The sequence below is a fragment of the Scomber japonicus genome, chromosome 10 (assembly GCF_027409825.1).
Source record: "Scomber japonicus isolate fScoJap1 chromosome 10, fScoJap1.pri, whole genome shotgun sequence".
Classification (NCBI taxonomy): domain Eukaryota; kingdom Metazoa; phylum Chordata; class Actinopteri; order Scombriformes; family Scombridae; genus Scomber; species Scomber japonicus.
The window spans coordinates 10,033,724-10,174,145 of NC_070587.1; the positions used below are offsets into that span (position 1 = coordinate 10,033,724).

Here is a 140,422-nt window from a genome sequence, read left to right on the forward strand (position 1 = left end):
GAGTCACACTATATTGCCAAAAGTATTCACTCATCCATCCAAATAATTGAAATCAAGTGTTCCAATCACTTCCAACGCTACAGGTGTATAAAATCAAGCACCAAGGCATGCAGACTGTTTCTACAAATATTTGTGAAAGAATGGGTCACTCTCAGGAGCTCAGTGAATTCCATTGTGGTACTGTGATAGGATGCCACCTGTGCAACAAGTCCAGTCGTGAAATTTCCTCGCTCCTAAATATTCCACAGTCAACTGTTAGTGGTATTATAACAAAGTAGAAGAGATTGGGAATGACAGCAACTCAGCCATGAAGTGGTAGGCCACGTAAAATGACGAAGCAGGGTCAGCGGATGCTGAGGTGCAAAATGCGCAGAGGTCACCAACTTTCTGCAGTCAATTGCTGCAGACCTCGAAACTTCATGTGGCCTTCAGATTAGCTCAAGAACAGTGTGTAGAGAGCTTCATGGAATGGATTTCCATTGCCGAGCAGCTGCATCCAAGCCATACATCACCAAGTGCAATGCAGAGCGTTGGATGCAGTGGTGTAAAGCACGCCGCCGCTGGACTCTAGAGCAGTGGAAACGCGTTCTCTGGAGTGATGAATCGTGCTTCACCATCTGACGATCTGACGGACGAGTCTGGGTCTGGTGGTTGCCAGGAAAACGATACTTGTCTGGCTGCATTGTGCCAAGTGTAAAGTTTGGTGGAGGGGGGATTATGGTGTAGGATTGTTTTTCAGGGGCTGGGCTTGGCCCCTAAGTTCCAGTGAAAGGAACTCTGAATGCTTCAGCATACCAAGAGATATTGGACAATTCCATGCTCCCAACTTTGTGGGAACGGTTTGGGGATGGCCCCTTCCTGTTCCAACATGACTGTGCACCAGTGCACAAAGCAAGGTCCATAGAGACATGGAGGAGAGAGTTTGGTGTGGATGAACTTCACTGATTTGCACAGAGTCCTGACCTCAACCCGATAGAACATGTTTGGGATGAATTAGAGTGGAGACTGAGTCAGGCCTTCTCATCCAACATCAGTGTGTGACCTCACAAATGCGCTTCTGGAAGAATGGAAAGCCTTCCTAGAAGAGTTGAAGCTGTTACAGCTGCAAAGGGTGGACCGACATCATATTAAACCCTATGGATTAAGAATGGGACTTAAGTTCATATGCAAGTCAAGGCAGGTGAGCCAATACTTTTGGCAATATAGTGTATGTAACTTCAACACCATGAAATGACCAACTTTATTTTCCCACGGCATGCTTGTGAAATTCCAGATCCTCAACAAAAACACTACAGAGATCCAAAAAGCCAGATGAAATTTAGTTTAGTTTAAAAGTTAGCACGTTACTACTGGAAAACCTCACATTTGACTTTTAGTAACATCATATCTGCAGTAAAGCAGTTGGGAGACATTTATTTCCTATTTGTATTAAAGAGGAACTCCTCCAATTTTTATAAGGTCTGTTTCCACAACGCTCCTGGGTATTACTCCTGCATATGCAAAGCTGTATAAGCCTCATGTAGTTCCAGAGGGAACAGCGTGAAATTTGATCAGTTGCATCAAGTGATGTCACTTAAGGCTACAAGTTTGAAAATGAAACAAATCTGGGGGTGTGGAGTTGTGACATTACTGGGCCTCTGTAGCCCGCCTCTCATTTCTGCTTGAGGCTATAGTTTGAGGCTACATTGGCTGCTACTAGTATAACACACTTGAATCTGAACTATTCGTGGCTTGCCTTTATTCAGATAGTAACTGGCACAGATACCGACGGGAAACAGGGAGAGAGAGAGGGGAATAACCTGCAGCATAGGTCCCTGGCCATATTCGAATCAGGAACGCTGCGAATATGTGGCATGCACTCTAACCACTCGACCACCGGGGCGCTCCACTATTTTGATACTTTTTAAACTTGAATCATTTTTACTGTCTGTTGTGAGTCTGACAGTGTTATTGGAGTGCACTTTTAGATGCATGTTTTTTGGCCATTTTTCTCCCTTGTACCAACAAGAGGCCTCCACCACTGTTGTGCTAGTAGCAGTCGTTATATCTTAACTGTACCCCATTTGTACAACAAAATTACAAGTAGTTTGCAGGCTATAATATGTGCCGCCTTTAGATTTTATAATTATATAACCGCTAAAAGTACCATAAGGTCAATCTAATTATTCTCCTGGCAGAGAATGAAAGAGCTTCTGTCGAGATAACAAATGCATGAACAGGCATCAGCTTGAAGTCATGAAATCAAATGTGCAAGTAGCATCTGATCAAAAGTCAAAATGCAACTGGGGTTAACAAATAATCATGTGAGTGACATGTGTAGTGAAGGCTAATAAAGGTTTGATCGGCTCCTGCGTGAGTAATAATGAGTCTCTCCACACACTAAACTGTATTTATTGGGAACACCCACCCAACCGGCACTTCAGGTTGACTTAAAATAACTGAGAAGTATTCAAATAATTATTTGACCCTGGTCTACCAGTAAACCAGTCTAACCAGAGATGACACAAATCCGCCATAGTCTTCTCTGGAATAAATAGATTTTCAATTTTTAAACAAAGTGTAACTAGAGTAAGATTACGTGCAGTGATGGTTGTTTCAGGATTGGCGTTAAATTCAAATCTAACACTCCTGATATGCTCTTAAGCACCAAACCCACAGCTGCTTTTTAGAAGCCAGCAGCAGTATAACTGTGTGGGTGTTTTGCATGCAATTGCTGAACAGAGCAACAGTTTGCCTCAACAACTTTCCATTTATAATGTTTGTCCAAAACAGTCTGGCACAGTGATATTAACTGCAGGAGACATTAAAAAAACACATCAATTTGGAGGTTTAGAGAGAATCAACACACAATAGCTTTTTCTATGAAACTTTAATATGAATTCACATTATGCTGTGGACTACTGTGCCAGTGTGTTTTTCAGTGTCCTCATTAAACCTCCACTTTCTCCTCTCTTTTCAGACCATGGGAGCAGATGATGTGGTATGCACCCGAGTGTACGAACGGCAATGAACAAGAGCACTTCTTACTTTTCGTCCTTCCAGGCCCACCTTTCCTGCATCACCACTTGTGTCAAGTCTCCCGTTGTCAAGACAGCGCTGAGGAGAGAGCAGCTTATAGTTTTATTCCAATATCTCTGTTAGCTCCACTATGTAATAAGTGTGGTAAATGTATCTTGTCACATATTTACACCTTGGTCTTATAGCTCCTGAGTTTTTTCTCTATCTTTCCAGCTCCATCAAACATGACCAGCTGGGGTTTTAAACATAAAAAATTGTGTTGCTTTGTATGTTTGATTTGCGGCTCATTTATTTGGCAGTGTGTGTGTGTGTGTGTGTGTGTGTCTGTCTGTCTGTGCGTGTGTGTGTGTGCTTCTGTGTGAGTGTGTGTGAGTGAGACTATATTTGTAGATGTGTAAACCAATCTATGAGCTCTTCCAGTTTCAGGTCAGTTTTGATGTGTCCCTCCTTTCTGTTTCTTTAGCCCTGCCCCACAACTTAAACCTTTTCTATTTCATGACATTTTATATTTATTACTACACTAGAGTCCGATACAGTACTGCTAAGGTTTTTACTTTATGTCTCTTTTATATGAAATGTGATCATAGGAAACAACAACTTTCTATGGGAAAACAATAAAGCACGATCTTAACTCAGCTTGATGTCGACTCTTGGCTGTCCTGTACTCTAAACCATTAGGAGCATAAAAGCATTTAACAGCGCATATGTTTTACGGTTTGTGAGTGTAGCTGCAGAATATGTGCCCATTAGATGGCTGGATCTTATTTTAGGCTTTCTGTCAGCTGTCTGCAACTAGAATAACTTGTCTGTCCCCTCCCTTGAAGTCTCTCTCACTCACTCTCAGTTTTTCTGTCTTCCCATCCCTCCCTTCCTTCTCCGTCAATCATCTCTCTGTGCCACATGCACTCATTTTTCCTCGCTCGCCATGTTTCAAGGCTGCAAATATTTCCATCTGACTTTTTTTCTGTCTACACAGTAGTATCACTTATATCATATTCATAGGGATGTGAAAGGACAGAGAGAGAGTCAGAGAGAGAAAGTGCGCTAGTTGAGTGAAACAAATCTTGAGATTCTGCTGAAAAGGTTTTATTTCCATTTCATTTACCAACAGGCTACATTTGGTTCATGTTTCTCAGGAAAGTGTTAAAAAAAGCTGCTTGGCATAGAGGGATAATTCAACATTTTGGGAAATGTGCTCATTAAATTTGACACAAAGAGTTGGATGAGAAGATTGATACTATTCTCTGAACGATAAATATGAAACTACAACCAGGAGACAATTAGCTTAGCTTAGCATATTTCAAACTTCAATTATGAGCATCTGTTGTTATGGTAACCAAGGGACAAGATGAGACAAACAAAGGTCAACTTGGGATCTTTTATTTGCATGGACACTGAGGTACTTGACCAATCATCAAATGGCCATTGAGTCAGGGTCAGTGGGCGTGTCTCTGATAGCAGGAAATGCCAATTGGATTACAGGGTACAGCTGATTGACAGCAGATGTGCTTAACAAGGAGAAGGCTGTTAAAGGACCTGGAAATGGAAAAAGGGGCTGGGGAGAAAGATGGATGACCTGGGGTTCTCACACACGCATGCACACACAAACACACACACATGTACATACAGTTATACAACAAGTAAAAACTAGATAGGAGGGATTCCTGAGAGAGGAATTTAGTGATGCTAAAACTGCTTTTTTTTTTTACAGACTATCTCTTCTTCATTTCTCTTCTTGCCCTGCAGCTGTGTGTAGTTACAATGTGACCCCAATAAAGTGCCCTCCTCTGCCTCCTGCCCTAATAAAAGGGGTGAATAACTACCCCTCCCTCTCTGTTTATTACCCCCTGGGGCAGTAAAAGGCAGCTGTCTGGCCCCCCTTCAAAACACTCGACCTGCACCGGACCCCCGTAAAAACACATCTACACACACACACACACACACACATTCACATACCAAACTAAAAACACACATTCTGGGAACCCTTCACACATACCATCAAACACTCACACTGTACACGCAGCTCATAAAACACTGTCGTGGTCTGAAAAAACAAGAACAAACTGAGCACACCATCTCCGCCGCTCACATCCTGACGGCATCATTATTTCTGAAGGTTGCTACCTTTCCAGAAAACGTAACGAGGAACAGAAGGCATCTGAACAGTTTTGCAGCATCGGGACAAACATGCCTCACTCACATGCTCTCAGAAAGTCAAGAAATAAACAGGGACGTGCTGTAAAAAAACCTACAAAATAACAGCTGAGCGATGAATGAATATGCCTATACTCAACACTTGCAAGACAACCACATGCAATCAGTGGATATATGAATAAAAGCCAACGTTGGTGCTATTGACTTTTGTGTGAGAGCAGGTTCATTTAGGTGCCCCAGGGCCACGGCTGAGTTAGGCTGCAGTTTCACAGATGACTTATGTGCAGGGAAGAATGGAGTGTCTGCATACTTGTGCATATGTCACAAAAGGTGAGATGGGTGATTTGCGATCTGGTTCATGCAATTATTGCTACGCAGGTCAAGTGTATTCTGGGTTAGATAGTAAAGAAGTGGGAGGGCTCATGGAAAAAATGCCCTGCAGGCGGCAAAGTGGAAGGGCATGATGGGTAAAAAAGAGGCCCATTCCCTCACAATGCAACATAAACATGACAGTCTGTGACAGTGCGATGACAGGTGAGTGTCATTAAGCACCCTCACATACTGTACAGTCTCTGTCCAGGATATTGATTTACACTCACACACACCTGCAAGCCTGCACATACTGATACGCATATCTAACATTCACACCCACTGCACCAATCTCCTCTGGCACAATTAGACCACCCAGGAACCTCTGAGGCCTCTTGTAAAACAGTGGTCAAGAATAGTACACATCAGAGCATTACCCCCCCCCCCCCCTCCACACACACACACACACACACACACACACACACACACACACACACACACACACACACACACACACACACACACACACACACACACGTCTGTTCTTATGTTGTTACAGTTTTCATGTTCGTGTGAGAAATAAGAGAAATAGAGAAAATAGAGAAAAGTCAACTGAAACCACACTGACACATGCATAGTCCAACAAATCAAGTCATGCATATGTACATTTTTACATATGACCTAGAATTGTCTTATAAAGCAGTTTTTCTTTTTCTGCCAAGATGCAAAGTAAATAAGCCACAGGAAAAACATGAGAGACTAAGGAAAGCATGCAGCAAAGGTCATGAAGAAGAAGTCTGGAAAGCACTGAGTACATGATCTGCACCTTGGCCCACTGAGCCACACAGGACACTCAAAAAAACAACCCTCAAAAATGAGAATCTGCCATTAGGGAAAAGAAAATCAAGGAGGAGTAGAGAGACATGGAGAGGTTGAGTCACAGACTGAAGGAGTGGTGAAGTAAAGACTATTTTACAGAAGATGATTCACCTACTTACACACAAAAAGTCAGCCAAAAAATGTATTTATGTACTTATCACAGAGATCTACAGATGTACTGTCAGCTCAGTGGGGAGAATCCCCAAACTGATATCACTGCCCTGGCATTAGCATCTTCCTCCTCCTCCTCCTCTCTGTGTGGGACAATGGCCTTACAGTATACCAGAGGTGAGTTGAATGAAGTCTTTGTAGAGATGAAGAATGTAATAATAAATCTGATTATAGACTCTAACACTGACCTCTAGATGAACAGAGGGAGGCAGGAAAGATGGAAGATAAAGTTTGAAGACAGAAGTTCAGTGTGCAGGTAAAATTAAAAAGAGAGGCGCACCCCAGTAGCCTACCGGTTAAGACACATGTCACGTAACCTCAAGTTCGCAGTTCTATTCCAGCAGTGGACCTTTGTTGCATGTCACACACCCACCTCCCTCTCCTTATCTCCTGTCTCTCTCTACTTTCCCTCTCTAATTAGTGCATAAAATGCCCAAAATATAGATAAAAGTTAAAGGGGGAAAGAGTTTCAGAGATCAAGTACATTCTCACACAAGGAGCTGGTGCTGTAAGATTTGCCCTTTGCGCCCCCTTCAGACTGAGATCGAAATAACTACTAAAGTTTTCACAACTATGAGAGTTAGGCCATGACACAATATATACAAACATCACAAGATACAATACAAAACTGTGGAAATTTAAATTGAAAACACAATATAACCATTTAGAACTGAACAAGATACAAACAAAAAAGGCTACATCTAAGGAATATGTAAATGATGGGATATAATGCGATATGATGGGCCATGACATGACATGACATGACATGACATGACATGACATGATATGATATGATATGATATGACATGATATGATATGACATGACATGATATGATATGATTTATCAAGGTGCATTGTATCTGCAAGGGATACAGGAATGTAGTGATTGAAGAGATTGTTCAAGTATAGCCAAGAGCAAAGAAAGAAATGTTATACTCAGTATACAGTATTCATTCATTTTAGTCATTATTGAATATCTCATTTCAAAACCATGGGCAAACCAAGAGTTTGGAAGTTTGCTGTTGGGCGTTGGGGCCTAGATCACAATTAGTGTTCCAGTTCTTCTCAAAACTAATGGATGGGGTTGAGGCCAGGGCTCTGGGCAGGCCAGTCAAGTTCTCCCACACCCAACTACGAAAAACCATGTCTTCATAGGATTTGTTTTGTACCAGGGTAATCCTTTGCTGAAAAGTTGTAAGAAAGCAAGCAAGCAAATAAAATTGCATAATGTACAAATCTATGTGTGCACACACTTTGGTCATTATAGTGTAGCATGTACACATGTAGGCACAAAAATAAGAATTATATCTACATAGAAGGAGAAAGAGAGATAGAGGGGGTGTGAAGGGAGGAGCACCAAGCATTACAGGGTGATCAACTGTCAGAGCAGCATGACTCATCCCTTTTTTTAAAGATCAACTCACTGTACGCTCTCACACACACAGAGGCAACCACACACAGGCATTTGCCCATTTCACCCATGATTCGTTTTGCTAAGATAAATATATCCTCCATTGATATTGTGCTTTTGTAATTGATCAACAAGTTAATCACACAGAAAAAACAGGAGAAGAGTGCATTCAATCCATTAAGCCCAGTCGGGGGAATCAAAAAGGAGGTGTACAGGGACAGAAGATTAGAATAAAATGTCTAAAGTAAAAATAATAACTGGAATTAGACTAATGGTACTTTGAAAGAGCCTGCGTTTGATTACTGCATACATGAGGTTCAGCTTATCACCCAGTCTCTCCTTCCCTCCTTCTCTTTCCTCTTTTGACCAGCTCCAGACGGTGGCCAAGCCAAAGCATACCAGAGACCAGCATGTCATAGCTGGACACATAGCGGAGGTGCACTGCGGTGTTGTTTGATTGGTTGCAGAGGACTGTGATTAGGGAAACAGTGGTGGAGGAAGCGCACCTTGTAAAAAAGAAACCTAGTGGCTTGCACTGGCCCTCCAGGCTGGCATGCACCTTCACACACACACACACACACACACACACACACACACACACACACACACGTGTGTGCATGAAAGAAAATCCAAATCTACTACCCACAAGTTGCTGTTTGCGTGAGAGAGTGTTTTCTCTGGAAACTACAATGCAGAGCAGCTCCTGCCAAATCCATAAGGAGTGACGTCTCACCTGGTGACAGATAGAAAACAGGCTTGTCTACTAACACTTCAATGTCACTACCTAACTTATGCACAAATCATAGTTACTGTACTACCCTGATAATATGTAACACTATGCTGCTATGGTTTCTTACTTCTTTCCGTCTATCCATCTACACTGCCAAGTTCCATGTCTGACGTTGATTTACTGACCATCCAACAGGCAAAATATCCCACGGACGTGCCAGCTAATGTACGCCCAGTGGACATTCCATTTGCTCCTCATCCTAAAATGTGCATTTGCCTTGAAAGGAAAAAAGGTGGACACACGGAGAAAGAGACGTCAATTCAAAGTCCGATTTATGCTGCTGACATAGCTCACATGCAGTTTAGAACATTTCTGGTGTTGTATTTCTCCATTTTTATTGCCTGTTTAGCTTATTTTTTTACCAAAAAAATCTAGAAAACAATAGCTTGTCAATGTTAAATTCCTCAGTGGAAACACAGAGCACAAAGTATGCTGTTCACCTGTATTTAATATTCATTATATTGTGCAGCAGTGGTTTGCAAAAGCTATATGTTATCTACTCTGCATTGATTTAAGTTGTGCTGTTGTGACAGCTTGACTCTGAAGAGTTCGATTTTATGCCTGACGCTAATGGGCTCCTGCATAACTCCCATTGGTGTGAAACAGACTGGTGTATGTGTGTGTGTATGTGTGTGTATATGTGTGTCTGTGTGTCTGTGTGTGTGTGTATTTTGGCTCTCACACTGGTTCCACCTCTGTGAAGGAATCTGTGGTTGTGTACAGCGAGGTTTGCTTGCGTGTGAGCTAGCTCATCTGACTTTACATATGGCTGCCAGTCAGCACAACTATGCTGCCAGTCAAGTTGCAGTCAACAGTCACCTGCCAAAAAAATGCTAATGTGGGTTACTGCAAAGTGAATGTGCCTTTGGTTATGCATCGTTATCATAACAAATGCTTCTAATTAGACTCTGTGGGTGCATGAGAACTGGGGCAACTATGATCCAAGAGAAGGAAGACAGAGACGGTTCCGAAGAGGGGGAGGGCAATTTCAGCAAGGACACTGATGGAGACCAATGTCAGTTAAGCAGTAACAGTAAGGGCAATGATGGGGAGCCTGGGGTCAATTATCCAATAATCATCATCTTCTCCCCCACTGGATTTATAAATCAAAGCTAATGAAGTTCTTCTCATTTCAAGAAGTGTTGGCCACTTACAAGTGTACTCTGCAGCCTTACTGTCCCAGTCCTGGCAGAAATCCATCACCCCATGATGAGTCTCGACTGGTAAAGTTGATTTGCTAGAGACAGAAAAAGACATTCAGCAACATTACTCCTAATACTGGAGGTGGAATTGAGCATAATAAATCTTATATCAGCTGACTATCATGAGTCACAGCCCTCACAAATAGAAGATAAATTGGTCTTGGATAATCTTTCCAATCAGCTAAGAAGGGGAAACCCACCAACTCTGACCACTATTCAAGCTTGCCAAGATTCAATTTAGTCAAGCTTTGAAAGTACATTAGTTGAAACATGGCGACATCAAGTGGTGACTATTGAAAATAACCTGAACAGTAGTCAGCTGTATTACCATGATGTGCCATACAGTTGCTTAAACAATAAAAATTAAACTTGTTTTGCTCATTAAACAAAAGATAAACAAAAATGTGATGTGATTGATATTAAATATCCATATGTCCAAATATGTTAAAAAACACACAGGCTTTCATAGGGTGTCCTAATTTTTTCACATGACTGTATCTATAGATAGGTTTTTCTTCATACTCAGAGGAAGACTTTGTGAACCGAAGTTAAATGAGCAGAAGTATCCAGCTCATTTCTATCTGTATTAGATCATGGTGATTGGATTTACATGCATGCAACATCATCCCTATAAAAACTGGATTCTGCAATACATTTTGAACAAGTGCAGGCTCGCACACTTATCATTGTGTTTTATATGAATCTTTAAGATGGTCCTCTCCATACAAGAGGAGAAAATACACGTCATTAATTTATCAAGATATTGTTAGGTAAACTACCCACTTATATCTGCAGCCTTTTATCCCATCATACCAGCAACTATAGCACTAGATCTACCAGATTCTTTCAAAAGACCCCACGGTGCACTCAGAGCTTGGTAAAACTTTCTGCTTTCTCCTGTTTTGCACCTTGGGCATGGGATAAGCTGCAAAATACAATTAACTTAGATGCCCTCCTTTCTTTGTATACCTTTAAATGTCTCTTACAAACTGACCTGAAGAAAACATGGCGTTATTTTACATAATCATTGACCTGAGGTGGACTGTGTTATGTATACTGATGCCATGGCCTATATGCCTCTCTTCTTTTACTCTTTCCCTTGTGTAGCTTTTATGTACTGTATGTGTTCTATTACATGAAATTGTTTTGATCAGGACTCCCTGAACGAAAATATATCCTGTAGCCTATCTTAATAGGACATTTCTGGTTTATTAAAGGATAAATAAATAAAAATCTGGTCCATGTTTTTAATAATATAGATTAGCATTAAGTGGCAGGGTGAACTATGTGTGCTGCACCCTCTAACAGGCTCCATCTCAGAACCCTAATAAAAAATGTTTACACTCACTGCCCAATTGAGAGTAGCATGCACACCACTCCCTCCCCATATAAAGGCCTGTGTCCCTTTTCTACTCAACCTTTAGATCAACACTGCAAATTCTTGTTTCATCATCTAGTGTCACAGATACTAGCTTGCTTTATCATGTCAGATACAAAATCCTGTTTCACCTGTGCCACGCCTATGCTGCACACGGACAGTCACAAGTCCTGTTTCTTCTGCCTGGGCCTACAGCATCAACAAAGATATGACCCTGCCTCGTGTTCCTCCCAGGGCAACGACTCTTGCCAGGACAGGAGGCAGCTCCCGTTCAGGACTGCCCACCTCATGGGAGGTCCCAACCTTGTGTCGTTGTCCCTAGGATGGTGCCCATCTTCGCTTATGTTCAGCACTGATGGCAGGTGTTCCCGCCATAGAGAGTGCAGTCAGGGTCTGTCTCCTCCCCTCCACTGCCCTCTGGCCCAGTCAAGGTCAGCCTTTGTTCCCAGGACTGAGGGACAAGGCGACCGTTACCTACTTTGACTATTGTTATGCCAGTACTGCCAAAGGAATGGCACTGGAAAACCATATAGCTTTTCTGGCGGGTTCGATGGAATGCCTTGTCCACCAGGACAAAGGAGTTGTGGAGCCAAGCCATTCCCACCCATTAGCACTGTTAGCAGTTTTAGCTCCCCTAGCAATGTTTACCATGTTGACTCTGTTAGCATGGCTAGCTGCCACAATGTCAGCTCCACTGGTCACCATTTTGGTTCCTCTGCCTCTGTGTTGGATATCACCAGAGGAGATCATACACAGGCTGCCCTGGTTCAGACACAAAATAGCAACCTAAACACTACAGTAGTCAGACTGTGTTCTAGGCAAACCAGCCCACAATCTGCTAAAGTGAGTACTGCTTTGACTGCCAATGAACGTGATGGCTCATTGGCGAGCTATTTGCGGCCATATCCTGCTACGCACAGCCGGAACAGGGTGTACAAAAAGTAGAGGAAATTGCTACAGTGTTGGCTTGGTTACTTCTGTGACTGCTGGTGTCATCGTAAGTGAGGGCTGGGTGCAAGCTATCAAGACTACTCTGTGGGCCCAAAGAAAGATGCCACCTGGGACATCACAGAGGGGAATCTTTCCAGATAAAACAGCATGCAGGTGAGGTTTTTTTTCAACAAGTTTGCAAAGCAAGCCAAAGCGAGAGCCAGAAGCCTTTCTTAGCCCCAGGAGGTTTGACTCTCCACCACGCCCCACAACTGACTCATTAAGGGATACAGCAATGGACACAGTGATGTCTCTGTTAGTATCAGCCTTACTGGGCCCCTACAGGCTCTCTCTTGTCACATTGCCCTGTCATGGACTTTCACGCGGTGTGGCAGCCAGGCTGTGGCCCTCTCAGCCTGGCTGGACAGGACTCTGCAGTGGGTCCCATTCAGGGTTTGGTGCACTGTCTGGGGAATCCTTAGCTGGGACAGACTGAGAAGAGACAAGCTTTGGCTTGTATAGTTTGCCTCATGCAAACTATACAAGACTATTGGTATATTTTTTTCTCATGTGGACTCAGACCTTGGTTTGGGCCCACCTGGTGTATCATAGTGGCCTTCACCATATATTTTAATCAATAGCAAAGCACATTAGAGGGTGGAGTTATCTGGATAAAACTCCAGTTCTCAGAGTAAACACGTAACTCTCTCACCACAAGTCCAGATGGGCCCAGTTGTTGTTGCGATTTAAAGGGAGAAGAGTATTGGGCACTATGGGCTTGCATGTTACCCCACATCCGATTGGGCGGTATGTGTAAACAGTTTTTTTCTCAGGGTGCTGAGGCCAGCCTCATAGGGGTAAACCAATAACGAAACGGGATACATACTCTTCAGCTGGAGTTCAACTTTCAAACATGGCCCAGTGCATCTCAGTAAGGACTACTTTATTTATTATTTATTGATTTATTTATTATGACCACTAGGTGTCAGAAGAACTTCAGGACAAAATCCCAACATTTAGCTTAAAAAGTTGTACTTACCACATGGTACAACAGGGTCGACGCATTGACATCTTCTTTTTGGCTACCGGGGGAATGTAAATCCAATATTTCCTGATGTTTCAGCACTTTTATGGTCGGCCAAGTTTGAGGAGAAATGACATAGATGCTCCTCTTTGTTCACCTGCGACTCCTGCCACTCGGCGCTGGGATACAGGTTAGCTAGCAAAAGGTCCTTGATTGTTGTCATAGAAAACTAACATGTCAGTCATTAGGCGTGTATGTAATGCATTATGGGAATAATGTTGCAAATAGGTGCTCATTGAAACTTGTTGGGACCAGTTACCAAACTAAATGTGCTAGAAACATGTCAAACGTAGTCGGCCTATGTCAAAAGTAACAGGATGTCCATGTCGTACTACATCCGGTCTCACTTGACTTTCTCACTTTGCTCAAGAGATGAAACGTTGCTGCTTTAGGGCCGTTTCCGCTGAAGAAGTTCCTGCGGTGGAAACGGCCCTTTTGATAGCGGCCACTAGATGGCGCTGCCGCTATTTTGGACTGAAGACAAAATCACATTCATCACATTTTATGAAGCAAAGAATCGGATAATCTCACAACCAATTCAGAAGCACAAAAGAAAATGTCTCAGAATAAGTAATCAATACATTGTGTAACACTTGCAGTATACTATTGAGTTACTGTCCCATACTCTCAATTTAACTTAACTCAACTAGCCTACATAATTTGATACCATGACGACTCCTTTATTTAAAAACTTTTTATAAGCCACCAGTTGAACATAACCTTAACAGTTCTGTTCAACTGTTAAGGTTATGTTCAACTGCTACACTATGTTGTAGTGTAGCACAAGCATGACAAAACCATGTATGAATATTATAAATATGTTAAACATACTACAAAATACATATTACTTATAGGCTTCCTTTCAAACACAAATAGACTAGAAGAACAAATAGAAAGTTATTTTGCTGGCGTTATTGTGTCCATATCTGTTGAGGAGCGCCTGTATGCCTGAGAGTGGCGCCCAAGAGCTTTGCAAGAATATGCAACACAGACGATGAGGAGGTAAGGAGATTTTCTTTTAAATTATTTTAACTCCCCAGACAATTCCTGCTTCACCTTACAAGGGCAATCTCAAAACCAAAAAGTAACCCTAACCCTCACCTGCTTAAACGTTTATCACTGAAAATATTTGACTGACCATCTTAGTTCATTGCAGGGTCACATATGGGAGGGAGAGTACTACCTGGTAGACATGGTCCAGGGCAGAAAAAAACTAATCATTCATAGATTAAAAAGTAGGGATGAATTAAATGATGCTAATTTGAGGAGGTAAAATTGGTGAATTGCAACATATTCAATAGAAATTTGCATCTTTATTTGGTGCAAACACGCAACCAAGGCATCCATTCATTCTCTTAGGTCATACATCTTTTTATTTTAGATGATTTAATTACATTATAATGTCTACACAGCAACATATGTAGGCTAATGCTCTTCTGCGCTACATTTTAGCCTGGCGTTTGCATGTATGGGTGGGATGGGTGACAGGTTAAGGAAAAAACATTGTTGGCCTCCAAAACAGTAACAATCATTCTTGTTATAGACTCATTTTTTATACAGCAAAATTCTTTGAGCTCAGCTGGAAGGATAAACATTATTCTTCCAAAAGATATTTTCTCATTTGGTATTGGGATGGTGGTTGTGGAAAGTGCTATTTAACACTTTAGTCCAAACTCTTCCCATAAGTTTTCAATTTAGGTTGAGATCTGGTGAGAAAGCCACAACAGACAGTATGATTCACAACATTTTTATACTCATCAAACTATTCAGTGACCCCTCATGTGGAGAATCCCATCAGGATAATAGGAATTAAGATATAATCATCAATTAAATAAATAAATAATAAAATGATTAAATACAATAGAAAAAAATGAGCTAAAATACAATAAGACAGAAGACATGCAAGGAAAATGTCCCACACAACATCCACTGGTGACGCATTCATTTGAATAAAAGGCTGGTACTGCTTTCCAGTATTACACCTCTAGGGTTTATACTCACTGATTCTTGGTCAAATGAAAAAAACATGGACGCTTTTATTAATGGCTTATTCATAACCCATAAACCAGGGTCTATAAACGTGCCTACTCAATATATTTAATATTTAATTAACCATTAATGAATAATTTAATACAATATACAAACAGTTTATAAAGACTTCCATGTAAGAAAGACGTCAAGTCAGAAATGTAGTGAGCAAACTAAAATATTTTGAGAGAGTGAAAATCTTCAGTGTGTGTATGTGTGTGTGTATGTGATATAAATATGGGTTTTTGAGGTTTGTCAATATGAACCAGGCGCTCAGAGAGGAGTCTGGTGGATGGAGGAGGACTGATGGAGGGAGGGAGGGGAGCTCTGAGGATAAATGCGCTCTTTCATTTCTAAGTGAGCCATATCCGCTACTACGGGCACATATTTACATCGACAGAAACTCATGGGAAACAACCGCCTTGCTATTATTCTAATGAACAAAATCAGCGGAGGATCATGGACACCCTGTTGTTGTTGAGGGACAGCGCACAACAGTGAATCCCAAAAGTTTGGCTTGATGAGCGGAGTTTCTGTTCTGCGGGGGAGCTTGATCTTCAGAGACGCGCTCCGGAGTCAGGAGCGGTGCTGACTGACTGTTTTTCACATTAGTTATGGTTTAATGACTGAACTGTGGCCCCTTGTATATGGGACAGGTGCAGGATTTTCACGGACAAAACATGGGTCACTGAGGAGTCAATTAAGTTTTTTTTCATTAGTCTTACGCGACAATACAACTTATCTTCTGTTCTATCATTGAAATATTACTACTGGGACTTTGAGAAGCGCAAAAAACAAAACCACGGAAACCAATGCTTGTATCGAATATATTTTTGAAACGTTGTATCTCTATTTAATAACTCGAGACTGTTTTTAAACGAACCAGTCCTGAAGTGAGCCAACCCCTCCGCACACACGCACAGCAGACATGCCACTGCAGCGCCGTTTGACCGGAATTTACGCATCTCTGGGGGAAAGTTGGGAGAGCTGAAAAGGTGTGTTTGTGTTTGTGTCGTGGATGCCGATGCACTGCATTTCCACCAGCTCAGGGGAGACCACTTCGTAAACAGAGAAAAAAATTGAGCAGAGACTCTCCTTTCATTCGTTTTCATAAATGGAGCTGCGTAAATACCTGTTGTGCCTGGAGTTCATCCTCTTTCTTAAAGGTAAGAACTAACTTAGCCAGTTTTTCAGTAGCATTTGGGATTCTATTTTACTTTTCTTTTTTTTTTTACATTTCCAAAGTTCATTTCTTTGTTAAACATGTTTCAAATAAGATGAAACTAATGAATGATTATTGGCAAATTGTTCATGCACTGATCCTAAAGACTAAATTGTGAACTTTGTAAAGTCGACAACATGTCCATGATTGATGCGTCTTCACTGCCCATTTGCTCTCCTACCATCCTTCACTTCTTCACTGGGTGATATGGACATTAACCCCTCTCAACTTTTGCACTTTAACAGACAGGCATGTGTGACTAAAAGCGTCACACGTGCCTCCCTGAGTCCCAGAGAGCTTTGTTCTGTGTGACAGTAAGCGACTGACCATGAAGACATTCCTAACATGATAGTAAGGAGGAGAGCAGCAGAGAATGCAGAGAATTATAACATATGGCCAAACTGCATTTGCCAAACAGATCAAAGGTGTAGGAAGTTGTGCGTGGATCCAAGAAACTGACGGTTCCTGGTTCAAAGTCCGGGTCTTTACTAAATTTATCAGTGATGCCGGTAAAGAGGAAATATTTCATTTACACTGGAGTCCTTCAGCTACCAGAAAATGTTTACTGTTGGGATCCATCAGAGATGCTTGCATATATCCTCTGCCAAAAGGTTACTGGTTCATCTCCTCTTACAGCTGACATGTTCTGACCCTGGCAGCTGCGTAACTCAACCTCAGCGGCCCTATCAGCCATTTCCATCTTTTAGACTTGATGTCTAAAGTTCCCCCTAATAAGGTGTCTCCACCATGTGTGTGTTTCTCCATGGAGCATGAACATCAGATCCCCTCCGGTACTCATGTTTGCTGTGGCCTCACACACCTCATTGAGTCATTCCTGCTAACCGGCAAGAAACCGAAGAAAAAGACCATTGTTGTCTTCCAAAACTGAGTGTTTATACAGCAGATAAGCATCGGTTTAACTGCACACAGCCATGAAATAAAGTGAGATCAATAGGCTGAGAGATTATGTTGTGCAAGGCATGTTACCTGCTCTCAATCGCACACACAGACTCTAATCTATAGTTAATCTGTAGATTGAGATGTTGGCATTGGTGCCACATTTTAGATTGTAAACTAGAGCGCAATTATACTGTACATGGCGCTAGTTTTTATGCGATGCAAAGTGCTTCTGGTCCAGAAGCTAAGGAAGTGTTGAGTTCACTGACACCACATACATATAAACACATACACAGCAACTTATTTACACATGCCAGCAGTCAAATGTTGCAGGCGCGACACATTACCCCCCATTATCTGTTTAAATCAAGCATGTACGGGGTAACTTTTTCACTGCCTTTAATTTGTTTTGTAGCTTATGTGTGCATAAGTGTTCTTGCATGTGTGTGAGAGTTTTCTGGGTTGAACTTGTGTCATACAGAAGCATGTAGGTGAGTGAGTATGTGTGTAATGTTAATGGTTTCAGCAGAGCTCCCCTGATGTGGTCAGCAGGCATCCCATGTCTGTTACACTCTTCTATGCTTTACTGAGATGTCGAAGACAGGTGTGTGTACATGTGCGTGTGTTTTTCATGTGTGGCCATTCATAAATTCTTGCTATTATTCTCCCAGCTATCTTCCCTCTTCTGTTTTTTTTTTCTAAATTTTTACCCTCCCATCATTTGCTGACATTCATTTCTACTCCCCCCTTACTCTTCGTCCACCCCCATTCCCCACGAGAGGGTGACAGAGATGAGAACAGAAAATGATTGAGATAATGGAGAGAAAATCTGTGAAAGAGGGTGAGAAGAGGTGAATGAGTGGGATGCATGGGAAACATTGTGAGTCAGTTTAATAAAGATGATAGAAAGACAGAAAGACAGACAGTCCATCTGTACTGCAGGACATTTCACAAAGGTGCTATAAGTCAAGGGACGTCAATCAAAAAGGCAGAAAACCAGAATCATTTATGTTAGTCCAGTTGCTGTAAGTTCTGATATTTTTCTATAGTTTCCAAAACATTGTAGTGTCAAGTTAATGTACATATAGACATAGAAACTCAATAACAACCATACACATCCAGCAGCAGCGGTAGCGCCCAGAGCCGAACATGTGGTTGAGACAATCTGGACCCAGTTTGGCTTAATAAATGTTTGGAGCTAGTTGTCATGGTGATGGGCTGTCAGACAGGCTGCGGTACAGTGTCATATATAAACCCGAGTGAAAATGGAACCAGAATAGAGAGGATAGCACAGGGAAAACAGGGAATGATGGCACTGTTTGAGGGAATCAGAGGGACTGAGGAGAGCAAGCGGGGGCCTTGTGGTAGAGTTACAGTGCTTGTATGTGTGTGTGTTTATATATGTGATATAGGAGAGGGGGTAAAAAAAGAAAGGGTAAATTTATGGTTTATCAGAGAATGAGTGAAATGGGAGGATGATGAGAAAATCAGTAGCATGGGGTTATCAGAGGCCTGGTTTGTTGTGGAAAGTAATTTGGAAACGGAGACGGCGGGCAATGCTGCCACAAGAAAAGACAGAAGTTTTTACTGCACCAAGTGTAATTGAGCACTGGTGGGAGAGCATGGGAGAGAATAACTTGTTAAAACAAGGCTGGATAGATGGATTTTTATTCTTTGTGGCCATAAAAAATGAAGCTTTAGTGTTGAGAAATTACTCCTATACTTGCCTACGCACTGTTCCCATTGGTGTATTAAACATCTGTGTAGAATCAGAGAGATGGCTCAAACTCATCAGAATCACTTGAGGTTTGGATGTAGAAGTACGGGAAGCTCACACAGATCTGCAAGATGAGCAGAAAGTAGTTGAAAGCTGGAGTTTGTCTCTATAGTTGGCCAGTAGATGATGCAGACACTCCCACTCCCATGGCCGGTCATTCTGGGTGCAAGAAACAGAAGAAAACATGACTGACAAAAACAGCTGCAAGGAAAAGTGAAAGAGCAGGTAAAAGAAATTACAGTATGTGAGAGAGACAGGAGCAGGGATGGAACAGAAACAGAGAGCATATCTAGTTTCCCTCTCAAAGCCAAGTGGAAGCCCCCTCTGATTGACCTGGCTGAGTTTACTGTCTGTGTGAGCCAGTGTGTATTTGTGAGAAAGTATCAGTACACAAGTGTGTGAGTAGCTGGTGTATAATCACTGCAGCAGTATTCTGGTCCTGTTCCTGTTCCTGGACTACTTTTCTCTGTTGAAGTCACTATGTTATGTACAGTAGAAGAGTTACTGTAGATTTGCCGCCCTGGATGCTGCTAAATTGCGAGTCATTTATTTTGAAACTCCCCGTTTAACAAAACACATTCATCACACCCTGCTTTTCAGGGCAACAAATAACATACAGTAGATACACAAATGGGGCAAGTTAAATACCAACTGTCAAGAGTAGCACAGTCTTTCTGAGACTGAAATAAAGATACTACACGATGATGCTCTTTAATTTAGGTGAAATACTGTAGCTAAGATAGTCTACTTCCTTTTGGTTGCTGACAACGGCAGCAAACACTTCTACTCAAAAAGGAAATAATGTGGATCTAATTAGAGTGTTTTAAAATTTTGTTCAGTTGTGGTAATTGTGTAATAATTTTCTCTGACCAGTGTGAGTTTCAATAGATGTCAATCAAAACTAAACACATCACACAACTCTTGGAAATGAGGTTCTGCTCATTGACGGGGATCTCAAAGAATTAGCCATGAGGAGTCTTCTGAAAGAACAAATTCCCCTGCAGTAAACATACATAAACATTAAAACGTAGTTAAATCAACAATAGCAAAGCACATAAGGAGGAGGTCGGGATGGTGGAGGGAGCCTTGGTAGTGAACAACACTGACATGAATGTGAATAGTGAGAAATGTTTGTTGTATAGTGTATAGTGAGCACTATGCTCCATTAATGTTACATATCATAGCTGATCATTTATATTTTTCTTGTAAATTATCTTTTTATATACTTGTCCTACATATCACTTGTCAGATTCAGATTCAGATTCACTTCAATGGTCATTCTCATGCATTTGCATACATAAAAACGAAACTGTGAGAGTTTTATATTTTCTTTGATTTCATGATGGTGTCCCCCAGTATTGTTTTGATAAAATATTACTCTATCATCTGCCTACATAGCTGCATTCCCCTTCGATACAGCAAATCAAATTTAGACCATAAGCTGATCAGACGGTCACACTGAGCCTGGCAGCATCCTGCTACACAACACAAAAGCCACAGACTCTGAACAACAAATCACGCTAGCTTTCCTGCTAAAGTGTCCTTCTTTTCTGACTTACAAACATGAACACATGTTTTGTCGTGCTCCTCAGCTTGCTGAACCAAACAAACATTCAGTGGGGAAACGTGCACTAACATCAGTTAGCAGGCTAGATTAATTAAGCTGATTAGCTAATTAGCTATTAAGCTGCAGCACATTAAACAGCTGGTAAAACATACCTACAAATTTCACTTTGGTCGAGTTAATTAACCCTAAATGTATCGCAAATATTGAGATCTAAGTGTAAAAAGGTCCTCATTTACTACAATAATTCATTCCGTTTCACTTATAACCTGACAGGAAACATTTATGTAGTTGTACAATAATTTAACTTTATATATTTGCCAGTTGGGATGTGTTTTCATGCTCCAGTTTACACATAAATGCTCACAACTCAGTAACTGTCTGACTACCATGTTGCAGTCCTCTCTGTGTCTCCTTTACCTCTCTCTCTCTGTATGAAGGGCAGGCTTGTGTGTCATAACAGGAGGCTCACTATACTCCATAGTTTTTCTAACCCACACCCTTCCCTGCCTTGCCTCTTCTCTCCCCTCTCGTCTCTCTTCCCCTTAGACTGAACTCCCTTTTTCCTCAGAGGTTGCCTTTGGTCGTTCTGTTTATCCATCCTCTAACCCCCTCCCATCTCCCCGTCCCAAAGCTGAGAGGAAAAATAATTATCTGACTGTTGTTACTGTAGTTACTACAGTTGTTTACTTGCAGTCTCCTGCTCTATGTTTTGCATGCTTTTTACAGATTTTAACGGCTGATAAATATTGTTTTTGCCAATTACTTTCAATTTTGAGTACTTTTTTAACCCAGTTCTAAAAAGTAGCTCTAAGGTCAAGGTGTCACATACTGTATATGTTCTGTATCGGTTTGTTCCAACTTTTTACTGAAACTATATGCTGTACACAGTGAGTGAAATATAAGAATCTGTGTTTGTTAAGTGTCCAAATGTCCAGGACTTGGAAATGTTTTAGAAATCAAGTCATACACATTTCCGCAAAATTTAGTGTAATTGATTTGGTACCTTTGGAAACTTAAGGGTCTTCACTATGATTTTTAAATAAGGTTATGTGAGATTGAACAAAGTTTGTCTGTAGTGCATGAGTTATTTTTAATGACTGATCCACTGGTCATTTAAGGGAACACCAATTATGTGTTCTAATTGTTAATATAAACTGTCATATGTTTAATAATCTTTTTGTTATGTCTTCCAGGGTTGTGTCAGTGTTTCAACATAGATGTAAAGCATCCACGCATCTTCACTGGTCCAGAGGATGCTCTGTTTGGTTTCTCTGTTTTACAGCATGAAGCAGATGGAGAGAAATCGTAAGTTTGTGTGTGAGAATGTGTGTGTGAAAGAGAGACAAAGAAAGTGACACAAATAATTAAACAGTTCTTAAAATTCTTACTCGAAATTGGTTGCAAGATGATATTTTGATAATAATTGACCGGTTAAATGTTACTCTGTTGAAGAATGCTGGTTGGTGCTCCCTGGGACGGGCCACCCAATAACAGGAAAGGAGATGTGTACAAATGTGTTGTGGGGGAGGAGAAGAACTCAAACTGCATCAAAGTGAATCTAGGTAAGAGACAGGGATTACCCTGAATACATCAAATGTATTTGTTACCTGATGCTAAACTGGTCTATCTTTCTGTCTGTCAGGTGAATCTGCTCTCCAGAACGTATCTAAAAACCTGAGGAATTCTCACCTGGGAATGACTCTCACGCCAGACTCACCTGATGGCTTCCTGGTATGTCGCCTCCACTCCTCAAAACAAGGCTTTTTATTTTTGCTATGTGGCTACAGGGGTTGTGTGTGGGAGCTAGAAGGGATGTGGCGAGACCAGGTTGTGTTTGTTTGACAGAATATGAGTGAATCAGCTCCATTGGTGTGTTTTTATTTGACCACGTGTGGTTCGTTGATCCCTCACTTCCTGGATACCTTGTTGAGATTCATACGCAGATTTACAATGTCCTGCACAGAGACTGATTATTTATGTAACTAAGCACCATAGATTTTTTAAATAATTTGGAAATAACTTAAGTCAAGTCACAAATCTTCAAAAGTCAATTACACGTTAAAGTAAGGTAAGTACTGAATGTCCACAATTAAAAGGACATGACTTTAGGACGTTTTCCTTTCAACAATGTTGTAAATAGTGTCTTTTAGATAAAGAAAACAAAGCCCCCATTTAAGCTATCTCAGAAAGTCAGCCTGAGTTCACTGCTACACTTTTCTGTCATACTTCCTCTACTGCAACATATATCGAAAGCATCCTTTTTTGTGGTTATCTTTTTTTATAATTCAAGTTTTTATTCCTTTTCTACGGAAGCTTATTGCATTCACTTGAATAAAAAGAAAAGAAATCCGTTTTTTCTGAGTAATTTATTTTTTGGTCTGTTTTTCGAGGTAATTATTTCTGTTTTTCTGAGTATTTTTTTCTGTTTTCCAGAGTAATTTATTTTTATGCTTGGTTTTTTGGGGGAATTTTTTCAGATTTTCTGAGTAATTTCTTTCTTTTCTGTTTTTCGGGCTATTTTTTTTCTGAGTTTAGAGGGCATTCAAAACATTGGACACATTCACTCTTTATTGAGAGCTCGATGTAATGGAAGCAAACATGACCTGTTTGTTTAGTTTAATCAAGTTTTACTTTGATCTGGGTTTAAGACACTGGGAGATTGTCCTGTCTTTAAGTCATATAGATGGTATTGCTATTTATATATATTATTATTATATATCTTCCTCCCTCTTTGCCTTTTCTCTCTCTAATTGCATTTATTGGTCAAAAGACAGAGTCCCACCAAAAAGCTCAGAAACTGGGCATATGTGCGGAGCAGGAGTCACCATAGATGGGAGTCACTTGCAGGTTGGCTGTTCTCGCGAAATATCTCGATAATTCAGAGAAAATAATTACCACGAAAAACAGAAATAATTACCTCGAAAAACAGACCAGAAAATAAATTACTCAGAAAAAACGTTTTTTTTTTTATTCAAGTGAATGCAATACGCTTCCATAATTTTCTCTTTGGTGTTTGACAGTACAACATTTTGCATTGTGAGACATTTCTTGTGATACGTACTACATGGACCATCAGTGGCGTAAAAAACAAAAAATAAATAAAAAAAGGTAGAATATCCACACAGTAGATTATAATGTTGGATACACTCAGGTATTCACGCTGCAAGCTCATCAGGCAGTGCGATGTGAGTCCAGAACAAGTCCCAGATTGGTGCCTTATTCTTGTTTCTATTGTTCCTGTTGAGCATAAGTTTGTATGAAGCTATTTATTATAATGTCTACCCACTCTTTCAGTTCAGCGGGTTTGGGTGTTATCCATAATTTAAGTATTGTCCTGGCAGCTGTTGTAATCCCTGCCATGATTATAGCGAATTCTCCACTTGTTATGTTGTGTTTTTTTGTGGTTATCTTAAGTTTTAGACAGAGCTCTTATCCTTTAGCTCTCATGCCTGTTTCCATACAGCTCACCTGAAAGCAATGCTGACACTGCGATTGCTGTTGTTAATATTAAACTGTGCTCAAACTAATGGTAATTTTAATGATCAGGTAATCTCTTGTTTGTTTTGTTTATTCCTTGATTAATCTAGTGACCGAAAATAGCGAGAAACATCTGGTACAAGTTTCCTATATAAAACAGTGAAAGACAGCCAATACTCACTTTAGAGAAACTAGGACCACAACATTTTTGGCATTTATACTTAAAACATGATTAAAGAAGAAATAAATGATCAATAGACATCAGAATCAGATACTTTTTTTGTGGATCAGCTACTTGATTAATCGTTGCGGCTCTAGTTCATATAGCATCTCAAAAGCCATTTCCTCTCCTCCCCAAGGCTTCCACCTGGACGCTCTGAGTCTACAGTCCCTTTAGGGGGAAGTAATTATCGTCACTCCCCACTCCCTGCTGTGCTGACATTTCAAATATCAACAGTGTACATATTATGCATTCACATAATAATGTCAGTTGAATAAACTATATTATCAATGCATAGGCTGAATAATTAAATATGCGAAAAGTGTGTCTTTGCATTTTATTTATGTTCCATTTTTGTGAATGTACCAGGGACACATTTGGTACTTGAATGTTTTAGTTCTCATGCCAAAGTAAAAATGTCTTAAGTCAAATGTCAGAGCAGTAAAGTCTTAACTCTTCTGCTCTGACTGACACACACACTTATACTTGTATTGCTGTTGCTGTCTAATCCTGATTTCTCCAATCCGAGGCTTCTGGGTTACAGAAAAAATACTGTGTGTGCTTGAGTGTGCGTAAATTAGTGTGTTCAGGATTCTCTTTGTGTTTGAGTCTATGTGTGTGTGTGTTCGTATGTGTATGTGTGGGTGTGTGTTAAGCAAGTGTGCTTGCGTGTTCTTGTGTCTGCCAGGTTTTTACTGCTACTTCGGGTGTGGAGTCGTGTACAGTTCACGAACGCTAGCCAACGTAGTTTTAGAGAGAGAGAGAGAGAGAGAGAGTGTATGTGTGTGTTTATCTTAACCCCAGTGGTCAGGTCTATAACAGGAACGGAATGCGTCTCCGGCCCTTTGTTAATGACAGACCTACCAAAAGCCATAGCACCTCTCTCACTTCTCTCCGTCTTTTCCCTCATTCCTTTTTCTCATCCATCTCTCCATCCCTTCTTCTCTGCCTGTCTGTGTGCCTTTAGATAGACCCATCTGTAATGACAGGGCGAGCAAAACCAGGATGTTTCTCTTTCCCTCATTCTTCCCCCATTTCACCCCACTTTCAGTCTCCGAGCTCTTTTGTTTCTCAACTCTGTGCATAAGTTTCTCTTTTATCTTTCCAACAGCTCTCCTCTCTCCGCACTCTCCTCCTTATTCCTTCCTCTTGGTATGAAACCCAAATAAACGGCATACTTTGAAGACAGAAATATTTTTATGTGATACCCCACCCCACCACCCCACACCCGCCCTCCTTCATTTAGCGCAATCAGATTTAAATTGCTTTACTGGTCTGGTGTTCCAGCTCTGTTAAACCACTCATGACAACAGTGACTGCCAACATGTCAACAATAGTCCCCCCTTTATTCTTCTGTCCCCCAAACCACACTATTGTAGTTTTTCCATGACTTACTCCCTCTCATGACTTGTTTTCTCTTTGCTCCTTGCCTGCTCTCATTTAGTCTTTTTTTCAGTGTCTATACGTGGGTCACCCAGCCACAGTTATCTACATGCTCAAAACCTTTCATAACAGCCAGACAAACTCAAATACTTCAAAATATATACTGTACAAATTGACTGTAGACGCTCCTGAAAAACAGATGCTGATGAATTGGTGTGCGTGTGTGTTTTGGCAGGCATGTGCCCCTCTGTGGTCCCAAGAGTGTGGTACGTCTATGTTCAGCACCGGCATCTGTGCCTCCGTCAGTGATGATCTAGAACCAAGGGAGACCATCGCTCCAACAGCACAAAGTAATAATATGTTTGCACACAAACACACACTGAGGCAAAGACACATGTTACACAGGCCTGATGTAACCAACCAAATATTTTAAAACTCCCATATGTGACAGGATGCTCCACATACATGGATATCATAATCGTACTGGATGGCTCCAACAGTATCTACCCCTGGTATGAGGTCCAGAACTTCCTCAGCAACATCCTCAGCAAGTTCCACATCAGCTCAGACCAGATGCAGGTGAAAGTCAATGTGTATTTGCACTGCCTTTAAATATAATTTACATTAGTAATGGAAACTTGTGGGTTTGAAATTGAGTTTCATCTCCCACTTAAATCTCTCGACCCCCCTTTGCTGCCCAGAGTAGGGCTGGGGTTTGCGTGCAAAGTGTGAGCAGTGAGACAAGTTTTGAGTGAAAACATGCTCAGAATGACAAATATAAAGAACCAGTTGGCAAATATGAACAGAATGAATTGCTCTAGTAATGTAAAGGGACATGAGCCAGGCTCGCTTGAGGTTGAGGAGGAGGGTTGAAGTGGATCAGGGGACATTATTCTGGGCTAAACAACAAGAAGAGTGAGAGGGGGTTTAGGTCTTGAAAAGGGAGTGTGGTGGGGGGTGAGGGGTAGCAGGCAATGTGAGGTGAAGAGGAAATACCTCTGGTTTTTGAATGAATTCAAAAATTCCCCAAGTGCAGTGTTTGCTTTAAGAGCTGGATTGGTACTTAAAGAGATAGCTCGCCCCAGAAACACAAGTCTCAGATGTTGCTTTCCACAACTATGTGCCAGCTCAATCATGAACATATGGCATTATTACAATGCTTGTGTGTTAATGTGTGTGTTCGTGCATGTATATTCAGGTTGGTATACTGCAGTATGGCGAGGTAGCAGTCCACGAGTGGTCCCTGAAAGACTACCAGACCACACAGGAGGTGGTCGAGGCCGCCAAGAACATCAGCCGGCAGGAGGGACGAGAGACGCGCACTGCATATGCCATCCAAATGGCCTGGTAGGCTTGTCAATCACTGTTACCTCACTGTTATTGGCTTGATCGCTGCATACTATCTGGCTGTTTATACATATGTGTAACATTCTTAGAGGTTTTCTCTAAATATATCATTGTATAATTTATAGTTGTAATGAAAATTATTTCTGTGTTCTTTAATCTGTGCCTCTCTCTAATGATATACTCCAGGATAATCCCATCAGGCTACTTTTGATTTATAACATAAATCAGACTTAAATTTTTAAAATTTAACAATGTGACATGGAGTACTTAAAGCTGATTTAATCCATTTTTTATGTCTACAGTCCCACAAAGCTTTACACAGCTTTTTAGTGTCTTTTATATTGTTGTTTTGGTTTAATTGCCCACAACTTAGCTGTTTTACACAGGCCTGATGTAACTAACCAAATATTTTAAGCACAAAAGAGCAGACAAGGTTAGCAACTAGCAGCTGAACACAGAACAGGAGGTAGAGTGGGTCATCCATTGATTGGAAAATAGGTGGTTCAATCCCCAGCTCCACCTGTCCACATGTCGAAGTGTCCCTAGGCATGATGCTGAATCCCAAAGTGCTCCTGATGGCTGCACCAGTGGTGTGTGAGTGTGTAAATGTTCCATTAAATGAAATCCAGGGGAGCAGGGTGATACCTTGCATGGCAGGCTCAGCTTCAGCATATGAATATGTGCGTGAAAGGAGTGTGAATTTTGACATGTATTGTAAAGCGCTTTGAGTGGTCGGAAGATTAGAAAACTGTTGTAAGTGCAATCCATTTAACATTCACAGTCAAGCATTAAGCTGCTTAAGAGACATATTTCTGCATTAGGAGTGAAAGAAGACAAGAACAGAGCTGAAAGGGGAGTAAATATGGACTTTAATAGGTAGAGACAACAAACACCACTGCTAATGTTGTTTTGTATCTGTTAGATGTGTAAATAAGCAACAGTTTGAGAACATATTCGCCATAAAAACCTAATAATATGTCAATGTAATGTTTACAGTGTCTAGTAGGGCCCACACTGTGAATTATGTTATTCATATGTATGTATAGTGTTTTTGGAAGTGCAAGTAATCTTATCCACAGTTACTTAGAGCAATAAGCTTACCAGCGACCTTCACAATGTGGCCCATTTGGATAAAAACCAAAAGCTTATTGGAACCCCGCAGACTTCTCTGACAGCCATCTTTGAGAAGCAGGTCCTCAATAAAGCTGGGTCTATACTAGACTGTGCAAGCCACCCCCTCCACTGCAACTTTGAGACTCTCCCCTCTGGCCGGAGATTTAGACTTCCATTTTACAAATGTAACAGGACCAGAAACTCCTTTGTCCCCAGAGCGATAACCCTGTTAAATTTGCACAATACTGAATCACAGTTTTAAATTATTTTCTTAGAGGTTTCAATTCAGCCAGACTTGATTGTTGCTTGTGATTTGTCTGTCTTGCAGAATCACATATTCTGCAAGTCAAGTTTCTCTTAGGGGACAATAAAAGCAACTGAACTGAACTGAATTGATAAAATCATGATGAAATGTGTAGACAACGCTCCTTTAACTTACTCCTGACCATACTGTTAGTCTGTCATCACCTTCATGACTTGTCTTAATAAAATATGTTGGGGGTGTCCCAGCCGGTAACCCAAGTCTAAAGAAACAGCTCTATAGGTTGAGGGTGAGTGACTGAGTGCAAACCTCTAAGTCTTAAAATATCTTTTTAGATAACAAAAATAAAATTCCTGCTTTATTAAAGTCATACCCACATAGAGCACCACACCCAGGCCTGATGTGTGGCCATGACCTCCATCTTGGAATGTGTCTGTTGGAGAGGTGTTCAACTTCTGCACACACATGCACGCACACACACGCACGCACATGCACACACACACACACAAACAGGCACACACAGGTAATTAGTTCCTGTTTTCTGGTACATTTAAAGGTAAAAATTAGAGAGGTTTAGAGGAACACTTTAAAGGTAGTTGAAAAGCAGTCACTGGAAAATGGAGCCAGTAAAATAGTGTAAATGTGGTCTTAAAACATCAGTGACGGGAAATCCAGACAACCTTACTACACACTCTCTCCACTCTGTACCTTTTACTGTTGCTACCTTTCCTTGTCAGATGGTGAAAACACCATTAATAGATTTACTCATTACAGAAAAAGGAAGAGAAAAAAACAGCTTTAATTTGATATTTATTTAAACATATGCACTCTCACTCCCACATACACACACAGATGGAGAGATAACAGGGTTGGCACAGGGCAGGAAAGTGATGGGGTAGGAAAACAGCAAGATTAGCTGAGCTGGACTAGCTGGCTGCTGGCTCAGCAAGGCTGCAGGTGTGGCACAGTCTGACCCAGCCTGGTCAGCCAAGTAGCACTCCTACAGCTGTAAAAATACACACTGACACGTACAGTACACATAGGCACTGCTGAACACCTACACACGTACACACACACACACACACACACACACACACACACACACACACACACACACACACACACACACACACACACACAGGAGCTCGCTCATTTACACTCACATGCACTCAAGCATAGTCATGTCTGTATTTCTATACTTAAAAGATCAACATTGACTGCATTTATTCCCTTACCCACAAGCTTCAACTTTCAACTTTAACCCTTGCTACTGCATGTTTGACCTTTAACCTTTACCCTAACCATGTCCTCATCCTCTCCAGATCTCTAAAGACTTGTTCTCGAGTTGCACTTCGGTCACAAAAACGAGGACTCAAAAGTTGACTTCATGTCTGCACTGCATATTCCAAATGACTAGAGACTTGACAATCTGGGACTTCTGGGAAGATGGTGAAATAATTGTAGTTTTAGCTCACCCAAGTCAGTAGAAAATAAGCTCACCAAATAACTCGATACACAAATTACATAAAATTGTATTGATGAGTGAAGAAAATAAATTAAAAGTGAAGACACCCAAGTCGAAAAAAAGCTTAAGAACAAATGACTGGGATTACAGTATAAATTGGTATTACAGTACGAACTGTGAACATAAGGGTGGGGGGAGGGGGGGGGTGACCAACAACACAACATGGAGGCATGGCATGGAATATTTTGAGAAGGCATAGATTGACATTTTGGGAAATACCCTTGTTTGCTTTTACTAAGACGTATGAATAGATTGACACAACTCATGTTTATATAGGAAATAAAAAAGAAAAGGATTTCCTTTTCTTTTTTATTTTCTGTATAAACTTGACATTGTTTAAACTCAAACCCATTACATGCAACATATCAGTTTCAGCTGAATCAGTGGACTTTTTATTACAGGCTGGCAAAATAATACAATGTCACAGATCAGTAAACAAAAGCAATCTACATGCACCAGTTCAAAATCAACAACTTGATATTACTAAGATGGAGTTCTGTGTAATCATACCTGCAAATTGATGATCTGTCTCCTCCTCTCCTGCCCTGTCTTCCCCTGAGCAAAAAGTAGCATACTTGAAGTTCATTGTATTAAGTATGCTTGAGTGTAAGTATAAGTATAGCAAGTATACTACGGACCATGCACTTGTAGTGTACTAGAAAGTATACTAATTTAATACCTCTTTGGACTAAATTGGAACATTTTATAAAAGTAAAGTATACTTTAAGTATACTTTATAAGTTTACAAACGTACACTTTCAAGTATACAACAAGTACACTCATCTATATACTACTAGTGTACTAGGTATATACTTCTAGTCCACATTTTAGTTTATTGAAGTATACTTAAAGTATACCACAAGTACACTCTTCTATATACTGCCATTGTACTAGTTATATACTATATGATCTTGAACATATAAGTTTATAACAGGGGTAATACCTCAAAGCAAATGTGAGTAATGACATTTCTATTCTGCTAAATTAAATGTAAGCACGAGTCAATGACTTGACCTTATTCTGTACCTGGATCAAGATATACTAAGTATTAGTACTTTGTGGCAGAAAGAAGTAAAACGTATACTAAAATACAAGTATAAGCTTTAGTATTAAAGTATAAGTGTAAGTCTTAGTATTAATGTACTTTGTCTTAGACTTTAAAGTCTTTCTTTATATTTTTCAGTATAAGCCAAGTATACTTCACTATACTATAATTAAGTATATAAAATATAGTATATAAAAAGTAAACTTCAAGTATACTGCCTCAGTTTTAGTATATAATAAGTATACTACTTTTTTGCTAAGGGTCTACATGGACTTGTCGCCAAGCTGTCACTCTGTTTGAGGCCAATAGATATGTGTATTACATTTTTCAGTGTAGGTCCCACCACAAAATTCAGCTCAACAGCAAGCAAAACTTTTTTCAAAAAGTTTTGATTCACAGTTTTGATCACAAATTGAAAAACCTTTTCATTTTGATGGCATAATAAAGATGCAAAAGTAACTCCATACTCTGCTTGGAGAAGGCTTGATCTCAGCTTTAAAAATATAGTGTTGCTCTCAAAGGAGGAACTTGAGAAAGATACTGACCCCCACATTGCTCACAATATGTGTGTGTGTGGACAAAAAAAAGTGTTGCTTTGGACAAAAACATCCGCCAAATTAGTGTAATGTAATGAAAATGCTGTGTCGTTTTGGTGGTCACCATTCAGACCAATAAAAGACTTGAATTTGCTTATAAAAGGTTGACGTAACTCTGCAGTCATACACTGGACACCGCAAATACTGGATGACTTGTACACACAGGTACCAAAAATAGTAAGTATATTTTGACACATCCTGGAGGGCACTGTGTAATGTCGACATCTCAATGACAGTAAGGAGCTGCAGATTTTTACCGTAGCAGTGCAGAGTAGATGGCAGACTGATGCATCAACATCAAACAAGCGTCTACAATTGGATGAGCCACTGATTTTATATTGCTCCACCCGTCTGAGACACACAGAGTCACCCACCCACACACACACACACACACACACACATACACACACATACACATACACACACATAGACCGCTGCACTGTGTCATTACCACACTGCTGTGACTCCATAAAATGGGTTGTAAATACGATCCAGCCTCCCAATTAGCTCCACTCACTTTCTCTCTTCTTTCATCTCCCCTTCCCTCTTTCCCATCTTGTTGTTTCTTTCATCTTGATAAATCTGTGCCTTCTGCCTTTCATTTTTATTCTTTCTTCACTTTTTACCTATTTATGTCTGCCTTTTCATTTCTTCATCATTTCTTTCTCTTTTCCCTCCTCTTTTCTTTTGTTTCTCCCTCTTATTTCAGTTTTACTTCACTGTATAAGTCACATAATCTTACCACATCAGAGCAGGATTTGTACTTCTCCGTTGTTTGGCTTCAATTTAGTGTATTTTATCATTCCTTTAGTGCTTTCATGTTGCATTCTAGACCTCTTTATCACCTTTTCAGTTGTTGCAGTGGTTATTTCTGTCCCTCTCCTTCTTCTATAGCTAGTTTTTCATTCTTTACAGGCTTCTTGTAGGTTACCTTTCTACCACATGTCATTTCTCATCTTTCCAAATCATTAAATCTTTAACTCATCACATTTGTTTGTCTCCTTTATTTTCCTTCCACTTCTCTCTTCTCTTTTCCTCTCTCCTCTCTGCACCCTATGTAATTTGCAGACTGCATACGGGGAAACAGTTGTTTTTAACTCTGAGTTTCTTGCGGCTGACCACAATGTTATATTTAGGCAAGGGCTGGAGTTAGGCCTGAAAATGACTGAGTTCACTTGCAGTGACTACCCTCCCCAGTTCTGTGTGTATGCGCGTGCATGCGTGCATATGTGTGTGTGTTTTGGTCTGAGGCTTACCAACCCCATTGATTGCTTAAAGCACGTCTTACTGAGAACAGGTTTCCTGCAGACAAACTGGGTGCGGCTTTGGTCTGTTCATGTGTGTTTGTCATTTAAGTTTCCTCTCTGTATCATGGCAAAAGCGGATGGGAATGCACAGATGCGGTCGCTATGTGCAGTGACACATGTACACTGCAGGCGATGACCAAATAGAAAAACCTGCCAGCTAATGTATGTGTGTCAAGTATGACTGATAAACATAGTTGTGGAATGGTCCAGCTGCGATGTGGACCATTTATATCGTACTTGATGGGATCTCATATCCAATGTCTCAGTGTTTCACTAGCTATTCATTTTCTCAGTGAAGCACTTGAAATTGTATATTATTTTATAGGTGGTGCTTATTTGAGATTTTAGGAAACCAAATGACTGGAACTCCCTGGTATCCTTCCTCTCCCTCAGGTCCTTTCACTCTTTTTATTTTGCACTCTCTCCTTCATTTTTCATTCTCTCTAGTTTGCGAGTATGTCTCGATTCAAGATTTTTGTTTTTAGTAAAGCAGTACGACAGAATGAGAAAGTGTTCTTTCTTTTCTTTGTAGCACGGAGGCATTCAGTGCTGAGCGTGGGGCGAGAGAGGGCGCCACCAAGGTGATGATCGTAGTGACAGATGGAGAGTCACATGATGGGGAGGAGCTACCAGACGCTCTGGAGGAATGCACGAGCAGAAACATCACCAGATACGCTATTGCTGTGAGTATATACAAGTGAAGCCCACTAGATACGATGTTCTCTACCTGGGCTGTCTCAGCCACCTCCCATAACTGACAGACATTTCCATAGATAGCCTCATAACGGTTTCTCAACATTTGGCAAACATATTCCATAGTTAGCATCAAAATGGTCTCTCAACATTTGGAAAACATTCCCTTAATCAGTAAACCGTTGAGTCAGAAAGTATTAAAACAGGAACACACACACACATTGTATGATTTAAGACATCTGAATTACAGTATAATCCTAATTTTTATCAACTAACCTACATTATCAGCGGGGTGTGGGTCGAGCATACCTGACATTCCTCACACATTGCGAGAAAGTGGTACGATGACCATACTTTCCCTCAAGCAACCACACAATACCACCGCCACTGTACCCAAAAATAACAGTACCAAATGAACCCCTTGGGTCAACTAAAATAACCAAGCGGGAACAAAAACTCTTCCTTTCCAGCCCCACCCGCCCCCCTCAGCAGACAGAAACACACTGAGCGGTGCAATGTTTTTTGTGTCAGAGGGGCAGACAGACCTTGGTGGCAGGGCTGGTTGCAGACCCCTCCCTTCACCACAAGAGAAGCTGAGAAACCTTCAGACGCCACTAGAACCAACATGGAGGAGTGGCACTATAGACATACAGGAAGATCAGATATGCTGACAGGCTTTGGATGGAGAAGTTTAGTTTACAAGTCTAGCTTTGAAAACTTAACAGTCACAATGTTTGCATAGTTGATAAGGTGAGGTTTGAAATATCAAAATATTTTATTAGTACGGTTTAAAATTTATCTAAAACATGTTTTTAATTATGTGGTTTGCATGTACCTTGTTGCTAACCATGTTTTCGAATTTCATGTATGGGAGCAATAGTACTCAGGATGTTTCTCCTGCCTCTGAAACGACAGACCGTTGTGTTTGATCCGGATCCCAACAAAATGTTTTTCTTCCTAATTCTGTCATTAATACGGTCTAAAAGAGGACATGATGGGAAATTAACTACACTGTCAATTACAAAATAATGTGTTTTCTCACTTACATCTTGTAGTTTTAAGCCATGTTGATAAAATCAAATTTTTGAGACCTTCGATTCTACACCAACATAACATACATTAGGTGAGAGAATTCTTTGTTCTCTTTTTTGTATCATTCAAAATTTACATTTAAAATGTCAGAACAGGGGCGCATTGGCAGCTTACTGGTTGCGATACACCACATGATAGCAACAGTCATGGTTTGGTTTTGTCTGTGGACCTTTGTTAGTCGTCATACCTCTCTTTCTACCCCCGTTTCCTGCACTCTCCACTAAAAAATAAAGGCAAAAATAGCCCAAAACCCTTTCTCCTGTATAAATAGTCAGAGTTAAACTGTTCCATGTGAGGTTTGTGGATTGTCCAAAGTTTTCTGGAAAGATATATTACTGATATGTGGTTGAATTTTTTTACATGTATTTTTTCAATCCTTTGAGCACTACAGATGAAATTCCATTCACTTCAGTTGCATTGGGATGGAAGTAGGAACCTCAGATATAGATATCTGAGAAAATAAAGCAGCAGCAGGGAGAGGCTGAAGCTTAGCAAACCGTAAATTGTGTTAAAGCATGTCGTTATTGTAAAATTACAGTGGACTGCTTAAATAACCGTTATAACTGTTTGACATGTGCACAACAGAATTCCAGGTCAACAAAAGTTTAATTCAAGACAAGGTCGCAGACAGTCAGAGAAAAAAGGCAGGAGGTAGAGTACAGACTGTAAACACAACCCTGAATTCAAAGAGAAACAAACAAAACTGGATGAAGAAAACAAGAGAGAAAGAGGTGGGTTTTGTGGTCTAGTGTTTGTCTGAAAAATCTAAGTGATGACAGGTAAGTACCACTTGACAGAGCAGCCATGATTTGATGTTGCTCTCCATGTTGCTGCTGCTGCTGCTGCTGCTGCTAGTGTGTGTGTAGGTTGTGTCTGTGTGAGTAGTGAAAATGGCTCACAAGGGAGGGCAGAGAATTCAAAACAAGAGCACAGTCACTGCAGACTGTGTTTTTTACATCAGTGCAAGTCAGGAGGTAGAAGTGTGTGTTTGTGGGGGAGCAGTTTATGCAGAGCCGTGTAATCTACACTTACATTCACTTATTCAAATACAGTTTTGTTTCCATAAATCACTGAAACCTGGATATGTGCTTTACATTTTAACAATACGTATCCCCATTTCTCTTTTCTGTCTTTTTCATAACTATGTTAAAGTCAGTTGTCAGCCTAAATAGAGTTTGTCAGTCTCTATAAGATCTTAATGTACATATTTATACATAGATTCTCTTCATGTTACACACTACACCCCTCTCCAAGTCTCCCTCCCTCCGTCTCCTGCCCTTTGAAAACAGAGGATTTCCTTAGTTTGCTTGGCAGCCAGAGTCACAGGGGGAAATTTTGGGTTTGGTTTCTCTAGTGGAATTTTCTCATTTGTACTTCAGGTGTTAAGCCCTAGGCCACTTCTGCCTCATCTTTTCACCTCTCAGCTAGGTCTGTACTCTTCATTAACAAGTCTCTGGTGGCTCCCATTTCCTCTCTTCTTATGCTTTCCAGTCAATTTGTTGCCTTTTGGTACTCCTTAATTACTAGTAAATTACAAAGGCAGCAACATAGCTGCAAAGTGGGTATATTTTCATTTGTACCATGTCAGCAAACTTCAGGATCTCTACGTTGGGGTGGTGCTGGCTCTCTCTTCCCTCAGACTCTATCATGTCTCTATCTTCACTGTCCCTCTGGAACATGGAGAAGTAATTGCTCTGATGAATGCCAAAGAAGTCTGTGTTTATACTCTCTGTTTTTTGCTTTCATCCCCTTTTTTTGCTTCCAACTTAATCCCTTAATGTTTTATAGGTGTTGTCTTGCCTGTTTATTCATTTATTCCTTTTTCAAAACATTTTTTTTCTTTTTCCCATGCTGTGCTCCAGGTTCTGGGTCATTACATCCGTCGGCAGCAGGACCCTGAGACGTTCATTAAAGAGATAAAGTATATTGCCAGTGACCCTGACGACAAATACTTTTTCAATGTGACCGATGAAGCAGCGCTCAATGACATCGTGGATGCCCTGGGAGACCGCATCTTCACTCTCGAAGGTATGTGGTTGAAGGATGGAGGCTGAGGATGAATGAAAGATACACTGGTTTAAAAAAGAAGAAGAAAGAAAGCCAAGTGATGCTGTCAGCTGTTAAAAACCGCATGATTTATATAATATATTTAAGTAGGAATAACTTTAAAACAACCCACCATGTTTTATATATAGCTTTGTCACATGATGACATATACTGCTGATCACAAAAAGCAAAAGCGTAAAAATTCAGACATTTATTGTATGCTGTATTCTCTAGTTGGGATTTTTTCAGTCCAACTGTCCGACCAAGTGAGAATATTTCTTTAATTTTAAGTCATTGTAATGTCCCTGTATTAATACTAGGAAATTCTATTTTAAGTTATAAACATAAACCGCAAATTCTTTGCATTAACAAATAGGTCCACAATTTTTCAAGTCGATCTTAAAACAATAGTCAGGTGCCCAAATGAATATTGACACAGGTTTTGCTTGCTGTAACCATTCGTTCAGTTCATACTGACTATTAAAATATTCCTTCGTAATGTGCTTGCAATGTAAGAGATGGTTAGTCATATCAAGTAGTTATCTTCCACATGTTACGTCTTTTTTAGTATAAAATTCCCCCTTTGTGTCTCAATGGACAGTGTTTTCCTGTTCAGCTGCAGTGGAAGGAGAGGAACAAATAGAGAGAATTTGGCACAAAAATTAGTGTAACTTGAAAACTGAAAAATATCTGAAAGATATCTACTTGCTTCAGACACACTTTTGAATATCTCTTTGTGTTAAACGAGGGAGATTTTGTCCCCCATCACTTATATTTGAAGTGCTTTATGAAGGGATCTTTTAATGGTTGGTATGAACAGGAGGAGTGATTCCAATAAAAACCTGTTTCAGTGTTCATTTGGGCTCCTGACTATTTGAAAAAAATGAGAACATGTCCTTTAAAGCACAGATGTTTTGATGTCAACCAGCGCACTCTCATCAAGTCATCATTATAATAAATTCATAATGAATTAATTTAGCAGTAGTAGTTAGTTATTTTATCATATGATAGGAAACAACTTCATCCTGAACATAAATTACACATTTAAGATGATGAACATTTTTATTTGACTCCCTGCTTACAAAGTGATTAACACTTCACCAGTCATACTTTTGGATTTATTGAGAAAGTTTTAATTTGTTTATTAAATAATTAATCAACCAATAATAAAAATAAGGAAAGAAATATGAGGATACCAAAACTGAAGGTAGTCTGCTTGAGAAAGAAAAGGAAAATTAAATAAAAGGATGTGAGTTAGAAGAGGGTAGAAGAGAGTGAAGGAGGTTTGCTTTTGCATGAAAAATAAACTGTAGTCCTGCAGAGAAAGTAACTATCACAATAGAACAAGAGAGAAAGGCTGATGAAAAGTGATGCCACTGCTAAATATTAAGGGAACTTAGAGAGGAAGGGACAGGAGGAAATGAAAGGGTGAAGCATTTCTGCCACCTGTGGTCTTCAGGGGAAGTGAGGGTGCTAATGATGCCATCAAGATCCGGTCCTGAGAGGGAGAGGAAGGAAGGGAGGAGGTGTGCAAAGAAACATGATGATAAAGAGCACTGACTTCTGTCCACCTTTAGGCACGCTGGGCTACAACCAGAGCTCTTTCCACATGGAGATGTCTCAGATTGGCTTCTCCACGCACACACTGGATGTAAGTCCGATCTGTAGTTGTTCATCTGTTTGTTGAGTGAGTCTGCTTTTCATTTGTGCGTCTAATCCTTGCACCGCTCTCTCTCTCAGGATGGCATTCTGTTTGGCATGGTGGGTGCCTATGACTGGGATGGTGGAGTGCTGAAGGAGGGGACCAACGGACGTATCATGCCACCCAGAGAGGCTTTCGAGAGCGAGTTCCCACTGGAGCTCAAAAATCACGCTGCTTATCTTGGTACCCAGATATCACACCACTGAACACATAGTTCAAAGTGCATTACTAACACAGATTACTGTGTAGTCAGAAACCAAGTTAACACATATTAAGGTTACTCCGTATAAAGGACAGACATTGTTGCGTCCTGGAACGATGCCCCTGAACTTTTTTGGAGTGACCTCACTCTAATTGTGTTACTACATGGTATAACATAGACTAATTTGAAAAGTCTGTCTTCCATAGTGGTGCATTCATGTGTTGGTGGAAATCTCTGACATGGAAGCCTTCAGTTTCTTTGACAGACCCCTCTGCACTTGCACCTCATTTAACTGAATGCTATTCTACTCTGGTATAAAGTTACTCTAAACGCAACCTGTAAGAGCAGATAGTTTGGTTACACATTGGCTGTGTTCACACTGCAGGCAAATCTGATTCAAATCTGATTCCTTCTCAAATCTGATTTTTAGGCCTGACTGTCCACACTGTTTTTAGTAAGTGTCCAAATCGGATTTGGCTCTGTGCAGACTGGGCCACATTAATGACTAATCTGACAGGTTGCCGTGGCAACGTTGTCAGAGCGGAGGCGTCATCTAGCGTGTATTGTGTGATGGCTCTTCTGGTGTCGCATAGAGTGACGTAGCGTAGAGTCGTAGAGAGACGTCACGGACAGTCAAATCCGATATGAGTGTTTGGAGCTGTTCAGACACATCTGTCCAAATGAGATTTGAAACTACCTCCCAAAGGTGGTTTCAATCTGGTTTACAAAAATCGGATATCATGTGATTTATGACTGTTCAGACTTCATAAGAGCCATCTGGTTCCAATCTAGATGGGCTAAATGTCGGCTTGCAAGCCAAAATCGGAGTTTTAGCCAATCTAGATTGGAACCACATTTAAAAATGTAATGTGAACAGCCAAACAAAAAATTGGATTTGAGCAATAAATTGGATTTGAGCATTAAGGCCTGCACTGTGAACGTAGCCTTAGAAACTTGGAAACTACAGTTGGTTTGTAGTAAATTTGTAGTAAATGTAGTAAAAATTGCAATTTGATATTAATGATGATAATGATGATGATGACAATGATGGTGATGATGGTGTGTGTGTGTGTGCAGGTTACACAGTGTCATCTGTGATAGTTGGTGATTGGAGGAGGCTGTATGTCGCAGGGGCTCCTCGGTTCAAGCACAAAGGCAAAGTCATTCTGTTTGAACTCAGTAATGACGGCGATGTCGACATTGTACAGGCCCTCAATGGGGAACAGGTAGAGTCCAGAAAACAGAGGGAATCCTATTAGTCAAAGATTAAAGCAATGACTCCCCCTACTGGCCTTAGCTGAAAGAACATGTTTCTGGTTTTTTAGATTGGATCCTATTATGGCAGCGAGGTGTGTGGGTTGGATATCGACCAGGATGGCATCACTGATGTCCTTCTGGTTGCAGCTCCAATGTACCTCGGCTCAGGAAACAAGGAGGCCGGTAGAGTCTACATCTACACTCTCAGCGGGGTAAGAAAGGAATTGAATGGTCATTCTCCTCATTATGGATTATTATGCAATCATTATGAGAATACATAACATTTATTAAATTCTTGTTAGGCCTTTGTAACAATTTTCCTCGAAAGACTGATAATATCCCTTTTTAATCCACTGCAGTATATCCTGTCACCTATAACTCTTTCATCCTCCTTGCCTCTTCTTTCTTTTACTCCCAGGAGGAGGTGTTTATATCTAACGGTACTCTGAAGTCAGAGGAAAAGTCTCAGGACGCCAGGTTTGGTTATGCACTGGCAGCCGCTCCAGACCTCAACCACGATGGCTTCACAGACCTGCTAGTAGGGGCCCCACTGGAGGACGAACACAGAGGGGCAATCTATGTCTACCACGGTGATGGTATTTACATCAACCATAATTTCAAACAGGTATTTGCCATTTTTTCTTACAACCACAAGCTCACTGAGGCATTTCTGAATTCAATCAAACTGACTTCTGTTTTCTCTCTTAACTTTTCAGCGTATTCCAGGGTCATTGATTTCCCCCTCCCTGCAGTATTTTGGCCGCAGTCTGAGTGCTCGGTTGGACTTGGATGGAGATGAGCTAATAGACTTGGCGGTGGGAGCACAGGGCAGCGCTGTACTGCTCAGGTGTGTAGAGAGGAAAGAGGGACCTTTTTACCACTGATTTTATTTTATAGCTTCAATCACTGAGAGAAATTTGAAAGGAGATTTTAACTGGATAAAATATTGAATTAATCACTCAGCTAACCTTTTTTTATTAGACAAAATCTTCAATTTCAGGTTAAAAATCATTCACTGGCTGCTACATTTATGCAGAGTCACATGGCTAAAAATGTAATTCTACTTGACTGTCCCCTCTGTCCCCAGCTCTCGAAGCATAGTCCAGATCAATGTGAGTCTGTCCTTCCAGCCACACTCCATCAATGTCATTCAAAAGACCTGCCAGAGGGGAGGCAGAGACTCAGCGTGTCTCAATGCCACTGCCTGCTTCACAGCCGTCTCCCGCTCCCCCGGACCACGCAGCAACAGCTTTGGTACAGCTCTTCATTCTTTGGAAACTTCCAAATCCTCTACAATGATAACAAAAACTGCAAGTGAGGGAATTTTACAGCCCTCACCATCTGTCCTGACTACCTGCTTCCCTTCCCAGAACTGTGGGTGTCGGCCATGCTGGATGACAGGAAATTGTCTGCACGGGCCCTGTTTGATGACAGCTCCCACCGACAGACTCAGCTGGCAGTGCGAGTGCACACAGGACAGACTGTCTGTTACAAACTGCCCTTCCACGTCTATGTGAGTGTCTGTAAGCACACTACATACACTGTAACACAAACACAGGGCAGACTGAGTGGAACTTCACTAACATTTTTTTCCCGGTCTGTCACAGGACACAGCAGATTACATCCGTCCAATTAGCTTCTCACTGAGGTTTAAGATCAACAACACAGAGAGTGGTCCGGTGTTGGATGAGGGCTGGCCTACCACTGTCAAGAAATATGTGAGTGAGAGTGGATTACTTCCTTTCTTATTGCATCACATTTCCTTTCTCTGTTCCCAATATAACCTTCTTATACCCTTCCAGATCTCATTCTTTAAAGACTGTGGTGAGGATGACGTGTGCACAACAGACTTGGTGCTGCAGGCTCATATGGACATCTCTGGCACAAGGTACTGATCTGAGACTTTCCACTACCCTCTTTTCTTTTCACACAAATTTAATAATATGAGTTGTTATATTTTCTGAGTTTTCACTGTGTTTTCTCCACAGACAGAAGCCTTATGTGATTCGCAGCCCTCGTAGGCGTCTGGCAGTGGAGGTTGAGCTTGAGAACAGACTGGAAAACGCCTACAACACCAGCCTGACGCTGCACTATTCACGCAACTTGCACTTCTCCACCCTCAGCATCAGGGTAAACTACAAACATATACTCTTAACACATGCAGCACCACGTGAAACAAACCCTAGACATGTATCTACATGCACACAACTTCTCTCTTCTCTTTTATTGTAGGAGGATGCCCATTTTAAGATTGAGTGTACAGCACTTGGCACCAACAGCCACTTGTGTAATGTCAGCTATCCAGTGTTTCGCTCCCAGTCAAAGGTTGGTTCACTGCAGAGGAAATAGCTCCATCATTCTCTCGATTGGGCCCACTCATACTTCACTTCCTCCAGGTGAAATGTGTCACGTCAGCAGGCCGTTCTCTTCTTTGCACGCAGGTGAACTTCATGTTGGAGTTTGAGTTCAGCTGCACATCTCTGCATAATCGAGTCCAGATGAAGCTCATTGCTGCCAGGTAAAGCAGCATGGTCTTCATACACCATGCACAGTTTACAGATACTGAAAACTTCAATAATAAACACTGATTTTAATTGTATTTTGGCGCCACAATACACAGTCAGGCTCCTCAGTTTAACCATTGGGTTCTCTTACAGTGACAGTGTGGAGAGAGAGGAGACTTTAGGGGACAACAATGTTCAGCTGCAGAGTTTTGTTCAGTATGAACCAGACCTATTTGTTAGCAGGTATGCATGTACAATATATATCTATCTTAGCTTCTCTCTTCAGTTTTTTTGTGTTTTCTTGTGTATTTACATGCTGTTTTTTGTCCTGCAGTGACTCTAATTTGAACCGATATGAGGTTCACCCCACTCGGACAGTGTCAGAAGCAATTGGACCAGAGTTCTACACTCACCTCAGGGTAAAGATAATACAACACATTGGCTTCAAGTTTTGTGAAGCTATAAAGTCAGTGGTTTGCAATCACTCTAAAAACAAGACAAAGCAAAATTAGCACATTGTTTGTTTGTGGTTGCAGCTGCAGAATCTCGGCTGTTACTCTGTGAGTAATCTGGAGCTGAGGCTACTTCTGCCCTCTGTGGCTGCAGGAGACCGAGTCTTCATGACTGTCACTGATGTCTTTTCATACAACGTGAGTAGCTCTATTTCAGTGTTTGTATCTCTTTGTGTTAGATCATATCTGACAAATCTGAATTGCTCCATAGGCTACAGGAGTGAACTGTAGCATGCTGAGTGATCTGGCCCAGCTGAAGGCCAGACAGAAAGATGTGCGACCCCTCCACCCTGAAGACATGATGCAGAATGACATACTGGTGAGTCCCCGACAGCCTGGCAGCTACTGAACAATGTGCAGCATCAGCCTATGTATTAATGTGTGGTTTACTTGTGTGTGTGTGTGTGTGTGTGTGTGTGTGTGTGTTAATCTACATATCTAGAACTGTAGCAGGTCGTGGTGTATAGAGGTTGTGTGTGAAGTCCAGCAACTTCTGAGAGGCCAGACTGCAATCATTCGTGTCAGCCGCAGAGTTCACGATGATTTTTTCAGAAAAGTGAGCTACACAACAGCACACAGCTCATTTCAGCCAGATTCATCTGCCCTATGAGACAAAGATTGCTCATCACTTCTGTGTCTCCTTCTGTAGGCCAAATACAAGTCAGCGAGGATAATAGGTGTCCATCACATCGCAGCTCAGGAGACTAACCTCATCACTCTGGGCACAGGAACAGTCTGGAGAGAGGTAAGACTATTACAGGATATAGAATGGCAGAATGGGAATAACTTTTTTTTTCCTAATCTCTCCCTGTGTCTCTCTTTTCATCTAGACTGTACTGGAAGTGCTGAAGGGCCGAGCAATTCCCATCTCACTGTGGATTTTGATTGGTAGCATCATTGGAGGTTTGCTGCTATTGGCGCTTATCATCTTCATACTATGGAAGGTATATTCATGTTACACTTAACTTCAATTTCTTTAGGAAAATATCAGTGTTATGGACAGTTTATCAATTTCAGTCTCATTTTTCATCAGCTCGGGTTCTTCACACGCAAACAAAGAGGAGAGGATGAGAACCATGAGGACTGAGCCCAGCTTTTCATGACGACTACCAGAGTCCACTTCTTTCCAGGCACAGAGATAGTCCTGGGACCTGACTCAAGACACAGACACAACAGGGACCTCCAGACCAAAGAGAGCATCATGAGGGTCCAACAAAAATGCACTACCCACTATTTCCAGGGTTGGGAGCACTTATGTAAATAATCTTTTTTTAATTTTAAGTAAAAAACAAAGTGTATTAAACCACAATTCTTCTATTTAATATACAGATGTTTTCATGGTTTTACATTTCAAACAATCACTTCGTCTTTATGTTTGTCCTACAGTTTTGAGTTTGTTTTAATAAAATTAAAACGGTTGAAAAAAGTCATCTTGTACTCTGTTTATTCTTTCATGCTGATGCGTGTAATAAAAACAAGCCAAAAAACAATCTATTCAGATTTTATTCTTCTTCAAAATGAAACAATGCAGTTATATAAACTATAAAACAGCCATACTTGTCAGTATTCATACACAAAAAGTAAAGGAAAAACACTATGTTCTGTAGGTTTTGATGCTCGTACATCTGACTCTCAGCTTGTGGATGTGGCGGTGGAGTTGACATAAGATTCTAGCAGAAAGATGGTTTCATCGACCTGGTTCTCTGCTGAATCTAACCTGAAGGGAAATAGGAGAAAAAAACAAGAACAAAGGGAGGCAGTCAGAAGAGGAACACCACTGGATCAGGTATCTGACTCGTCTCCTGTAGAAATGGGATTTGCAGGTTTATTTTGTCTGCTTACTTGTTGATGTGAAGTCGTAAAGACTCCAGCTGTTGCTTTTCAGGAGCAGTGATCATCTCCTCAACCTCTGTCAGCTGTTCTGGCTCGGCTCCGCTGGCCTGCAGAGATGCCAGGATTGCCTCGATTCGTTGGGATTTCTCAAGCAGACGCCTGTCAGTCAAACATAAAACCATTAACCCATCATCAGTGACACAGTGTCTGTGGTGAGGCCAAAAGCAGGGGGGTAGGAAATAGTGTAGGTGAGGTGGTAAATGTGTGGCTAGCAGGCTAACAGTTGTAAATTAAACAGTGTTTTATCAAACATGTTGATACCATTAACCTCTGTCTATCACAAGTAGCATCCCCCTCCTCTGCTGCTTGTAGGATTATTTAAGTATTAAATTATGAAAGAAGACTATAAACAAGTAATATTCACTGAATGAGAGATTACTTGCACCCGTCTCTTTAAGTAGCTGTTTATCTGAGAGTCTCACAATTTCATGTGTTAAAGTTATATCACCTCTTTCAAAGTGAATGAGGTGGACTTGAAGCAACTGTGACACTCAGCTCCACATAGAATTGAGTAGGAAGCAAAATCCAATCAGACTGCAGTGATCAATGTGCAAGTTGATCAATGATCATGTGAAATGATCTTGCTCGTAGGCCAAGAGTCACACAGAATTACAAATGATAGACTCACTTGCTGTTACTGGACTCAAATAGGCGTCTCTCGATGAGGTTTGCTACAGTCTGCAGAGAAAAAAAACACAAAGAAGACATCAGTGAAGGCACACAGCAGCAGGGACAGAGCAGGATTATGCCACGTGCACTCTTCATCCATGCAGGTTAATTGTTTCACCTTGAAGCTGTTCTGAAGCAGCATTCTTGCAGTAGGGAGCTGGTTGACGGTGTAAAGATAGAAGGTACGAGAGGGAGCGTAGTCTGGCGTCTTTGGTATTTCCTGTAGAGAACGTAGATAATGGCAGTGGGTGGATTAAAGATGAAGAAATCGGGCTTCTCTGTTAAATTTGATGACTCAAGCCATCTCTGAGTCCCCATTCAAACTGTCAAATTTAAATTTTTTATCAGTCAGTGAAATTGCCAAATGGTCACTTTTATTAAATGAACCCTGTGTCCTCGTCCACAGAGCAACACAGAATAAAAAATTAGGCCAACATTTTTCACAGTTCTAAGTTTCTGAAATAACTAATTAACTTAGTGCATCCTAAAGATGTGTGCCAAACAATTTACAAAGTAGATTTTTGGACCTGACTTTTCCTACTACTCCAGGCACTCATTCATGTTCACACTTAATGAAAACTGTCTTGGCAAGACTTGAAACTTGCTTTCGTTAATGTAATTCCATCACAGTGTTCAGTTTGTCCTCTTCTTTTTGTCAAATTTGCATTGTTAACCCTGTAACGACCAACCTTAAAAAAGTATATACATCACATGTAGCTGTACTAAAAAAATCTCTAAATGTGTTTTTAAAGGCCACATTTACATGTTCAGTAGGTCCTATTGTTTATCCTCACAGTGCTATTGGATAGTAAATGTGTTTAAAGGTCCGACTGTCTGGCCATGAACTCATACAGTCTGCAAACTTTCCTTGAAGCTCATCTCTGTGTTTTACTGGACTGGATTTGTCAAGATTCGAGTCAAATGTTAATGTAAACATATATTTTTGTATTATAATGTCTCGAACATGGAGACATTTTTAGTTTAGATCAGAATGTAATAACTGAATGAATGATTTCTGGTGGCAGTACTTCAAACCCTACCTGTAGCAGTATTTAAAGCTTTATCTGTATCTTATTAGTTAAACTGCTTTGCAGCTGTTTGTTGCATGAGACAGAACCAAGTTCTGAATGTTTTGGGGGACACTTATTTCATTGTTGAGGGACAGGTGAGAATTGATACTGAATGAGCAGATGTAAGTGTTCAGGGGGATGCTTGTATTTATTTGAGTAGAGAGCATTAGCAATATTTCTAAGCAGTACTGTGTGAATTAGGTGGAATGTCTAAATAGGATTAGGATTAATTTGCAGTGAAATGATTTATCCAAGAAAATACTTAGCTCTCTATCCTGAACACTTGGTCCACCACTCTATCTATTCTTTCAGGTTATCTACTATAATATAAAACTCATATGTATTGTTTAGACTGTATTTTCTTTTTCTTTTACCATTTCAGAGTATGACCAGCAGAGAGAGGTCTATTATACAGTGTACAGGATGTGATTGTTGCCATTCAAAATGGACTGAGTGATTTTGAGATGGAATCGGACATCACTGAGGCGGTTGGTGAAGAGGCCGATGAAGATGCTGTAGAATTGGATAAAGAAAACCAACAACCCACTGACTGCCCAGGTGGTGATTAAGTGGACATCGAGCCCCAAACAAACAAACAGACCATGCCAAGTGACAGGTGTCGCTGACTGTAAAAGGATTTTATCAGTCCCAATACAGATAATGTTATTTCCCTTCATGCACTACTGGAGAACTTCCAGAAGATTGTGTCAGAGGACATGATTCAGGCTCTAACAAAAAACACAAATGAGTACAGCTTCCAAAAGACTGGAACTTCTATAAAAACCAATACAAAAGAAATTGAGAAAGTAATTTGCATGTACATGAAGATGGGCTTAATCCAAATTTCTGGAGTCTGTATGTGTTGGGAGATAAACATACAATAGTTTCTAATGTGATCCCACACAACACATTCCAATCTGTCTTGACATTTTACATTTTGTAAATAACTGAACTGTGTTGGAGACGGAAAAGAAAGACAAACTCTGGAAACTCAGACCATGGCTTGATTCATTCAGAGATAAATACCTGTAGGTGGTACAATCCCGTGTTCTGTTTTTTTATAATTTATAGTTATTTTATAATTATTACATCACTTTGTCACAAGTGTTTGAAAACCACATTTGGTGGATCATTGCAAAAAATGCATTAATTTATATATTTTCTGTATATATAAGATTAGCAGCTGAAAAATCCAGTATTGGTCAGGCCCTACTAAAGAGTGCTTTATGTAAGAACATGTAAAGCATTTACCTGTAGCTGGACCAGGTTCTGTGAGAGCAGTGTGTAGAGCATATCTTTGGCCTCCTTGGCTGGAATCATGGCAAAATCCTCCACCTGCTTCTGCTCCAGGTGACGTTTCCTTAGCAACAGACGGAAGATGCGCGCAGACCGGGATCCAAATCTGATGTCCAATTCAAGACGAACAAACTAATAATAAGTTTGTGATGATAAGGCATTCGTATGTAAACAGAATTAAAACACAAACTCACCTCTCCTGTACTACAGACTCAAGCGTGGCCCGTGCTAGATTGGCCAGCGCTCTGTGCAGATCTGAGACGTGAGTCAAGAAAAGCATCCATGCATCGTGTTTCATGAGATAAATGGCACAAACCAATGCACTGATTTTTTTTTCTCAGGAGGACTGTCTAAATTTGAATAAAAGATACTGACAACGTACATCCCTCCTCCGCTTTCACCAGCCTTCCCCACAAACTCCATCTGAGAAATGAAATGGGCAAGAAGATATAAAAAATGACTGATGATAAAATTTAAGAATATCTTGCAGAGGTCGTACCGGGTCATCCACCAGCAGAGTGAGGTACTGGTCTAAGATGGGTCTGGGGATGTTGTAGGTGGCTGGGAGGGACTTGAAGATCTCATTGGCAGAGAGGGGCTTTGTGCAGGTGGCTGTGGGCAAGGTCGTCACCTCACTCATCCTCAGCATAGTCCTCACTATCTCACTGCTAGTCTAGTGTTGTACAGACAAAAGACATTGTAAAAATAATCAATCATTATAATCATACACAATCATATTGACTCTGTTGTAGAAAAGAGGCAAAGTAGGTTAAAGTTACGTATGACTTCTTTGTAACGTTTTTCTGCTATCCCACATTAACTGGGGGTTAATCAGACTTTTGATATTGGTCTATAAATTGTGAATTTGTCCCTGGCACTATAACTGAAGCACCACACAATTTAAATTGTACTTGTTGACATGCAAGACAAACTTAATCATTCCTAAAACATTTGAAGCCTGTGTTTAAAAAGCTGACCTGGTCCAGTTTGTTGGCTACGGCACCGATGATGGCCTGGTCTCTGAAGTGGAGATGGAACCTCTCAAAATTGACTTGCCAGTAAATCCCCTCATCACCATGATTCTGAGTGAAAGAGAAGCAGAGGGTAAATGAGACACAGTTAGTAAGGTGGCCAGTCACACAAAAGATGTGGAAATATCATGTTATGATGTAACAGAAAAACAATGTGTAACTAAGTTGGTAACTAACACCCACCTCTGTATCTAACTTTGGCCTCTTTGCATTCCTTTGTTCCTCTCCATCCTCAGTGGAGAGTTGGCGTTTGCCTCGCCCTATGAGAGTCACATGAGGCACCTTGTAGCAGTCGGGGAAGCTCTCTGGTGTGGGAAGGGTGGTGCTAACAGGGGCAGCAGGAGTACCAGGGGTAGCAGGAGTTGCTAGGGTAGCAGCGTCTGTTGCTGGTGCTGCTGCTGCTGCCATTGGAGGGCAGCGCTGAAGAAAATGGGTCTCCACCAGTTTGGAAAAGGCAGAGGTCACTTCATTGTAATCCATACTGCGTCCCTCTGAAACAGAAAAGCCAAAGAGAAAGCAGCTGCTGTGAAAATGCTTTGACAAAAAGTGACAACAATTAACAATCTGCACAAATCAGATGTAGTCACTCAATGCTCGCTAAAAAAGAAACTCAAACTGTGATAAAGTCAAAGACAAATAGTAGAACTTTTCCACTGAAATACAAAAGTAAAAAACATTTTCTCACAGTATATCAGTTTCAAAATTCAAATTCACTTCTAATACTTAACTTGGCTGCAATTTGAAGGAAATGTTCCATTGACAAAATCTTTAGAAAATATTATGGTTTGAGAAGTATATATCTAGGGATTTGTTTGCTTGGCTGAGTCAGTCATAATGATTGATACTTGCTCATCTGCTCTGCCTTGTCCCCCCCCCCCAAAAAAAAATTGTCCCTTTTGAGCAAATGTGGATTTTCTTGCACTAGTAAGTGGTAAACCCAGATTCAGTTTTAAAATTCTACGATTAATACAGACACTGACCCTCCATGTTCTGTGTGAGCCGGTCAGCAACAGTCTTCACAGTGCCGCTCATGGTCATGTGACCTCTCTGCAGTAACTCCTCTATGATGAGCTCTCCGGTGTCACCGTACAGGGTTTTGGCAGTGTAGATGTAACGTGGGTAACGCAGAATTTGTAGAATCAGATCAGGGCGAGTCCGATACTCTGTGGGGCTTCCAGGTCCTTTGCGGCCTGAGCTGAACACACAAACGCCATGTTGCACGAGCACACACAAGGACTTTTTTATCTGGAAGAGGGAGCACAAGAGATGCTTCATCATCATGACTTCTTATAGCACACAAAAATCACTAATCGGTTTAAGGCAGAAAATCAGATAAAACATTTTAATCACATTTTCCCGTACCAACCTCCAACAAGAATCTTTATCTTTAACGTCTACGCACCATTTAAATAAAAACCAACCATGCAGAGCATATTATTCCAGGTTTATTCTCTCTTGCACTGTATAACTCGTTAATCACAAACTTATGAGTTTGTCAAGCAACATGACCGCCCAACATGGTGATCAAAGAAGCTTTCAAAAATCAACTGTAGCTCTAAGAGTACAACAATCAGGTAACTATGTAAACATACTGCATATTACACCAAGAATGGTATTATCAGCCACATAGCTGGACTGCCAGCTGACAATGTTGAGGAGCAATGTGTGAGTGTGTGTGTCAGAGACAATGTGTGAGTGTGTGTGTCAGAGACAATGTGTGGATAATATAACATCTAATAATAGTGTTTCTGTGGTGTGAAGTAGCTGTAAGCACAATAACAAGCCTAGAAATAGTAAGTGTAGGAATGGTACCAGGTCCAGTGAGAGGCCAGTCTCATGTATGATGGTTCTTAAATTCTGTGCTCCATTTTTGACCAGATGTGTTCCTACTTTCTCCACCACCTCTCCAAAGTGCTCCCGCAGCAGAAGACCACACAGACGCACCTCCTGAGCAGTCATCTGCTCTGATCTAAAAAAGGAGAAAGGAACACACAGGTGATAAAAGGTCTCACGTCTGTACTCACTATATTTACAATATTTACATTTGTCTGTCTGTGCCTGATTCATATATTTGTCATCTTTAAAGTAGTGTCTGTATATACTGATATATCTACATTTATTGTGTAAATTATTCAAGTATCAATAGTTGGTACACTCACTTATAAAATCTAAGGAAAATCATGCAACATCATAATACCTGATCAATATCCACCTGACTTGCACTAATGTACAGTGTACTATTGCATATTAACATAACTCAACTGTGTATATTCAGCAAACAGTATATTACAGTTGGGCTATATCTCTATTCTATAGTTAGTTATTCTATTTCATATATTTGAGTTATCTATCATAATCCCAGGGTTGGGAAGGTTACTTTGGAAATGTAATAGGTTACAGATTGCTAGTTACCCTATTTAAAATGTAATAAGTACTGCACCTCTGTCAATTACTTAATCAAAGTAATGTCATTTATTACAATTGATGACTTTTTGATTAGTTTAACCTGTTAGGGTAAGTGTACTCATTACGGCCACCAAATTCAGGTGTTTTACTGACATTGTGTATAAGGGAGATAATTTCTTATAAAGCAAGATTGATCTGTCATCTGAAAATGTATTCATTAGTTCATGTAGATTTTGTAATATAAAATAAAGATATTTTATGAAAAAGGTCAAAAGTCTGGCATGGGCTTAATTGGTACTGTGGCACCATTTAAGACCATGTGTGGTCCAAATAAGACCATGGATGGATTTCAAAGAATTATAAACAGCAATATATATATATATATATATATGTTCAGTAACATGTTATATGTTAAATATTAAAAAGTGAGCAAAATCTTAAAGGTGTGACTTCAGATGTAACCCCCTTTGTAATCATCAATATATTCATAATTCAACTGATTACAGTTACATTTATTTTGTAATTAAATTGCATAACGCTGTTACATGTAACTACTTACTCCCAAACACATAATGCAGCATGAAGTGATAATAAGGTGGTTACACAGATATACGACTAGACATGAATTAGTTTTTGTGTGGATGCTGTAACACTTTCATTTCCCTATGTCATAATACGACATGAAGTGTCATCAGGAGCCTACACAGAAATAAGTCTGCACCCAAACACACACAAAATGTCCCCAAAACTTCTTGTTTACATTATTTGGCTATAACAACAGTAAGATTCCTTTGACATTAGTATTAGTGAACACATTATTCAGCTCAGACAGTTCAAACACTTTCTAATTAAAAACTCAATATTACATCATCCTAAAAGTTTACTATGTAACCATTTTAACAAACCTTTCCGACACACAAGCTCCTGGCCACGGACAATCCTTGCAGACTGGAGACTAAACACATGCGACGGCTGCTCGTTGACAACACATGAGCACTTCCGGCCGTGTTCGCTGGGGTTTGGCCGTGCCGCGGTGCATGTCGGGCCGGAGGCGGACAGCTGTCTCCGGTTTGTGGAGGACCGACGTCAGTGTTTGTGCTGGTCGGTTCAGGGGAAGATGGCGGAGGCTGCGGCTGTTCCCCCGCATCGGTTTTTCTGTCATTGTTGTAAGGGAGAAGTAAACCCCAAACTCCCGGTAAGGCAGCTGTGCTTTTCTCCCTGAATTTATCGCACTTTCTTGTATAATCCGCTCGGTTGTCAAGTCCAGCTTTCTCCAGAAACACCGTGTGTTGCTACAGCTAAGTCCGAGCTAGCCTGCTAGCAGCTAGCAGCGTTTGTTGTTGTAAACTCACTGAATAAAACTCGTGATGTCCCTGTCAAAATGTTCAGACAGCAGAACCAAATGTCAGCAGGGTTTGTCAGGCTTGCAGTGTTTAAGACAGTTTAGTCAAAGCTCTGTGATTTCAGTTTTGCTTTGACAGTTTCAGATGTTTTATTGTGTGTGTACACAAAACAACACAAACAGAGGAAGAAGGTCTTGACAATTAATGTTATAGACACTGTTCACATTAGTCGTGGAATGCAACCTTAACTTTACTTTTGTTTTCAGTTTTTGTTTCTAATAACAGACTTGTGACACGACGAGTTGGGGGAATTTTCTTGACATGAACATCTTATTTTTAGTTTCAGTTTTGAAGTCAAGCGAGTGAAGTGACACTCAGGCACTCCTACCAACCACAGGATGCGTTCAATACATATTTTACACTAAAATAGTTCAGGGTGTTTTTCTATTTACAGTCACTTACCAGTTTATTAGATAAGATTTGATCAAACTAACGAACTGCTATAAATCTTGATCATCATGAGGGCTGTAATATTCAGGTTTTTGTTGAAACTGTAGTGAAGAGGTGCTGATTCAGCTTTATGGTCGTTTAATATGATGTAGTATGTTGTGGTGCTGTTGAAATACAATTTGCTATACTCACAAAAGCTGAAACAATTGTTGATCAAGTAATATTTAAATCAGTTTGTCATTAATGTCTCTTTTAAAGCCAAAATGCTTCATGTTTTTAGGTCAGGGTAGTGAACAGAATATATTTGGGTTTGAATCTGCTGACTGGACAAAACAGGTTAGTTTGGTTAGTTAGCACTTTAGGACATTTTATGGGCATTTAAAAAAAAAGATTATTTGGCCTTTTATAGACTAAATAATTCATTGATTTTAAACAAGAAGATTAATTGATGTTCAAATAATTATTTATTTCTATCCTAACACTGAGAGATTGCTTCTAACATTAAGTTCACTTTAATTGATATAAATTGGGCGATTAAAATATACCTAATAAACTGGCAACTGGGTGTATATTGTATTATTTATTTCCCAAGCGGTCATCGTGTCAGTAAGTTAGTCCACACGATTATCTCGTAGTTTCATTCGACTCGTAGTTTCCTTATTTTTATGGTATGGCAGAGGGTAATTCCAGCCTGACTAGTCACCGACTCTAAACTGGCTCTCTTGTCTCAGGCACACACTCAGTCCTGTGGCATGTCTTCACAGAGCCAACTGACTGCAACACCCAAGTTTATTATCACCCCACTCTACGACAGCGTATCCTGAGGACCGTGTCTCAGTCATGTATCCATTTATACAACAGATAACTTCCTATGAGTGAATGACACATTACTTGTACGATCTTGCATGAGCACACGGTTCTACTGATGGGCTGATATCAGGTCTCAAAAACTGTTCAGCTGAGCTTTTGCAGAGCTGTCAAATTGGCACGTGTATTTGTATATGATATTATTTTGTTTTCTGTTTATAAAAGCATGTGGCAAACTCAAAATAGCGAAGAAGAAAAAACCCAACTGTTTTTCTAACCTACTTTTTCATTAATCCTGTCTGTATAGATTATTATTAAATGCTGATTTCTGGCCCTGAAGTTAAAAACCTCTGGCTGACGGGAGACAACTTAAATTCCAGCTGAAATGGTCGCAGCGTTTTCCTCATTCTACTCAGTGGTGTCTGAAACCTTCGACATTTAGGTGTGGTTGGCAGAACAGCTCTACCTCCTGGCTGACATTCATAAAACATTAGCCGTCATACAGTTGTGACTGATATTATCAGTTGTAAAGACAAACAGGCCCAGTGCTCTCTTGTAGACCGAGAGAGTCAGCACAATGTATGCACCAGGTTATTATGAGTTCTTTGTAGGGCTGAGGCAACATGACAGAAATCACAATATTGATAAGAATATTTTTCTGATATCTTTATATCACAATATGGCAAATACAGTGTATTAAAAAATACCTCACTTCTGCCATCTGCCACGGTTTGATTCTGGCTTTGGTCTTTGTTTGTTGCATGTCTCCCATTGTTTCCTGTCTCTCTACACCGTCAGCTGTCAAGAAGAAACAAAAAATAATCTGAATCAGAAACAGGTTTATTGCCAAATATATTTTAACATACAAAGAATTTGCTTCAGTTTGATTATGAATAATAATGAACATGGTATGAGGACAAAAATAGGCAAATACTGAAAAATAAAAAGAAACATAAGTGACAAATTAACAATAGAAGATATGAAAAAGATTTTTTAAGAATAAGTTTGATGTGTCTGTTTTTTTTTAAATAATAGAGCTGTGCCGTTTTTTGCAGTAATGTGTAAAATATTGTCTGGGAATGTGTAAACGTTCACAGTATAGCATAAGAATGTGTGAAATACTGAATATGTGCATTATTGTAAGACATAAGTTAAATGTGCTCTCATGCAATACTGTACATGTGGTGTCAGTGGGGGTCAGGACAACAGTCAGTGTCAGTGGGAGTCCCGGGTCTTGTTGATGTGGCCGGCTGCATTTGGGAGAAACTGTTCTTGTGCCATTAAGTTTTGGTCCTGATGGACTGCAGCCTACTTCTGAAGGGGGTCGGTTTGAAGAGTCTGTGTCCAGGTCGGAGGGGTTGGCCACAATCTTTCCTGCCTACGTCAGGGCTCTGGAGGTGTGCAGGTCCTGGAGGGATGGCAGGTTGCAGCTCATCAGACACTCACCAGAGCGAATGATGCGCTGCACTCTGCCCTCGACCTTTGGCAGCGTACCAGATGGTGATGGAGGAGGTGAGGATGGACCATCAATGATGTTCAGCTCCCACTTGAGGTCCTGGGTGATGATGGTGCTCAGGTGGAAGGACTCCACAGTGTCACCTGGGGATGATGGTGTTATAGGCGGAGCTGAAATCCATAAACAGCATCCTGGCATCGGTTCTTGCAAAATCCAGGTGCTGGAGGATGTAGTGGAGGGCCAGGTTTACTGCACTGACCACAGACATGTTGGCTCTAACTGCAGGGGGGTCCAGGAGTGGGTCCATGATGGCTCAAGTTGGGTCTCCACAGGACACTCAAAGGACTTCCTTATCACAGAGGTTGTGGTGATGGGTCTGCAGTCATTGAGTCCTGTGGACCTTAGTTTTTTGGGGACAGGGATGATGGTGGAGATCTTGAAGCAGGCTGGTGCGTGACACTGACATGTCGCCAGTGAGGTGTTAAAAAAGTCTGAACATGGCAGACAGCTGATCAGCACAGGGCTTCATGGTAGAGGGAGATACAGAGTCTAGTCCAGCTCGCTTACGGTGGTTCTGTCTCTTGAACAATCTGTTAACATCCCTGTCCAAGATGGATAGGATTGCTAATGTGGTAGGGGAGTAGGGTGGTCTCTGAGGTGGGCAGTTGTGGTCTGGAGCTTGTGGATGGAGTCACAGGGGATGGTGTCAGGACTGTCAAATGGAAAAGTTCAACTCATTTAGGTCTTTGACCAGGAACAACTGTTGAAGTTTCTCAGAGTACCATCGTTCATCATCTCTCTCCACCTTAAATAAACCTCTATTTAGATTCTTTAAAGTGGTCATTGTCCCTTCCCTGAAACATTTCCTCCTTTTCCAACCTGAGCTCTCTGAGTTTAAGCTGTAAACCAGGGTTGTCATTGTTGTAACCAACCCTGGTGCATGATGGTACACAGCTGTCCTCATTGAAGCTGATGTATGACGTCACCGCCTCTGTGTGTTCATCCATACTGTTGTTGGCAGTCCTGAACAAATCCCCGTCAGTACAGTCCAAGCACACACAAAGATCCTACATAGATAATATTAAAACCCTTAATAATGCATTTTGTTTCTTTTCATTTAAATTAGTAACTCAATAAAATCACATAACAGCAATACAATTCAGTTATTCAATTTAAAGAAAATGTATCTGAAACTACTTTGATCATCATTTTAGTCATTTTTCAATCAAACCTGCCCAATCCTTTTAGTTCCAGTGTCTCCCATGTGAAAATATACTGCTTTTCTCTTCTTTTTATCATTGTCATCTGACTATTTTGGGTTATAATGCTACATATAATACATGTATGATTAGAGTGCTCCTATTCTAATCAACTAAAATGGTCTTTGTCCATTCTCTTTGTAGGAGTACATCTGTCCAAGATGTGATTCAGGGTTTATAGAGGAAGTAACAGAAGACTCAAGGTAAGGGGGCGTGTCTTTCTGTAAGTGTCTGTCTCACATCTCTACATAACATGAGATGTTATGGCCTGTTAGTGTTAGTCTGGAATAAATGCAGACACATGGACTGTTAAATGTTCTCTTGTGCTCATTTACTAGAACCTGTACCCCGTAGTTACACCATGCAGTTTTGTCCCAGACTAAACATTAAACTTGAACATGTGCAGGGGGTTCAGTACACATTGCTAATAATGTGTCTTTTGTCCCCTTGTGCGCTGTTTCCCTCAGTCTCCTAGAGGGTGGCGCTAACGGGATAGATGACACAGCCACACAGTTTGCAGAGGTACGAGTTCATTTGAGGGGGTTTTGGGAGTAGAGGGAGGTGTTGGGAGAGGGGGAGAGATTGATTGTAATCATTGTCTGTGTTCTCATTAGTCTTCTTCTTTTCCTTCTTTTGTCTCCATTCACCTTTCCTGTGGTCATTCATTTCCTTATTGCATGCTGGCTCCTCTCTTCTCCCATTGACTTTTCTTATTGTATCATTATGCTGCTTTCTTTTCCTTTCCATACCCCCACTGTCCAAAACTCCCACTTCTTCAACCCCTTACCCATCCCATCCCATCATGTCTGTAGCTATGGCACCTGCTGTTACTGGAGCGGCCGTTTACAATAGACAGTGACAACCCTGACTCAGATACCCAGCTTCCTAGAGGGCGTCTGGGAGGTCTCAGTGACCTAGGAGGGTTGGGAGGTGGACCAATCGGGGGGTCAGTCCCAGCAGGCCTAGGCGGACCCATCGGTGGTCTACTAGGAGCTGGGGAACACTGGGGACCAGGACGTCCCCCTCGCCTGCACAGCCAGAGGAGATACCGGTCCAGAGGCAGCACTAGGCCCGACCGCTCGCCAGCTGTTGAAGGGTGAGTAACTGACTGGTTCAACCTCACCCACTCATCCATCCGTCTTCCTCACTGGCTGTTTGGCTCTCTTCTCTTCCTTAAATACTCCCACTTATAGTAATGACCGTGCTATTTAAACACTCACATTTTCTTGTTTTTGGTAATCACATAAACTATACCTATCAAACTATTTCCGCTCTCTATTTTTCTGTGTCTCAGAATTGTACAACAGTTTCTTGCTGGTCTCTTTGCCAATTCTGGAGTCCCCGGCTCACCTCCCCTCTCATGGTAAGACAGTGTCACAGTGTTTGAATTGAAGCATCTATGTTCAAATAAATTTACTTTTAATTAACTTGTAGTGTCTGCGTCTCTTTCAGGACGGGAATGCTGCATTCAAACCCAGGGGATTACGCCTGGGGGCAGGGAGGGTTAGACGCAGTGATAACACAGGTAAACCAAACTTACTTTAACAACATACCAACTTTGTTTTCTTGTCACCTTTTAATTTCTCTTCAGTTCATAAGTATGTGTGTGTGTGTTTAGTTACTAGGTCAGTTGGAGAACACAGGACCTCCTCCAGCAGAGAAAGAGAGGATCTCTTCTCTCCCAACTGTTAATATCTCTCAGGAACAAGCAGGTCAGACACTCCACATTTCTAATTTTACAGCCTATATGCTGTTGCTGCCTGACAGAAGAAAACTCTGAAACTTTGTCTGTTTGGGATGAAATGTCCATTAACCTTGAGAGCAAGTTGGACTATAAATTACTTTAAAGATGATGTCTTTTTGCATGCTGGTCTTTTACCTCCCCCCATTTTCTTCCAAGCCTTCTTTGAATCTGTTCTTCTCCACTTCCTCTTCTGCTTTACCACATTGCTGCAGCTTTGTGGTTACGGTTGTGCAGCCCAGTATTTGCAGGGCTGTTTATTGCTGACTTATCTAAATAATGAACAGGCCTTCAGGTGTCAAAACATACATAATTTGTTGTGGTGTTTTCAGTCATTACCGAAACCATGCTTAGTATCCTTATTACTGATTGAATATCCTGGTAAAACTGTAGTTATATAGTTATAAATGTCAGTATAAGCCACTCTCAGGTTATTATAGTGGCTGATGATTACTACTGAAAAGCATGAGGGTACTGATAAGTTATGAATTCACATTTCTCTGGTGTCTCCTGCAGACTGCTGTATGGAATGTCCGGTGTGCAAAGAGGACTTTGTGGTGGGAGAGCCTGTCAGACAGCTACCCTGTAACCACTTCTTTCATTCAGACTGTATAATACCATGGCTGGAAATGGTGAGTGAGAACAAAGGAGGCAGAACATCTCAGACTACACTCGAGAGATGACTCTTTAATGACAGGTAGTCATGTATATGAGTTATGCACCATACTCATGAAGGTATTAGAGGAGACACATCATGCTTTCTGTGATTTTCTGTTGTTTTACCACTATATTTTATATTATTATTATGTTGGATGTCTATGTTGAACACTTTCACATGTTCAAAACTTAAGGTGACCATATGTAGAAATGCTGCCTGGAAGTCAGAAGCCTTAGCTTCAGCCTGCTCTGAACGCTGTGTTCACAGAGTTTCTATGTAGATGACGTGTTGCCTTCAGGAACCTACAGGAACTTGGAACACATGCTTTAGTTCTCTGGTAATCACTACTGTAATTTTAGGATAACACCACTGTTTTAGGATTGTGGAAGCTTGTGTTTAATGAATGTCTAACAGAGTAAAGCTGTCACATTAACTTAAACCAACAACATATTGTTTGGCTGACATGTATTTGACTGTCCAGATAGAAAAATCATTGCATTCAAAGTCAAAGAATAACCACAGCATCATGAAAAATAGGACTAGAATAAGAATGAATTAAAACTAAGAAGTGAGACACTTGTGAGAAAACTTCCTAAAGCTTATGTTGTCTCCATTTTGTCCACAGCATGACACGTGTCCAGTGTGTAGGAAGAGTTTGAATGGAGAAGACAGCAGCAGCCAGCCCTCGTCAGAGTCCCCCACCCTCTCCATGGACCCTCGCACACAGGAGAGATGGTCCTTCTGAGACGCACACCTGTCTCATCCCACTGTTCTCCTCGCCCATATCCAATGACACACAGAGAAGACAAAATGCTTCTCACTTTCCTCTGTTCACCTCTGTTGCAGTCATAATCATCTCAGTTAGATTTTTTTTGTATTTTTATTTTCTGTTTTAATGCCTTTCTCCTGATCCATTTACACAGACGTCTTTTTTTTTTTGCCTAATAACAAACCAGCCTCAATTGATGATCAAGCCCATGTCTTCTCAACTTCCATCTCTCAAGCCAACTCTTTTTCCATCTTTTCTGGAAATGCACTGCTGCAATACACTATTGTGGAGAAATGCCTGACTTTATATCATGTATGTTCCCTCTTCACTTGCCCGATGATTCGCTGAAACCTGCAACTGAGCCCTGTAGGGGTTATTTTCACTCTTGGCATTTACAGGGGCTGAATGTGAAAACATGAACACCTTAATATAAGAGCCCTGCAATAAATGTAATATTTATGAAGGGTGTAATGGTCATATTTTGTTGAGATTGTGTCAGATTTTGATTGATCTCTAAGGTTATTTATTATAGTGGCATTTACATTGGATTACACTGTAAAGGTGTTCGTGGTATTGCGTCCACCCTCTGTAGTGTACTTCAATTAAAGAATGCAATTGAGTATTTTATAGGAATAATGTTGAGTTGCTGCTGTTTAATGCTCACCTATGAGAGCTGTGACATCACATGAAAGCAAGGGATTCCCTACACCTTTCAGGACTCATCTGCATCTCAAAAAATATTAAATGTTGCACCAGTAAGGGAAAATTCAAATCTTCTGAACTCAGCCCATTATCTAACGCTTTAGGTTTCATTGTACTCCTTTTGGTGTATATATTATAGACAGATGACATCCCCGTGTCATTTTATTCCTCTGTTGATGACTTGTCTTTTGTTTCACATTTTTATCACTTTTTTTAATGTAAATAATTTTAGTCCAACAACTTATGGTTTGCAAAGGAAAAAAAAAAGAGAATGGAGACAAATGTGAAATACCTGGTTATGAAACTGTATATTATATATATGAAAAAAATGTCTATGATGTATTAATAAATTGACAAAAAACTTAAGTTTAATTCTCATTGTCATGTTACACTCTGTGCACACAAAACATACACAGTAATGGCATATTCAAGTTGAACAGTATGTGCTTTATTTAAAATTATCAAATTAAATAGCAACAGTGAAAGGCATTTACAAACTGTACATTATTTATAGGATTTCCTTAGAAATAAAAGGACACTTCAAGCATCTGATTAGTTAAAAATCCAAAAGGCACCAGTTAAACTTCAGCACAGGTCACTGTGGTGTTTATACATTCATGACTTTTCCTGATTACAAATCAGTGCAAAAAAAACATTTTTAGGATGATAAAGAAACCATGAGGTGAGGTTGCTCTAGTTTGCAAAAGGTTAATTTAAGTGGCTGCTGAGATCACAAAAGCTGTGCTGAATGGTACCGCATAGTCATTTTGTATCTGTTCATTTAAAAAAATGTGCGTGATACTGAAGTACCCAGTGTAATGACTGCTTTCTTTAAGCTGATGTTCCAGCTGTAAAAGCTTACATTCAAGTGAAAGAAATGTATGGGATTCGTGATCAGTGTGTGTTCCAAGCAAGTGTGAGTAAGGAGTGAGCCGGAGCGGTGCAGGGGATGTAGCCCACAGCAGGATCCCAGACTTCAAACTGGATCTCTGATGACGACCTACAAAACAAAATGGTAAATGGACTGTACTTATATAGCACCTTTCTAGTCTTTACGACCACTCAAAGCGCTTTACATTACAACTCATTCACCCATTCACACACATTCATACACTGATGGCAGGGGCTACCACGCAGGGTGCCAACCTGCTCATTCATTCTCATTCACACACCGTTGGCGCAGCAACGGGAGCGATTTGCGGTTAAGTGTCTTGCCCAAGGACACATCGACATGTGGAAGAGCCGGGAATCGAACTGCCAATCTTCCAATTGGAGGACGACCGCTCTACCTTCTGAGTCACAGCTGCTATTATTAAAAAAGTCATTACACACATTTATCAACGATGCCCTCCAGAAATGTTTTCAGATGTATATAAACTACCCTACTGAATAATCATTACTGTCCAATATCACTTGTCCACAAAAAAGGTTAAATATCAAATTAAAATCCTTAAAATGACATAATCTCCTTTTCCCTCATAAAATAATCCAATTCAGTGTATTTATAGAGCAGATGTAAAAACAAAGAGTGCTTAACAGAAAAATATGGAATTCAGTAATTGTGAGAGCAATTTTACCATACTATTAAAAATTAAACAGTCTCAAAAATGATTGTATAAAGGTGGGTCTTTAGCTGGGATTTAATAGTAATGATAGATGGGGAAGGTCAGACTTTTCCACAGTCTGGCAGCAGCAGTGGAAAAAGCTCAGGCACCTTTTGATATTGACTGGGAACATGGAACAAAAGGAAGTAACTGATCAAAGGATCTCAGAGGTCTGGACATGGACTGAGGAGATCAGAGATGAAGGTTGGTGCCAAACCATTCAGAGCTTTAAAAACATATTTTTTTGCTGGTAACAAGTGGGGGGAGGCCAGTATACAGGTGATATAGTCTCTTTTATTTGGTGTCAGTGAAGAGTCTTACTATTGCATTTTGACCCTTGCAGAGGACACATAAAAGTTGAGTAGTCAAGATATGAGGTGACCAAAGATAATAAATCTGTCTCCGGATGAAGACTCCAACTAGAACCTATGAATACAAGGACTGGACATAAGATGTCTCCAATTTCACTGAGCAGTCAATTCTCAGTATGTGTGAACTGGAGGCTTCAGGTTTCCATATCACAAGTGCAAGTTGCATATTTGGGCTTCAATCTAGTTGTGATGTCACAAATCATGCTTGCAAATACACGCCTTAAACTCATGATGTCAAATGAGCACAGAGAAACTCGTGTCAAGTGTCAAACTCGGCACATACATTATTCTGCACAGTGAAGCTCGAACATCCATCTGAAGGAACAGGAAGTAAAACACATTTTTGTGTGGAGGGGGACTTTTCCACAAACTGTACCTGTTGAGTATGATGAGCACCACTGAGCCGTCTGGTCTGATGAAAGCAGAGAATTCCAGGTGTGTTTCGACACTAGCAGATACACCCACTCTCTGAGATCCCTCCCACAGGAACTTACTATGTAAAGAAAAAGGTCATTTGTGTGGATCTCATTTGACTGCCTGGTAGTGATAGAACAGGTGAAATGTGCCATTCAGTGTTAAAAGTAAGAATGTAAGACTAAATCCTAGTATACTACCTGAAGTGGGCCATGCTGTAGAAGTGTGGCTGCTTGTAGAAGACGTCTCGCTTTGTATCCACTATCACAGGGCTGTCCACAAAGTTTTTAACCCAGTTAGGCCCACCAGTCTGGTCCAACGCCAGGTTCCAGTCAGTCCAGCCGACCACATAATGATTTAAGTCCTGCCATGGAGGAAACACCCACAGTTGAGTGTCTAAAGCCTCGTCTGAGCTTTGTAACTTTGTAAATAAGATCTGAGTCAGTCGGATGGACTGGTGCCAGGTGTTTTGTTTAAATTTCACAAGGACAGCACATCTACATAAACACATCCCCACTGATTCACAAGAAGTCCAGAGAATGAATGCGTCCAAAAATGCAAATGCAAATTGCATTGGATGCAAAATGGACAGAATGGAGTCCAATTTCTTTTGAGAAAGGGAGAGAGAGAAAGAGAGCGAGAGCGAGAGCGAGCGAGCGAGAGAGAGAGAGAGAGAGAGATCAGATAAAGAAGATTAAACACCAGTTCCAACTCGCTTCAATGGCCTGCAGGCAGTTTCTAAAGAGTGTGCAGCCGAGTACAACTTCTAAACCTGCACTGCAGCGTTGAGGGAGGTGGCTCACCTCCCTGAAACAACTTGTGGCTTGTCAAGTCTCTGTTAGAGTGGAGCTGACTCAAACGATAATACCTGTACGACCTTACCTGTAGAATATCATGTGCGTAATGTTCAGCTCTGTCCCAGCTGCCCAGCTTCACCCCTCTGTCCAGTGGGCTCCAGCCAGAGCAGGCCTCAGTGCCAAACAGGTAATACTCTGGGTAGAGGTGATGTGTGACTCCGAGGCTTATCTCTGCTGGGACAAGGCCGTCCATGTACCAGTGGACTGCCACACCGTGAATGTACCTTCCAGCATGAACATCACTTAGGACCTGAAGGGAGACCAGATTTTATTTAAACCAACTTTCTATATAAATTTGTACTATTATTAAGTATTTGGTTCAAGAAAGTTACTCCTTATTTGAAAGCGCCATTTTTAAATTTGTTTGCCTTGATGTTTGTATTTTCTCCTTTTCCCTAAAGGCATGGTTTAGATTCTCTATGAAAAAAATAAACTTATCTCAGCTACAACACAAGACAAAAGCCTTTCTTCAGTTTGATCCCTATCAGCCACATTATCCCCTTTTGGCATCTTCCCATCTCTCCTTCCCATGTTAACCATTTGCAGCTCAAAGATGTGAAAAGCCCTTTATTCCTGCAGTCGCTTCACTACTGACTGAATGGTAGCTGAATACGTTGATTTTAGCTTTCCATTACACTATTTAATTAACCAATTTCAGCTCAAGGTCAGCTGTAAGTGGATCTTGAGCTGAGATTGTAAACTGCTAATTCCAAAGTTAAGAATAAACTGTCAAGCTCAACTTTGTTTGTTTAGCTTATATCTGTCCTTTTGTATATTAACGTTACTGTGAACTGTGTTTTTTTTAATTTTCTTTCGGTGTGTGGATTTTATGTTGATTTCATTCTGTAACACCAGAGTAGCCTCAGGTAAAATAGAGTTTACCATGACCTCTCCCACTATCTCTCTGTCCTTGGACTCACCACTTTAGCCCAGTAAGGCAGCAGCAGGCGGTTGTCATCCAGTATGAGGACGTGTGTGTGCGGGAATGATGAAGCGTGCAGGGCAGGGCCCAAGTCCAAGGCCACCCAGTCCCTCTGCTCCTCAGGAGTGAAGCCCAGAGCCTGGAAACTGCAGAGAGATAAAAATACATCTCACTCTGTTGTGAAATCTAGGAGCTGTGATGATTACTGTTGTTTCACAATATTTTGTTTGTATGTTAAAATCCTGTAAGGAGAGACCTGTAGTTTGTCATCCGCCCTGCAGAAGGCTCATTCCCTGTGGTCAGTGCCCAGAAGGTCAAGTTATATTTGGCATATTCCTCAAGGAACCTGAAAGGACAGAAAACCATCAGAATCCATTTCCCTTGTATCAAGCATTATCAAAGTGTTGAGATAAAGAAACTGATGTTACTTTATGTAGTACTGGGCCCAGGTTTTATGCTCTTTGCCCCCTGGCTGGCCCTTCAGGGAGCCCTTTCCTGTGAGTGCATCATTAGTTTTCATCCAGGCAGGGGCGCTCCAGGCGCTAGCCAGCAAGGACAGGGGCCGAGGAGACAAGGCCTGTGCACGCTGCAAGAGAGGGATCTGAGACGAAAACCAAGCGGGAGGAGAGATGAGAGGGATGAACTGATATGTGTTTGAGTGTGTGTGTATATATGTGTGTGTGTGTGATCTGCCATAGGCTACTTCTGGGGACACATTTTAGACTTCAGATCAGTTATTTTGGGGCCACTAGTCCATCTGGGGACAAAAGTCATGTCCCCAGTTGGGAAAAGCTGATTTTCGGGTCAGTGGTTAGTGTTAGGTTGAGGTTAGGGTTAGGAGAAGTCTCCAGGATATTAATGTAAGTCTATACAACGTCCCCAAAAGTGACCTAAACCTGATGAAAGTGCACATAATATGTGTGAGTGAGTGAGAGTAGGAGAGGACCTTCATTTTGATGTCCTCAGGAGCCAGCGTGAAATTGTCCAGGTTGTAGTCTCCATGTGTGTCAGCGTAGGTGTACAGACGGGTGGAGAAGTCACAGCTGGCCATAGGTACACGCACCACACTGTAGCCAATACCTACCAGACACACAGCATTACTTCCAAGTAGATAATAACTCAGTGCTATAATTTATTTTCTGTTACCTAAGTGTTATTGAGATATGTTTAGAAATGTTTGATGTTCAAATCAGTGATTCCAAGCATGTTGTGATGAAAATCTAATGAAATGAGTTATTGAAGCTTTTCTCTTACACAAATGATGATCCTGCATATATTTGACATATAATGACATATACTTGCTTAGTTTCACTCAATTCCTGGATGCCTATGGGATCATGATTATGTTATTTGATCTTACAGACACTGAACAATCTAGCCAAAATAGCCTGATTGCTGTTTGATATAACGTCAGACTACATCAAATACATAAAAAGGTTTGTCTGAAGGGTTTTTATTAATTTCTTACTTTAGGGAAGTGGGGAAAAATGTAGAACTCTCCAAAACTACAGTAACTTTGAACTAGCTCTATAACCAAATCACACAGATTTAGGCTATTCTGTGTGATCTCCATTTGTTGACTAATGTAGAAAAAATTCACATTCATTCACTGAGCTTCCTCTGAAACTGTTTGGGGCCCCCGTGGGGAGGCCCGCCTCCCTCTTTGAAGACATCTGTTGTAGATTGAAACATATTCTCATTAATATCCTCACTCTTATAACAAGTGCTACCAATGATGTTGCATGATGGTGATTCTGACACTGTGGGGCCCTGATTAACGTGACCACTGCCACTGCTATGTGAAAAACACAGGTTGCAATGTGTCCATAAATTAAAAAAAAAAACATAAATAATTAAATAATTAAATATGCATCCTATGGTTATTGCAAACTTTGGGGGCCCAAAAGTGACACAGAAATGAAAAATAGGAAAATAAATGAGGAAATAAATGAAAACATGTTTGAAGTAATATTGAAATAAATAAACATGGTAAAAAAAAAAAATGTTTAAATGAATGAAGTGAATAAATTAAATTAATACTGTAAATATAACAACTGGCAAAAGAACAGTCACATTGCACTTTTTTGATGTCTTATTACTCTGCAGTTGCATAGAAAGAGCCGTGTTTTCATTGGCCACAGGTGTCAACAGCGTACCTTCAGGGGAGAAATACTGTCGAAGCAGCTGGTCCTGAGCTCCAGCAGAAAGAGACAGGATGTTGATAGCTGCTGCATCTGTCATCGCTCCACCAAACCCCCTGATCTTCTGATACTTCTGGTAGGGATTGATAGTCAGCCTGAGGCCTGAAAAAGAGACACATGAACAACATTTAGAAATAAAATAAAATAAAAAAAAAACCCTCTCCAACACCACTGACCTTGCAACAAAAGCTCACAATCTGCTCTCTCACCTGCTCCAGTGCTGGTCACCTGGATCTGACCCCGGCCTGCCTCTAGTCTGCTGCCTGCCCTGCTGCTCAGGTAGGAGAGGTACTGTCCCAGAGGAGGGAGGGTGACTGACCCCACACTGTCACAGTAGGTTGAATTACACTCACACACCACAGAGTCATAGCCAAAGTTTTTCGCAACACATTTATTACTTCCTGAAAGAAGAAGAAATCATAGAAACATTATTTATCAGTGTGACAGTAAACAAGGATTTCCTCAGTAAGGAGGCAAGAAAACAGGAAACAACTAAGACAACTGCAAGTGAAAATCAGCTGTTTTCTGGGTTGTTATATTACCTGTACAGAGTGTCACTTTTGTTGTGAGGAAAACAAGGGCCAACAGAACAGCTGATGGCAATGACGATCCCATTTTATCTGGAAAAAAAGTAGATCCAAATTAGGCTCCAGACGGATGAAGACGGACTCAACCCAGACTAAGTCAGCCTAAAAACAAATGAACGACACAACTGATCTGTCCATTTAGCTGACACACACACTGACACACACACACACACACTGACACACACACACATCCATTCACTGTGTTTCCACTCATAACACTTCAGAGATCAGCTCACTTTGAAGGATCCGGAGAGAAGCTCAACATGTCCCACGGATGAACTCGAGTATTTCCACTGAACCGTCACCTTAACTTTGTCCAAGTTGCCATGCCAGCCTCTCCCGGACGATTTGTGGTTTGGTTTGGTTTGACGAGCCGTGTGATCATGTGATCTTGTCAACGATCACGTGAACAACCGTGCAATGACCTGTTACTGCCGCTAGGTGTTACCGTTTCACAAAATAAATTAGAATAAAGGAAGGGACTTGATAGACGTTTTGGGCTCTTTTGATACGTGGAGAATAACTGTACTGTAAATACAACCATGCAGTTTGATCTCATTCAGGATGAGGTTCATGTTTTTAATGACAATTGTTGCGCTATTGTTAAAACTATAATTCTAAGATTTGTCAGTTAATTAAATAGATGTTTGACAAAGTTAATAATAATACATTTAATTTCCCCATTTCTCCCCATATTAGTTTCCAAGGTTCCCTAAAAATGTTAAGAAAAGTGACATTAAAGGCACTTTACTTTAATTTTTTTTAATGTAACAAGCCAAGTCATGGATGTCATTCCCCCCCCCCCCCAAAAAAAAATCCCTGTTCTGTATTTGTAAACTAAATTACCGAAATAACTGATTTAATTAAATCTTTCTCCACGGTGTCTGGCTCATGTCTGATTATTAAGTGTAACTAGTAGCAATTAAAGATTGCATGCTGCCTTTGATACTTTTCTCAAAAGAAAAAGTATGTCACTATGGATTTGAACTGATAATCATTTATTGTAGAGCTGAGAAGATTAATCAACTATTTCTGTAGTCACTTAATTGATTAGTTTATTTTTTGGTTCTAGCTTCTTAAATGTTTATTTTTTCTGGTTCATTTACTCCTATATGACAATAAACTGAATATGTTTGGGTTGAATGTTTGTCGGGACAAAACAAGACATTTTAAGTTTCATTCTGGGCTTTGGGAAATAGCCATCAACATTTTTCACCATTTTCTGACAAGACCAAACAACTACTTGATTAATCAAGATAGTTGACAGGTTCATTTATAATGACAAGAATCATTAGTTACAGCCCTAAACAACAAAGACAATTCTTTTTTAAAACTTTGGTCAGCATTTTATTATCAAAGTAACACACATGCATCATAAGTTATACACATTATAGACAGACATTTGTTTATGTATTTCCACTGATATGTGTGTGTGTGTGTGTGTGTGTGTGTGTGTGTGTGTGTGTGTGTGTGTGTGTGATTTAAGTCTTTCTGTGACTTCATAAGTGGCCACAAATTTTTTCAAACATCCACGGATTTCTGTTGCTCAAGAAGATGAGTTCTTTCTTCCCTTCCTCTGTTCTGCCTGGTAAAGATAGAAAGTGATTAAAACACAATCATATGAATGTTTGCATTTTGTGTGTTGTTTTGGGTTTTTTAGCATCAACACTTACTCTGTGGATGCTGTAGCCACTGGCGGTCCATATAGTAGAGGTAACAACTCTCAAACTCCTTCTCGCTGTAGACGGGCACTGACACCGGGATGAATGGGTCCATGCTGTCAAACCCTTTCTGATGAGCAAACACACAGATAGAAAGTCAATATAAGGGACACACCTGTACGCATCAGCTGAGTTTAACACAGAGCCCATTATTCTCATAAAAGGTATGTTTGTATGTGAAATGAAACATTTAATTTTCGGAAAATGTTTAATACATATGCACACATTAGCAGCACACAGACAATAAACTTGTTTCCAAAGAAATTATTGAAAAATGGAATGAAATGTATCACAGGTCAGGTCAATATTTATATATTTCTGAAAAGAGGGGGAGAAATCAATACTGTATATTTTAAAATATGGCTTAACCTAATGTGTAACGCAAGTTGAAATCAAGCCCACATAGTCAGTGGTCAAGAGCTTAATATTATGCAATAACATTAACATATTGTATTTTATCATGTAACACAAAAATGTTTCTTGACCCTACTTTGATCTTCCAGCATAAGTGGAAGAGGTGGAAGAGGTGGAAGAGGTGGAAGAGGTGGAAGAGGTGGAAGAGGTGGAAGAGGTGAGAAAAATCGTCTTGAGACATGGAGATGACAAAAATGTCCACAAAAATATTGCTTCAAACCACAACATTGTGCATCAGTGTCTTCGACACAAAGGAGCAGTACGGGGGCAGTTCGGACAAATTGGAGAATTAAATTTTGTTTATGTGTCTGTTCGGGCAAAGCTTTGCTTATGTACTCCCCCCCCCCCTGTTCCAAACAGCCCAGTTGGTACAGAGAAAAGGCCTCTATGTGCAAAGAAAAGGATGAGACTCATCCTATGTTGACAAATGTCACATGTATCTATTTCCTGCTGGCAATGTTACTAGAAAGTCTGCCTGTTTAGTTGTTCACAGACAACAAAAAGTTGAGATATTGTCTACAAAAGTAACAGAGTTGAATGGTGCAGTGTGGAGGTCAGCTTTGCAATTTCCTGACTAATGCACAAAGTTAAAAAAGAGAGGACAAGACTGATCTGCTGTCGGAGCTCGAGGGCAAGTGTTACAGATAACAGAGTACAGTATAATGATCTCTGACCTCTCCCAGCAGCTCTTGAGGCAAGTAGTCAGATTTCGATTTGTAGAGAGCGCCAGTCTGAGACAAAGCCGTGATGATGGCACCTCCAACCTGAGACAAGAAGGTGAATATTAAGGCCACAAAAAAGTCTGAGATATAATATTATATAATAAAGTACTGTCATGCAACTGTGGGCGACATCTTTGAGGTGCTGTTCTCACCAAGTCGCTTTTCATCAGCTTCCTCAGGTTATAAACCAAAGTGAGCTCCTCTGGATCCGCCTGATGACAGTGAAAAAGAGACACACATGAGATCTGTGAGAACTGAAGGGAAAGCATGAAGACAACTATGAGGAATGACAGGATTGTGAATGTGTTATCTCACAGCGCTCTTATCCTCTTTCATGATCGTGGATCTTCCCCACAGGGCGTTGACACCATCCACAGCCACGGCCAGGCGAAAGTCTGACCCTGGCTGCCCACTTTGCTGCCTCAGCTCCTTCATCACCGCCCCCACCACATCACTGCCACTCTTCGCACGATTTATACCCTACGGCAAAGAAATGCAATGCAGTATGTAGGGAAATCCTTCAATATGCAATCTAATCACATTAAAACTACAACAAGCAACAGTCAGCAGCTAAATATTAATTTCTATGTCAAGTCAGGTGCAATATGTCTGTGAGTTTTCCTTATTTTAGAGCAAATGATAGCAGAGCAAAATGACTGATTAGACAAAGTGAGAAATTCACAGTGTTCTTTTTTCGCCTTTGTCTGTGTGTAGTACAAAAATATTGCACTGATCCATCACTGTGCTCATTCCATCGACCATTGATCACCACTAAGCACAGACAAGGTGAAAGATGAAATTTTAATGATCCCCGTGGAGAAATCAGTTGGGCAGAGGGAAAGAAAAGGTAGAAAAAATAAAAGAAACTGATGAAACGGTCTAATAAGGGAAGATAAACCATCTGCATTCCCAAAGAACACAGAAGAAATACTTGGAAGCAGAAAAATCAATAAGCCAAGTTGTGATTTCCAAGACTCACCTGATCCACCAGCTCTCCGAGCAGACTTCCTTCCTCTGTGAACTCCCTCTTTGTCCACACGTAGCGTTTCGTTGTCTTTATCTGGGAAGGAAACAGTGCAGTTTCATTGAAGAGGTTTTCATTTAAGTTCCTACACAAGGTCTTGTGTGTCTTGTAAAATATAAGATCTTAGGTTAACAGGAAGCTACAAATGCTTTAGTTTCTTCCATGACACAAATCATTTCAATTTATATCTCAACCAACAGTTTTTAAGTAGTTTTCTTTTTACAATAATACCATGTGAGAATATGTGTGTTCCTTGTTTTAAAACAAAATGTGTGTACAGGAAAATTTCTCAAGTTTATTTATCAAAAACCAATTCAATCACAGTTAGATAATGCTCTAATTATACCATTTATCTTATTCTTTCACAGCTTTTAGACTAAAATGTATTGCATATAAATATTCTACTCATATTTGTATTCACACTCTGTAGAGCAGAGCCTGACTGAGTACTTATTCATTTTATTATAACATCAGAATACCCCTCATATAATAAACCACACACACTGTTTGCTAGTTGCTACTGTGATATGCAGAGATTCTGTAATTCAAACTCTTCTTTTACAGCGGTGCATGAGGGTAAATACATTCAGGTGGTGTCATTAAGCAGTTCAGTTGTTTTATGTGTATCAGCATGCAACATAAACTGCTGTGAAAACACAGTGAAGGCACATTTATAGTTTATAAATGTGCTTGTTAAGAATGTGACACATTTTACACTTCACAAGTCTTGATTTGTCTTCTTATTAAGTAGCTTCATATCACAGAACGCAGCCCATGTAAATGTAGTCTGTTTGATTCTCACAAAGGCAGCCATATACAAATCATTACCTTTGAAAGGAAATGCTGGTTGGTGGTTCTGAAGTTCCGCAGCCATTCTGTGGCTTGTAACGGTTGGTCAAAACGAGAGGTGTTATAGGATGAAGGCAGCAGCTCCTTACAGTTCTTCACCCAGCGGTGGGCTGTTTGAAGCAAACACAGAGTAGATGTAGGATGGTTTCTATGTTCTATGTTTCTGCTATGCTTAACAGGTGTGTGTGATTGTGGTTGTGATTTTGTGTGTGTGTGTGTGTGTGTGTGTGTGTGTCTCACCATCAGGTATATGCAGCACCAACCATCCTTGTGTGTAGCAATAGTGGACTGTGTGGCAGAGAGAAATCGTCTTTCCACTTCCTTTTAATCCATCTGATCAACTTCATAAAGGTTAATAAACGTTTTATCAGGAGCATCAAGAGAAGAACAGAGTTTTTATATTTAGGACTTTTTAATATCACTTTTCAATAAAAATATATGATATGGTAATATATGATAATTCTAGTAATATAATTACTCAATTAATTATGACCTGGACCCATTTAAGTGGTAGAAAATTGATGGATGGGTTAACAAATTGAAGTAAGTAATTGAAGTTTTTGCTATAACTTTTCACTTCCCATTATGAGTTGATGAACTTCCTGGCAACTGTAGAGAGCAGCAACAACATCGTGTGCTACAGGTCTGATGGTGCTAACTGCAACTCCACCAAAAAAAAAAAAAAAGATGTCACAGCTTTCTGCAGCACAATTACCTGTTGCACCAGTTTCATTTGTAGTTTATAGATGTAGAACGTCTCTCGACTGTCAAAACAAAAATTATAACTGTTTATAGAAAAATATTCCAAATGTGATACTTTTTATTACTTTGTATGGTCTTTTTTTTGAGGGGGGCTGAATTCAATGCTTTTAAAGCTGCAGAATCCTTGGAAGAAGAGTATGTTTGTCTGCATGCTTGTGTGTGTGAACAGATGTTTTAAAGGATACAGAATACATATCGAAGAGAAGGTTTGCTGCTGTCTGTTTTCTTCAGGTAAGACATGACCTCCAGCGCAGGCTGCCTCACCATCATACAGGCTTCATTGAACGTCTTCACCTGAAAGGATACATAAAACTCACTACACGTTCTTTTTCACTTTTCTATTATATTAAAACTTGTTGAGTCAGACCACAAGAGATGAGCCAGTAAATCTAAAAAGAATTATACGTTTGCGTGAACAAAACATAAAAAGAACCAACCTGCTGTTCATAGCGCCAGGGGAGGCCTTGAGGGAAGAGGGTACGGATGTGTGCTTGGGGTACAGTGTAATATTGTCCAATATGTTTCTGTGACTGACATGCCTAGAAGGAAACAAAGATTAGACAAAGACAATTGGTTATGATTATAATACACCAGCAACAAACAAGATGCTGTAATGTGCGTTCACTCTGTTGCTAATGAAAGCGGTCTTGAAACTGGTGAAGCCAGATTCACTTACTGGATCATTCTCATGTGTTCTGAAGACCGAGAAGGGCTCAGGTTCTGACACTTCAGCCACAGCCTCATGCTGTTGGCCACACGTGCTGGTGTGAAGGGATCGCACATGTGTTACCTGCAAAAGTTTAGAGTGAATGATTGAATACTTTAATTTAAGTGTCATAAACCCAATAGCACACAGCTAACATGGGCAGGTAACACAAATAATACTGCATCACAACATAATATATCACATATAAATATAACAAATTGGTGGTAAGCCATAAACAAAAGTGATTACTTGATTACTCATTTAGTTCTATTTTGATAATCAGTAATTGTTTAGGGTCATTTTTTAAAGAGAAGAAAAGTCCCAATTATCGAATTCCTTCTTTCTTTAGTCTAATAATAAACTGAATATTTCTGGGTTATGAATTGCTGGTAAGTCAAAATGACAAAACAAGACATCTGAGGATGACATTTTTCACCATTTTCTGACATTTTATAGACCTCAGTAATGAAAAGAATTAATAACTGCAGTCCTAAAGCCAAGTCAAACTTCCTTATATGTAATCATGTACTGTAGTTTACAATCATCTGTCATGTTGAGCAGACTGGGATATCGGGCATGTTGAGGGTGACTTTTGCACTGGGTGAAAAATGTTTGCAGCATGTTTAATATTTTGGACCATTTCTCTATACAATTTTCAAACAAGAGTCTTAAAAATAGGTTCATAGGCCCTGTCTTAAAAACAACAGGCAGGTATCCATAGAAACACTGAAACAGGTGTTGATCACAGCAATAATTCCTGCAGTTCATAATGACAATTAGAAGATCCTTTCTTAATGCACTCTCAATATAAGTGATGGGGGTCAAAATCTCTTTGGGCAAAAATGCATACAAAATTTGATGTGAAACTAATGAGGTCAAATCAAGTGGATATCTTCCACAATTAACATATTTTTAAACACAAATTCCCCCTTTGTGTATTCCTGTTGAGCAGCAATAGGAGTATAGAGACAAAAAGAGAGGACATTTGTATTAAAAAAAATCTGTATGTTTGGAACACTTGATTTGAACAACTTGAACGATTGAGGCCTCAAATTGGACTGTGGATTTTGTCCCCAATCACTTACATTGAATGGACATTCAGAGTGGATGTTTTAATGGTCAGTATGAACAAGTGTGAAGTGAAAAACTGTTCCAGTGCTGATGTGGGCACCTGGCTATTGTTTAGGCGGACTTTGTAAAACTGTGAAACATTAAACGAAAGATAACAATTTGTCCTATAACAGCGCTGTCAGGGTTAACATTACGTATTCACAGCTTCCCAACGCATTAGCACCAGACACATACTGTTGACAGCTAACTTACCGTCTGCCGTAGTCTGAAGGACAGTCTGTGAAGGGCCATGATCTACAGTAAGGAGGACAAAGTGAAATAAGGTTACATGTCATGCACAAGAGACAAATAATGCACAAATACACCCAGCAGTGTCCTTTAACCTTGCGTAAACACTTAGCCGCTAGCTGCTGGAGGCACGTATTTCTACAGGCAATGTTAGCTGTTTGCTGAGCTATTACAGCAAATGAGCGTTTACCTGCGAGTCAGTGCATTAAAGATTAAGTGGTGACGATTTATGTTAATATCTCCTATTGACATACGTCCCAAGAACAGGTTGAGCAGAGCGTAAGCTGTGCACCTCCACTCCAAGTCAATGTGCCAGACCTGCCATGGACACCGCCATCATGCAGCACTGAGCAGGAAGTGACGCAACGCCATCCCAATTCTCTGTAGCCAATCAGGTCGCTCGATTGAGGCGACAACAACTGAGGAGAAAATGGAGTTATATCAGACTCTGACACATTTAAACTATGACAGCTTCATTTAATTTCTAACTTATTCAGTTACACACATGACATGGCAGTAGAAACAAGCCCAATATAGCCTAAAGTAAAAAGTCTGTTTATGAAATATATGGGCATGGCAGGTTTACCAAGCAGGTAGAGGAGGCAACTGCTCCAACCACCCTGAAAAAGGCCTAAGTTCACTGTCTGTAAACTGGTTGTATGTAATTTGACAAATACGTCATGCATATAAAGCACATTAACTAATGTGAGTCCTGCATTACCAGGTTACTTAGTCTCTGTCTAAATTTATTTCAAGGCCTGTCCTCTCAAAAGTTTATATTGTGCTCCCACTATGCATATTCTTAAAAGTAGTTTTTAATCAAAATGTCTCAAACTAATTGTATTAGTTATTTTCTAGGTCTTGATGGGCACTTGACATGGCACATAAACAAATAAAATGTGGGAGATGAGGGCTAGGGAGAGATTAATATGGGCTCAGCAAAACCTTTGCCCATGCGCCATCCTATAAAAGTTAATTTGGCGATGTGTATGCAAGGCTTGATTACCTGCCAGGCAAAGCAGTAAACTGACCCAGACTCCAAGGGCTCCAAGTTCACTGTATGTAATTTGCTTTGTAATAATCAAATGGATTACAAAATGTGCTCTAAATTTTTGAATATGCCCTACTACAGCACAATATCAATACTAATAATATTGTCTGCATCAGTCCTGCATCATGTGAAATCTGATGCTGTCATATACACAGTAGTCTGCAGTTTGTGTTTGTGTTGAGTATTTGTTGATGGCAGTGAACACACACCAGGGAAGGGGGCATTAGGGTAGTTGTTTGTCCTGAACCCCACTGTGAGTTAATTCAGCCATGAATATAAACCTACAAACAGCTGTGAGCACCAAATAATACAATAACAATAGTAATTAAAGCTGCAAGCAGCGATGACCGGGCCCAATCTCCCCCGCCCCGCCAAGAATGATCAAGACGAAGCCACGACGCATCTTAAAGGTCAAATGGAAACAAACAGCGCTAAAATCACAAATTTGTCAATCTGAGTCGAGGGGCTCAATTTTTATTTTATTTTCTAGGGGGCGTTATTGCATCCAGTAGTAGACGTGTTCAGGGCGGGACCCTCTACATGTGTGACTAATTTGGTTTAGATCAGACGATTTCTGTAGGAGTTATTAGCACTTCCTGCTTTATGGCAAAGGATCGAATGGCGAAGGAAATTGTCTGTGCTGCCACGGCCAAACCAGATCCCTAATTAAAGTTTTTGATACATTTTCACCTCCAATGTCTCAAGATGTTTCTGAGTGAATTTGAAGTCGGTTGGATTAAATCATTAGGACAAGTCTGTTAAAGTATGAGGCATGGAAATCGTTAGGGGGCGCTATTAAGCCATGCTGCCAAGGCCATTTTGGCTAACCATAAAATATCAAATTTTTCACCAGGTCTGATGTGCGTGCAAATTTTCGTGAGCTTTGGGGCACGTTTAGGCGTTTGTTTTGTATAATAATAATAATCTCTATGATTAGGCTACAATAGGACTTTCACACTGTAGCTATAGTGCTTGGGCCCTAATAATAATGATAATGAAAATAAAATGTATATATTTTGTTATCACTGTATTTTGTTATGTGAATTAAATATGTAGGCCTATGTACATAAAACTATATGTTTTGCTGTATTTAATATAAGATGTAGTGTTATATTTACTTCTACATTAGTTGGGGAAAACTTAGTTTCAAGTCAATATTTGTTAAAATAATACATTACCAGCTCGACGTTAAGTTTTTGGCAAGTCTTTAAAGCAGCCTCCTTTTCTCGTGAAATCTACACGACTTTAAGGGACGGAACTTTTGAGCTGATCCCTAAAAATCCTACCAGCAGCCTACTTTAGCCAAGTCGTCGCCATTTTATTAAGCGTCTAAATAGCCCTCCCCAGTCGCCTATTATGAACCGCAATGAGATCCTGTGCTGTTTTACCTCCTCCTCTGGCCACATGAAAATGGCCACGCAATTGCATTCCCGCACACCCACCAACCACTCTGCACTGTCAGCCTGTAACCCAGCACACACGCACGCACACACACACACACAAACACACGCACACACTCACGCACGCAACGCACACTGCTGCAGCCTTCAGCTCGTCGTCATGACACGTTAACAGCTTGTATGCATACGAGAGCACAATCTGAGCCATTATTACTGGCGGGAGCGATGTAACTTTCCCCGACAGAAGTGGGCAAAAAAAAAAAAAAAACAAGATCCAGTGTAACCAGTCCGCCACCTAGCTGCGAAGACGCGCCTACGGAGATCTGTCGACTGTATGATTATGAAAACACCCGCGCCAATGTTGTTGCACACTAGGCTCTGCGCTCCGATGAGACCGAAACTCGGTTTTAGGGGGTGTTTTAACCTCCGCCGGCCGTAGTTATGTAATCAAAGCAACATCTAATGCACCAAAAGCTCCGGATTGCTGGTGGTGCGAAGGGGAAAGCAGGACAGCAACACCTTAACCTCCTGCCTAAAACGCAGTTGGCTCCGGGACGCGCTCTCGGGTAAGTAGCCTACGTAGCCTTATTACAGCTTGTCATGGCAGTCTGTATTAATGTGTGCAGGCCTGTCATCATCAGCGAGCCCAGGAGCACTGTAGGGTAGTGAGAATTTTGTGCATCCGCTTTGCGCTAATTTTATCCCTTGTTGCTGAGTGTGTTTCCCTCTCTGTTCTCCGTGCATGGTGATATTTCTTATTTCAATGTTGCTGACACAGGCAGAAGGGCTGGCAGAGGACAGATAGAAGAGAAAAAGGTGGCACGGGACAAATCCACATCACAAGCACTAACCAGCGAGCACATTTTTTTTTAATGCTGCGTAGCCCCCACTTCTATATTGAGTTTAGATTTGTAGCTGGTTATGTTTTTGGAGGGCGTAAATGTGGGATATATTTCTTTATGGAGATAGGAGTGACGACAACAACAACACGTGCATGTGTGTATCATTTGTAAGTGCGACAGCATCAGGCGGATAGTGATTTTCCGAGGTGCGCAAAGTCATTATGGAGAAGGAAGCTCCTGTTGACGTCCGAGTAAACCAGTGATAGGTTGCTCCAGTGCGGTAACACCCCCACTGCCCATACTGTATCTACAGTAGCAACATCAGTCAGCCTACGCAGCTGCGACCTGGGTACACAATGTACGACCAACACACTTCTGATACACTAACTAGGGGAAAGTGTGTGTTTGTGTGTGTAGCATATGTATATGTGAGAGAGAGGAGGAGGAGGAGGGGGAGGTAGATGAGGAGGGAGACTCACGTGAGAAACTTCCCTGTATATGTGGAGTGAGGCTGCTGCACTGACTCTGTGAGGCTTCATGGTTCAATATTTTTGCGATGCCATCACATCTGCCTAATTTCCAGCTGGGCTGCTCGGCTCATGCTGTTGTCAGGCAGATGATAATGGTGTTGTAGTTATGGATGATAACACCGTCATGGGATGGTGATGATGGCTGGAAATATGGTGGGCCATTATCATGATTTAATCGTCGCCTCAGCGCTGCCGAGGAACCACACTGACTACAGTGTCAGGTCCACCCATCATCCTGTCACTGGAAATAGCTGCTGGTCTAATGTTAGAATAATTCTGAGTTATGTTTGAGAGGTATAGCTATGGAGAGTATAAAAGGCGATTAGTATGCACTTTGACTGATGTTGAATGGGTTTGCCCTTATAAGTTTGAAAACCTGCCACTCTTATTCTCGTCTTATAGTCACTTTGCACAACACAAGGGTAACCCACATGGCTCCAGCTTCTCCTCGGGCCTGTATCCTCTTCAGTTTTCTCTTCTTTATACGGGCCAGACTTTTAGTAATAGCGAGGTTAAAGGTAGCTGCAGTTATCCAAGAGGACCACTGTCCGGTTCTATGCTCATTTTATTTTATTTTGAGGAGGTCTGGCCTTGGAAATGCTTTCCAAAAATGTTACATAACAGCAGTTACTGGAACAGATGTTGATTTGAGCTCAGTATGATTCAAGAAGGGTTTTGGGTGTGGAGGGACCAAGAGGCAGGAGAGATAGCCCACTGAGCTCTTAAATGAAAACATTATCTGAGATGCTCTTGTAAGTTTAAGGGGGCAGTTCAGAGAGACAGTTAAGCTATTTCATAAGAGGCTCTCAGGAGAGAGCTGAAAGAATGCTTGGCAGGGTGTGTTTTATTAGAAAATGGATGAGTGTCTGTCTCCCTTAATGAGTGAGAGAGTATAATGAAGGAAGCATGACAGAAGATGCTGCTTCCCTTTTTCCATGGTAGGTTAAAAATTGGGCTTAAGGCAGAACGAGTGAGAGTGAAAGTTTTTCTGGTGAGGAGAATGTTATTTTAGGGTGTGTTACTTGCTGTAATGTCACATTAAAATTCCATTTACAATGGGGTCAATGAAAAGCTTACTTGACTTAGAGGAAGCAATGGGAGGAGGAGGAATTTGCACTCCTTTCCAAAAATAAGTTTTACCCTTTCCTACGGATTTGTGTTACCACTACTGAAAGGGGAGGAGGGGAACGGTCGGACCGTGAATGGAGGGATTTAAGTTGGAGAGGAGGAAAAGAACGAAGTCGAGGAGGAAATATGGTTCTGATTAACATGGATACAGTGCATGAGTTGACCATTTTACTGTGTGGTCTACGCGGAGAGAGAGAGAGAGAGAGAGAGAGAGAGAGAGAGAGAGAGAGAGAGAGAGAGAGAGAGAGAGAGAGAGAGAGAGAGAGAGAGAGAGAGAGAGAGAGAGAGAGAGAGAGAGAGAGAGAGAGAGAGAGAGAGAGAGAGAGAGAGAGAGAGAGAGAGAGAGAGAGGATGGGACCAATAGAGAATGCATGCAAAAGCTTACAGCCAAACATGAAAAGGGGAGTTTCGGAGAGAAAAGAAAGTACAGCAGAGCATAGGGAAGGGTGGGAGGAGAAGTGCTTGTGGGAGTAGCTGAGAACAGAAGGAGCAAAGACGGTGGGGAGAGGAGGGGAGGAGACTGGATCAAGTGTTTGAATTAGTGAGAAGCTGATTGACTGATATATTGATTTGAAAAGGGGGGCACAGTCAGGATTAGAACATGAGTAAAAGTGTGGAGGCTTAGGGAGTGTGTGCTGTCTTTCAGAGGTGCCATTATTTACCGAATGTCAGAGAGAACTAGCTGAGGCTGTTTTTTAAGAATGTGAGTAGGTCTTTCTTCCAGTTAGTGCAGAAATTCTGGGAATCGGCAGCGTTGATTGGCCTCCTGGGTTTTCTGTATGATGAGATCATCTCTGTGGACACAGATTTTAGCACCTCTCTACAGCTGCCTGCGGGAAGGGGACTTTCCCCTCAATTCCTGTGCTGCTGCTACACAGCATCTGAGCTCACTGAAATGACTAATCACTGGCCTCTCTATCTTTCTGTCTTTGCCTGTCTGTCTTTTCTTTCTCTCTCTCTTTGTCTCATACTTACTCCTTCTCAGCTCAAGCCCAAAGGACAACAGAGACCTTCCTTCGTTGGATGAAGGAATCTAACTGTACTGTTACAGACTGTTAAAGGATCCTTTTTCAAGTCTCCTGACCTACACCTGCAGGCTGCTCTCAGCACTTGACCCCTACAACTCCTCCTGAGGCATTTAAACGTTTAATACTGGGAACCCCACAGTATCCTGCTTCTCCCCCCTGACTTCTCTGATGGACCAGAGAGTGAAGGGGGGTACCCCTCCGACTACAAACTCCCCTCTGGACCCCTCCCCTGCGCCTGAAGATACTGACCAGGACCAAGTGGCTGACAAAAGGAGGAGAGGTGAGGCGGAGAATGGAGATGTAGGGAAGAAAGAGGAGGAGAGAAGAGGAGCAGGGAAAAAGAGAGAAGGAGACAAGGGGGCAGTGCTGGAGTTGCTCATCGAGGGGCGCTGTGGAAGCGCAGGGCAGCAACAGCTTCAGATATCTGGCAGAGAGACTAGCTGCCCTGAGGGGAATGTACGACTCCGGATTGGACTCCAGGCCAAACGCACCAAGAAACCGCCCAAGATTTTGGAGAGCTACGTCTGCAAGCCCACCATCAGGACCTATCAGAGACAGGCCAGGGGACTGCTGAGGGGGGATGGAGAGGGAGGAGCAGGCCAGCAGAGTAAAACCAGCTTTACTCCAGACGAGGCAACCAGGGAGAAACGCTCAGGCTTGGATGCTGTCCAGACCACATCCAAACAAACTGCATCTGCTGCTTCACCACCACTTGCATCATCATCATTATTATCGTCATCATCATCTTCGTCATCGCAGCCACTGTCTTTATCAACAACATATACTACAGCTCCCACCCCAGCCTCAGTCCCTGCCATAACCAGTCAAGGGACCAAGTCTGCCAAACAGGTAAGTTAAGAACAAGGTCAATTTGCCTCACACATATACAGTGTTCACAGCTGCCAATATTCAACCTATTATTAGTTAAAGTTAGCTTAAATTTGGAAAAACCCAAAAGTGATACAGCGACTGAAAGTATCAAAGGTAAATATGTGCCGTAGTTCGTTTTTGTTTTTTTTAGACAGAGACAGAATCACTCTGCTTTGTGCTCAGTTGTAATAAGGTCAAAGGAGCAATTGTCTCAATACTGAAACCTAAGCAGTACATTTGAATAAACAGACCTATAAATAGGATAACAGCACAGCAACCACTTCGAGCTATTAAAGACATTGGTCCATAAGTCCTTATGACAATCACCCAAAGGGAAGCTTATTGCTTCAGCTGCACAAACACCACTCAAGCTGCAGCATACCAAAATTACAGGACAAGTACGAAATGTCAAGCCTTCTCATCTGTATTAGTGGCAATTTATAGCTACCAATAGCACAGCCTTCTCTCTCTCTCTTTCTGTCTCTGCCTGGCTCTCTATATCTGTCCCTCTCTTCTATTTTTACATCCCCTCTTTTCTCTACCTGCTCTCATTTATCTTTCACTCCCCCTCTGTTCCTGTCCCACTCCTTTCCTCTCTGTTTCTCTGCCATTGTATTTCTCCTTTCTGTGTCGACCCCATTCCTGTTTCCGTCACCTCACTATCTCCTTCTACTCTGTGTGCCCTCCTTTCTCTGCCTGATTGAGTCATTTTGTCCTCAGTCTCTCTTTTAATGGGCAGACAAAAACAAAAACATTTCAGTTATTGTGTCTTCCCCATTGTCCTTCACTGTAGTCATCAGCAAAATAATGGATGTCACAGCCATTGCTGTCTATGACTGAGATTGCATGTTTACATTCCCCAGGTTCCTATCAAACTGGCCGAGAAGACAGAGGCGAATTCAAATGGTTCATCTGAGAGAGTGAAGAAAGAGAAGCCTCCTAGCATCAGTGCTCAACCAGTCGCTGCAGGACTCAAACCCTGCTCACCCACAACCGACCAGACAGCTTCACCAACCTCTTCCACCCCATCCATCCCAACAGTCTCTGCAACGGAAACCAGGAATGAAGGAAAGACCTCCAAGAAACATAATGGTTTGGTGCAGACAAAGAAACAGAAGGGGCTATCGAATGGAAAAGGCTCTGCAGACAGCCTTGGCAATACCACTTCAAAAATCAAAGCTGGAAAACACAGCAGTTCCTCCTCTGTTTCTTCCATGGACTTGTCTACAAGACCTCCAGTTTCCACCAGCTCCTATAAAGAACTGTCCCATAAGAGTAGACCAGGCTCTCCTTGTTCTCCTTCGGTCACCCCTAAACCACAATCCTCCCCCGCTGTGGATCCCTCTTCTGCCCAATCCCAAGATCAGGATCCCTGCCTACAGCCCTCACAAGAGAAAAAGAGAGAGAAAGAGAGGAAAGTGAAGAAAGAGAAACGGAAAGAGAAAAAGTCAAAGCGAGACAGATTGGAGGCTGAAAGAGCAAAGAGTGAGGGCAGAAAGGAAGATGGCAAAAAAAAGAAAAAAGAGAAAGGGAAAGATGGTAAATCAAGACCTGGGAAAGAAAAGGATGAAAGACATAGGACTGATGATACATGGAGGGATGAACTAAAGACTGAAAAAGGAAAGGGTGAGAAAAAGAGTGATAAGCTTTCCCCAGACGGACAAAGAACTGAGGATAATAATGCAAAATGTGGTGAAACGGTTGACGGTGGTAAACTTGATAAAACCTGTAAAGGAGTAAACGCAGGAAGACCAGATGAGAAGGACAGGGTGGACGACAGTTGCAAACCAGTTAAACAAGCTGAGCCAGCAACAACAACAGGTGACACCAGTAAATCAAAAGAACAAGATGTCTCACGACATTCAACTGTGCCTCCAAACCACCCCTCTTCTTCTGCTCCTCCCTCTCTGCCCACTCCTCCTGCCCGTGCCCCCGTTTCTCCCCCTTCCTCCCCCCAAGAGCAGGACAGCAGACCGCTCAAGAAACGTAAAGCCAGACGGCCCAGCTGGACCAAGCTGGTGCACCGGGCTCAGAGGGCGGAAAATCAGGAAGCCCTTTCAGATTCCCAACATAATCCTTTACTAAGTTTTCCCCAGAATCCCAAGACGTCCCTTCCTGCCAAGGCCGCTATTCAGCAGACTGATGAGTCACACCCAGCTCCGTCTAGCGCCTTAACCAGCAGCTCCTCCCCTCTCTCTTCTGCAACCAAACCATCATCCCCAAAGCAGAGTCACCCCACATCAGATCCTAGCTCTCCTGCTTCCAGATGCCCTGTAACCCCTTCCCGAAAAAGAGGCCGCCCTAAATCCCACTCCTCTATCTTAGATGAACCTCCCCCTAGACTGTCACCAAACGCCATCCCAACTGAGGTGCCGCCTCTTGGGTGTGACGTTCAGAAAGCCCCTGTGCCAGAGCCAAGTCCAATACTGCAGAGTATAACTCAGTCTAAATCCAGCCCGAAGAAGCGTGGCCGTCCTCCCAAACGACCCCTCCCTGAGGACCAGAGTGGAAATGCACTGAATCAAACTGATGATACAGACAGGAGTACAGATTTTCATCCTCCTGAAAAGGGAAACAGGCAGCTAAAGATCAGGAGGCTGATTAATGAAATGAAGAAAAGAAAGAAGAGGAGACTTCACAAGGTAATGCTGTCTGGGTATGTAGGAAAGGAGGGAAGGAGAAACGAGGCAACAGATGGTGAGACCTCTTTAAGAATGTGTAAATCGATAGAGACTACAACAGCACACACGCTCTCAGCCCTGTCCTCCTTTGGGGGTAAACTGGGCCCTCAGATCAATGTGAGCAAGAGAGGGACCATCTACATGGGAAAGAGGCGAGGACGCAAGCCTAAAGCTCAGACAGCTAACCTAAATTCCAACTCCCAGAACTACACCCAATCGTCTCTGTTTACCAATCCCTCTGAAACATCTCTCTTCTCATCGAACCAATCTCAGCCTCCTCCTTCTCACCCCTTTCCCTCCCCATCTCTCACCCACTCCAGTGGGGCCCAGAGCCCTTATAGTGAGGGAAGCGTCACAGAACCTACATCATCCCTACTTTTTCCTCACCCTTTCTCCCTTCCTTCTCCATCATCCTCCTGCACTTCCCCCCGTCCTCCCTCCTCCTCTTCCCTCTCTCCCTTTGTGAAGAAGAGTTGTCCATGTCAGGGAAGGCATCACTTCCCCTTTCACCAGTCTTCATGTAAGCTGTCCTGCCCCTCAACTCCATTGCATCATACACCTGGTTCTCCTGGCCACCTAAAAGAGGCCACCCCCTCCCCGAGGAGCGAATCACACAGTGAAGAGACGTTGCCTAGTGACAGCGGCATTGGAACAGATAACAACAGCGTCTCTGAGCGAGGGGATATGAGGGGAGCTAGAGGCATGCTCAGGTTGGGTCAAGGGTCAGGAGTGATTCTAGGGGGTCAAAAACACTCCTCTTTTATGGACCGTTCCTCTTCTGTCTCCTCACCCCTCTCTCACATCCCTAGACACACAAACCCCATCATCAACTCAACTACTCTGGAGCAGCACAGAGACAGACACAGGCACAGGCGGAGGGATTACGACTGCTCATCTTCCTGTACTTGCTTGTGCCCGTGCCCCTGCCCAGGGCACAACAAGTGCACTCATTCTGACTATTATTCTTGCCTTGGGCACAATGCACTGAAGAGACAGAAAAATAAACATAAGAAGAAGCACCAGCAGCTACACATGCGGGATCCAGAGTTTCTGTCTGAACTAGAAGATCTGATCGGTCAATTCAGCGAAGTCCATATCGGACGGCGAAGTTGGGCGAGGACAGGACTAGGACAGGGCTTTGATGGGAGTGGGAATGCTGCTGGGGGAAGGCGCCATCACTCTTCCTCTCATTCTCTTCGCTCCAACATCTTCAGGATTAATCTGAATGGCTTTTACTCGCCTCACCCTTCCTCTTACTCCGCTAATCCCTCCTTTTCCCCCCAGCCTTTCTACCCCTGCCAGCCAGTGCATTGTAACAGAAAGGCAGACCGTAGGCAGTGTGGTTGTCCTTCGAAGTTCCAGGAGACCATTGAAAATATGGGCTTTTACAGCAGCTATCCCCCGGCCACAACACTTTACCATCACCTTCCCAGCTCCTACCCGCTTCCATCTCCTCACCAGTACGCCCCGCATCAGCCCCACCACGCCCACTTCCTCCTCAACCCTGCTAGATTCCACCGGCGCAGGAGCAGGTTGCTGAGGGAGGGAGCTTTAGGAGGAGAGGTTGAGGGAGACATGGGAGGAGGCACTGGAGGAAGCCCACACCTCAGCTCAGGGTTCACATCCAGCCTCTCCTGTGGCTGCGGCAGGAGTGAACACAAACATAAACATAAACATCGTCACAGGCAATGTGAGCGAGACATGGATGATGAGGAGGAGTTGAATGAGGATGAGGAGGAAGACAGTATGGAGAGAGAAGGGCTTTCCAGTTCAAAGCCAAGATCAAGATTCATTTTGGGGCAAGGAGAAGGAGTAAGGAAAGGGACAAGAGGAATGGGAAGTATGTTGTCGCCTTGGTTATGTGAGAACGGAAATGATTCCTTCTCTTCTGCTGCTGCCTCATCATCATCATCTTCAACAGAGAGGTTCAAACATACATCTCTCACCTCACTGGGCCTGGGTTCCTCTCACCTTTCTTCATTTGGAGGAGGCTGGGGTGGGCTGGGTCAGAGTTGGACTAAACTCGGGGGCCTTGGAGGTACAGGATTTGGAAACTCCAGCTGGAGATCCTTCAATGGGGAGCGACACACAGGCAGAATGATTGAATCAGACGGAGAGGACGAAGATGGGGAGGACATTCCACATCTGTACAGGACGTCCCCATCCCCGACACACACCAACCTGTTCACATCCGCTGCCATGGCAACAGGGGGGCGGGGCCTGAGGAGTGGATTGGCCAGTAGGAATCCAGGAAGCGGAGACCGGTCATGGAGGAGAGACGAGCCAGCTTGGACAGAGAGGAGAGAAGCAGGTGAGTATGTGTGATTGATTTAATGAATAGGTGCATGAATGATGGGATCACAGACATACCTGGGGTTTAGAGCTGAAACTAATCATTGTTTTCATTATAGATAAGTGAATTAATTACTACTTGATTAATCATTATGACTATGAAATGTCATAAAGTTGTAAATAATGCCAGTTATACCTTAGAGCTCACAATGGCAACTTCAAATATGTGAGCCAAAGTCCAAAATCCAATGATATTCAGCTTACTGTGACAAAGTAAACATGATAAAGAAAAGCCTCTAATCAAAAGACAAAACCAACAAATATTTGGCATTTTTTCTTTAAACAAATAACAATTATTCGATTACCAATATAGTGGCTGATTATTTTTCTCTTTTGTCTTGTATAATCAAGTGATCATTGCAGCTGTAATGAGGTTATGTCTGCTGTAGATGCAGAAATTTGGGCATAGTATTTATCTGGCTGGAAACTGTCTGTGCTGATAAATCCAACAAAAGCTTCATTGTTAACATTGTTTCTTGACTTGTGAGAATTTAATTGTATTCTGTTATATTGTTTCACTGACAGAAAATGTGAATATTTGAATATTGACAGTAATCTAGATAATATGGGAAATCCACCATCAACTATGCTTATCATTGAATACAACAGTAGGAACCAAATCATGATAGCCAGCTGAGTGAAAAGAGCCTCTTTTTACTTTCACAGTATGACATATATTTATATTTGCACAATGTGGAGATTAGGTTGTTGAAGCAGTAGTTTGCTTTTTCTGAGGTGTTGTTGAGCCATGCATCAAAGCCTGGAGAGTGTTTGAGAGGAAATCAGTCTCCGTTCTTTTTATAGCCAATTTCTGACTCCCTCTGCTGAGCAGGAGACGTGCTTTACACGGAGCCACTCAGCAACCACTCTGTTGGAATTTTTAAAAAGTGTTATACCAAGAGGGCAGCATCTTGATGGGAATCTGCCAGAAAATCTTCCCAGTCTGTAGCGAACCACACACAGTTGCAGCCCAGGGCTACCGAGCGAACACAGTCATTAGTTAACCGCCACATTGGCTATTTAAAGCCTGGCCTATCCCTCACTGCTGGCCAACAGGGCCTATTTGACTTGGAAAAATCCAATAAGGAAAGAGTGGTCAGTCTTGTTAGGGACTGCGGAAAATGGAACAAAAAGATAGATGACCTCAGAAGTGATTGATGAAGGAATAGCATAGAGGTCAGAAGGGGGACAGATAGAGCTTGTGAGGGGAAAATGTTGTCTTTCAAGACGGTGGAATACATTTGACATCAGTTCATCATCTAATTAAACACACATGCGTTTTGAAGTACAGCACGCTAGCATGGGCACGAACACACACACACACACACACACACACACACACACACACACACACTCTTTCTCTCTTTCTCTCTCTCTCTCTGTCTCTGTCTCTCTCACTGTCTGTTCAGCCTTCCCATTAAAGGAATGTGCAAAAACAATTTCTGTGCAAGAGTGTGCACATTATGCACATTAAAAAGTATGCATGCAGCACTGGGTTTGTGACCATTCTTGTGGTTTTTTTTGCTGTGTGTGTACATAAATCACTTCTTAATGCATTTCCCAGAAGTGATCTGGTCAGAGGAAATGTTGTGACTCACCTACTCTGTGGCCCATCCGTATGACTCAGCCTAGAGTGGCCTCACCTCACACCTCCTGCTGGCTCAATCACTGATCCACATCTGTCTCATTTCCTCTCTGCCACTTACACCCCACCCTCCCCTCCTGTCTCCCTCTCCCTCTTTCTGTTTCAATGACTGCAGGTTTACAAGGTGACTCAAGAAGCCGGGGGCAGCAGAAAAGTGTGCCAACACCAGACAGTGTGGAGGTGAAAAACAAAAGAAGGCCAGGACGGCCCAGGAAGCACCCACTGCCCTCCACTATATCTTCCCCCACGCACTCCTCAGCAGCTGCCCCCATGTCATCACCCGACCTCTTGCCAGGATATAGCCACAGCAGAGATGGGCGAGAAATGGGAGGGAGAAGAGAAGAAAGAGGGTCAGAGAGAGATTTAGGAGGAAACAACACAGTGCAGCAGGTGACAGAGTCAGAGCTGCAGGCCAAGAGGAAGAGAGGACGAAAGAGAAAACATGGTGACTCTCCCTGTCATCAGAGGTAAACACTCACAACTCCTTCACATAGCACCTGAGCTGGTTGACTTAAAAATACAATACAGCCACTCACTACTGCTATATTAACCCATCGTTTTCAGCACTGTGTGCTAAACCAGTGCCTTTTCTTTCTTTCTCTTTTTCCTCTCTATCATTCTATCTCTCTCTTATCTCTTTCCTTTTAGTGTCGCTGAGGATAAACCAGAGTGTGACACCCCCACTGAATGTTGTAGCCAATCAGATGTCGATCAGGCTCCGTCCCAACCAGTAACCGTCCAAAGAGAGGAGAGAGCAGATGGTCCTCCCAGGAAGAAGTTTCTGAGGGCTGGTCTTTACTCTGATGATTATAAAACTACAGAGTAAGTGGACTGAATTATACAAACTAGTATAACAGTCTTTTGGTATAATTTGTTCTTTTTGGTCATTTGCATTTTAAGAAATTATATAACTAAGTAATACTGGAGAAACAATTGAAAACATCATTTATTCATGCCTTTATTTAATGTTGTGTCTCTTTTCTAGTCCGCCCTCCCAAACCCAACAGTTTTGCAAAGGGAGTATGGAATACACCCCAGGGGAGCATGAGTACAGCCTTTTACCTGCTCCTATCCATGTTGGTAAGTAGAAAAGAATATGCAAACTTTTCTGTAGTTTATTTGTAGCTGTGATAGTTTATCTAAACTCCCCTTGTGTCCACCAGGGAAGTACCTGAGGCTGAAGAGAATTCATTTCCAGTTACCCTATGATGTTATGTGGCTCTGGCAAAACAACCAGGTACTTTAGAGCTCCATAACACAGTATCAGGAAGTTACAATGTCGAGCTGAGGCATCATTAGAGTAAAAAGAGTATTAAAAAAAGATTGGTGGAATTTAGAAAGATGTAATTATCATGTTGTTTTGTTACAGCTTGAAAGACAGCCAGCTGTCCCCCTGAAAAGGAAGCGACGTTACTGTGAGTTTCTTGCACTGGATGTGTCATCTTCTCTTTTAGTAAAAGGTCAGAGGAATACTCTGATACGGTATCTTACTCTGTTTCTCTCTCTGTTTCTTAATTCTACTCAGGCCGGGTGAAGGAGAGAACCATACCTTCTCACCAGACAGCAGTGAGTTTCTGTCACTACAAGTTTTACTATTTGGGAAAAGAGTGCAGCTTTGATAATCTCCAAAACTGACATGCATCTGCTTTATGTTGTACAGGAAGAGAGCTCAAGTGACATTACCAGCCTCTTTCCTCACCTTGACATGGAGCCTTTGACCAGCAGTGAGAGGTACGGAAATAAAACAGATAACAGTGATTCACATTTCAAGATGAACTAATTGATGCACTGTTACTGAACTAATGCTCACGTTGACAGCTAAATTATGTGCTGAATGTTTCTCCCTGTGTGCTGGGCCAGGAGCTTTGTGGTGAAACACCACGTGTTCCTTGTGAGGAACTGGGAGCTTGTGAGAGACAGACAGATCCGAGTGAGGATAGAGAGGGAGCGAGAGAGAGACGCAGAGGTAGAAGAGAGGGACTTGCAACATCTTTCCTGTGATGGAGCCAATGGGGACGACAGCCACATCAAGTCAGGTCCATGAAGCAAGTGTGTGTGTTAGTTTTTGTTTCTGTAGGTGTTTGTGTATGCATACGTGTATGTGGTTGAACAGGTTTTCATTTCTACTGTACATCTGTATAGACTTCTTTTGGTGTCTTGTGTTTGTGTCTTTTAGTTTGTGTGCATGTATATGTGTGTGTGTGTGTGTGCGTGTGTGTGTGCGTATGTGTGTGTGTGCTCTGTGCTTAAAGCCCACTGTCCTCATATTTGGCTTGTCTCTCCATATCATACTCAGCAGTACAAACTAAGTGGTTTTCCAACCACAGAATTTCAGCCTGCAGAAATGTTTCCCTATTTCTGTCATCCACCGGTGGTGTCCAAGAACCCAGCAGGCACCAGCTTTCCCCATTAACAGTGAAACCACACAGTTTCCATCAAAGACTCCCTGAATGATTACAGATAGGAATCAAAGGGGAATAAGGACACTCACATAATTACAAATATATCTGTAAAAGAAATGATGTCCTATTTTGATCCCTTCCCTCCTGCGCTGCCTTCACTAACATATACAGTATATTGTGTGACCTCTGACCTACAGATCAACCTGTGGGGGTGGAGGTGACGGTAATCAGCAGTGACCCCAGCCAGCAGAGTCAGGACACCTCCAGCTCGCTCACCGCCAGCCCCTGTGTGAGTGAAATGCAGCTCTACCCACGGAAAATATCTTTTCTCTCAAATTTCATCAAGGGTAAAGATCTGTTTTAGTAATTAGCTGTGCATTCTTATTCACCACAGCCCACCAAAACCCGAAACAGACAAGAGGAGGAGGGAGAGGAAGAAAAAAGAGGGGAAGAAGAGGTTTGCAGCAGAGAACAGAGGAGGAAACGACTGAATGATTTACTTTTGACCCTGCAGCATTCATAAGCTAGTGGAGAGAGGTAAGCTGAGCATAACGTGCAGAAACAGGAGAGAGACTCAGATGTATATGCATTGTTTTGTTGACCATGCTTCTGCATAGGTGGGACCACTCCGAGAAAAGGATGATGCCCACCACAGAACAGATGGACAGGAACTGATGTCACAACATGGCTATTAACAGTTGCAGTGCCACAGAGAAAAAGCGAGAAAGGAGAAGAGAGCTGGACAATTCTAGCGGCTGAAAATGCAAGAAAGACATCTCACACACTGACAGATGAGTGTGTTGAACCTAGAGCTCTGAAGGGCATCACACCAAGGATGAAACCATGGCAACACATCTTTTGTCCATGCGGCGAAGGATGAGAGAAACAGAGATAAACTGTCCCGGATGAAAGAAACAGACCAGCTGAAATGAATTTGCACTAGTGCTGGATGAACAAGCACACTAAAGACTGTATGTATGCTGAGTGGACACACTATAAACACACACACATACACCTTGATTGCTCTTACTTCAGCACCTTAAGCAAATGTGGGAAAGACAGACATCGATCTGACATTTAAAGTGGACATGTATGGTATTCAGAATTTTGGCTCTGAAGTTTCCAAGAGATGAGGAGCTCACAAGTTGCCCGGGGGGAACAAAAATGTAGCCTGGGCCCTAAGTAGGTCAAAATTGAACCCTCATTTAATCGTTAAGCTTTCAAAGTCACATTGCACCTTTGGGAAATGACATGAGGAGAAGTGAGCCAGTTTTAAAAGCTGTTGAGACAGTGTTAGGGGTTTCTTCACTTTACCAAGACAGTGTCTGCTATGTACCAGTGAATAGACAGGGGAGGGGGTGGGCTTAGTGATAGGAATGTTGGCATCACTGCAAGAGAATTTCTAATGAGGTTTTAAGAAAGAAGTTATTTTTGAAAAAAAAATACAGCTTGTCTGCTAAAGAAATGGACAAAATATATTCATGATAGGAATGTTTATTGTTAACTATTTTCAGTATTGCTTCCTGGGGAAGGGGTGGGCGGGAAGGGTAACAAAAAAAGAAAAAAAGTGTTTTTGTTTACTTCAGACTGCCTTTGAGAATGTTTCACTCTTTGCTCCAGAGCATTGACAATCAGAATGTCCGGGGAGGGGTGGGGGGAGAAAGGAGAGAGGAGAGGGAATGAAACATGGAAGTGATTCACCCCAAATGCTCTGTAGAAGTGCCATGTTGTCTTGTGTACGTACCTAAGCGAGCTCATGCAGTCTTTAAAAGCAATATCTCCCGTGATAAGGACTATATAAGGACTTCCTTTGTTGTGTTTTATTAAGTTGTGAATATTTGGGGATTGGAGGTCTTTTTTTTTTCTGTACAGATGCATAGTAGATTGTTCTCATTTTAGGAGTATCGGGCTTATCCACTTTGTGGAAGTACCCATAAGCGTTTAGTTTCTTGTGAATGTACATAGAGAGAGACCTGTTTTCCTTCTATCAGCAGTAGCGTGTAAAATTAGTGTTACACATGATACTATTCGGGATATACATAAAGGTTAATAATCAAATTCTTCATTTTACTAAGATGTTTTTATCAAATTAAACAGCTGACCAATATATCAGACATTTCTCTTTAAAATTGACTATGATTGTATATGATTTTTTTAATAGAATACATAATTTGTCTCTTTTTTTAGCTGAGTGTATGTTTTTTTTTTTTTTATTGGTCAGACAATCAGTGACAGTGAATTAGTTTTTTCCAGTGTTAGATTCCTGCTCTCTTTCAGTAGTGTGGCTTCTAATAACAAGCCAAAGAAGTGCAATTTCTTTGACTGTTTACATACTGTATGTATATTTTTCCTCTTTACTTTTTTAACTAAGAGCACTACATTATTGCCAGTGGATGATTAACTTTATAGCAAAGGTACACATAAAGAGTTATTTATCTAGTTTGCATGACATGTAACCTTTGCCTGTTGCCTCTGATAATGTGCATCTGAAAAACAAAACATCAAAAACAGTTATAACTCAATGCCATAGAATGTCAGTTCAGACTTTTTGCCTCTATATCCATAATAATAAAAGCATTTTATGTCGACCAGTACTAAACCCTGCACACTCTTCTCGCATCAAGGCCTCCTTCTTGCTGTGTGTGTGTGTGTGTGTGTGTGTGTGTGTGTGTGTGTGTGTGTGTTTTGTGAGCAATGCTGCAGTGATGTTAATCAGCTTGAGCTAACAGTGCTATCTAGTGGTGTTAGATTGTATATCTCACAGTGTTGTCCTCCATAATGACCCACAATGGAGGACGCTATCAAAGGAACGGGGCTACATTGTGGGGGAGGGCCGCATCTTGCTCTGGAGATTCATTCTCCTCTCTCTGCCTTTCACAACATCCCAGGGCATCCTGGAATCTTTCTATAAGAGCAAAGAAGTGAGAGATACAGTACTCCCCAGGAACATAAGAAGGAAGCAGTATATAGTCAGACATTAAACATGTTTTTGCACAAACACAAACATGAGTCTTCACTTCCTTTATAATCTCACGTGGTGACAGGTAGCTTCCTGTCACATTTCAAATAGCAACAAATAAAAGACCCGCAATTTTACATTTTCTGAGTGAGATGTGACCTACATTTTTCTAGGGCAGCTTCATGAATTCCTGATTTTTAAAGCTTTTTGCATGAGCTTTAGTGAAAAAATATGACTCAAACAGCTGAGTAGGTTTGGTTTATACTGATTATTTTTATTTGGTGTATTTACAAACAAGCACATGCAGGAGTTGGACAGTGACTGACACTAGAGGGGCACTGAACTATATGCAATAGTAAGACACAGGGGATGTCTACAGGCTACATGACACCAGAGAGAGAAAGGGAGGAGGAGGGAGGTACAGAACTCATTGTTACACTTACACACACATTCAAGTGAAAGTGCAGGATGTGCAGACACACAGATGTGCTCACACTCATCTCTGCTTTTCCTGCCACGTACACTGTCATGTGTGCACACATACACACACACTCTCTCTCTCTCCTTCACACACATAAAGAACCCAGATAGATAGTGATTCATTCCAGAAACCTCAAGATCAATAAATAGTACATCCAATAAATTAACAGCTTTCAAACAAATGCCTTTTGACCATTATCTCACATTTAGAAAAATGCACAAACAAAAATAAAACATTACACACAATTAAATGTGTCAGCTGATATTGTATTTTTTAACAATTTTCCTGCAAAAATCTAGTTATTATCCATTTGATGTCAATGAGGATGCAATTTTATTGTGTTCATTAGCAAGTTATGAGCACTGGTCTAACTTGATGCAACCGTTGCCATAGTGACAGTAAAGCTACATGGCATTGACACAATAACATAAGCAAACCTTGTGTTTAGCTTTGCCTGACTGATAAGACTCAAGTATGAAACTTCCCTGCTGAATTATCATTAGCCTTTCCTGATCAGATGCTTTTAATTTTACTTTAACTATTTAAGCCTATTATTTAAACAGGCTTTACGTGTCATTTTGCACTTTTTTGAAACTAAAATAACTGTTTAACAAACAAAAAGGCATTAAGTTGCACATTTGTGCATAGTCATTGACACATAATCTAGAGAAGAACTAATGTCAAAGCAAAGTACTTTATATGAATACTATTAGAATCAACATATCACTTCCACCACTACCACTTCTACTACCACAGTCATTAATAACAATGATTATGATGAGCAAACATGGCAGGGAGGGTTAAGATAAATAAAAAAAACTGAGGTATGAGGTGAAGACCAGCCACCAAACCTACAGACTTTACAGTAGCAGTCATGAACTACATACATCAGGGTTTCCCTTACTGCATTAAATTGGAGTTCAGATAGTGTTGAACAAGAGCAGAGCATAGTTTTGTGAGGCATTAACTCTCGTGGGGTTGGCCCGTGAGGTTTTGGGACGAGTAGAAAGATTAGCTACAGATTGCTGTTGTCTGGGTTTGCGATCCCGGTAGGTTATCTTCTATAACTATGTGAGATGAATAGATATTTTCTGGCATTCACCTGAAGCATTCATGGCACATTACAATGCATAAAGTGTTTAAAAGGTATGAGGCTAAATCTAATGATTCTTATGAATATGATCTCAAGACAAATGGCAATACATGAAGCACACAAGAGGGAAGATACTGGATTTCATACTTAAAACAAACACATACACCTTTCTTTTTGCATGTATGACAACCACTTAATGTGTGTGTGAAGTTGCAGGTGTAATGATAAAGAAGTAATCCACTCAATTTTAATCCACGTCCTCACTGTGGCCACAGTATTAAGCTGCTGCTTGTGTCCCACTACCTGCTTTCTCTTGTTCACCTTTCTCTCTATCTTAATATCAATCTCAATCTATATACCTATATATATATATATATATTTATGTATATTTATACAGTCAAATATAGCAGAAACATGTCAAACACGCATGAACCAGGCGATAAAGGTGGGAGGTCAATAGGGGTAAAAGGTCAATAGAGCACAGATCTACACAGCTACAATTCACTACATTACTACGCAGTATGCAACAGGAGCTACGGCCCAGTACTCTAACATGCTTTCTCCACTCGACAAACCTGCGAGTCACGACTCTCTACTGCTGATGGCTCGAAATGTTAATGTGGCTACGGCCAGGCTGTCGACTGTCGCCTCCTCACAGCTGGCAGCTGCTGATCTGAGCACACTTAGATCTGCTAGTGGTTGATCCCATAGAATTCCCCCTGTGATCATTTTCAGATTGGCAGCTGACAAGGAAGGGAAGGCAGACACTGAAGAAAGGTCATTTAAAGGGATACTTCACTCCAAGATCAAAGTTCTTCCAGTCTGAAATGGTCTAAATTTGACTTGAGTCATTTCACACCATCTGCTGCATTCCTGCTGCTAAAATCCATTAGTTTAATGCTACCAAACTGGATAGATTGCGATGGGAAAAAACTCCCATATGTTCATAAAGGGAGAGGGGACTGCAGGCTACTCCTAATGCACATAAAGCAGAGCAGATGGTGTTAATGCACTCAAATCAAACTTAAACCATGCCAGTGTGAAATATCCCTTTCAGAGTAGTGTAGCATTACCATAACCTCTCAATATTCGCCTAAAATATATTTTTTATTTTTCATTGATCGAGTGCAGCAGTTATGGTGTCAGTCACATGATGAGCGAGGTGTAGCCAATAGGTACCAGCCCCTCTTTATCTCCCTGACGACAGCGAATCCAGTCTTGATCAACACCTCCTAATATTACGAGTTCCTCCCCCTTGCAGAAGCTGAGCTCAGAACCCGTTCCATTGTGGTCACACAGCGTTCGTACTGACCTGAGAACAGAAAACAGATTTTCTCAGCCTCAATGGGTTGCATATACACAAACCACAAACAATGACGTTATCCACTGCATATCATGTAGTCGACTCTTGGATGAGTCACAATGCAGGATCGCTCCATATCTGCTTGGTGATTTAACAATAGAAGTCTTTCAAAGAGAAAGAATGACAACAGGAGCATTTTTGATGTTCCCTTCTCCCACTTGTGCTTTAGAGGAGAAATAAGTCATTAAAAAAAAATCATGCAGCGACTAGATACCATGAGGAAGTTGAGTGTGCAGATTTGTGTTGATGTATCATATATTTATTAAAGGTTTTGTTTTTAACCATTAACTTTGGTGCCTGAAATTTCTTTATACGACACCCTAACCATAGATGACTGCACATTTTTCCATTACAATATCTATATGAAATAATGAAATATTTATATTAAAATTCTTCTTCCCCATCAGGTCAATCTGGGTTTTTTTTAAATGTCAGAACATCTGTAGTGTCTAAAGTAGCTACTGTGATAGGTCTGTATAATTTCTAAAATAATTATAAAGAATGGCTATGTAAATCAGACTGTTAACCCTACATTTTAAACATAGATTATAGCACCACCATCTGGTGTCCATGAGTTAACCCTAACCCAATAAAATCTTTAATACTTTTAATAATAGCACCCTTAGCCTGCACAAATGTAACATCCTTCAAGTTTCATTAAAAATAGATAGGCAGCGTAAGATATCACTTGTAATATAACATTTCATAGATTGAAGGACAGACACAGCCTTATCTATCATCCCCTCACCCAATTTCATTCTGTAGCAGCAAACAAAAATACAGAAATCCACCCTTCATGTTATCACATTCATCACTTCATGTCTGCTGTACCTGAGAGGTCTGGGTTTGTCCTTCATCTCCAACGTGTCGACCTCTCTCTTTGACTCTGGCTCACTTCCTCCCTGGACATCCACAGTCCTCCTCATCACTGGGGTGGAATTGCTGCTCACCATTCGAGTCAGTGCTGTGACACCAGGAGCCAACCACTGAGAGGGACGCCTGAAGAGACAGAAATAAGAGGATAGAGAGAGGAACAGAGAGAGAAAAATAATGGGATGGGAGGGGGACAGAGAATGAAAAAGGGAGCAAATGGCAAATATAACCAAGTCACAGTTACTATTCATGCTGTTCACTGATCAGTTTCAAATGTAATAATGACCAAGTTTTAAATCAAAACAGTACAGGATCTGTTTGCTCAAGAGCCCTTTTTATGCTAATACATCAGTGGAGTAGCCTGCTGTGGTGTTTTCTAGAGACACAGAAACCTCCACAGAACAGGAGACACGTGTTCATTGATTTACCTTGATGGTGGTGTGTGACCTGTTGGGCTGCTGGGGCTTTTAGAGGCACCAAAGAGACGCCCCAGACCCCAGGGAACCTGAGTGCCACTGCTGACTGGAGCAAAGTCGCTGGCTGTATGAGCCTGGAGATCTGGCAGATCCATTTTCATCTCCTCCCTTTTCCCTGCAGACAGGCTCAGCTCAGACAGGTTTTGGCTCAGTCTGCCTCCCCAGCGCACCACAGCCCCCCATCCCTGCTGGATCACCTATGATTAAAAAACAAAAACAAAATATGTCAGCCCTGCAGAATCACACAATCAGAATGACTCGAACACTGAAAATTCACATACCAGGCCAGCCTGCTGAGCAAGGCTGTCCTCCTCGATGCTTGGAGGAGGTAATTCCCCAATTTCCTTCTCCTGCACCCACAACAGCTGAGGACTTGTCTGCCCGAGTGTGATTGAAGCCTTTATGGGTTCAGTATTGTTATTTGTTGACCCGCCTGGTCCTCCATTCTTTGGATGAGCCAATGGTGACAAGTTTTCACCATCTTTAGCTTCCTGATATTCTGGACTTCCAAAGTCTACTTCTGAGAGGCTTTCAATATATCTGCAGCTTTCGATCTTGGATTGGGATCCCCTTGTTGGCAGCTGGAAACCTGCATCCTGACAGGGTGGACTGGGTATCTCTGGACTGTGACCGTCTGCCTCTAAGTGGTGGTGCTGGAAGAGCAGGTCCAGGTTAAAGGTCAGCAGGCTGAGAGGTTGCAGCACCAGGAGCAGCTCCTCAAACAGAGGCTGGCAGGCGGTTAGCGACAGACACATAAAGGAGGAGGGGCGGTAGTATGTCTCGAGCACATCTGGAAGAAAGATAAATTAAATTTAGTCACATGACCACTCAAAAAGCAATGATGTGAGAAGAAAGTGAAAGAAACTTACCACTGCAAGACTGAAGGTGAGACAGCCAGAAATCAAGAAGCTTGGTACTAGAGGAAAAGGAGAGAGAGAGAGAATGAGAATACTGAAGATACAGAGAGGATATGGAGCAAAGAAATCTATATATTTACACTACTGATTTGCACTTTCCATGCCAAGGGTGAAGACCAGAAAGGATTCAGAGCCAGTACTTACTTCAGTAGTCCAAACAGGAATGCGTTGAACCTGTGCTTGTTCTGTCTGAGTTGTGGCAGCTCTCCAACTCGAACTTGTAGGTTGAACAAGGCTTGTGTTTTAGGGCCTGGATTAAACGGTAGAGTGGACAAGGAGAAATTACATATAAAAAGAGGGATGGAGAGAGAGAGAGACAGTTTGAGAGAGTGATCAACAGTGAAACTTACAGAGGTGAGTAAACAACTTCAGTGAAGCTCTAGTGCTTGCAGGCAAATCAATATCTGTATCCTGTTATTCACTTTAATCAGCATTTCAGGCATTAAAATCAACAAGTATTGACTGATGTGTGGGAAAATGAGTCCAGGGTTGATCATTAACAGGCAATACAGGAAATATGACCCACAGAAAAAATGGACTTCTAACCTATTCTATATATTTAAGTTTATAAATGATAACTTCTCCCTGCTCTTAGGAGTGGTACCTGGCTTAGTGGAGGCTTGGACCAGGCCCCAGGCTGAATTTGGCCTCCTGCCTGCAATCAGGTCACTCTTGTGTGGTTTTAGTCCATCGGTCAGCAAGCTGTGTAGGGCGGGGCAAAGACACTGCAGCACCAGACGGCCCAGAGATGGATTTATAGTGCTGTCTCCTGATAAAGCCTGAGGAGATGAGAGGAGAGGAGAGGAGAGGAGAGGAGAGGAGAGGAGAGGAGAGGAGAGCGATGAGGAGAGCGATGAGGAGAGGAGAGCGATGAGTAGCATGGGATGAAATGGGATAGAGTGAGGTAAAGGATATGCCGTGATGGTGAGAGACAGGGGAAGAGATAAGAAAGGATGTGTCAAGAGAGGGAGGGAAGAAAAAATGGGACACACACGTGGGTTGAGAGACACGCGGGGCAATGATTGATGGTATGATGTAATGGGATATGATTTGGGAGGGGGATTTGGAGTTAGTTTACAACAACACTGAGAGACTAAGAGACTAGGTTATCTAAAGATATTCTAGTACCTTGTTAATTGAGACAGACTGAGGAGAGATGGAACAAAATTTGTAGAGTCAGAACAAGAAAAAAAATTAATTCAATAAAATATTACTTTTGTTTCTAGACAGTAGAAGACTGAAACAATAACAACAACAACAACATTCAAACAAAATGAAACCCCCTGGGAAAATTCAGCAGTGACTGACCTTCTGAACTACAGTCCGAGAAGAGCTGAACTGGGCCAAGATGGCTTCCACTGCTACACTGACCGCACTGACCAGAGCTGGAAGGAGGAACAAAAGTCTACGGTTAAACAGTAAAGAGCTCCAGCTGCATCAAAGACAAACATGCACAGCTGGACAGGGGAACACACACACAGATGTGCATCCACACCTTTCTTTTCCTGCAGGCACAGAGAGGACAGGCCAAGACCTCTCATTGGATGCTTCACATCTTCGCCCATCCAGGATGTCTCTCCTCTCTTTACAGTTCCAGCGAATGACACACTGCGAACAGCTGACAGCGGCAGTAAAAGAGGAATGACTTACTACTATAAAAAAAATGTAAATTCAACAGGAGCAAAACAAATCACAACAGAGAGAAATACCATAACTCAAATATTTGTGTTATTAGTGGGAGCAATTAAGCAATGAGAAGCACTGGAGTAGGCAGATACAAGCAGATGGTGATACTGACGACAAACAGCATGTGAGCGCATCCTGTAAATATTAATTTACTGTGGCCAGTTTCCACATATGGATCTGTGAAGACGTCTTTTTGTCTGCATCAGGGATAAACAGGATCCCATGCATTAACCTTGACTCACACAAATACACTAATTCAAACACTCACACATACTTAATATGAGCATAAGAATACATAGGAGAGACTGCAGAGACAATAAACTACCACATGAATCAGGTCATACAATTACACACATGTGCAAAGGGCAGGTGTTATGTAAAGTCTTTTCTATATGTATATTTATATAAACTAGTTATATAAATGCAAACATTCATATAATGAACAGGATGCTGTGTAATTACTGTGATATCACCTAAACACACATACACAACAATAAAAGGTTTAAATTAAATTAAAAATCAACAAGCTACTTGGGTTGTCATTTGCATGAAATGTAATTGCTCATGTCAACGCTCCATGCAAAAACAAAAAAACAAAAAAAGACAGACAGAACAGACAAGACAGAGACAAAGAGACAGATTGACAAAGACATAGAGAGAGAGAGTGATGAGAGTGAGTCTAGACACCCTCTGACAGGAACAGCTGTTACCCCTCTGAAGGCCGTTTGCAGATCTGAAAGGACAGCGTAGATAAGACATATCACATGACCTGTGGGGAGCTGACTTCTCCTACAAAAACCAGCGACAGGTACCCAGTTCTTTCAAATCTGCAAACCTTCAGGGCTGAGTGACAAGTGACAAAAGTGTGAGGGCCACCATATCAAGACAAGAGTAGAGAATAATTACAGACAGACAGACAGACAGACAGACAGACAGACAGACAGACAGACAGACAGACAGACAAGACATGCATGCATGCATCCAAGCAAGATGTCAGACAGATAGACAGACAGAGAGTGTCAGATGTAGGGAGAGAGAAGAGAGAGAGAAATCTTACTCGCCACGCGCAACTGCAGAGGAGCCTGGTGGAGTTTTGGGGGTAGGGGGGGAGCCCTGGGCGGTATAGGAGGGTAGAGGTTTGGGTAGTAGAGAGGTGCAGCGAGGGCAGGCAGGGTGTGCGAGCGGGGGAAAAGCGGGGAACTGAGGCAGGAGCCTGCCACACCTGGAGGGGGCACTCCTGAGCGCTGAGGAGGTGAGAGGGCTCCTATAGGCGAGAGGCGAGGAGGGGCACCCCTGTGCAGAGGGCAGTTTTTGGGGTGGTACAGGTAATAGGTGGGGAGAGGGGGGAGCTCTTTGGATGTCCTGGCCTTGATGCTGTTGTGGTCTGCGTGCGATTGTGTGCGCTTTTCTCTGCTTGAATACAGTGAATCCTTTGCACTGTTAGAATATGTCATCAAGACATCGATGTTCTTATATGGGGTGGTGCAACCTGGTGCTTCAGTGGTGCTACTAATAGGTGTGTCGGGTTTAGTGTGCGTGTTGGTCTGATTCTCTGTGTCAGTGCAGTAGAGAGAGTCAAAATTACAGCTGGATGTAAAGTCCCTGTCATTTGGTTTGGATTCACTGATATATTGGTATGCAGAATAAGTGTTTTTCTTAATGATATTCCCATAATCATGAGAAGAGTCTACACAAAGGTCAGCCAGGGAATCAGAGTTAAACCCGGAGCTTATATCAGTGCTGGTATCATCTCTGTGGGTATAAGATGAGCCAGAAATATTGGCCCTCTGTGTATTGCAGTGTTGGTCTGTGGATTCTCTGCCCACATGGTTGTGGGGCCTAGAAACTGTGAGGGGATGGGAGTTACAATAGCCTGGGCGATAGGAAGGGAGAGCTGAGTGGAGGAAGTAGGGTTGGGAGGATTGGGCAAGGGACAGTGGAGGGGAGGAAACTGCTTATTGGAAAGGGCAAAAAGGCCAAAAATTGTAAGGTGCAGAAGACAGGAGAGGGCAGGCGCACAAGCAGAGTAATGAGGGAGCAAAGCAGAGCCATGGACAAACAATGAAAACAACAGAATGGGATGGATGGGTGAGAAAAACAAGGAAGAGTAAAGTAACAAAAAAATAGGCAAATAAATGGGAAGGAGAGAGAGATGCAGAAAATGTTAGTGTCTGTTGAGAGAAAAATGCACATTCATGAGTGTATTCCTGCAGATATCGTCATCATGTAACATCATGCGGTAATGCAGTATTTAAACGAGTCAAACAGTTGATCCACAGTTACACACTGACAGCACATGGGAGTCAATGGGGTTGATTTATGAAGTGTAATAACTACAATCTTTCACTTAGGAGGAAATGATACTGTTGCTATAAAACAATAACAGCTGTACAGTAAAAATACTCAATCTGTCAATCAGCCATTCATTCACCAATGACACCATAATTAAAATGCCACCATCAATCAAAAAGATTCATCATATGTACGTTAAGAATCCAAGTTTTCTTTACAGCATCTGGTTTCACTTTCTATTCTATACTTGCTTTGAGAGGTATAAATATTATGAAACCACAGGAAGTGCCATTCTTTATGCTAAATGTTTTTTACTTTACTGCAGTGCGTGCCATCATCAGCTCTGGATCACCTTCTCTCTCTCTCTTTGTTCTCAGCTTTTGTTTTCTACTTCTCTCTACCTCCTTCACCATCACCCCTCCCGTCCCCACCAGTACAGCATACAGTGTAATGCTGAGTCAGTCAACACATAGCAGTGTTTTATCCGTTCTAGCTCAGTCACAGAGTCTGTCTTTGTAAAGATTCAGAGACTGGTACCACAGTTTTCATTGCACTCGATTACCTGTGATAGATTGCAAGACTACAGGCTACAAAATGAACTAAAGAGCAACCATACCTTGGTTAGACTTGAGCTGTGTTTTAACTGTAACCAACACATCATACTTCCTATTTTTCTGACACTGGCTGTCAGTAATTGGTCCATGCACTAAGATCCACCCCTCAGGCTCTTAAAGGTCTACACACCTATTTCTTGCTTCCTTCCCAGATCATTGATTTGGGGACATTTTTTACAGCATACAAGTTAGTGGTTCATTTGATCATTAGAAAACACAGATAAATGATAAAATAATAATAAGGAAAAAGAAATACATTTAGCAGTCATTTGGAGATGATTTGTAATGCTGACTAGTCTAACCCTTTGTAAGTTTCCATGTGGCCAACTACAACACTGCATGAGATATGTAACTTGATCTGAGCTATCTGTGCCACTCCAGGGAGCAGAGGTGGGTGGGGGGTTGAGGAAAGAGGATAGACGGCAAGAGAAAAGCATATTAACATCCTAAGCTGATGGGATTTAAAACGAGTAAAGAGGCAGAAAAAAACCATTTTAGGACACAGAAAGACAGAAAGAGAAAAAAAGATGAGGCAAAAAGAAATAGAAATGTAGTGAGCTCAGTGTGCTCTCTATTATGCCCCTCCCCTTGATCTGAAGAGTGGATGAATAATTGAATAAGGCAGTGATGACATCACACTCTGATAACCAGTACGGGAAAAACTGGCTGGAAAGTTTCCAACCTCTCCTTTCTCCTCATATTACATTTAGGCTTCATCCATCCATCTCTCACCCTTTCTTATGTTCCCTATCCAGCTTGCACTGTCTTATTTGCTTCCCTCATCTGAAATCATCCTCTGTTTGTCCCTCGTCATCATATCCATCACATCATGCATCATCCTTTTCTGTGACTCATCCTCCTCGTCCTCCATTTCTTCGCTCTCGTTCTTTGTATCTTTTCCATAAATGAGTATATATTTTCCATATGCCTAATTTTTTCTTTCTTTCTGCTGTACTGCCAGAGGATATTACTTGTGCATCGTTGAGGAAGTGAATAAACTGACTATTAGACTGCCCTTCTCCATCTGTTTTTTTGCCCATCCCAGATTTGTTGTGCTGTCCACATTACACTGAGCTGCTGATGTGTTTATTTTCTGCAGTGCATATAAACATATCAACATAATACTCAGTTTGAAAATGTATAAAGACGTACTCTCAGCTATAGGATGCCATGACATGAAATTTAATTGTGTTATCTTTAGAAGCACCATGACAATTACTGCTCACCTGTTGTTCTTGATTCAAAAGTTCTTCCTCCATCGGCTCGTCCTCTCACCTCCACCTCCTCCTCCTCCTCCTCTTGCTCTTCTTCTGCCTTATCTTCCTTTTCCTCCCTCATAACTTCTTGACCCTCCCACTCTCTGCCCATGGTCCACAGGCTGCTATCACTGACCGAGCAGCCAATCTTCTGTGAGGGGCACAGCTCCAGACATCCACCCTCCTTGTCGGCCCTCTGGAGCATTTCCTTCAAAGCAGCCATTGAGGTGAGGGCTGGTGGTGGTTGCATGAAGAAAGCCTGAGCCTGAGAGGTGTACTCCCATTGGGTGCCATCAGTGCCTGTCTTCTCTCTTCTCCACTTCAGGTTGTACAGTATATCTGGATCTGGTGTAATGACTGTGGGGTCAGGGTCTGGGTCAGTGATCACCTTTGTTGGTGGGAAGGCGCTCTTGTTGCGGAAACGCAGCTCTTTGAAAGTTGTAACTTTTGGGGCTGATCCTGGAGATGGCCCTGATGAACTGAGCTTCTTTGTGGTTTCTGTCTGTGATTTTCTCATTTCGATGGGTGGGGGCTGTGGTGGGGCGTCACAATCAGGGGTGAATGCTATGAGCCAATCAAATCGCTCAGGCTGTGCAGAGTTAGCCGACAGAGTGCTGACTTTGGGGTTTGGCAAAGATGGGGGGATTGGGGGTAAGGGACGAGGAGGAGGAGGAGGGGGAGGTGAATCTGGTAACTCAGGAGGATAATGGAAAGTCTCAAAGCTCATATTCTTCGCTTTAGTTTCATGTACATTGCTAAGACCGGTGCTGTAGTAAGGGTCTGAAGTGAGACCGCAGTTCCTCTTCCTTCTTCTTGCCATCTCACCGAAAGAGGTGGTTCTTTGTGCGTCTTCTTTTTTTTTCCCTTCTGCAGCTTCTCCAAGTACATCTACTCTTCGGTCTCCATCCACCTTTTCTCTGCTGCTCCATCCATTTCTGGCCATCAACTTGGAGTCACATTCCTTTTCTTCCTCCCTGTCCTTTAGTCTGAACTCATGTAGCTCCACAGATCTAGATGTGATAAGATTATCACTGTTGCCCTCGTCCTCTAACCCTCCTACACAGTCACCAAGCTCTGGGCTGAGTTTGAGGAGTTCAGCTTGAGTCAATCCTGCAAGCATCAGTAGCTTCCGAATTTCCACATCCAGTGCATGGAAGGAGGGGGGAGGAGGCAGGGCAGGTGGTGGTGGTGGTATGGCAGGAGGAGACGAGGAGGAGACTGAGATAACAGGTGGAGGAGGCAGTGGTGGAGGACGTGTGGTAGGTGGTGGGAGGGACAGAGGAGTCGTTTCCTGTTCAGCTTGAAGAGCAGCAAGACGCTGTGCTTCTTTCCTGGCAAGGTGTCGCTTTCGAGGTGGAGGAATGGGAGGAGTTGGGGTGGGGATAGCTGGAGGAGGAGAGGGTGTGGTATAGAGGGTGAGGTAAGGGACGGGTTTAGAGGCAGGGAGTGGAGGAATAGATGGAGGTGATGGAGGTAAGGGTTTCTCACATTTAAAAGTGGTGAATGTGGGCGACGACGAGTTAGGGGAGAAAGTTGTCAATGTAGGAGAGGTGGAGACAGCCATGGAGATAGTCTCCCTGCTGATATTGATGTAGGTGTGAAGGTCAGAGCTCACGCTGGCATGACGTGCTGGAGGTTTGGGGGGTCGAGGTGGCGGTTCAACAGGTGAAGGAGTGAGGGAATCCGGAGCAAGGGGATCATCACAGTCTGAAGGAGCAGTGAGGTCAACTCCAGCATCAGAAAACTCCTGAGAGTCTCCCATTGTTCCTCCGCGGCTTTTGTACAACTTCCAGGAAATGTCAATGTTTCCCATTTCATCCATGACATCCGAGAGGTCCTGCTCCTCTAGATCTCCAAGATCAAATCCCTTCTCATGAAGTCTGGCAATGTAAGACAGTTTTACCTCCCTGTTAACTTTCTCCAAGCGATCCAGGTGATCTAACCGATCCCTCAGAACATCCCAATGCTGCTCCCCCTCCAGATCCCAGCGAGCCACTTGAATCACCTGACTGAAGCGCTCCATTTTGCCAAACTCCCCTACTGATTCTAGGAAGTCAAGCAAACCAAGCTTGGTAACCTCTGAATCACCTTTGACTCCTAAGTAGTCAGGAGAAGGGGAGTCAAGGGCAGAGGGGTAGCCCTCATCTGGGGAGCAAGGAGGAATGGGGGACTGTCTGAAGGGATTGCGGTTGAGAGGAAGGGAGGGGGGTGAACGTGCAGGAGGCTGGCATTCAGGGACTTGCGGAAGAGAGAGGTCTTTGGGAGACATAGTGACAGAAAGATTATCTTGGTCGTGGGAAGAGCAGATGGAGGCAGATTGATCTGCACAGTCAGACTCCAGATCAGAGCAGGAGCTAATGGAGGTGGAGGATGAGGAGGTAGAAGAGGTGAGGGAGAACTCCAGGAGGGAGGGGGGACAGTCACAGCACGAGGGCACCAGGGTGTCATCATCGTCATCATCATTGTCACCGTCATCATCATCAACATCAATATCAATATCCCCACTGTTCTCATCATCATCTTCAGCTTCGTCTACTTTTACATTTTTCTTGTTGTCCAGGTCAGCGTCTTCATCTACATTCTTGCCTTCATTTTCCAGATTGGCAGCAGGGCGGGCAGAGGGCTCCAGCTTGGCCTGTGCTTGTGAGGGAGGCTGAGGCTTCTCTTTGGCCCCTGTCCCATCCTGCCTCTGGGGTAACGGGGCTGGAGGAGGAGGAAGCTTCATTTGCTGTCTGAGAGAGATGGTGTTGTTATTGTTATGGTTATGGTTGAACATGCTGTTGTTGTCCTGTGGTGAGCGGCCATCGCAGCACAGACACGGGAGACTGGGCTCGTTGCAGTTCGGGTCAAGAGGGAGACCAGAGGGAAGTGGGGGAGGAGTGACCACAGGTGCAATTCGTGTTGCTGCAGATGAACGAGCATTTTTGGGTTTGGGTTTAATTGTTTTGGAGATGGTAGAACCCTGTTTTTGTGATCCAAACCTGGACTGGCTTACTGGTGCTCGAGGCTGCACTGCCACCCTGGTCCTGGTGGGGGCAGATGGGACTTTTGAAGCCCGGCGTGGGGAGGAAGTGGTAATTGTGTTCATGTTTTTATCCTCCCTCTGAAAACCAGGGCCATGAGACTTTGGTCCAGCAACGGTATTGGTCCGTCTGCTGGTGTCAAAACGCCTTGCCTTTGGAGGCTGAGAGGAGCAGTTAGAAGACTGCATTGTGGGAATGGGACTTTTTGGATACACTGATATTTCTGTTGCTATAGAAACAAATGTTGTAAAGGCTGGACAGATCCAAACTATGACGCGCCGTGACGGTCACATCTTGGCTTGACTCCCAAGATCCTGTAACATCAAAGGAGAGACACACAGTGAATAAGGACTAGGAGCAAACTCTCCTCATCAAAAGACCGTTTTCACTCTCTACATATGTTTTCATATTAGGATAAGTCTTTGAAGTTAAAGCCATCATCTGGACGATTCATTAAAAACTCAATTGCTTTTGGGCTTTCTGTTTTATAATTATCACAGCTTGAGTCTGGGAAGACACAGCAGCGATGTGAACACACACTATATCTCACACATTCCTATTAGAAAAGCCAGTTATCAAGCATGACCACTTAAGGAAAATAATGCAGCATCTTTTGTGGAGTGACACAGTGAATTCCTGTAACTCATATCGAAGTAGCTTCTCTACAAAATTCCTGTAATAGTATTTAACATCTTGAGAATGTATTTTTGGGAATATTAAAATGCTACAAATATTTGGAATTGCACTGATTCAGTAAAAATGCATACACATGTAACTAGTTCCATCTGAATGCAGGTTTCTGCAACATACATGTCTACATTTTTCATAATTTTCTTTATTGCTGTCACAAATCCTATCTGTTCAAAACACCCACACACCCACATATCACATAAATGACCCCCCACCACCCCTCATAATAACTGTCAGCTAATTTTGAGCCTAATAACTGTCACTCATCATCTTCATCTGCTGTGTCCTGCTTCACTGAGCACTGATATTCATGAGTTTACAGTAGTCAAGCTGTCTCCATCTGTGCCAGTCCTTCCTTACAAGCTGACAAGAGGCAGTATAAGATCTTCATCAAAAGAAATGATGAAAAACACCCACCATACCTAAAGCGATGACAGAACATAAAGCACATTTTAACTGGAGCGTGAAATAATCAGGCAGCACTGAGCCTGCCTTTTTTTTTTTTTTTTTGAGCATACCGAAGGCTATTGCTCATGTATTCCTCCACCAGTGCCCTTCACATAACTGAGGAATATAAATCACTTAAGTGCTTGCTTACACTAGGCCTTTGTCATAATGGGCAGTAGAGGACAACCAAACCTTGAAATAAGACAAAAAAAACCCAGCATATCATCACATGTGATTCAACTGTGCTGTGTTCAATATTTACCCCTGCATCTATTGATCCCACAGAGCTGATGGAGACAGGGAGGATGGGGGGATGGGGGGAGGGGGGTACCTTCAACCGCATCGCCCTGATATCTAGGCCCATCCGCCCTCACTATTACTTAAACATAACACCTTGTATGCACATCTCATTTAAATCTGATAATATTCATAACATTTTAACAAAAACTGTCTCATAAATATCACTGTTAAGAGCAGAAATCCTTTGGTCAACCCAAGCTCCGTTCGTGAATAGGAGGTTTTGCTTACTCGACTTGCCCTTTCAGGTGTATTTTAAAAACCAAAAAAACATATTCATAGACATAATAAAATGGGACTCGACTCACGGTCAGATTCTGCTGAAGATGGATGAAGGTCTCCATCTCGTCGGGCTCTCTCGCATCCCAATCCGTGCAACTGCGAGCGTCTCTCCGACGTTAACAGCCCCAGCATATATCTTCTCGCGACACTTCAACTAACTCTCGTCAGCTACCACCATCAGCACCACCGCCTCCGTCCCAAAACCACACCCCTTGCTCTCCTTATCATAACATCCAATTTATCTTGAGTCATAACTGTAAGAAAATATTTTATTGTTTAAAGGATATTCAGGTTTTAAGGATGTCACACAACCTTAACCCTTTAAAACCACATTCATGTCCATATGAACACTGAAATTTTGGTTTTGGTTGCTTTAATTGTTCTTCTTTTTCATACTAGTTGTAAGGAGATACTTTCCAGGTAATGCAAGTATTAAGAAATAAAACTCACAGTCCCCATAATGTGCAAAAAAGTTAAGTTGAAGGAAATATGAGGCTTCAGCAGTCTGAGTTTGACTAATCAAATATGAGCATTGGAGTGATTTAGAGCAAAATTCCCTCTACCGCAAAATTTGAAGACCCACAGTTGAATTTCATCATGCAACACACTTTTTCCAGCCAGTGTAAACAGCAAGAACAATTACAGGGAGCTATTTCTGTGCACGTATGGGCATGCAAATAGAAGAGAGACTTGTGACATAACAACATATTAATATGATGAAACAGAGACACAAAATTAACAGTCATGTATTTTTTATTAAAAGCAAGAGCATTCAGGCCAGTACAGGCTTTATAGCAGCAATATAAAAATATATGGAATTAAGAAAGCCGATCTTCTGTCCTTTGCCTGGATGCATCTTACATAATACATATTCTGTCCTTTTTAACCCCTAACTAATAACTCTATAACAACAGGATCAAGACTTGTTTGACAATTTGATTTGTATTCTCATCATGCCATACATTCATAAGACAATACGAGTTATTTAAAATCAATCTGTGTGCATAATCCATACCAACATCATTCCTCCTCGGTTGAGACGTGAGACTGTACATTAAGCGCTGGGTTCAATAAATAGATAACAAGGAGCAAAAGAGCCAGACTATCTGATAACATTCACAACCAAATATCTACAAATCACTGAAAAGTAAAAACAAAACTGCCGGCAGAGTTTCTTAATATCACAGTTTTGTTTCAGGTCATGCTACTGTGGTCAGTGCTTTGTCCCACTCCTGACATCTCTAGAGCTGGTGAGAAAAGTTAATCTGTGTGTTGTGGTAAAAGTCAAAAGGGGAACCGGGCTAATGTAGCTGACAGTTTATTTAACTTCCAGAGATCACCATACTTTCTCACTTGTTCCTCTTGTAGATTTTCTTGGCAAAGTTGAGGAAAACTGAGTGAGGAAGGTTTTGAGCATGGCAGGCGATGAGTTTCTGTAACCGTTGGTAGCTCTCGTCTTCATAGTTGTGGTACACTGTTGGCATTTGCAGGGTGTTGTACAGAGCTTTGACCTTTTCCACACTGGCATCTTCATGGCGCCCGTAACATGCCTGAGGAGGAGATTAACAAATGAAAAAGAACTTTTACTTATGTACCAGCAAGTGACTGTAGCACCTTTGTGGGGGGGGGGGGGGGGGGGGGGGGGGGGGACTGGAAGCCTCCAAAACCATTTCAGAGTCAAAAGCATCAGAACCATAAAAACAAAGGCATCCAGAGGGTAGATAACAGTTTGATTGTGTTCAGAGGGGGGATGGTGGGAGCATTTTATACCTTTGTTAACTGTGGGTTGTTAGGAACATTGGAGAGATGACAGGAATTGAAGGGAAGGAAATAAAGAGTGATGGGAGGTGACATACAATGGTTCCTGGTTGGATTGGAACTGCAGACATTGCAGTTAATGGCATGTGTCTTAACCAGAATAGGCTTTACAATGAATAGCAAAGTTTTGTTTGTATTGATGAATGATGTTTTAGGTCAAATATATAGTAAAAAACAGTACGAAATATATGATTTTGCAATCAACACTTGCATGCACTTCTTTCTTTTAAAAGAATAACATCCAATAATATACCATAAATAAAACCAGGAAAAACATTGGCTACACTCTAGTGTAATTATTTCTTAATGTGGTTAAATCCTATGCCTTAATTAAATCCAAAGCATTATATTAAAGTTTACTTACTTCAAATTAGATAATGTGTCATCGGGTCATTGCTCAATTTTAAATGAGTGGTGGTACAGTAGCATTATATTTATTATGCAAAACCTGATATTTTGTATGCTTTTATGCCTCTGGCATTCTGTGAAGGGAATGGTGCATAAACCGTGCTCTGTAAATAGAGCTGCAATCATTACTTAATTGACAGAAAATTAATAAGCAACTTTTTTGATCACTGATTTATCATTTTGAGTAATGTTTCAAAGGAAAAAAATACTAGTTTCTTGATTCCTCTATGACAATAAACTGAATACCTTTTGGACTAAAGGTTGGGACAAAAAATGACATTTGAGGACGTCACCTTGGCCTCTGGGAAATTGTGATTTTACAGACCAAACCTCTTATTCAAAACATTCAGAAAATAATCATCAGATTAATATCTATCTATCTATCTACATACACACATAATAATGAAATAGCGGTTATTTACAGTTGTAACTTGTAAATAACAGTAGTGTAATAACACACTTCTTTAAATTCACATAAAGAACGCTTGCTTACGCTCTGCACATGGGTTACAGCAACATAATTATTATTACATACATATCATTGTATGTTTGAAGTATATTGATTGAAAGGCTTGTTATATGAAATCCCACCTCAAGCTCTGCTCTCTGTTCAGGAGTCATTATTTGCATGGCTTTCACTACCAGCCAGCTGCATTTGTTATCCTGGATGTCTGTACCAATCTTTCCTGTCACAGCAGGGTCTCCGTAACAGTCCAGGTAGTCATCCTGCAAATGAAATACACTGGGTGGTTAATAACTCGATTAGACACAACGTCACCTGCAACAATATAATTCAATTTGTGCAGCTGTTCAATGAGAATAATTTGAATAATGTATGAATATTGATGACAAGTAAAGTAATTACCTGTATTTGGAAGAACTCTCCCATTTCAAGTAAGATGTGTTTGGCATTATTGTGTTCTTCCTCACTCTCAATTCCAGCCTAAAAAGATACAATAAAATAGTTTTAAAGGAAGATTATACTTTATTTTCTCTGCCAACACTGTCCCTGCTATAAAGGCTTCATTCAGGTTCCTGCCAACCCTTCAGTGTTGTCACCATCATGATGCCTATCACTTCCTACTGTCATGTGTTCAATATAAAACACACTCTTACCATGTACATTGCTGCAGCCACTGGGAGGTAGAAGGAGTAGAAGGCAGTCTTATATTTTACGATAGCGTTATACCTGTAAAGGCAAATAAAGACATTTTAATATGAAGACCATTAATCTCTATAAAATTAATGTACTCAATTTAATTTTACAACCATGTACGAGTTGCATCCCTATTTTCTTCATGTCTTCACTTCCTTACCTCTCCATGGTGAATCTGTTGAGGTCAATATGACCAGGGGGAGCCGTCATGAGGTCCAGAGCTTGACCGAGCTCTGTCTGGAAAGATGTCTGAAATAAACAGAGTTACAATAAGAATCCTGTACATGTGTGTGTGTGTGTGTGTGTGTCTTCAAATCAAAAGCTATAGTACCTCATTAAACAGCTCGAGTAGATGAACATAGTAGGGCTGATTCCTGCAGTGTTTACGAAGTAGTCTGTAGATTGACCCTTCCAGGAGAAATGAATCATTGATGGCATCCAGACCTATTCCATCCTTTAAGACAAACAGGCAAGATTTACATGACATACTGAGTAACACTCAAAAAATATTCATCACACTACAAAAAAGCATTTTGGAATACATCATGTCTCACCTTCTTGTACCAGCAGGGTTGTCCTCTCCGAGTCACAGATCCATCCATGATATCGTCAGCTACGAGGAAAAATGCCTGAAGCTGCAAACAACAGAGACACAGCCGTTAACACTTAGCACAAAGAGCGTGACAACTTCTCAAAGTGTGAAGTGGAGTTATTACAACTCTGAGTCACTCTGAGTCTTTTTTAGCAATGTGTTAGGCTACACATAACAACCTAATTTTGGGAAGCCAGGTCTCTTTCTTATGTGAAGATAATAAATGAGGTTAAGATAATATATGGACAAACACTGTAACTATATTCCAATTAAAGGACCAATATGCAATATATTTACTGTACTAACTCATAAAAATGACCATGATATGTTATTAGAGATAAAAAAAAAAAAACATGTTGAACTATTGGCTTCCGCGACTGTAATATTAGGGCCAGTACGTTCTCCTTTGAAATTTCCATTCAGGTGCAGAACGTCTGTTTTTGTTTTGACCTGTGTGATTCAGCCCATTCAACCGGATCATGGTGCTGGCATGTAATTTTAATACATGCCACCACCACATAATGCAGTGTTAAAAGGTTGTGGTCATCTCACGTATTTCCTGGTTAACGCCGCTTTTCAACAGTTCTCGTTTGCTAGATATGAAACATCTTTTAAACTGAAATGTCCACAGGTGGAATAAGGGTGAATAAGAGTGAATGGCCAGTAAATATGCATTTGTTGGGGACTAATAATATATATTTGGTGCACTCAAGAAAAGCTACAAGGCCCATTTTCACTGTAATGAAGGAAAATGTCACACAGTGTAACACTATGGGTTATTGATCAGTTTAATTATTTTTTGGACATCAATGCAAGCCTATAGAGGAAGACAACACCAGTTTTGGCTATACAGACAAGACTTGTTTATAGGATAAACTTTTATTGACAAATAAAATTTAAAAATCCCATCCAGAGATGTTTTAAGATGCCTTGCATTAAAGCTTTAGTCACTTCATTAGTTAAAACCTCTGTTGGGCAGTTCATGAAGATGATTCCTCTCTGAACTGGGTTCCACCCTATGCTGACTTTCATGATTGTGACACTACTGCTTAATCTAGCATTGTTCAATCTAGCAATATTGCTTGCTTGTGCTTACATTGCTCTGATGATAGAACAAGGTCATCCTTTCACGAGATAATGTATTGTATATAATCTGCTCCGGGCTCGCTTGTGCCATCTCACGCTTGAGCAAGGAGCAAGGAGTCCGTCTGCAGACAACTGAATAAACTAGAGAAAGACAACGAACGACTTTGTGCTTCTTGATAAGAAATACTGCCAGAACAATATAAAATACTTTTAATAATAATGTGTCTGATATAGTTTCCCCATTAAAAAGGTTCAATTGTGTTGTTAAAACCCTTAAAATGACATGTACTCCTTTCTCATTAAAATATAATCTATAAATATGCAAATATATTTAATTTCAGATGTTTATATGTCTCCTACTTCACTGCAAAGCTAATTATCTGTGTTTGTGCACTGGAGGTTTTAAGTTTCCACCTAAAACTTGTGTAAATTGAATATTGAACCAGGATTGGCTTCCAAACTAGTTGTCATGTCAGATCATGCTCATAGGGCCACCACTTAAGATGATCAATGAGCCTTTCGATATTATACTCTGCACAAACATTGAATTGAGGCAGGCCCACTCACCAATTCAATGCACCAGCCAACCAACAGAGCCCGCTGCACGGTGTCCTGGGTGAGCTGAGAGGGAGGTAGAAGCTCCCGCAAAGAGCCAATCACAGACAGGCCTCTGTTCCTCTTGCCTCCAGGGGCATTGAACACCAAAACCTGTGGAGGGGGGCAAAAAAGAGAGAGGAACGATTCACTTTGGGTGGCCAAAAGAAGCATATGACATGACTGCTAGAGACAAGACAACACACCTCTCTCAGCCTGGTCAGGGCATCAGCCAGCGAAGGATCGGCGAGGTCTCGCTCTGTCAGGTCCGCCACCAGCTCGTCAAACTGGGCTTCAAACAGGTGAGCGTCTGACTGCAGCGCCTTTTGTCCGTGCGTCCCGTTGCAAATGTTGTCTCCCTGGAAAGACGAGGTGCACAGCAGAGATGTACTATTCTTAAACTGAAGCGGGGGAACGGTTAAGCACACAGTCCGGATCATTTTACGGGCATTAATGAGGGAAATCAGCAGGCGTCTCATTCCCAAATCAACTGTCCGGAAATAACCGGTAACAAGCTGAGTTAAATCTCGTTAAAGTTAATAACCTTTACAGATAGTTATCGTTAGTTAAGCTCCGTGCACAAGAGCAAGGATAAACACTACATCCATGTTGTCCTGTCATGAAAAGAAGCGTTGGCTGACGTTAACGTACTTTGTTTTACGGCAGTCGGTCTGTTTTCAACGCTAGCTGTAGCACACCAAATATAAATATTTTTTATTCATACGCATAGCTTTACTTACCATAATTATATTGTCCTCTTATCCCAAACGGTTCAGTATGATACAGCCAAGTTGCCTCTCCTCTGATTTTTTACCTTGCTGTCAAACAGAGAGTCTGTGAACGTCTCCTAAATTCAGGATGTGGAATTGTAGTTCACAGTCGCGCTACCGCCCGTTTTATTATAAAGCAGCTGGACTATACATCCCGACGTCCCTTGCGAGTGGCGTGTGGGCGTGGCTTATTAAGGCTCCATTTGACACTAAGCTTTTTCATTGGCCGGTTGCATCGAACCAGGATGGGCTTTCACACCGGCTGAGCAATAGGATTTGAGAAGAGGTGGAGTTTGAGTGGAGTGGGGAGATTAGTGAACCTATGAGTGAGGCTCAGGTAATACAATTGTAGTTTCACTGATAAAAGTAGGTAAAAGGGAGCAACAGAGAAAAATAAATAAAACCAACCTTTCGTTATAGTCTAGAATTTTTCCCTGGACAATATGTACAAAACATCAGCATAGGTATTTTTTTATTTTATGTCTATCATTTATTTCATATGTTGAAATACATAACTTGCATTGAAAGTTTTTGCCATTGACACTGCATTTAAAATCTGGAATAGGTGTCATATTTAGATACATTTATTATTCAGGTTTCAAGGCTGTATCCTGTTAAGCCCGCCATACAGATATACATTTCTTCAAATAAATAATGCAAGACAGGAGGTAGAAACTCAGTGCCTTAGTAAGGGGGTGTATGAGTGTGCCTGTACCTGTGTGCAGGCTATGTGTGTATGCATGTAAATCTTTAAAATGAGTTACGTATGAGTGTATCCAAAATGGGCCTTTATCAATATGGAGCCAATAATCATCACTTGGTGAGCACATCAAAAAGACTTTCCAAAGAAAAAACTCCAATCTGACACATACACACACATATATTGATACGCTTCAAAATCCAGTATCCAGAGCTGCCAGACCCATCGTGACTTTTTTTCAATTAACCACCCCCCCCCACATCCCCTGCAAACACACAGTGTGAAGCCTGACCTTGTAACAAGTAAGTCTGTACATTTATGGCAAGAGACTCTTCATGTCATCAGCGTCACTGTGCAATTTACACCTATTTATCATACAGGATCAGGCTACATTAGCCAATGTCACAGATATGCCTGTGCACATGAAGCATTTTCAAATCCTTATGAAAATCAAATTAGGATGCACAGCCATATTTGGAGCCATCTGGAAAAACTTTGGGAACGCTGCATATCTTTGACTTCGACCTTCCCTTTCAACTATGTTTTAACACAAACACATTTCAAATGCCTATCATAGGTCTTGGGTGCAAGAGAAAAAAAAAGAAGCATTGTCAAAACATGCAGATAAAGACATTCTGAGGACATGTTACTTAATTACACAGACGGTCAGGATCTAATGCACAAGATTTCCTGCTGTAATCGGGAGGCTGCAGTAAAACATGCATACATACGCAAATCAAACCACCGTGTCCAGAGGCCACCCACAGAGAATACATTTCAAAAGGCTGAGCATGTGTCTGTTCCATGCATTAATGTCAGTGTTAGAAATGCTGGCTGCCTTTTATTGAAGGCCAATGTGGAGGTGGAAAAGGCGTGAAGAAAGTCATCCTCTGAATTGCAAGAAGAAAAAAGACAAAACTCTGTAGCTAAAGGGTTTTCCATGTGAAAGTATTTGTCCTCATATACATCCTCATCTGTTTATTTTACATTATACTCAGCTAGCTATGTGTAGATAGTCTACTATGAATGTTTTTTCTTTTCTTTTTTTTTGTAATGGAAGACAAAATAAGGGATTTTCATGATCACTCCACCTGAGCGACCCTCTGGGTGAACAGCAATGTACAAAAGGGCCAGAAGCATATTGCAACCCATTATTATGTAACAGACTGTACACTAAGTGGTTGTTGCAGCATGAATGTTAGAAGAGTTCTGTCTCCAGGCTTGAGGAAAAGATGTTTCCAGATGAGGACTGTGAGGGATGGAGTGGAGAATACAGTAGAGAGGATGCTTCTGGTAGGTTGGTTTCTGGCCAGAAATGAGCATCTAGTGACCATCTCACTGCTTTTAAACAGTGAAATAAGAGTGAACTCTGGCTTGTTCAGAGTGATGAAGAGCACCACTGAATAAGGCCATAAGGCTTAAGGAAACGGAGTTGACAAAGAGAAAAAGGAGGGAAGACTTTCAGAACTTCAGTACTAGATGACTCCACTAAACTAAATCCTTATCATCAACCTGCCTTTTTTTCTTACAAGCCTGCCATCTTGCTTGTGCCCTATTTTTCACCTCCATCCCTCCTTCACTGTCCTCTCCTCTTTACAGTGCAGACTCTGAGTAGAGAGCTCCTGATGACCCATGTGGTAGATGAGGCGTCACTAATCGCAGTAGCGACACTGAGGAAGAGGAGCTTAAATCTCCACAGCTGCGCAGGTGGATCCCTTCTGGGGCTCGGCTGCTGTGATGCCGGTTGTGTCGACTGTCACTATGGGAATGATGGTGTCCACGGTGATGAGGGTGATGGGAATGATGGTTGGGGTGTCCTCGGCTGGTACTCCAAGGGGTCCGCAGAACCTAAAGGATGATGTTATCAAGCGGAAATTTAGACAAATGGCTGATCTGTACATATAGTTTGTTGTAAGAGGCGAGATGACGTAATATTTCAAATTCAAAAGAGAAAAAGTAAAATTAGTTAAGACAGAGTTCATGGTCATACTTGTTCCAAGGGCATGTGGTTAGTCGCAGCACCCTCAGCTCCATTTCTCCTCTTAGGCCCCTGCCCTGTGCTACCAACATGCTCGGAGGAAGGTGCAAGGTTGCGTTTAGAGCGCTGCAGGAAGCGAGCCATCAGAACACGAGTCACCTGAAGGACAAAAAAGAAAAAAAAAAACAGCGAAGATAAAGAAAGAACAAAAGTCACATACTATATTATTTTATGTTTTTATTTTTCCTGTATCTTTCATTAACATTTTTCAGACTAACCTTAAGGTCCCCAAGGGAACGGTGGCAATCTTTTGGTAAACGCAGTGGGGAGGTGGGTGGTTTGGAGGGGACTGTTGCAGTCCCTGTTGCAGTTGATTTCATGCTTTCTTTCCTTGGCAAAGCTGCAGCAGGAGGAAGAGTGCGGGGCAACAGAAAAGCCTCAGAGGATGGACCTTTGAGAGATGGAGCCAGAAGAAAAGAGACCTCATTCGTCAAGTTATCAAACTGTCATGTCCCTAAGGTGGTTTAGGGGAGAGGTGAGTAAAAAAATTAAATGAAGAATATGTGAAGTCAATTTGCATATTTTCTATCTATATTACTGACATATATAGAAGCTTGAATCTAACTTTAGGGAGAGCCCAGGCCAAAAAGGTAGTAAATTAGAAATCATGTTATGCTACTTAAAATCTCAAAGATCCAGGTTCATGTAAGATGACTCCTACAGTAAAGTCCAGTAACTGTGGAAGATATTGTGCTATGCTCTATGCCATGCTGCATGTCAGGTGCTGTATTCAGACAGTGCCATTTAATCCTTTGGAAAGGACAAATGTCGCCAGGGTACTGTATAAATCAGGGTGTATCATTTGAAAACAATATATAAATGCTGAACTGGTGAGGCACATTATTTTCTCCTACAATGCAGTTGAATTTATCAATCTGTAATCAAATCGCGGCTAATTTAGATGTTGTGGAGGAGTTTCATAAATCACATGCACATATGCATTTCTCCACTGGTGCTTAAATCTGCACTACTGTCTAATACGGTATGAAAAGTGATGGCCATTAACTGCACATTTGTTGAATTGTATCTCTTCAAAACAACTTAAAGGTGTTTTCTTTTGGGCTTCATGCTCAATTAGACTGTCAAATGTGACATTAGATACCAGAGAAGAAAGAGGCAGTGACAACAAGCAACAAAGGCTTTGAGCAACATTTTAAACCCTGAATGTTTTAGACCAATGGCATCTATTATTCTCTGGCTTTTAACTGTGTTTAAACTGTTTTATTTGTTATCTGATTTCTTTGGATTTTAAATGTGTGCTTATATTTTGTTCTATTTTAATTTTGATCATTTCATGCTTGTATGTGCATACATATGTCTGCTTTGTGAAGCACTTTGGTGCAAAGTCTGTTTGCTTTTTAAAGTGTAAATAAAATAAATGTAAACATGAGAAAATTACATCTTAAAGCCTTTTAAATTAGATAAGTTTTACCTATGTCTGTAGATGCCTTGCTGCCTCCTGAGCCAAAGTCAACTGCAGAAGAGAAGACACAATAAGAAGTTATGGAAACAGACATAGATAGGTGAGACATGTTTTCATGTTGGGGTCCTTATTACCTGTATCAGTAGAGGAGCCGAGGCCTGGCTCACTGTGTGACCTCACAAGGCGTAGGAGACCTTCACTATCCCTTCTCACACTCTCTCCATCTTTCTCATTCTTCCCAGCCCTTCGTCGAAGGTACAAAGCTTGACGTGGGAGGGGCGGCCCACAACCCTGACCACCAGGCTGCTCACTGGCAGCTGAGGACGATGAAGTATGGGCAGCAGAGGGGTCGGTGCCGGCTCCTTGGTGTGAAGGAGTGGAGGGGCGAACTCGAACCTCTGGGATGGAGGATTGCTGTTGAGAGGGGGAGCCCCCTATTGCTTCTAGCTGGGAGCAGCTACTAGCCAGCACGGCCTGGCGACGCAATACTGGAGACCTGGAGGACAATACGGGAGAGCATAAAGTAATATTTCTGTTTCTAGACACAAAATACCTCTCCCTCATTATTTTGAAAATTTGAGACAATATTTTGTGGCAGTGCATGTTTGTCCTCACCTGTATGTGGTGGTAGCTGTGCTGGGTGAAGAGCAGGAGTTCGACCTCTCTCCTCTGAGAAAGCGCCTGGCTCTTGGTCCTCCTGCCAGTGGACTCTCTGGTGTTTGGGACGGGGAACCACGGAAGCCGATGTGCTCCCCTCCGTCTCCCCCTTCTCCCCCCTCACCAGCAGTCCTGTTGTACCTCAGACCCACCTCCATCAGACAGGAGTCCTCGGAAGGGGAGGAATCATCAGGGATGTCCACAATCTCTGACATCAACAGAGAGCCACTGTCCATGGACACTAAAGAAATAAAATGATACATCTTTATTATCACAGCCAAACTCTAAGTATAACTGAAACTTACAGCACTCTTTGAAAGATAAAATGCTGTTTTGGGTTGTTGTTTTTTATATTTTACTTAATTTTGTCTACCCCCTTAAAGTAAGTTATGACTTACTTTAATTTACTTTGCTCATTGCTCATTTTAAAATGTAGACGTCTTTTAAATAAGCAACATGACATTCTTTTTATTAACAGATTTTAAAATACAGACATAATTTAGACTATTGTCTAATCATATACAGAACATTAGTTTAGATTTGTCACAGTGCCCAAAGGCACAACTAAATCTCCTCCCAGCATGATGTTTAAGTTTTTAATATTAGCATTTTTCACAGTTAAAGTTTGAGATTTGGGGCATTAGTGATACTTCATATTAAAATACTGTACCAAATAAAAGTCACCTTTACATTCAATCTCACATTCAATGGTTATTTTCATCATTGATTTTTATTTAAATTTAATCATAATTTGTTCTGTGAAATGTTAGAAATTTGTAAAATACATTCATCTAATTTTCAAGATCTAAGATGATGTCTTCAAAATGCTTGTTTTGTCCGACCAGCAGTCCAGTACCCAAAAAGTGTTAATAAACGAGAGACACCCAGCATCAATCAGCTTTTCACTTGATAAGGTAATTGATTCTAGTGCTTAACTGTATGTTAAAATTAAAAGCACTGTTATTCTACTGCTTTCCCCCCTGCAAAACCATAATAACACTACTTCTTTATCAAGTACAAGTGGATCCGTAACAACATGTGATGTTTTCTCACCCTCTCCGCTGAAGGCAGTGGACGTTCCTCTCTCTCCAGACAGCTCAGTGCCATGGGGGTCGAACATTGTTGCCTTGACAGTGACAATAGACAAGGATCAGCATGGGCACGAGATACATCAAACTAACACACAAGCACTCAGACACAGACACACACAAATACATACATACTCATGCTCACCTGGCTGGCAGCTCTTTGTCCCATCACGGCTTCATAAGGAGGGGGGCAATCAGTGGGGTAGAGGGGAACAGGGCTCTCCATAGAGCCATTATATGTGATGCTATACATAAGTACAAAAATATAAAGCAATCAGATGATGCAAGTGCATGATTATTACATATTGTACAAGACTATTTTATTATCTAGGATGCTGACTGGTACAGTCTCACTATACCAGACAATCAGAGATCTCCGCCTACTGAAGTCTAGGGATTTCTAGATGCACAACAGTTGCTTAAATGGTGGCAAACAAAGCTACACCCCTTACATTTTGTCAAGGACACACCTTACCAGAAAAGTGCTCACCCCCCCCATCCTCCTCTCTAGTCACTGCCCCAATATGAAGGGCAATTGTTTCCACCCAGTTTTAACATCAAAACCTGGGAGATTGTCCTCAGTCTCTATGAGCGAAGCGTTTAGAGATGTATAATAGTACATATAAAATGCTTGTTATTCAGCTTTTGGTACCTCTGAGCGTCTGTCTCAGAGCTGCAGGTGTACTCAGGAGGATAGTAGGGGGGCGGAGGGATGGGTGGAACAAACTCCTCAAAGTCCATGATGTTGGTCAGGAAGGCGTCTTGAGGTGTGGTGCACTCTGGGTTGACGGAGCGAGAGCGATGTGGTGCCAGCTAGGCAGTAAGAGAATCGAGAACACATCGAGAACTTATGACACATAGATGGGAATAGGGTTCAGCATGGTTCTTTTGCTTAGTATTTTTCATTTTTCAGTTAAATGTAAAATGTGCTGTGTCTGTGCTCACCAGGTGCACAAGGTCCAGGGAGAATATGTGGATACTGCAGGTCACAGTGGACAGCGTACAGATGATGGTGGAAAGAATGCTGAGACCACATGCACTGAACAAAAGGTCCTGCAGAGCAATATGCATTCAGAAAACTCAAATTTCTACATTACTTGGGCATTTAGAAGCATTTTAGTCATAGGAATAAGTAAAATCTTATGTTGAAATTGGATCCCCGGTATAGATAATGTTTTAAGTACCTTCAGCTGATGTCTGACTGAGTGGCAGTCAGCATTCAGGTAGAGCACTAGGGCATCCTCCTCTGTCATGGAGCAGGAGTGAGCACAACACACACACAGACCATTCTCCACCTACATACATCCCCAAACACAGAGAATTGGTGTAAAACACTCATCTGCACACTAAAAACCTATTCATTTAACAAGACTATTCCTAGCACATTCACCATGCATCTGGCTTGAAGGGTGTTTCAGCATGAGGCAGAAGACAACACTTGCATAATGTTGTGTACCTGGCAGGTGAGCATGGACTTGACCATCTGTGCATTCTGACAGGAGAGCATTGAGCCGGCCAGACTGAGGATCACACACACTGCAGACAGCAGCATGAACAGTGACACCTGTGGAGGAGCAGAAAGCCAGGGTTTGATTTACAGCAGGGTGTCAAGACGTGTGACATGGAGGGCCGAGAGTTGTATTCTCCCAAACAAAGACTACAGTCAGTATTCTTCAAGTCAGAGAGGAACTAATAAAATTAAATACCTTTTGTTTTTGCATGACATGGCTACACTGTAGTAAGTTTACACAATAAGAATAACATAAAATAATATTATAAAAAAAATCTATTTTACAACTACACAGAGGTCCCATCTAAATCGTGCACCAAAATTAGGAAAAAACTAAAACCATCTTAAGGGCCTTTCAGTTTTTTAACTGCTGTTTCGAATGTCAACAATGAACTTTGAACCTCAGATTTTAAACCAACATGGATGAGAAGTGTTTCTAGTGCTCCAAAAAGTAAGAAAACAGAACATCTCCAAGCTGCACCTGCCCATGAAGACTATATTATCAAAAAATTGCTACTAAATTGACATTGTGGTGGAATTTTCTCAAGCTTTCACTTCAGTTAAATATCAGCTTTAGTTGTATATGCTAGAAAAACAATTTTATGTTAATCAAATTACAACTGTCTTGTTGACACAATGTGAACTTCTGGCTTTTGGAGGCCTGTACTGTTGATGTTCTAGCCTGGCTCCATGTCACATGATTTGGCACTTAATGGATACTAAGCATCAAATGAAAATATACACACCACCAACGTTAAAGGTCTTCTCCATGAGATTATTCCAACTATCCCTGATGCCACCACCTGGAAACAGAGATCACACACACAAGACAACAAATCCTTTAAGGTCTCTATTGTCATATTCTTAATAGTGTTTTGTGTTGTCATTCAAGTTTATACTTACAAAGAACCCAGCCCAGAATGGGCAAGACTGCCTCACGCGTGCTGAGGACGTAAAGGCCATGCTGGTGAAAGAGAAGGCCAAAACCATGGCACCCAGGCCCAGGTGGCACAGCCCCAAGTACAGGAGCAGCCGTGCACCACCTGGCCCCCGGCCTGACATGCCACGGCGGCTGTCCGACCAGCCTCGAGACCCCGAGGCTGAAGCCACGCTGCTGGAGTCTGATGGTGAAGGCATTTTAGGCTCTTCTGTGTTTGGAGGAAGGAGGTTTGGTGCTCACTCTGGGTTCATAAAACAAAGTTTAGCTGTGTGGGTAGATGCAGAGGAGAGTAGAAGAGGGGGAGATATAAATTCTGGCATGAGAACTCCACTCTGTCACAATTATGCACCAAGCTCTCCACTGGCAGGTGCCATAGTTTCTGCGCAATGCCCCATGGTGTGCACTATAGTCCCGTCACTGAGTCCAAGAACTTTGTCAGCAGAAAGTTGAGAATTGAGCAGCCACTACACACTCACAGCCACCGTACTCACCTCATTTGACATTTCAGCCATGATATAAAGATTGCTTCAGTTAGTGCAGTGTCCCTTTCACCCAATGCAGTTCACAGGCCATTACAGCCAAAACTATAGCAGTCTATACCATTCTCCTTCGCAGTCTTTACCTGATTAAAACACAAGCACAAAAGCAGGGCTAATTTTTAGCAAACTGTAGGCCTACATTTCTGTTACACTCATTTGCTCTTTTCTGCTCCCTCCTCTCCATCCTCTGCCTTCCACCTCTCCCTCCTCTCGCTAGCGGCATTGCGGTAACTCGAGACCCGAACAGGCCGCAGACTCTAAAGCATCCCGAAGAAAGCAGCTGATCACTCGTTTGTTTCGCCCCCAGCAGAGATGACATGAGTCGGTCAGTTCGCGTGTCCGGTCAGGAGGAGCATCATCCGAACACACGCGCTCCCCTCTCGCGACCTTAGGTTAGGTCCTCATACTGTTACGGAAGACGGTGTGGAGATCAAAGCCCAAGATCAGATCAGTTCGTTCGGGAAGCGAGACTAATTACCCCAACATGAACAGGAAATAAATATCTTCCATCGATTTTCAAACTGCACCAAAAATAGCAGCCGGGCTGGGATGAATCTTTCCTCGCTGGGTTCGATCTTTGACAACTCCACCTCAGGGGTTTTGCGGTGGTCCACACGCACCTAGACCCCCCTCCTCCTCCTCCGCCTCTTCCCTCCCTGCAGTCACGCGGGCATCCCGTTCAGCCCGTGTGTGTATGTATCCCGGACGTTTACCTCACTGCCTCCCACCAAACGTCACATGAACATAACAACATCCTATAGCCTACCTATACCCGGAATAACATGTTTAAACTCGTCCAAGTTTGATTTTCTTATTTTTATTTGTCCATCCTCTCTCTCCTCTCCTGCCCTCGCGTTTTTTCTGTTCCTCGGCGGACCTCCGACTATGGAAAGAAATGTATCGTGTTTGCAAACCGAAACCTGCCCTATACGTGATGACAAGGCACGCAAAACGTGCAGGCAACTTGAAGATGCGGCAGAGCGCGCGCACACCGTGGTGGTGCTGATGCTGCGAAGGAGGGGCGGTTGCCAAGCGACAGGCTCCAGCTCTTGCTGCTGCAGCAATGAGAAATATATAAATATATAAATATATATATATATAACTGTAGGTACTGGCTGTTGTGTTGGGAGGATAGTAGTTAAAAACAAGGTGGCATGGGGTCTTAGTAGAGAGGAGTGTCCCATAGGCCTAGGTGCCTGGTTTCATCTACACAATAACCTGCAATATGTCTGTTATGAATTTCGGTCTGTGTCCTTGAAACACAAAGTCTCCTTCTACTCTTATATATGCTGCTTGACTGTGTGAACTCAACGCATATCAATCTTTATGATGAAAACATTTAAATTCATAACTGTAAGCACGAATGTACTGAACAACCACAAAAAGTAGATAAACATAAAAAAACAAAAAAAAAAGATATAAATAATATATATATATATATATAAAAAATATATTAAGACAATGACTGCAAATGTGAAGGCTGAAACCCTCTGTTATTGTTTTCATCAAGCTAAATAGATAGATATACTTTATGAATGGCCAACGGGAAAACCACAATGTCTAGAAGCTACACTGTCCAGATTATCTAAGCTACATTCTCTGATTATTCTATTGTTCCAACAGAAAGTTGTCTACAACACAAGCAATTTTTTTTTTACTGTTTTTAATTTTCATTCAGCAAGCATCAGGTTGGTAAACTACATACAAAGTCTTGTGGCAGGTCTACAGAGGGTGTGAAAGAAACTTGAAAAACAAGATATGGAAAATACAGTACATCTGTGCAGGAAAAAAACTGTAAGGAGCAGATGAGCACCTGTGATCACAGTAATTCTGAATGATCTGTAAATTGCTACAACAGGGGAACTGTCATGTTTGACACAGACAATGTGTGGCAGTGTTTAGTGAGAGATTTACCAGGCGCTTCAGATAAAAGGCAAGAAATCAATTCAAAATGAGGGAGGTGTGACTACTTCCCAGGCTCTCACATCCTGTCCATTCACTTGCTTTATCCATCTTTCTTTCATCTCACCACTCATCTTCTCATATTGCACTTATCTCTGTTCCTATCTTCCACATTCTCAGTCCCTTCATCTATTAAAACCAGGCTTGTTTACCACCAGTGTTTATTTCAGCTTGAACTCCATGCAGCATTCATTAGTGTGAAGAGAGGGTTTTCAGCTACTCATGGGACGTGATCACTTTTCATGCTATAAAGTCATTCTGTTGATAGTGTTTACTACTGAAACATCTTATCAACTCTCAAAGGGGGAAGATATATATATGTGAAACTAAACATATGGGGAAACAAAATGTTACTTATATGGCACTCCAGGAATAAGATATCTACTTGTCTGTATCTCTGTGAATTTAAAAACAGTTAACTGAGAGAATTGAGTGTGCACTGTTAAACAAGGCATTTTTAAGACTTCTTAATCAGTCAGTTAACCATTTCTGTTAAGGATTTAGATACAATTTCAGATTCAGGACTACAACACCTGTACTGTAGGTGAAAAACAATTTCCATCAAATTTCTCTTCTGCCACTGAATTGTTTAAAAACCACTACTGTACTGAATCCAGGCCTAAAAAGATTTTAAAAAACGCAGATCTAATTCCTAAAAGGACACTGAGCAGTACTGTTTTCCAGTTGATCATGTGGATGTAAGGCATGGAAACACTGCGCATGGTGGGAACAGAAATGTGTAGCTGAACTATGGGGAGGAGACTAGTTGATGACATGCTTATTTATAGTCATCTCCACTTTTCAGCACTTTTGTGGCAGAAGAAATGCTCAATGTGAAATAAACTATGATCTCAGAGAAATTTCAGATAAAAGGAGAGATCCATTGATTATTTTGCTGGCAAATTATTTTTTTGGGGGGTGGGGGCACACTACAAACACTTGGAATACAGACAATTTAGGTATAAAAACATACATTTGGCACCTGTATGCATTTGATATCTGAGTCCACCAGATGGAGACAAAAAACTTGCTGTATTTTTCCCTGGTAATACTGATGTTCTTAAACTATAATGGCAACTCAACAACTGTGCTGGCTGGTGTCACATCTAGAGGATAACACATTTGGAAGATTTTTTCTCTGTAGTGCTGGTGATTTTCACCTCTCTGCCTGTGGGGCCCTGTCAAACACAGAAAAAAACATGACTTGTACAGTGGACATACTGTAAAGGAGCCGACAAAGGTCCATGGAGGAGCAAATGTTGCACTTTGATTCATATATGTCTTCTGACTTACGGGTTTCTTGCTGGACCTCTGTAGTATGTCACGTGCCAAAGCCAGAAACGACTAAAGACAGAGATAGTGAGATAAAGTGAGGGTTAAGATCTGCAGCATGTGTAGCTTATTAACTAAAAGTTAAAGGAGGTATGAATAAACTGTTTTGTTTGTGGTCATGTTCCGGCTCACCTCCTCAACGTTAATGCTGGACTTTGCACTGGTCTCAAAGAACCTGATGCCATGATCTTTTGCCAGCTGTCAACAACAGACACAATATGGATAATAAATCACATCCTGCTTCTTATCTTCAGTAAATGTTGTAAAAGCTGGTGTATCAAAAACGTGTAGTATACACTCCCTTCCATAAATGACCACTCCCTCTTATATTAAAATGGTAGGAAAAAGTCAACAAGGTGTCATTATTATATTCATATTATCTACCACTATACACTGAATTATCTTTACCACTTTAATACTTCTTTTCCAAAAGGAAAGACTATACAATAAATCATGTAAATTAAGTTTTTATTTGGGTCATCTCACCTTTTCTCCTGTCTCCTTGGTAACTTTCCGCTTTGCTTCAATGTCGCACTTATTGCCTAGCAACATCTGACTGACTCCGGCTGATGCATTCTGAGAAAGACAGGAATGCAATTAATTGATTAGGCCAAGTTGAATTCAGTTAATGTGGAATTAGACAAGAATGTTCGCTTGGCAGAAAGGCGCATTTAAGAAGATGACATCAAAGGGAGACAGAGAAAACATCTTCACATCAAGTCTGAACTGAACAGCCAGAATGCTTCAGAGATGATTACAGCTGCTGTTCAGTGGGAGATCAATAGAACATACAATAACAAACAGGGTACAATCAAGATCCATTACACAGATGTTACAGCAGCCAGACAAATGAACATGTAAACATACATGACATGATGAAGATAAAAGAATAAATATATATAAAATACAGTTTTAAAAGTCTTTAAAAAGGTTGGGTTCCTATGTGACTATTGAACTTATTTTGAGGGTTGATGTTTTATCTGTTAAAGGGGTACTCCAATAATTTGTTATGATTTATCATGGACTTCCATAAAGTTGGAGCACTTGTGAGAGACACATTTAGAAAAGAATGGTCCAAATCAAAGCCACAGAGGCTAAACAATGCTGACGTTTAGTCAAGCTCCAAAAACACTGGATCCTACACTTCCCATAATGCAGCCTGATAGCATCTGTCATTAGATTAGATTAGATCCTACATGCCTTCAATATTGCAACAATCAGTCAATCAACAAAGCAGTTATCACAAACTATTTTGATAACCGAATAAATCTTTTTGGTCATTTTTGTCAAAGTACCAATTAATCTTTTTTTTTGGCAAAAAATGCCAAATATTTGCTGGTTCCAGCTTGACAGATGTCAGGATGTAATGCTTTTCTTTGATAATAAAATTAATATCTTTCGGTTTCAGACTGCTGATTGCACAAAGTAAGACATCTGAATACACCACCATGGGCTGTGGGAAATTATAACTCACTATTATTTTCACTATTTTTTCCCATTTAATAGACAAAACGATCAATTGCTTGAGAAACAAATTATCAGGTTTATTAATAACATAAAAAGTTTAGTTTTCATTAGAACAAAGGTGATGGGAAAAAAGGGAAAATGTGTGATTTGTGTGTCTCATTTACCAACAGTGCAATGACTCTGTTTCTAATAGCCTTGTTGTTGCAGTGAGTAAAAGCCCATACTCATGACTAATATGGATCCAACTGACTAAGCACTCTTTTTAAGTGTTTCCTGGTTATCTTTGCTCTGGCCATGTGGAAACAGTCTCACTTCTTTGATGCTCTTCATCCAGTTCTGAATGTTTTCGAAAGACTTCTCATCTGTGATGTCGTACACCAGGATGATGCCCTGACAGAGAGAGAGAGAGAGAGAGAGAAAGAGAGAAAGAGAGAGGAGGGATTTAAGCAGTCAGTCAGAGGTACACAGAGAACACAAAGGGAGCAGTGATGTCAGCCTGATTATCCAGTCTGCTTGTTCTGCAGGCGTCCTGTGCTCACCATGGCTCCTCTGTAGTAGGCTGTAGTAATGGTCTTGAACCTCTCCTGCCCTGCTGTGTCCCTGCACAAAGCACACACATTCAAATCTAAATAAATGTGCACTGATGCATGGACTTAAAAATTAAAAAAAAAAGTGGTCAAAAGAAAGCCTAAGGTGGACATGTGGCAGAATGGTAAAATATTTAATGTAAAACAATTAAAAAGATAGTAGCATGAGTGAAAAGTTACTCTTGTATGACATGAAGTGATGGATGTTTGGACAATAAACCTGGTCATAAAGTCCTGATTTGGATAACAAGAAGGTTTCTTTCCTCACTAGCAGGCAGAGTGCAAAGGAACAGGACTTAACAGATAGCTTGATGGACTCACAACTTCAAGCACCAAAACAACAGTCAGGTGCCCATATGAACATTGAAACAGGTTGTTCTTGCCATTATTATTCCTCACATTCATACTGGCCTTTAGAAGATCCCTTCATAATGCACTTACAATGTGACGGAGGACAAAATCCACCGTCCTCCTTGTGTGCAAAATCTAAAAGTATACCTGAAGTTAATATGAAACTTCAGCTGTCAGAATGAGTCAAATCAAGAATGTATCTTTCAACAATACAGTCTTCTTAGTGCCAAAGTCCCTCTTTTTGTCACTATACTTTCACTGTCAGACAAGGAAACACTGTCTGAGGAAACACAAAGAGGGAATTTGAGGCTAAAAAGTGGCAGATCCACTTTAAATGACTAACTCAGACTGATGGAGTCTCATACAAGCTTCAGATCAACTTCTAAATGCATTTTTACACAAAATGACTGAGTGGACACACTTATTGAGTTTTAAGATATACTTGAAAAATTGTGAACCCATCCTTTAAGTATTATCTTCTTCACCAAATCATAAAACAAGGGCATTTTCAGACACGTTGTCGTCTCTTACCAGACTTGTAATTTCACTTTCTTTCCATCCACTTCAATGGTTTTTACTTTAAAGTCGATGCCTGGGAGACAACAAGAGGACAGGAAAGAGGATTAAATACCTTAGATATGACCTAAAAACACACCCACCCAGGCACACACACATTGTAGAGTAGTATGTATAAGTCACCCTCAGCTGGGTGGAGACTGTATTTGACCCCTAAGTGCGCTCCACTCCTTATGCACAGTCTTTGAGTTTTGTGTTTTTTTGTCTGCATGTTTCCTGCTGGATGGACAAGCTGACAGACAGACAGCAAGGGGCAGAAGAAAGGGGGTTGTCCTGTGCAAAACTGTGTACACCAAGCAGCCAACCATTCTTCTGGGAAACGTAGAGATGGTAAAAGAGATAGGAATGAGGGTGGGTGGACCTTCTGAGAGCCAAGTGAGAAGAATGAGATCTGCGGGAGAGATGGGGGGAGAGGGTCACAGAGAAGAGACAGCACACACATTCAACAAGCATAAGAAAAAAAAAGAATAGATATGAAACCGACTGGGAAAAGGGGAAGAAGAAATGAGAGAGCAAAGGCCAGTTGAGGCATGAAAGTCTGAGAAAACCAGTTTGTACAGTGACACGCACCAAATAGAGGAAATAGATGAAATGTCAGCATTCAGCAAGCATTTATCTTACTCATATCCCAGAGTTACAGGGAAGCCAATCATGAGCTGGCACAGAAATGTCGCAGATTACTAGGCAAACTTTACTCAGTTGCAACGTACCGATGGTGGAAATGTATGTAGAGTTGAAATTGTCCTCAGCAAAGCGGATGATCAGACATGTTTTGCCCACTCCGCTGTCCCCGATGAGTAAGAGTTTGAAGAGGAAATCATACTTTTTCGCCATGGTTGGTGCTGTTCTTCAGAGCTGAAGCAGAACTCAAAGGGGGTAAAAGTAGCGTCTGGATCCTTTTCATCGACTCAGAGCTTTCACTTTTGATCGCAATTTCTTCTGTGATTAAAAATAAAGTGGGGTTTTAAAAAAAAGGTTGTAACGAGTGGATCCTCTTTTCCTTTTTTCCCCCTTCACAGACTTGTCACCGGTAAATTCCGATCCCCCTCAGTGCCTCTGTGCTCTGTTTGGACTGGGCTGCTGGATTAAAAAAAAAAAATGACACTAACAAACTCAAAAGTTGACCAGTCCACTGCAGATCAGCCTTCATCACCAAATCTATTCACATGGTATGTTACTTTCAGCCAACAATCAGTATCTCACCGTTTACAAACATACCCGGGTGGCTACGTGTTTTTTCTGCCTCCCAAAAAAAAAAAAAAAAACTTGCTATCGGCCCAGATCCCAGATCCGCTGAAAGAGGCTACGTATGTCGGAGTGCTTCATGGGAGTAACGGCGTAGACATGCAGACATGCAGTACCGACACTAGATGGCGCTGTTTGATCAACTAAAACAGTGGCTCTCGTACTGTGTCATCAATTCTGACCTGAAGTTTCAGTCTCACAGCTGTGACACATTCGCCCCCTACAGGCCATCCATGATAACTGCAGACTTAAAAAAAAACCCAAAACTTTATTTTAACATTATTTCAAAAGTATGTGTTATTATTTCATGTACATACGATTGTTATTATAAATGTGGTGGTTTTTATTGCTAACTGTTGTTTAATAGTTCTTATTCTCCAAACAAGCAAGACTTAATTGGTAAATAGATGATAACTTACTATAGGCTACAACTTTTCAAAAGTGGTGATTTAACCACAAGTTGGATCAATTATCTGCGGTCATCAACTGTTCAGAGGTGGCTGCAGAACACATATGCACATTCAGTGTTGGGGAGTAACTAATTCTACATGTAACAGCTTTACGCAATTTAATTGCAAAATAAATGTAACTGTAATCCGTTACTGAGAAAAAATGTATGATTAAATAGAATAGAATAGTCTTTATTGTCCTTATACAATGTTTAACCAAATTTACGAAGGCATCTCTGCAGTACATTCGGTTAAAAAAAGGAAAGAATAAAAGAATAAATATATAAATAAATAAATAATAAAATAATGAAGAATAAATAGATAGCAGCAATCCAAAGGAAAATAAATCAGTGCAATGAGGTCGTCAAGGAGCGTCGACGTTACAAGCGCAAATCACAGTTTATGAAAATGTTGATGATTAGGGTTACTGAATACATTGCTGTTTTTAATTCTTTGATACCATTAAAAAAAACAAAAAAACATTTGTAAATAAATCATGACATGGGCTTAAATGTCGTCACAGTACAAATTAGGCCCATGCCAGACTTTTGACTTTTCATTATTTTATATTCAAAATCTACATGAACTAATGAATACATTTTCAAATAAGGGATAAATCTTGCTTTATAATAAATAATCTCCATTATAAATCATGTCAGTATCCATGAAAAACATCTGAACTTAGACGTCGGTTGGAATAATGGGTACACTCACCCCAACAGCTGAAAACATTTGCTAGAAAATTAGAAAGTAATCAAAAATTAATCAGATGTAATAAGTTACATTACTTTGATTAAGTAATTGAAATAGTTATATTAGGGCTACTTATTTCATTTTAAACAGGCAAACTAGAAATATGTTTAGTACATTTCCAGTAAGTAACCTTCCCAGCCCTGTGCACATAATAACACTTTATCAAACATGCGGTTAATATTTGACAGAAATATGGCAGTAAAACACCAGCTGGTTAAATAAACACATTTGCCTCTAAGTTTCTCCTCCCCGCGTGTTTCTCCAATCAGCCAACCGTTTCCGGTGTACAGTCAGCGAGACTTCTTCCGGTCGGAGTCCACACACGCAGACATGCCAGTAAGTAACATCACGGTTTGTAAAACAGCCATCGATCGATTAAAAGTGTTTGGACAGGGAGAGTTTAATGAGTCGTAAAATTCTGTTTTGTTTCCGATGTTTTCAATGTTTCGGTGTCGCTGTTATTTAATTGTAAATATCTGCGTTAACATGGCGGAACACGTGTTAGCGACTGCGGTGCACGTTGCCTGTCGGTACTGAAAGATTGAGCGATATTAATCCAATATACTGCTACATTTAACATGAGATGTTGTAGATAAATAAACGTCAGTATGGAGATGATATGTGGTCAAACTCGCTGCTGGCTTTAACATAAAAACAGCTCGTTTTAAGAAGTACAATTTGCTGCGTTGGTCTTCAGTCACGTTCTTCTTTTTATGGAGGATCAAACTTTCTCAAATTAGACACCAATATATCTTCTAAATGTTAACACTGCAGAGCCCCCTGAGGTAAAAGATCTATGTGTAAATAGTATCAAGAACAACACAGGCCCACTATTAATTGTATTATGTTATAATATTATAGTATAAACCTGGTTAATATGGACAGAATCATATGTCACAAGATTTTTTTTACCAAATTGCAATAATAGTATGGTCATCCCTAGAATTCTGTAGGGTGCTTTAACAAAATATTTACACAATCAGATATTTGATTAATCATCCATAATATGGGTATAATGACTAGGTGGGTAAAACAGTGGTATGTTCACTTCACTTTCCTATAATCAGGAAAAGGCAATACTTATGTCAAAACACGATATTACACTATCCAAAGCCTTACTTTAGCATATAATAATATTGTACGTACATAGGTATTAGTAGATTGAGAATTATATCTTTTATATAAGTACTATTTTAGTATTAATGATAAATGAACAATACAATGGTGTTATAGTTCTATAATACATCATAGATCCACAGACAAGGATTTGTAATTAGAAGGCAGGGTTTATAAACTGTGTACACAGATTTACACATGGATCTTTTTTGTTTACCCCAGGAGGGCTCTGTAAGTCACTGTGATGAGTCTAGGAATATTTTGTCTTTCTTAATTTTACCAATAAGGTTACTTTCATTTTAAAGTGTGTGTGTGTGTGTGTGTGTGTGTGTGTGTGTGTGTGTGTGTGTGTGTATGTGTGTGTGTGTTCTGACCTTTGTCTGGTGTTGTAAAACTGACTTTGACTAAAACTGAAACTCATTATTATGTGGGAATAATTTCAAAACTTCCCAGATAAACTTAAAATATTATTATAGACTGATTCTCAGCTGTTGTCTATTTCTTTTCAGCTTGCAAAGGATCTGTTGCATCCCAGCTCTGAGGAGGAAAAGAGGAGACACAAGAAAAAACGCCTTGTGCAGAGTCCCAATTCATATTTTATGGATGTCAAATGTCCAGGTGAGTTTGTTTATGTGGGAGTCTGAGAATAAACCACCAGACCTGGATCATAATAGGCATCATAAACAGTGGAACAAAGTTTAAAAATGTATATTACAACTTTGTGTTAAAGATGTGGTATTTTAGTTGAGTAAAAAGGAAAGTAGACAATGTTTATACTCAACTATTACTTTAGTTTTTAAAAAAATATTTTAGCATGTTTTACACAAAATAAATTTTATCGAAATTTAAAATGAAACTCTAAATGCAATTAAGGTCAAAGTCTTGATTGGATGTAATTAAGTTGTAATTTTGATCATTGATGTGTTTAAAGGGTTTGAGAACTTCTTCCACATCTACATTTGCCTTTATGTGTTGCCCTTTCATTGCTTTCTTAGTGACAGGGGTGTCAAATAAGGCATACAGTGACACTTATGGCTGTCAGTGAAGTGAGTTTTAACTGACTCCTTTACTCAAACTGCTGTAAGGACACAAGTAATGGAGAACATCTGATTATGTAATGACTTTAAGACGTTGGCAGGAGGTTGTTCGCTGTATAACTGTTTCACAGCGGTCACATCCAATGATCTTGTTTGTGTGTGTCCTGTGTGCAGGTTGCTACAAGATCACCACAGTGTTCAGCCACGCTCAGACTGTAGTGCTGTGTGTCGGCTGCTCCACGGTCCTCTGCCAGCCTACAGGAGGCAAAGCTCGTCTGACAGAAGGTACAGATCTCTGTTATGCCGTAATGTATAGTGAAGAAAATGGTCTAACTGTGCATCTTCAATACACACACACATATTTTAGATGTTTTACAAGTGTGTAATTTTTTTAGAGTCTATTTGTGTGTACACATGCATGAACTAGTAATGGATCATTCATGAATTAGAGTCTGGGTACACCACACGTACTGCAGTTTAATACCATATGAAAAAAGCAGTCCTGGGCAGCGTTCTGCATGAGCCCAAAAACTTGGACCCAAATCAAACCTTGAGTGGTAGTGTGAAATTGAGACCTGAACCCCATCAAAGCTGTCACTGTGTCCTAACTACATGTTGATCTTTATAGTAACTGTAACTGTTTAATATCAACAGAACATTTTATATAATGGGAGGCCTAAAAAATCCTGGAATTGTTAAACTGTCAAACTGTATAAATCTTCCAGTAATACCACTCTAATCCCCTTCAAAGAACTCTCTTTGTAATGCGATACACTAATCCCAGCACTTTTCCCATTCCTGTAAACAGTCCTGCAGTCTATTTGGTCTTATTTGAAATGGATTTTGCGCAAACAACTGTGAATTTGAAACCAAACTAAAAGTGCATCCAAACAATTTCACAGAAAATAACAATAACAATTGATGTTGTGTAAAAGCATTAATGTGTCATTTTGGATAACTAGCAGATGTGTATTGTTAAAAAAGGCACCAACACAGTACACCAGAGCTGACATCACACTAGCTTTCAGCATGACAGAAGTTAGTGCTACTAATTAGCAGGCGAGCTAACTGCTAAATGTTGACGTCTACCTGCAGCCAGCCTGTGCTCCATCACAGAGCTAAACTGAAACAATGTGCATTTTAATTTAATATCGTCATATCATTCGCCCTTATTTTTGTGTGTTTTGATGTGTTTCTGGAACATCCACAGTTAGCTTGATTTACCTCCATTTCCTTTGTACATAGCATTTTGTAAAAATAGTTTAACACACTCAAACTTTCAGCGTTTTTGAGTAAACACTACAGACTCAAAGCCCATGTTGGTGTGTAGTATGGATTTGGGACACCGCTTTTGTTTTTGATTTTGCTTAAATGGACGCAGATAATACACATAAAGAGACAAAAGAATAAAAAATACTAATAATTACATAGAAAAGTAATTAAAACTGAGCCCACGCTCAAAGTTTTGTAAACTAAACTTTCCCCAAACTTGCCTCTTTTGTCAGGATTAGTTTGCGGCATAGTTTTACTGTATAGTATGTGATAGTAGTATAGTATCTGATATGTAAATATTTGCCTTTGTGTTGCCCTCTCATTGTTATCTTCATGAACAGGGTGTCAACTAAGGCATACATTGATTCTTGTGGTTGTGACAGAAATTCATCATCAATGATCCATTTCTACACAATCGACTGCAAGCACAAATAAATACAGATGTGTTTTGGACTTCTTTGAACAGGAAGTAGCTAATTTGATACTTGTGATAAAGATTGTGATAAGAGTTGCTTCATCAGTCAGATTACATGAAATAAATTGTGATGCACTTAATACAATACGTTGATGAATTGGTTGAGCTGAAGGTCAAGTTTTGTTTTTACACTCAGCGTCAAACCCACTTTCTTTATCCTGCACTCTGCTGCCGTGGTAACCAAGGGCGCTCTGCTTCCTGTCGCTAAGGGTGCAGCTGCAGCTGTTGGCACTAAAACCACACTTATTTGGAACCGATTCAGTCTTTTAAAAGGCAGATAGCTTTAGTTAGTGTTTCTTCTTCCGTTATATCTTTGTCAGAGAGTCAGTTCATACAGCATTGAAGCTTGTTTACAGGGTGCCATATATTTCTCGAAAATCAATGATTTGTTTTTGTCTTTTTAGGTACACCTATCTAAAATTAATGCAGTTTAATAGAACAGCCATGCAACAAATCTTACTTTCATGAGTCTTAAAAGGCTGTTTTTAAAATGTGTTAATTCACTGTTTAAGGACATAGTTTCTCTTACTATTAAACTCTAGGGCTTTATACGTATGTCAACCCCATTTACACCATCGAAGTTGGACAAAATATTAGAAATATGTCTCCGAATATTATTAAACACACTCTGGTCTCCAAAATGACAATAAAGTCACCTCTCAAACAATTTCGACAAAGTATAAATGTTTACACGGTCATGAATAAACATTTGAGTATATAAATATATAAATGTGTTTTTGGTAAATTTACCCCTAAGCTGAACTGCTGTCTTTGTCTATCTTTACCCAGGATGCTCATTCAGGAGGAAACAGCACTAGTTTGACCAGATTGATTGTGAGTGACAGCTGAGTGAAATGAACCACAACTTGATGGTCTTCAAGTGACACTGCCATGAAGCGGAAGCAGCAAAAAGGGAATGGAGAGCGGGAAAACAAATCATGTAATATAAGAAGCCTATTTAATAATATGCACAGTGAAATACGTGGCCTTGTTGAGTCCCCACACATCCATTAATTCTTCTCTCTTAATAAACTTAGGCTGTTTTTTGTTAAAATTAATCTTGCATGTTTGTCATCAAGTTTGTTCTTTGCATTTCATGAAAGTCATTAGATGTAATTGTTGTGTTGTAAAAGACACAACTTAGAACAAGTGTTGCACAGTCTACCGGTACCCACGGTATACCGCTGTGCTTACTATACCATAACTATGGGTGCCAGTGGGACCCATAGTTTCTGTAAAAACAAATCTGGCTTGTGAGCACAGTTGTCCGCCACATCTCATCTCTGCAGCTGCAGTCACTCACAAAACACAGACAGTCATGGCAGAAGCAGCAGACCTGAGTGTCATGGTAGCAAAGCTTCAGTAACAGAACTAGTTGTTTGAATAAAAACAAATACTCCCGTGGTCAAACTCAAAAGTGCTTTTGTCAAAGTGAACGCGTTAACGCGTGCAGCTTGCCAGCAGCAGAGAGCAATGGCTGGGGAGAGGGGAAATTTGGACTTGCAACGTTCTTGCAACTTTGATAAATAAGCGAACAGCACTCTGTGCAGCAGCAGAAGTGCTTCGCAGAGCGTCCCGGCTGACAAGCTGTGAGTTGACGAGTCACACTGGAAGGCAGAGGAGAGATGTAGAGACGTTAATACTGTACACGTCTGTTTAAACATGATTTTAGCGGACTTTGTTGCATTTAAAGCGATGGTTCGGTGTAATTAATCCAAGTTTATGTTGTCTATAGTTGGACTGTGCTGATTATTCTGGTCCACAAGTATTTTTTTTATGTACACTGCAATTATTTTTTACTTAACCAGTAGAGTTACAATGTAATGCATTAAATGTATGTTTATCATGCACCAACCAATATTAAGTAATTCTAAGTTGTGCAAATATATTGCACGTTCATAAAAAAAATAATAATAATAATAAAAAAGGCTGTGGTATGGTGATACTACCCGGAACCGTGATACTTTGGCTCGTATAGTATCGTGGGTATTCATTTTGGTATCGTGACAACACTACTTTGGAACACTTCAGGTGGAACGATGTGTAAAATGTGAGTAAATCAGGGCATTTGAGGACTCATATCCACATATATGGTCTCAATATGTTTTGAGGCAAGAGATTTGCATTTGTTTGCAGTGCTGTTTATATTTAATTGAGATATTTTCTAACATGCTCAGCACTATATAGATTTATGCAAACTTCTTTTCATAAAAATAGACCAGTTGCAGGAAAGGAGACACACTGTGGCTGAAATTGCAAATTACATCTAAGAAACAGTCTTTTTACTACACAATTTTACTACGTTAAAGCTACACTCTGCATAATTGAATATTGATTGATGTGTGTTTAGAGCTTGCAATAAATACAGACACTAAATGGTTAAATACATCTGTCAATTTAATGCCATAGTGAGTCAACATTTTATGTCAGGTAGATGATGTCATCAGTGCCTGCTCCACAGGCGGTTGTGTCGGCACATGGCCCCACTCTCCGATTCTGGGAAAGCCGTCGCTGGTTCTGCTTCCATTTTCTGATGCTTGTAAAGCACAAATACAGTGATGTGACAACTTTAAATGTCATCCTAAAGAACACTGAAGCTGTGAATTTACATGTGATTGCAAGCTTCCTGTAAAAATTAGA

General features: G+C 41.2%; 12 protein-coding genes, 1 long non-coding RNA gene and 2 other non-coding genes across 20 annotated transcripts in view; 8 read left to right on the forward strand and 7 right to left on the reverse strand.

Annotated features, from left to right (window-relative positions):
- The window catches only part of crabp2a (cellular retinoic acid binding protein 2, a), a gene marked incomplete at its 5' end in the record, with an annotated part of 8,582 nt that extends 5,572 nt beyond the window's left edge, over positions 1-3,010 (forward strand). The window contains one exon of the mRNA XM_053326975.1: positions 2,960-3,010. Within this exon, the coding sequence (XP_053182950.1) occupies positions 2,960-3,010 (51 nt within the window). The remainder of the gene's footprint in view (positions 1-2,959) is intronic.
- A 13,458-nt stretch (positions 3,011-16,468) lies between these two features.
- Positions 16,469-44,198, forward strand: itga10 (integrin, alpha 10). Its single transcript, XM_053326711.1, has 30 exons — positions 16,469-16,520; positions 22,011-22,122; positions 22,270-22,379; positions 22,460-22,548; positions 26,133-26,247; positions 26,349-26,476; positions 27,096-27,244; positions 33,625-33,775; positions 36,740-36,905; positions 38,501-38,574; positions 38,664-38,808; positions 39,905-40,053; positions 40,153-40,296; positions 40,503-40,709; positions 40,801-40,931; positions 41,172-41,338; positions 41,455-41,597; positions 41,692-41,802; positions 41,887-41,972; positions 42,073-42,214; positions 42,317-42,409; positions 42,526-42,602; positions 42,742-42,831; positions 42,923-43,007; positions 43,125-43,238; positions 43,312-43,419; positions 43,543-43,656; positions 43,750-43,845; positions 43,931-44,044; positions 44,134-44,198. Exons 1-30 carry the CDS (start codon positions 16,469-16,471, stop codon positions 44,185-44,187), a joined length of 3,516 nt encoding a protein of 1,171 aa, XP_053182686.1. The 3' UTR covers positions 44,188-44,198.
- A 391-nt stretch (positions 44,199-44,589) lies between these two features.
- Positions 44,590-52,445, reverse strand: polr3c (polymerase (RNA) III (DNA directed) polypeptide C). 2 transcript variants are annotated; one of them, XM_053326715.1, is made up of 13 exons: positions 52,371-52,445; positions 50,872-51,028; positions 50,040-50,304; positions 49,243-49,550; positions 49,006-49,110; positions 48,528-48,701; positions 48,400-48,451; positions 48,223-48,283; positions 47,984-48,134; positions 45,781-45,882; positions 45,622-45,671; positions 44,943-45,092; positions 44,590-44,817 (listed from the first exon to the last, which is right to left on the reverse strand). In XM_053326715.1, exons 2-13 carry the CDS (start codon positions 51,016-51,018, stop codon positions 44,733-44,735), a joined length of 1,650 nt encoding a protein of 549 aa, XP_053182690.1. In that variant the 5' UTR covers positions 51,019-51,028; positions 52,371-52,445; the 3' UTR covers positions 44,590-44,732. The 2 variants fall into 2 exon arrangements, with proteins under 2 accessions (XP_053182690.1, XP_053182689.1); XM_053326714.1 differs by having other exon boundaries at positions 50,872-51,018; positions 52,371-52,409.
- A 57-nt stretch (positions 52,446-52,502) lies between these two features.
- On the forward strand, positions 52,503-61,016 carry rnf115a (ring finger protein 115a). The gene is given in 10 exon segments (XM_053326716.1): positions 52,503-52,565; positions 52,568-52,660; positions 56,925-56,983; positions 57,248-57,302; positions 57,593-57,876; positions 58,075-58,143; positions 58,233-58,305; positions 58,399-58,492; positions 59,038-59,153; positions 59,805-61,016. Coding segments are annotated over 10 exon segments (1,026 nt in total). The 3' UTR covers positions 59,925-61,016.
- A 74-nt stretch (positions 61,017-61,090) lies between these two features.
- gba (glucosidase, beta, acid) lies at positions 61,091-67,967 on the reverse strand. The gene is made up of 12 exons (XM_053326632.1): positions 67,843-67,967; positions 67,562-67,639; positions 67,229-67,420; positions 66,975-67,121; positions 65,765-65,898; positions 65,247-65,419; positions 65,075-65,164; positions 64,817-64,964; positions 63,922-64,146; positions 63,240-63,403; positions 63,002-63,118; positions 61,091-61,650 (listed from the first exon to the last, which is right to left on the reverse strand). Exons 2-12 carry the CDS (start codon positions 67,632-67,634, stop codon positions 61,545-61,547), a joined length of 1,569 nt encoding a protein of 522 aa, XP_053182607.1. The 5' UTR covers positions 67,635-67,639; positions 67,843-67,967; the 3' UTR covers positions 61,091-61,544.
- A 1,067-nt stretch (positions 67,968-69,034) lies between these two features.
- Positions 69,035-75,500, reverse strand: dap3 (death associated protein 3). The gene is made up of 13 exons (XM_053327161.1): positions 75,354-75,500; positions 75,128-75,169; positions 73,775-73,888; positions 73,536-73,637; positions 73,284-73,392; positions 72,577-72,669; positions 72,316-72,446; positions 71,443-71,523; positions 70,779-70,943; positions 70,616-70,675; positions 70,416-70,505; positions 69,280-69,397; positions 69,035-69,191 (listed from the first exon to the last, which is right to left on the reverse strand). Exons 2-13 carry the CDS (start codon positions 75,164-75,166, stop codon positions 69,106-69,108), a joined length of 1,188 nt encoding a protein of 395 aa, XP_053183136.1. The 5' UTR covers positions 75,167-75,169; positions 75,354-75,500; the 3' UTR covers positions 69,035-69,105.
- A 2,321-nt stretch (positions 75,501-77,821) lies between these two features.
- On the forward strand, positions 77,822-93,774 carry LOC128366440 (histone-lysine N-methyltransferase ASH1L-like). 4 transcript variants are annotated; one of them, XM_053327150.1, is made up of 14 exons: positions 77,823-78,180; positions 81,100-81,991; positions 82,876-87,004; positions 88,806-89,157; positions 89,339-89,512; positions 89,676-89,770; positions 89,854-89,927; positions 90,060-90,105; positions 90,216-90,256; positions 90,351-90,421; positions 90,551-90,726; positions 91,290-91,381; positions 91,487-91,629; positions 91,710-93,774. In XM_053327150.1, exons 2-13 carry the CDS (start codon positions 81,311-81,313, stop codon positions 91,613-91,615), a joined length of 6,060 nt encoding a protein of 2,019 aa, XP_053183125.1. In that variant the 5' UTR covers positions 77,823-78,180; positions 81,100-81,310; the 3' UTR covers positions 91,616-91,629; positions 91,710-93,774. The 4 variants fall into 4 exon arrangements, 3 of the variants coding, with proteins under 3 accessions (XP_053183126.1, XP_053183127.1, XP_053183125.1); XR_008321856.1 differs by lacking the exon at positions 91,710-93,774 and having other exon boundaries at positions 77,822-78,180; positions 90,551-90,739; positions 91,487-91,516; XM_053327151.1 differs by lacking the exons at positions 91,487-91,629; positions 91,710-93,774 and having other exon boundaries at positions 77,822-78,180; positions 90,551-90,741.
- Positions 93,775-94,311: 537 nt separating this feature from the next.
- rusc1 (RUN and SH3 domain containing 1) lies at positions 94,312-103,188 on the reverse strand. Its single transcript, XM_053327156.1, has 10 exons — positions 101,998-103,188; positions 100,750-100,872; positions 100,563-100,639; positions 99,859-100,033; positions 99,399-99,504; positions 99,207-99,253; positions 98,619-99,127; positions 98,290-98,534; positions 97,820-97,987; positions 94,312-96,937 (listed from the first exon to the last, which is right to left on the reverse strand). The coding sequence occupies exons 1-10, from the start codon at positions 102,392-102,394 to the stop codon at positions 96,772-96,774; spliced, it is 2,013 nt and encodes a 670-aa protein (XP_053183131.1). The 5' UTR covers positions 102,395-103,188; the 3' UTR covers positions 94,312-96,771.
- Positions 103,189-110,582: 7,394 nt separating this feature from the next.
- Positions 110,583-116,376, reverse strand: fdps (farnesyl diphosphate synthase (farnesyl pyrophosphate synthetase, dimethylallyltranstransferase, geranyltranstransferase)). 2 transcript variants are annotated; one of them, XM_053327160.1, is made up of 10 exons: positions 116,236-116,376; positions 115,702-115,854; positions 115,469-115,609; positions 113,778-113,858; positions 113,555-113,677; positions 113,384-113,472; positions 113,184-113,256; positions 112,933-113,010; positions 112,659-112,793; positions 110,583-111,391 (listed from the first exon to the last, which is right to left on the reverse strand). In XM_053327160.1, exons 1-10 carry the CDS (start codon positions 116,236-116,238, stop codon positions 111,191-111,193), a joined length of 1,077 nt encoding a protein of 358 aa, XP_053183135.1. In that variant the 5' UTR covers positions 116,239-116,376; the 3' UTR covers positions 110,583-111,190. The 2 variants fall into 2 exon arrangements, with proteins under 2 accessions (XP_053183135.1, XP_053183134.1); XM_053327159.1 differs by lacking the exon at positions 116,236-116,376 and having other exon boundaries at positions 115,702-116,179.
- On the forward strand, positions 115,660-120,801 carry LOC128366452 (uncharacterized). Its single transcript, XR_008321857.1, has 4 exons — positions 115,660-115,797; positions 119,344-119,478; positions 120,448-120,526; positions 120,669-120,801. It is a non-coding gene; the product is annotated as an uncharacterized LOC128366452 (long non-coding RNA).
- On the reverse strand, positions 118,559-124,818 carry fam189b (family with sequence similarity 189 member B). Its single transcript, XM_053327157.1, has 14 exons — positions 124,585-124,818; positions 124,428-124,484; positions 123,628-123,735; positions 123,356-123,466; positions 123,117-123,224; positions 122,824-122,984; positions 122,317-122,416; positions 122,137-122,209; positions 121,042-121,324; positions 120,561-120,922; positions 120,436-120,477; positions 119,222-119,394; positions 118,956-119,102; positions 118,559-118,813 (listed from the first exon to the last, which is right to left on the reverse strand). The coding sequence occupies exons 1-14, from the start codon at positions 124,816-124,818 to the stop codon at positions 118,559-118,561; spliced, it is 2,214 nt and encodes a 737-aa protein (XP_053183132.1).
- Positions 124,819-126,654: 1,836 nt separating this feature from the next.
- rab13 (RAB13, member RAS oncogene family) lies at positions 126,655-132,712 on the reverse strand. The gene is made up of 8 exons (XM_053327162.1): positions 132,146-132,712; positions 131,391-131,451; positions 130,461-130,521; positions 130,234-130,311; positions 128,941-129,030; positions 128,587-128,652; positions 128,416-128,466; positions 126,655-128,300 (listed from the first exon to the last, which is right to left on the reverse strand). Exons 1-8 carry the CDS (start codon positions 132,267-132,269, stop codon positions 128,229-128,231), a joined length of 603 nt encoding a protein of 200 aa, XP_053183137.1. The 5' UTR covers positions 132,270-132,712; the 3' UTR covers positions 126,655-128,228.
- A 1,455-nt stretch (positions 132,713-134,167) lies between these two features.
- The window catches only part of rps27.2 (ribosomal protein S27, isoform 2), a 6,713-nt gene continuing 458 nt past the window's right edge, over positions 134,168-140,422 (forward strand). The window contains exons 1-4 of the mRNA XM_053327163.1: positions 134,168-134,218; positions 135,508-135,616; positions 136,210-136,320; positions 138,572-140,422. The exon at positions 138,572-140,422 is cut by the window's right edge and continues 458 nt beyond it. Coding sequence (XP_053183138.1) covers positions 134,213-134,218; positions 135,508-135,616; positions 136,210-136,320; positions 138,572-138,600 — 255 coding nt within the window. The 5' untranslated portion in view covers positions 134,168-134,212 and the 3' untranslated portion in view covers positions 138,601-140,422. The remainder of the gene's footprint in view (positions 134,219-135,507; positions 135,617-136,209; positions 136,321-138,571) is intronic.
- On the forward strand, positions 135,959-136,090 carry LOC128367150 (small nucleolar RNA SNORA13). The gene has a single exon (XR_008321917.1). It is a non-coding gene; the product is annotated as a small nucleolar RNA SNORA13 (small nucleolar RNA).
- Positions 137,609-137,740, forward strand: LOC128367151 (small nucleolar RNA SNORA13). The gene has a single exon (XR_008321918.1). It is a non-coding gene; the product is annotated as a small nucleolar RNA SNORA13 (small nucleolar RNA).

What these genes read in the sequence shown, in the direction of transcription:
- LOC128366440 (XM_053327150.1), top strand. Translation starts at nt 81,311, where the DNA reads ATGGACCAGAGAGTGAAGGGGGGTACCCCTCCGACTACAAACTCCCCT. An exon ending in GATGATTATAAAACTACAGA is followed by an intron (nt 89,513 to 89,675) that starts GTAAGTGGACTG and finishes TCTCTTTTCTAG; the next exon opens with TCCGCCCTCCCAAACCCAAC. An exon ending in GGCTCTGGCAAAACAACCAG is followed by an intron (nt 89,928 to 90,059) that starts GTACTTTAGAGC and finishes GTTTTGTTACAG; the next exon opens with CTTGAAAGACAGCCAGCTGT.
- fam189b (XM_053327157.1), bottom strand. Translation starts at nt 124,818, where the DNA reads ATGCCTTCACCATCAGACTCCAGCAGCGTGGCTTCAGCCTCGGGGTCT. An exon ending in TCTGAGACAGACGCTCAGAG is followed by an intron (nt 122,417 to 122,823) that starts GTACCAAAAGCT and finishes ACTTATGTATAG; the next exon opens with CATCACATATAATGGCTCTA. An exon ending in GACAAAGAGCTGCCAGCCAG is followed by an intron (nt 122,210 to 122,316) that starts GTGAGCATGAGT and finishes GTCACTGTCAAG; the next exon opens with GCAACAATGTTCGACCCCCA.
- rusc1 (XM_053327156.1), bottom strand. Translation starts at nt 102,394, where the DNA reads ATGACATATTCTAACAGTGCAAAGGATTCACTGTATTCAAGCAGAGAA. An exon ending in CCAAGCCTCCACTAAGCCAG is followed by an intron (nt 99,505 to 99,858) that starts GTACCACTCCTA and finishes CGTTTAATCCAG; the next exon opens with GCCCTAAAACACAAGCCTTG. An exon ending in TTCCTGTTTGGACTACTGAA is followed by an intron (nt 99,254 to 99,398) that starts GTAAGTACTGGC and finishes CTTTTCCTCTAG; the next exon opens with TACCAAGCTTCTTGATTTCT.
- gba (XM_053326632.1), bottom strand. Translation starts at nt 67,634, where the DNA reads ATGGGATCGTCATTGCCATCAGCTGTTCTGTTGGCCCTTGTTTTCCTC. An exon ending in CTGAGGACATCAAAATGAAG is followed by an intron (nt 65,420 to 65,764) that starts GTCCTCTCCTAC and finishes TTTTCGTCTCAG; the next exon opens with ATCCCTCTCTTGCAGCGTGC. An exon ending in GTGCTCATCATACTCAACAG is followed by an intron (nt 61,651 to 63,001) that starts GTACAGTTTGTG and finishes TTTGTTTTGTAG; the next exon opens with GTCGTCATCAGAGATCCAGT.
- dap3 (XM_053327161.1), bottom strand. Translation starts at nt 75,166, where the DNA reads ATGGCCCTTCACAGACTGTCCTTCAGACTACGGCAGACG. An exon ending in CCTGGCGCTATGAACAGCAG is followed by an intron (nt 73,393 to 73,535) that starts GTTGGTTCTTTT and finishes GTATCCTTTCAG; the next exon opens with GTGAAGACGTTCAATGAAGC. An exon ending in TCGGAGAGCTGGTGGATCAG is followed by an intron (nt 70,944 to 71,442) that starts GTGAGTCTTGGA and finishes TCTTTGCCGTAG; the next exon opens with GGTATAAATCGTGCGAAGAG.
- fdps (XM_053327159.1), bottom strand. Translation starts at nt 115,974, where the DNA reads ATGAGACGCCTGCTGATTTCCCTCATTAATGCCCGTAAAATGATCCGG. An exon ending in TACTCGAGCTGTTTAATGAG is followed by an intron (nt 113,473 to 113,554) that starts GTACTATAGCTT and finishes TGTTTATTTCAG; the next exon opens with ACATCTTTCCAGACAGAGCT. An exon ending in TGGCTGCAGCAATGTACATG is followed by an intron (nt 113,011 to 113,183) that starts GTAAGAGTGTGT and finishes GTATCTTTTTAG; the next exon opens with GCTGGAATTGAGAGTGAGGA.
- polr3c (XM_053326715.1), bottom strand. Translation starts at nt 51,018, where the DNA reads ATGACTGCTCAGGAGGTGCGTCTGTGTGGTCTTCTGCTGCGGGAGCAC. An exon ending in CTGGCCTCTCACTGGACCTG is followed by an intron (nt 50,305 to 50,871) that starts GTACCATTCCTA and finishes TCCCTCTTCCAG; the next exon opens with ATAAAAAAGTCCTTGTGTGT. An exon ending in TTTGAGTCCAGTAACAGCAA is followed by an intron (nt 45,093 to 45,621) that starts GTGAGTCTATCA and finishes TTTGACTGACAG; the next exon opens with GCGTCTGCTTGAGAAATCCC.
- rab13 (XM_053327162.1), bottom strand. Translation starts at nt 132,269, where the DNA reads ATGGCGAAAAAGTATGATTTCCTCTTCAAACTCTTACTCATCGGGGAC. An exon ending in AAAGTGAAATTACAAGTCTG is followed by an intron (nt 130,522 to 131,390) that starts GTAAGAGACGAC and finishes TGCTTTGTGCAG; the next exon opens with GGACACAGCAGGGCAGGAGA. An exon ending in CCAGCATTAACGTTGAGGAG is followed by an intron (nt 128,467 to 128,586) that starts GTGAGCCGGAAC and finishes CTCTGTCTTTAG; the next exon opens with TCGTTTCTGGCTTTGGCACG.
- itga10 (XM_053326711.1), top strand. Translation starts at nt 16,469, where the DNA reads ATGGAGCTGCGTAAATACCTGTTGTGCCTGGAGTTCATCCTCTTTCTT. An exon ending in GAAGCAGATGGAGAGAAATC is followed by an intron (nt 22,123 to 22,269) that starts GTAAGTTTGTGT and finishes ACTCTGTTGAAG; the next exon opens with AATGCTGGTTGGTGCTCCCT. An exon ending in ACTCACCTGATGGCTTCCTG is followed by an intron (nt 22,549 to 26,132) that starts GTATGTCGCCTC and finishes GTGTTTTGGCAG; the next exon opens with GCATGTGCCCCTCTGTGGTC.